General features: G+C 33.4%; 1 protein-coding gene across 1 annotated transcript; it reads left to right on the plus strand.

Moving 5' to 3' along the window:
- Positions 1 to 19,619: 19,619 nt before the first annotated feature.
- Positions 19,620 to 76,611, plus strand: LOC123537463 (uncharacterized). Its single transcript, XM_045321184.2, has 8 exons — positions 19,620 to 19,701; positions 32,975 to 33,066; positions 33,735 to 33,861; positions 40,725 to 40,803; positions 48,386 to 48,444; positions 52,320 to 52,385; positions 75,055 to 75,108; positions 75,629 to 76,611. Exons 2-8 carry the CDS (start codon positions 32,993 to 32,995, stop codon positions 75,659 to 75,661), a joined length of 492 nt encoding a protein of 163 aa, XP_045177119.1. The 5' UTR covers positions 19,620 to 19,701; positions 32,975 to 32,992; the 3' UTR covers positions 75,662 to 76,611.
- The last annotated feature ends 55,606 nt before the right edge of the window (positions 76,612 to 132,217 follow it).

The raw sequence follows: 132,217 nt of genomic DNA on the forward strand, positions 1-132,217 counted from the left end.
AACTATTATACCGCATTAAACAGACGATTTATTGTCGCTTTTTTCCTTTTATAGCTGTTATTTGCAATAATCAATAAAGCGGGCACCGGTGCATTAAACCAATTTGTTTAAATTTTTGATTTTGAAAAACTTGAAATGACACCGGTTGATAATAGTTTTTGTTGAAAAGTTTTTGAGAATTACGCGTAACCCATCTGCACTTAAGACCTGTATAAACGTTTCGCAGACGACAAAATTGTCGTTTTTTTTGAAACATTTTTTTGAAAATTACGCTGAATTCATAAAAATTTTTAAAACCATTAAACTTAGATTAAAGTTTTGTAATTTGGTGACCAGGGTGTGTTTCAATCAAAATTATAATTTAAAACAACGATTTTTTGCATTTTTTTTAAGATAAACATATATCGGGGAGTTGTTTATACAACATATTTGATCTTATTTTAAATTATAATATATTATTGGGTAACAAGTAATTAAAACCTTTAATCCAAAAGGTTTTTCTTCATAGGATAAAGGTTCTCTGATATGTAATTTGTGAACTCCCCCTCAAAAGCATAAATGTTATTTTAAAATGCTGATCGTCATCGGGTGAATACAAACATTTCCTTTTTTTAAAAAAATTTTTTAATTTTTTTTTTATACTAATATTAATTTATCAGTATAAAGTCCTCAGCCCCTCAGCTGTTATTTTTCATTATAAAATATCCAAAAGTAAAAATCACCTGGGGGCCTATTATTTCGCCCCCTAAAAAAAAAATGGATATTGGGCTTTTACGGTTTATACTTTCCCCCCCCGGGACTTCCCCCTTTAATAAAATCTAATATCTATTATTAAGTTCCGGTTTTTTTTGACAAAAAACACACCCTCAAAAGATATTAGTACATCTTTTTTAAATTTTTTGGTTTGTGTTTATAAAGTCTTTATAATCTACGAAATTCCAGTTTATTTCAAATATTTTTAAAATAGTTCAGTCGGCCATTTTTTTAAAATTTGTTGAATGTATCCAGGCACCACACGGTCAAAATACTTTTTATTTTTTTGTAATAAAAAGATTTTTAATAATAGTATTCAAAAAAAACATTTTTTTATTTCCCTCAAAACCCTTTTTTCTTTTTTCCCCTGTCTTTCTTTTTAAGTTTAAAAATTTTTTTCAGCTAAAAATCAAAACTCGTTTTTTTGTAGCAACTTCGAAGCGATAGTTTGTCAACAGTATTTTTTGTTCTGCAAATTTGGGTTTTTTCTTTTTTTAAAAAAACTTTTTTTTACTTTTGAAATTTCTGGGGTTTTAGGGTTTTTTTCTTCGACTTTGCGGTTATTGCTTTAGTTTAGCAAAAATTATTTTGGGTATTAGAGTGTTGTTCTCCTTGTTTAGCTATATTTAAACACAAGCCAAAAATCTTTTTATTTTTTTAATTTGATATTAATTATTTAATTGCTTCTTTTGTTTAGCTTTTTTTTCAACTACAAGCCGACATTTATTTTTTTTTTTAATTTTATTATTAAATCATTAATATCTTTTGAAATTTTTTTTTGTAATTTACTTAATTCGAAATTTTTTAAAAAATTGTGAGGTTTGTCAACAATCTAATCCAATTTCAAATTTTTTTTTTAAAGTCTCTATTTTGAATTAATTTCTTTTTAAGGGTTATCTAATGTTTATGATCATCCCCTCTTGTAAGCTGCCTTTCCAGTTCAGATTTTATTCTGCAATTTATTTGAAAATGTTCGAGTAAATTTTGATTCCTTTTGCCTTTTCAGTATTTAGTTTTTTTTATTTTTTCTGATTCTAATAAACATATTTTGAACTTTTTTCAGCTTCATAATCTTTTTTTTAGTTCTTCATTTTTAAACAACTATTTTTTTAATTTCTTAAAACTTGGTGAATAAAATTTTTAAAATTAACTCGAAATTTTTTTATGTTGTCATCTGTCAAAAAGATTTTTTCTTAAAGTTTTTTAATAGAATCATCAAGCTTTCTTTTCTTTTTTAAATTTTTACCTTGAAATTTTGTTTATTAATAATAAATTCTTTTTAAAATCTTTTGTTAATTCTTCAATATTCTTTACTTCACTTCTATGTTTGTTTTATACTTTTGATGTCTTCAATTTATAGTCATCTATTACACTTTAAATTTTTTTTATACAAAAACCGTCTTGGAACTGCATCGTTGGGTTTTTTTTCCCTGGTTTTTTTTCATTACCTCCCAAATCTAATGCTCTTTTCATTGTGTTATCAATTTCCCTTATTTTTTGTAAAGTAGTTCCGTTTCCTTTTTTAAGCTTTTTAATTGTTTTTTTGGTACATAATCCTTAAATCAATACAAATTTAATTTTACTTATACTGTCGGGTTGATTAAATTTGTTTTACATCATTAAAAACTCCCATTATATAATTATTATATTTTACCATAAAGTTTTTTTTTAAAAAATTTCCCTTTGGTTTGTCATATATAAGAATAAATTTTTTTTGATTTTTTGCATTAGCAAAAGATCACGATCAATTTTTTGTTCATCCAAATCCTATTTTTTTCCCCATTTTCCCTGGCTTTCAAAAAAAATTAATGTGACGTTAATTGATACCCTTTTGGTTTTTTTTAAGAAAAGACTGACTTAAAAAAATAAACAACAGTTTGTGGGCCTTGAATAAAGTATTTTGTTTTTTCTTTTTTGACTTTTTTATCTTCACTACAAAATCATAAAAATATTACATTTTTTGTTTTCTGATTCAAGTTTTTCAAAAGGTTCAATTTTGGGTTGGGATCAGCTAAAATATTAAAGTTTTTCATTGGATTATTTTAATTTTTTTTTGCTTTTGACTTATTGTTAATTAAATCTTGATTTTTAGATTGTTCAATTTTTAGCAAAATTTAAAATTTATAAAATAATAAAGGGGTTTTCGAAGTATATGCTTTAATGTTTTTTTTTTTTCCGCCCTGACACCCACATATTAACTTTCAAAAACATGAATCTGGCATAAAAAAATAAAATTGTTTAAAGTTATTGGATTTACCCTTTTTGTATCAAAATTTGGAATTTCCTTTTTAAAATATTAATTATTTTCATTATTTTACAATATCTTACATATTTTACTTTTTTTTAATTACTTACTTATTATAAAATCAACAAAATTTAATAAAATGATAATAAGAAAAAAATTAGTTGGGAAAAAAGATGAAAAATCTTGAGAAAAAAAATGGGAAAAAAAAATAAAAAAAAGCTAAAGGGGAAAATTATACTGAAATTTAAAAACCAATTTTGAAAAAAATAAAAGTCAAAAAGAAAATTATCAGTTTAAAAGCATTACCGGGAATTAAGAAAATTACTTAAGGTGATGAATGAAAACATACAAACTACCAGGGGGTCCACGTATTCCAAGAACCAATGGGGTTTTTTTGCCACCAGGGGATCATGGTTTCGGATGAAAAAGAGGGGTTTTTAAAGACACTAGAAATTTCCGAAAATTAGCAAAAAATTGTGAAACAACTGATAATCAGAAAAGAATTTGTGAAAATTTTAGTTTCAAATATTAAAAGATGTAATATCAAATAAAAAACTTACCTGTATTATCAAGTTAGTAATAAAAAAAGAAAAGATAATGGATAAAAAAAAGGGAAAAGATTACCAAAAAAAAAAAGAGAGTACTGAAATATAAATAAATATATAAAAAAAAAACCAATGAAATAATTGAATTTACGATGCGACCTATGACTGTAGGTGATTGTTTGGGAGTTAAAAATCAGACAAAAAAAAACTTAAAATTATGGTGAACGCTTATAAAAAATTTTTGTGAACAGGGAAATTTGGGAAAAAGGGAAAAAATTATAAAACCCATAAAAAATTTCACCAAAGGGGACAATATGAAATTTTTAATTTTTAAACTTAAAAAACTTTAGGGCCAAAAAAAGTTAATTGCTAAGGATAAAAATAACTGAAAAAAATCATTAACACTAAAGTTGTGATGATTTAATTGTTTGATTAATAAAAATAAAACAATAATAAAAAACTTTTCAATTCATTCAATAAAAATATTTAAAGAATTAACAGAAAAAGTCAGGATTCCTTCAATAAAGATCAAAAAATTTAAAAAAATAATGGGGGACAAGGTTATCTTTGCCCATGTAACCAAAAGAATTGGTTAATGATTGGATTTAAATTTTGGGGTTCAATTATGCTGGAAAAATAATGAAAAAACTAAAAAATAAAGGGTATTAGAATAATTGGGAACTTTAAAAAATTTAATTCTCTTTTCCAGAAAACATAAATGTTATATAAAAATTATTTTTCTTGAATAATAAAGGGAACAAAAAATAGTTTTAAAGTTCTGAAAAATTTAAAAGATAAAAAAATACTCCTGATTTACAATCAATTTAGTCGTTTTTTATTTTAGATAAAAAAAAATTTTGTTTTTGGGTTTTGGATAGTATTAACACTATGACCTACCTTGGCAAAATTTAGTGTGAATATGCAAAAAAAAATTTTCGTTTCATAATGGAAAGGGATTGGAAAGATATCATTTTACAAAGGGTTCTTCATTACACATATTTTTTAAAAATTGGGGAAACATTAAAAAATAATGGTGATTTGAATTTTGTAAACAAAAATTGCCCCAATAATTTTTGGAATTTGTTTAAGTAGTTTAAATTTTTGATTTCATTACAGTAATTTTAGTTGGTTTTGGAAATATCAAATTTTCATACTTGCTGGTTTGAGAAAAAAAAATTAAAAAAAATGAATGGGGAACTAAAACCCAATATAACAAAATTTGGATACAATTTACTTCATTGTGACTTTTATAATTCACTTGTTGATGTAATTTCATGATTTTATCTATGTTTAAGTATGCAGTTTTAACAAGACTTATCCATTTTACAAAAAAACCAAAAAGATTTGGAAAATTTCGAAATTAAAAAAATATATTATAAATTAAATTAGAATAATATTAAATGTATTGGGGAAATAATTAATTTTAATGAGGTTGAAAAAATTTTTACTTTTAAATATTAAAAAATTAATTAAAAAAAAGTTTTAAAATTTTATTATGAAATTAAAAATTTTATTTTTTATATAATTAAAAAATTTTATGATAAAAAAAAAGGTATTTATTTATGTTGATGTCACACAGGGAAAAAAATCATCACGGAACAGGTATCTTGACACTTTAACAAAATTAATTCAATCCCCCAATTGCACAGCTGGAAAAAAGTTTGGAAAAAGCGGGAAAAAAGCCACTTAAAAAGGGGAAAAAAAAAGGTTTGGAACGAAGTTAAAAATTTTTGCTGCACAAAGCTTGTTAAAAAACTTAAAAGAAACCTCTCCCAGTTGGTAATTTTTGCTAAGGTTTTCAAAAAGAAAAACAAAAAAAATAATAGGAGGAAAATATTAATAAATTTAAATAGTTATTGTCGGGATCGGGACTTTACTCGTGCGGGAATTTCGCTCAACAAACCGATTAACAGTTTAATTTTAAAACAAAAAACTAAAATAAAAACTAAAAAAAAAAACTAAAGTTTTAATTTTAATAAAAACTAAAATAAAAATAAAATAAAAAATAAGTTTTAATTTAATAAAAACTAAAAAAAAAAATTTTAAAAATTATACATGTTTGAACAAAAAAATTTTGTAAAGATATGAATTAACTCCTATTAAATTAATACAGCTTTAATATCGTTTGGAATTAATTTTAAAGCACAAAAAAACGGATATCACTTTACTTAAAGTAGAAGTTCATTTTTGTTGGGTTTTAAATTGGTTTTTTTGAAATAAGTTTTTAAAGTAAAAAGTTTGCAAGGGAAAATTTTGAGGGAAAAAAATTTGCTTTAATTAATAATGCGTTTCTTAATTGATAAATTAGGGGTTTAAAACAAAATGGAAAAATTGCTTATGATTGTAATAATTTTAATACAAAGTAAAAAATGTAAAAAATTGGTTGAATTGTCTGGGATTATCAAAATCAACGGGAACAAATGAGTTTTTTATTTAGATACTATAAAACTGCTGTGTTGCTGATAATTCGGTTTTAAAATTTTGAAAGGAATTAATCGAAGGTGGAATGGGGAAAATGCTAAGATTCCTTTAATAATTATTCCCTTTTTCGGGGTTTAGAAAAAAAATTTTACCTCCAAGTAAAATTTCAATAACATGCGCGACAGATATGATAAATTTTTTTTTAGAGCTAAGCTGCTGACCCGGGTAGAAAATTTGTAACAAATTAATTTATGGTTCCACTTTGGGTTTTTTTAATAAATTTTGGGGTTTGATTAATTCTACTAAAAATTTAAAAAAAAGCAAGGGGCTCCCTTCGGGAAATAAAAAACACAATCAACTGATACCGACAGACGAACATTTTTAGAATAACAGCTGGTGTAACAAAACCACAACAGTATTTGTTTATTTACAACGCCTACAAAAGTAATCCCCAAAAAGCCAAAATCCAATTTATTAGAAAATTTTAAAGTTGATGAGCAGATGATAATTTTTGTACTTTAGCTCTTGTCGTCTAAGTTGGTAATGGTTTTTTTTTATCCAGAAACAGAATACAAAAGTATATCAGAATAAGATGATGAAATTTTAAATTTAAATTTTTAAAAACAAAAAAATAAGCTATGGAATTTTTAAAATAGATTTAATTTTTCAAAGTTTGTTTGGATTTGTTCTTTTTAAATTTGGAATAAAAAAAGGGAAGAAAACTACGAAGATCCTAAACACATTACTTTAAAGCTAAATTAAAATGTTCGGCCGGCAGACATGTCCGTGTTTAGCAATTGTATTGTATGAGGAAACGTTGAAATAAATACTTTGGAATGAACTTGTTATTGTTTAAATAAAAAAATTTTAAATTAAAATGTCACCCAAATTATATAAAAAAAAAAATTTTCCCTTTACAGAGGGGCAAAAAAAAAAATTTACCAAGCTTATAAATAGAATTCCGCTTTTTAGATTAAACTGAACAATACATGGAAAATTTCCTTTACTTTTTTCAAAAACCAAATTAATCAATTAAAAAAGCTGTTGCAAATAAAAGGGGTTAGAAATTACAATTCAAAAAAAAATGTCCAGTAAGGGCAAAATGGTGGATTTTTAGGAGCTTTGGCTGGTTTTTTAGGGAAAAAAAATTCTTCCAATGCAGAAAATAGCTCCAAAATATTGCCCCTCTAGGCATTGGTGCTTTTTGTCGGGGGTGCCATCTGTGTTGTAAAATACTTTGGGAAAAGGGATTTTTTCAGTAGCTAAAATAAAAGAAATTGAAATTTTACAATCTTACACTTTAATCAAAGAAAGCACTTAGGATCTGGGGTGATTAAATTAACACAAAAAAAAAAAACAAGACGGGGGCTTTTAGGTATGTTGGCTGTAGTCTAGGAAAACCTTTGATTACATCTTTTTTTAAGTGGGAAGGTTACAGATTGTTCACAACGGGGACCTTACAAAGAATTCCTATAGTAAAAAAAAAAAAAATTTTTAAACAAACCTATTTCTAACTTTGAAAATTGAACAAGGTAAACATTTTTAAAAAAAAAACTTTAGGGTTTATTTAGTAGAAAAATTTATTAAAAAATTTAAAAAAAAAGTTTGAATGTGGGGAAATTTTAAATTTGGAACTTTTGGGCCTGGGAACACTTGGGTTTTTTTGTAAAAAAACTGTATTTCGACCCATTTTTACTTTCCCCCACCCCAAAAAGTAATTAAGTATATACCAAAAGAAAAACAAAATGTTTTAATATCAAAACAAAAAAAGTTGCTTTGTGGATATTTTTGTTTATTTTTCATTAAAAATGTTACAAGATAAAGTACCCTTTTTATGATTTATTTTATAAAATCTAAAAATTAAAACAAAGGTAAATGAACAAGCTATTTTGAATTATTTTAATAAAAAAGGACATTTTTTTAACTGAAATTTAACTGGAAAAATTAAAATAAGGGAATTTTCAATAAAATAATGAAAAAAATAAAAAAAATAGAAAAAAAAAAGAAAGGCAAATTAATAAAAAAAACCTCCGTTGTTTTAAAAGTTTTACCCCAAAATACCCATGGTGGGTTATTTCAAAGGAAAAATGTAAAAGCAGTCCGGTTTTGTTCAAAAAGGTAAAAATGTAACAAATTTTTTTTAATTGCTTTTAAAATTTTCTTGTTGATCAAAATTAAAAAAATAAAAAAGAAGCTAAAATTTCAAATTAAAAATAAAGAAAAAAGTAATTCTTCAAAGTTCGTGTAAAAAAAAAAAAAAAAAATGAATCTATTTCTATTAAATTTTCTAATAAATTTAAAGTAAATGATGTTATTCTATTAAATTTTTTAAACTTAAAAAAATTCAGTAACAAATTTTGGTTCTATAATTTTAAAAAAAACTTTTAAAAAAAACTTTTTAAAAAAAACTTTTAAATTTAAATTTTAAAAATAAGCAAATTAATCAATCCCATTACAAAAAATTACTTTTTTTTATCATAACATGATAAAGGTTTTATTTTAACTAACTGGGAAAATTGTTTTATTTGAACGAATAAATTTAAGGTGTGTACTTTGGTTAATTAAAAAAGTATCTTTTAATTTTTATGAAATATGTTTTTTAACAACAAGTTTTTTAATTCCTTTACTTTTTTAAAATTACTTCGTTTTTTAATAAAATTTAATCATTTTACTTCTTATCCGACAAATTCAACATTACAACCCCAGCCCTTCATCTTAAATTTTTTAATTACTTTCTTATTTTATCAAAATAAATTTTTAGTTTTTATCGTAACCCCTATTATCAAATAAAACTTTGTCCTTATAAAAATCTTTTACCACTTTGTTTTAATTTCATAACATAAAGAAACGTGTCAGTGAATAATTTTTATGAAAATATTGTTTTTTTTAACAAAAAGTTTTTTAATTCCTTTTCATTTTTTTTAAAATTAACTTCGTTTTCAATAAAAATGAAAACATTTTCTTCTTAAACCGACAAAATTTAAAAATTTCTACCCGCGCTTCATCTTTAAATTTTTTCCCAATTTCTTTTTTTTTTTATCAAAAAAAAAATTTTGAGTTGTTTCGTAATCACTATTTTCAAAAAAACTTTGTCCCTTATAAAAGTCTTTATACGCTCTTTGTTTTAAAATTTCCATAACAAAAGAATCAGTGTCGTGAAAATAATTTAAATTCCCTCGACTTTTTTTAAAATAAATTTAAGAAAATCATACTTAAAAATTTTTAAATCTAGAAAGCCTTCCAAAATAACAAGGGCGTTTTTAAAAACAAACTTTCTTTTATTCTTTAATCCAAAAAGGTTAGGGTTTTAAAATCGTTGAAAATAAAAAAGAAGGGTTTGGGTATGTATTTAAAAAAATTTTTCATCATTTGGGGTTTAAATTTTATTTCCCCTCTTACGTAAATTCTCCATCGTCTTACCGAATACAATTGTTCATTAAATTAAAAAAGTCCTTTTTAATGAATTTTTTTTTCTTTAGATCTTTTTTTGAGTATTAAATCAATTAAATTTTTTTTAAACCCAAGACTTTCGTCAAAGTTAATATTTTTTATTTTTGTTACTTTTAACCCCATTGTGTATATAGTTCAAAAATTTTTTTTAAAAGAATACATAATTTTGTTTTTTCATTAAAGTTAAAACCCAAATTTTTTACATTACTTTTTTTCCCATTTCAAATTTTTTTTAAATTTTTACTATAATCAGAAAGCCTGATCTGTATAAAAAATTTTTTCAGGATTAAAAGGTAATCGTTGTGGTTTTTTTGTAATTCTTTTGGAATTAGATTTACATTTTAAATTAAAGTTATTTTACCTTTTGCAATTAATTTCTTAAATTTTTTTTTCGATATAAAATTTAAAGTTTCCCGGGGTAAAAAGTTGAACCCCTAGCCCAAACCCTAAAAGGTTATTGGCGTCAAGGTACATAATTATTTTTTTCTTCTTTTTAAATTTTAATTTTTATTATTTATTGTTTTCTTTACTTTCTGTTAAATATAAATTATTCCTCCTCTCAGTCCCTTTTCAATAAAAAATACATTAATATCAGTTTTTAAATTAACTTAATTCCATCATTTTTAAAATTGCATCCCCAAACTAACCCCGGGCTACTAAAATAATGACAAGGGTCAATTTTTAGTCTCTAACATATTTTTTAAAAAATTTTAAAAACATCAGCTAAAAGTAATACTCAGTTTTTAAAAATAGATCATGATATTCCCCACGTTTTTAAATTTTTAAAATTTTTTTCCCAAAAATTTTTGCTGTTCGATTCATTTTTCAAAATTTAGTTTTTTTTAAAATTGAATAAAACTCTTCTTTTGAAGGTAATTCTGTTTCTTTGAATTTTTAAATGAATCCATGAATCATAAACCCTTTTGTCTTTAATAAATTTTATTAATCAATTCTTGAGAAAGTATTTAAATTCTGGAAAATTTTTTTCTAAGTTTTTCCAATATTGAGACAAAATTGGAATGAATCAATAAAACAAGTCAGAATCATAAATGCCCTATATCTTTTTCCCTATGTTAGGAATAACTTAATTTTTTTTTTTAAAATTCCCCATTTTTGCATAATAAAAAACCGTCTAACCTCTTAAATTTTGAAAAATAACAGGAATTTTATGTGTTAGTTTAAAATTAATATAAAAATTTTGAGTGAGCACTTCCTTGAATTTCCTGTTTATACATGATCAGTACTGCACTTCCCTTTTATAATTCTTTTTCCAGATAGAAAAAACTTTTGTTTTTAAATTTGGTTGAAAAAAAAAAAATTTTTAGACATTCTTAGTTCTTTTTAAAATGTTTTTTAAAAATTTCTTTTCAATATTTCCCCTTCCCAAACATTTTTCAAAAACTTTTTTTAACTGCATTAGGACCTCTATAAATCTGGGTTGGTTTAGTATATTTATTATAAAAAAACAAACAAATTTTTTAGCCTTTAAACCCCAATCTTTTTGATTTTGATATGGGTTTAAGAAGATTTAGTTTTATGGTAAACCTTTAAAAATTTTTTTGTTTTTGTTTAAAAACAATAAATTTCAAAAGGTCTGCTAACCTTATGATAATTTTTAAATTGTACTTACTTCCCCCTTTTGGGATTTTTTCACCTTTGGAAACCCTTAAAGTAAAAAATTTGGGAAAATGTTCATTTATTTTTCTTTAAAATTCTGTAGACATATTTTCAAAAAAGTTTTTTATGTTTATATTTTGTTTTTTGAAACATTAATCTATTAAAATTTTTACCAAACATAATGTTGGCTACAGTTTTAGGGTTTACAATCATCACAGTTATTTTATCATTTATTTTACTTTATTTTATCTTAGTAATTAGCAACATGTCCCCAGTGGTTTTTTCGTATTGATATTTTGATATTTTCAATGGAAAAAACTTTTCTTCATACCAAAAAATTAAAAAAAATCATTTAAAAAATTTTATTTTAGGTATTTTATTTAATGTAAAGGAAATTTAATTCCATATAATCAAAATCGTTTAATGTTTTTTTTATTTTTAAATTTTTTGGGGTCTTTTTAACAGGGAAATTGTAAGCAAATGACACCATCTAAAAATTCATTAATCATCATTCTTTATATTTTTTTAATCCTTCATTTGGTTTGTAATGGTTTTTTGGGAATTCTAAAAAACTTGAAGCAGCCAATGGGCTTACTTTTATCTATTTATATAATGGCATAACGACTTATTTTCCCGCCGTTCCCTTTAGAAATCCAATTTCCTTCTATTTATTTTTTCATCAAAAAATTGATGTAAATTTTTTTTTTTTTGTTTGTTTTATATTTCTAAAGCCTTTTATTGAAAAAAAAGCTGATTTATTATTGTATCAGTTTTTTCCTTTTTTTCAAAAATTATTTTAAAACAAAGTTTATTTTTATACCTTTTAAAGTTTTTAAATTTAGATTTAAGTATTTTTATAAGACTTTATAGTTAAATTAAATTTATTCTTTGGGTCTGTTATATGTAATTTTAATTTCAAATTTTTTATAATATTGTTTTGTAGATCTCTCGATTTCCACTAATTATATTTAGAAAAAAAAATCCTAAGGAAAAAAGGAAAAAAAATAAAATTTTAAAAAAATAATAAAATAAAAAAATAAAATAAATAAAGTTTTTAAAATTTCTTTAAGAAATTAAAATATTTTAAAATTTTATCTTTTTCGCTGGTTTTTGAAATTCCCCTTTTTAAATTTTTTTTTCCCTTTGCGCACATTTTTTAACCCCGAATTAAAATTAAGGGCTTTGGGTGTGCATAAGTGCTTTTTTATTTTTTTTCTTCATTAGTGTCACAATCGGTTGCAATAACTTTTTAGGATTGTTTCGAAAATTATTTTGGGCTGGGGCAATCCATAATCTTTTGCATTTTTTTCTCGTTAACAGACAACCCCAGTTCCCTTCAAATAAATTATTTTTTAAAAGATAAGGACTATAACTTTTTTTTAAATTTTTCAATGACGATTTTTATATTCATGTAACTATTTGATTAAGTTTTGTTTAAAAACATTTCTTCTTTTAAGAACTTTTTTTTTGTTTTTTGTCTGGTTCATATTTCTCCAAAGTGCTAGATAATTTTGGGTTAAAACTTCTATCTACCTTTTTATTTAAACCTTTTAATATACTTTTTGAAAAAAAAACTCTAAAAACGCATGTAAAATTTTTTACAGCCTTCTTCTTTTTTTCTTTTATATCCGTTAAGTTAAATTTCCCTTTATATGCATTTCAAGAGGTGTTTAATAAATTTTTTTTTCTTTTTCATTTCAAAAGTATTTTAAAATATTCCCGAATAACTTTTTTCTCTTTTTCTTTTTTTATTTTCCAAAACCCTGCTTTTGTTATAAGTTTTTTTTATTTGTGGTATTGATTTTAAAAAAAATTTCTTGTCGTCAAGTTTTAGTCTGTGAAATATGGTAATTATGAGGAAAGCACCCGCAAAGCTCAAAAATGGAATAGCTGGAACAAGTGCTAATGCAGCTGAACAAAACCAAAAAAAATGCTGTAAAATTTAACCCTACTTACTCTCCCCCAAAATTTTTAACTTTTTTTGTAAGCAGCACTATTTTTTTAAGTGAATAATTTAAATTTATTATTTTTCTATTTCCCTTTATTAAAATTAAATTTTTTTTGCCATTTATATAATTTTAAAATTTTTTTTTCAAATAAATTTGTTCAAGTCCTAAAAGGGAAACCCCCAAATTTAAATTTTCATGTAAAATTTCCCCCTTTTACAAAGCTTTTTTTTTCTTTAGTCTGCTAATAACTTTTTCTATTCTAAAAACTTTTGTGTAGTGGTAAAAGTTCTTGTTTATAAAATGAACCTTGAAATTTTTTATCATTTAAATCTTTTAAAAGTGTTGTTTTTGGGGTTTGTATTATTTAATTTTTTTAAATTATAAAAAAAATTTCCTCGTCCAATTTTGGTGTATATCCTTTTTTTTAAAAAGTCTTTTAAGTTTACTTAAGCGAACTCGATCACCAATTTTAAAAATTTTTTACTCTTTGGGATCTTTTAAAACAAATATAAAATTAAAATAAACAGTACCCCTTTTTTAAAAATTTTTTCTAGCTTCGGTTGGGGTCTTTTTTTACAAAATGTTTTTTTTTTGTTAATTTTTCAACCATATCTCAAAATTATCTAATAAGTATAAGTATTATTTGCTGTAAAAAATTTTCCACTTATTTTTTTAAACTTCTATTAAATCTTTCATTACTACAGCCCTTTTCCCCTTAAATGTAGGGACATGTTAAACTTATTTTTTTTCAAAAAAATCAAACTTTTTTTATAAAATTCTTTTTCCTTCTCTACCTTAAATTTACTGGTAATGTCCTTCTAAAATTATTTTTTCAAAGTTTAGTAACGATTCTCCATTTTATTCTTTAAGGGAAAAACCCAAGCAATTTTTTAAAAATAAAATAAGGTTAAAAGTATTTTACTCCTTTTTTATATTTTGAAAAGCTTTCAAGCACTAAAACACTGACCAAGTACATCAATTCATTAATATCACTCTTCGTTCCCCAAAAAAATTTTTTTTTAATTGTTTGTGAATTCTTCTGCAAATTTTCGCCCGCGGTCTCAATTACCCTCTCTAATCCTATCCTACCCCCCCCTTTTTTATTTTTTCCAAAACCCCTTTTTTATTTCTTTTAATGAAAAACTAAAAACAACTTTTTCCCAAAAGTTTTTGATTTGTTTTTTTTAAGTTGGGAAAACATTTTTTTGTCACATTCACTTTTATTATCTTGAGTCTAGCAAAAATCATGGTCCTACATACTGCATCCAGTTCTTTACAGGGAGTCATTATTAGGGGTTTTTTGGCCCCAATAAATTTTTTTTCCCGGAAATGTTTAAAATTTCTTAGGTAATAAGGTAACATTGCTTTTTGAATATCTAATTACCGCTTTTATAGTACTTTTAACAAACTTTGATTTTTTTTTTCCACAAGATGAACAGGGAGCTTTTTCATTTTTCTCCCCATTTTTTTTTTTAAAATAGTGAGATTTCATTATCTGTAAATTTTTTTTTCTTTCAAACAATTTTTTATTTTTTTAAACTCATCTTTATTTTATTGTTTAAAACTTTTAGTCTGTTTTTAAACCATAGGTTTTAATTTCCCACATTGATTTTTTTGAATAGGGACAAGGGGGCAGTCCGGGCCAAAGACTAAAACTTTTTTTTGGTTAAACCAAAGGTTTTCATTCGGTTTAACTAAAGATTTAAAAGATTTTCAGGGTATCAAGGGTAGCAAGTTAGTATTTTAAGTTTAGGGTAAGATTAAAGTCCACTTATAGAATAGGGACAAGGGATCAGGGGGGGTCATACGAGGTCAAAACGCCAAAAACGCTATATATATAACTACTTTCGGTCTGAGTGAAAAATCAGATATGAAAAGAATAAGATCGTATTCTTCATAAGTGTAAAAATATGGTTCCATATATAGCGCTAAGGTATACCTCTTGCAGGTATCTTGTTTTTTTTTGTAAATTAAAAAACAACAACAACAACAACAACAAACACTTCGGTAACAATAATTGTTCCTTTCATTTTAGCACTGTGAGTTGGCCCATGAATTTGAGCAGATGGTTGTTGATGATGGGAGATTTGAAATCGTCACAGAAGTTATAATGGGACTAGTCTGTTTCAGAGTAAAAGTAACTACAAATCATATATATTTAAGAGCGAAGCTTAGAAGAAAATTAATATGAGCCGCGCCATGAGAAAAACCAACCAAAAAGTGCATTTGCGACCAGTATGGATCCAGACCAGTCTGCGCTTCCGCGCAGTCTGGTCAGGACCCATGCTGTTCGCTAACAGTTTCTCTAATCGCAATAAGCTTTGAAAGCGAACAGCATGTATTCTGATTAGACTGCGCGGATGCGCAGGCTTGTCTGGATCCATGCTTGTCGCATACGCACTATGTTGGTTTTCTCATGGCGTGGCTCAGTTATGTTGAGAGATCAGGAGAATAAATTTGTCAATTAAAGGATCGGGGAAATTGATATGTTAAAGGTCCGGGAGAATAAATTTGTTAAGGGAAGAATTAATATGTTGTGGGATCGAGGTACATGCTCCACTTAAAACTTTAATTTTTGCATATGCTTTGTTCTGGTTGTAAGTGAACATGTAATTTCTCAATTTCTCATGATTTATTAGCTCGTTCATTCGAAGAACAAGGAGGACTATAGTACTCGCCCTGGCGTCGGCGTCGTCGTTGCATTCAGGTTAAAGTTTTATGGCAAGCTTTTCAGTTTAACTATATCTTTTTAACTACTGTCCCTATTTATAATAATTCATGGAAAATTGGTGCAAGAGTTATGCACCTTTTGTCATGTGATATGGGTGATAAGGTGGAACAACTATTTTATGTCTGATTCAAATCCATTTAGTAATAACTGAGATAGAGTAAAAGTGTATCAAAATTTTAACCCGAAATTCTAAGTAAAAAGGGGGATCATTCATGAAATATTGGTGCAAGAGTTATGACCCTTGAGTCATATGATGTGAGTGATGATGGTGAACAACTATTTAAGTCTGAATAAAATCCATTTAGCAATAACTGAGATAGAGTGAAAGTGAATCAAAACTTTAACCTGAAATTCTAAGTAAAAGGGGGATAATTCATTAAATATTGGTACCAGAGTTATGGGCCTTGTGTCACATGATGTTGGAGATGATGTGGAACAATTACTTTCAGTTTGAATCAAATCCATTTAGAAATAACTGAGATAGAGTGAAAGTGTATCAAAACTTTAACCTGAAATTCTAAGTAAAAAGGGGGAATGATTCATGAAATGTGAGTTATGGCCCTTGTGCCATATGGTTAGGGGGATGATGAGGAATAACTATTTTGAGTTTAAAGCAAATCCATCAAGTAATTACATAGCTAAGGAGAAAAAAGAGAAAGTGTAAAAAAACTTTAACCAGTTTAAGGTGGGGACGCGGAAAGACGCCGACGCCGAGGTGAGTATAGCTCTCCATATACATCGCATAGTCGAGCTAAAAAAGAAAGCATTATTCATTTTTATGGCGCATGTATGGCGCCATATATAGCAGGTCGTCATGACGTCACCGTAGACGGCTGGCGCCTAATAATCGAATCAGAGTGTAATAACGTTCGGATATAATATTTCGATTCTGGAAAGCTTTAACATAAAATTGTAGATAAAAAATATTGTAGCACTCTTTCTTGACGCCTGTGTGGCGCCTAAAAATATGTCGGCATAACGTCAGCATTATTGTGTATTAACAGAAATTTGTGTTTTTTCTTATATTAAATTAGTTTAATTATGCTGCTTACATTTGCTAGGGTGACAACATATTAAGCGAGAAGTTGCTTGAAGAAATTGTAGCAGACGGTCGCGTTTACTTGATTCCAGCCATTGCACGTGACATCTACTTCCTGCGGTTAGCCGTCTGCTCTGAACGCACAACGTCCGAGGACATCAGATACTCGTTCGCAGTTATAAAATCCTGCACAGATAGGATGATTAGGAATCGTTCGCCGACGGTGGATCCAAAACACAAACCGACAATTGACATCGACATTTCACCCAAACGGCTGCACACGACGTCGGAATGTGACCTTGAAAATGTCTGCGAAAATATGAATGGGTTCAGCCTTAATGGTCACAGCATGGACGATACTGTTGGGAAATAAGAATAGATGCATGCTGTTGATATAAAAATATGACTAATTAACGGCAAGAGGTGCTGCATGGGTTTTGTGTTTTGATTCTATGCCTTATTTATTTGTGATATATTTACAAAAGTAAATTGTTCCTTGTTTGACATTGTGCGTGATCTGTGATACACCGATTGAGATGTGCGTCACTGCGAAGGGGCGAACATATGAGTATACTGCTATCCTATACAATAGGGTTATTATAACAGTAGCTCGATCTTGGATGCTGTATTCGGCTCGGGTGGATTTTTTATCGGATCTTACGAGGCGCGCAGTGTGATCCGACCTTGCAAAATCCACGAGAGCCGCATACAAAATCCCAGATCGAACTGTTATAATGACCCTTTTTTTATATACCTCTACCTTTTTGTTTGTTGTTTATCTTCAATGTTTATCGATATTAAAATGGAACTAAATGGAGCTTTTATGTGCGCTGTTTATAGTACTGTGTCTGGTCATGCATAATAATGAAAGTAGCCCTGTAGCATACAATACGGAAGGTACAATACGGAATTTAAAAGACGATTTTTTTACAGAATTTATATATAGGTATATGATAAATTCAGATGCGGCACCGGAACAAAGAAAGATGTTAAAATGCGAGAAATGCAATATGATGTAAAACCTAAAGCGTGAGGGTAGAGAGGTGTGGACGGAAGGGCGTACTTCAGTTGAAAAATATCATCTGCCTGAGATAATAGATCTATCTATTTTATATAGCAAGCATCTCCGAACGATTGACCTCTTTATATTGATATCTTTATGAACATGTTGCTTATCAGACCACTCCATTCCGTGTACCAGATTTAAACTAGAAGATGCTTTTGTAGAAAAGCTTATGTCTCCTCCAATGCACAGTCATATAGGCAAGAAGTCAATAGGGGTCAGGAGCGACAGTCAAAGAGACTCTGATGGTTGGCTGCAATAGAGATCATCTACTTGGTATATCCATTTCAACATTCTGGGCCCTGTGGTTCTCAAGTTTTGAACTGGAAACGGTTTCCATGTTCAAGCCCCTGTGACTTTGACCTTTGATCGAATGACACCAAAATCAGTAGAGGCCATCTACTCTGCATGCGTATTCATCCTATCAAGATTCAACATTCTGGGTCAAGAGGTTCTAAAGTGATATGTTCAGGCTCCTGTGACATTGACTTAAGCTCAAGTGACCCCAAAAACGACAAGGGTCATCTTCTCTTTAAGTCCTATCATCCTGTGAAATTTGAAGGGTCTGGGTCAAATGATTCTCAAGTTATTGATCGAAAATTAAGTGTGAGGGACGTATGGCCCCTGTGACCTTGACCTTTGATGGAGTGACACCAAAAACTATAGGGTCATCTACTCTGTAAGTCTTATCCACCTGTTCTCGAGTTACTGACCGGAAATGGATTTCCATGTTCTGTCCGCTGTGGCCTTGACCTTTAATAGAGTGACCCCAAATCAACAGGGATCATCTGCTCTGCATGTCAAATCAACCTATTTTGGGTAAAGTGGTTCTCAAACGGCCATATTCTTTTCCAGATGCAAATCAGTTCCACAGCTCTTGACTCACACAAGCAAACTAAAGATGATAAACCTGTGTGCAAAGTTTCAAAGCTGTAGCTCTTATAGATTTTAATAAAGGTGGACCTAAACAAAAATTTCAATCAAGAAACTCCACTTTTTCTAAGTACAAGAAGGTCCACAATCCAGTCAAAATGCATATCCGAGTTATGGTTCTTGGCCTACTAAATAACCTAATGATTGATAAACAAGTGTGTGCAAAGCCGCAAAGCCGTAGTTCTTATAATTATTGAGAAAAGGCGGACCTAAACAGAAAATTCTAACCAAACGCCAACGCCGACGTTGAGGACACAAGAGACGACAATTTATATTGTAGATTCTATTTTATACAAAAATCAGACTGGTTTAAAAGTCATAAAAAGATTTATACATATAAAACAAGTAGGTATTGTGCTATTTAATTGACCTGTCAAAACATGTTCCCGGCTTTCATGTTAATCTTATATAGGCTCGAACAGAATATAATAAAAGCCGGGTCCATTTTTTGACAGGTCAAATAAATTGGACAATATTACTTATGCATGTAAAATTGTCGTCTTTAGCATAACTAGGAAACAGGTTTAGGCCAAAATCTTACCATGTTAGTTGCAGAAATTCTGGCACTTTCAAAAAGGGTATTTCGTTTGTCATTCAAGTATTACATTGATCTCATTCTCAACTGGCAGTATAGTAGTCGCAACTTGACCGCGATGGTTGACCTTAGGCTGATTATTCATATCGATTATCATTGTAGAAATATGGGGTGCTTAGGGTAGCCGTCAATTTTAAATTTATGAATGCAAAGAGCTGAAGCGTTTTACGTACACCCCTTTTCGATAATAGGTTGTATCTAATTATGTATTATAATACAAAGGTCAACCATCGGGGTCAAGTTGCGTCCACTATACAAAATGGGCACGAACATTTCGTGCAAAATTGACTCGAGAAAAGAAACCGTTAGTTACACAACGCATACTAGTGGTTAGATTTGTGCACAAACTGCTTTCTACAAGTAAGTGACTTCTAGGCTTTGTATTAGACTTTTTCGGCGTAAATTTATAAACCATAAATATTATGTCATATGTACTTTAGTCAGAACCGGGATTTTTCGTAAGATAACAGTGAATAACAGGTCTAGGATTTCATTGGTTTTACAGACATTTTGTAAATGTAATCCATAAATTTTAAGATCATGTAAAGTGTTTGAAATCACACCTCGTGTAAATTTTTATTTTGGAAATTTTACATGACAGACCCGTACAATATTTATAGCATATAATTATATATACGGAACTGTTCAGAAGAAGTAAAAAATACTTTCTATAAAGGTCACTTTGTTCGGGTATATGTATTTTGTCTTACAACACATGTACTTCGACTGACGGACTAAAGTCTATATTATAGAATATATCAAACTTCTTTTTCAAACATATTTCTTCTCTAAATTTGTTTTTGTTGTACGTGTGTCTATCATATTTATCTGGATACTTCGGGAAAGGAAAATAGTTACAGGTTAAGGATAATCTGCAAACTGAAATTAGAAATTCATGTGAAAAATGAGGAAATGCAAGGGCACAAAAATTAAGGTACTTCCGCCATCTTGAATTTAGAGTGACCTTCATTTGAAGTGTGAAAATATAGTGAACAAAAGCTTTCAAATGCAGCTGTTCCAGAAGACAAAAACAGCTCAGTTTGCAAGACCTGAACTAAAAGTAGCTGTAAAAAAAGTAAAACTAAAATTTGGAAATAAACAAAGAAGATATTTTACCTGTATTTTCCAAATTTTTGGTTAGATTTATAAATCCTTTCAAAATACGTTATTAAAAATTCATGAATGGCAAAAGTTAGTTCAAAGTTTCAATTAGTGCATAGGAGAATTGTCTTACTGAATAGAACTAAACTTATTACAAAATCTGTTTTCAAATCTGACCACCTCATGTATTAAAACGTAAATAAATCTGTACATATTGCTATTTTCAGCATACATAAAAGTAGTGCAATGTGCGGACAGTGATTTTTGTACGTATGGTGTACCAAACTGCCTAAAATTGTAAGACAAGTCTCAGACTTAATGTGAACAAGATTTGGCAACGATCCAAAGTTATTTTCAAGGATTGTGCAAGTATACGAAAGGTTTAATTTATTATAGTGGAATTTATGACTTACGCGCTGCTTATCTCACGGAAAATTTGGTGGAAATGGAATTTTTGGCACTTCCTGCGGTAACTACCGAAATTACTTAATGTAACTTTCTCACTATTACGTGATTGTATATTTATAAATTATAAAAACAATCGAATTATTTGCTTTATCACGATATATGCAAATATTTTTAGACAATCGAAACAATAGGCCACAGTATTTCCGCATACTGGTCCGGGACAAGTTCGATGTGTATAGTGACATTATTAGATGTTTCATGCGTCGTAAACTAACCAATTTTGATCTATCGACTTTTTAAACAATATGAGAATAATGCAGCATGTTTTTGAAAACACAGTGAGAATAAATTGCAGAAAAAATGTACAGCCAAATATGTTAGGAGGTAATACAATTTGTATACAGTTGTAGATAACTACGAAACATTTTACAAAATGCAATCAATTGAACTTCTCACGCGAAAACCTGATGATTAAAATCAGCAATATCTCAAACGTAACTTTTCTGCATCTTGGTTCTTCGTTAAACAATGATATTTTTTCACACTTTCATAGATTTAAACTTATAATAAATTTGCATTGAAATTCCGGCATAGAAATGGACATTGACTTTACATTACTGCGGTGTTGACAGCGGAAACAGCGGTCCAGTACTAAGACTGTCCACGAAACCAAGGATAACGAGTTCTTTATCTGAAAATTACGAACATTGGGATCAGTGTTCAGTATACACCTGAAAATGATAGACTTGCTCCTTGCCGAGTGCACACTTGTTTTCTATCGTCGTTAATATAAAGTAGACTAGTAAATATTCGTACACATACATAATCTCATAAACACTTCTTTAATGTATGTTCTCTGAAATGAACAAATAACTGGCTCAACTGAGACACCATACTTTGAAGTAAATTCAGTTTATTCACCACGAGGTTCGAAATGCACGGGAGTCTCGTGATAGTACATGCCTTTCATTTCACATAGTTGAAGTGTAAACAAATAGTTAACTTGCTTCGTTTTATTACTCACGGAAAAGATCGGACGGTTTTTTATATTGGAATAATTATAGAACATCTATGCATTTAAAGTTGAAAGTTGATTGTTTTCTACAAGACGTAAAACTGAAACAAGTAAGCACTTTTACTTTTTCAGCAATGTTCCTCAGGTGAACTTTGACATTGTTTACGAAGAAAAATCAGTTTTGTGTCATCTGGAAATGCGTTGTTCGGCTGAAACGTATAGTTCCCGGAAAAGTTCTAAAATGGTTTATTTTGGGGATTTTTGTTTTATTTATAAATTCAACACAATGTGCAATATTTCCAGTTTTTGAAAATGATTGAAATTCAACTTTATTTAAGAAAAAGTTTCGATCTTTCAGTAATATTTTGTCAGCGGATGCTTACAAATTTTTAGTGAAACGGCTTTCTTGTCCAAGGGAGCTGTGTAAAGCGAAAAACTATCATTACACATTGCGTTTATTCTTTAAATGTGAAGGATCGGTAACAGATTAAGGAGATCGGACAGTGAAAAACTATACTAAATGGATATCTCTAACCATGATAAGGAGACATACATATTTCAGTAAGGAAATCTCAGGTAAAAGAACAAGCATATATTTTATTCCTTGAAATAAACATGGCGGCGAAATATTTTAGAAAAACTGTGCACGTGTTTTGCGCATTAGAATGTTTAACGACATTTTCTTGAAAAAGTAACGCTCGTGTGCACTATTTTGGCATTTCTTTGATTTTAAAATAAATATTTTATAGCAATTTAGGCTGTATACGATACCAAAATTTTGCACCAAAAATGTTCACTCATTTTCTTCCAAAGCACCGTGGAGATAGGGTTCAGCGTAGCTTTCATGATCGCAAGTTTACCTACAGATATATCTTTTCAACTTTTATCATACATTTTTTGTGTCCTTGCATTTCGAAAGCTGTTTCGAGGGTTCTGATTTTTCACATGAATTTCTAATTTCAATTTGCGGAAATACCTTAAATGATGAAAGTTGAAATGATATCTACATGTATCTGTAGGTAAACTTGCGAGCATGAAAGCTACACTGAACCCTATATCTACAGTGCATTGAAAGAAAATGAGTGAAAATTTTTGGTGCATTTTGATATCGTATGGAACTCAAACTGCTACAACATATGTATTTTCAAATCAGAGAAATGCCAAAATAATGCATACGAGCGTTACTTTTTCAAGAAAATGTCGTTAAACACTGTTAAACATTCTAATGCGCAAAACACGTGCACAGTTTTTCTAAAATATTTCGCCGCCATGTTTATTTCAGGAAATTAAATATGATTGTTCTTTTACCTCAGATTTCCTTACAGAAATATATATGTCTCCTTATTCATGGCTAGGGTATCCATTTAGTATAGTTTTGCACTGTCCGATCCCCTTAATCAGGTCTAGTATCCGATTGGTGCATCATGCACCAATTGGTGTATTCAGCAATTCACCAGTCGGTGTATCAACACGTAGGATGCCACTTTAAAACAAAATATTTCGTGAACCGGAAATAACCTTGAAGATGGATGGTGTACCTGTAGCGACATAATAAAATAAGAAATAAGTTTACACAGTGTCAGTTTTGAAACCCCGTAACGTTCAAAGTTATTTAACATTTGTATTATCAATAAGAAGTGATATCAAAGTTAGTAACATGATGGTTTTATGAATGATATAAATCATTATGTTATATAAATCAAGAGTGGATCAAGGAATTTGGTTAATAATTATCTATAGCTTGAATTCCTTTTATATCGATCTTCAATTTAGTTGTCTATATCTATCTTCCCTCTGTGAAGATTAGCATGGGCTTTAGTGACATATGTCCTTTTCTTTCCGTGGTATTCAGTCTATTAAGGTAGTTCTGCACGTTTAGATCAAATTTTTTTCTACAATGTAGAATTCGATTAAACTCCATTTTTTCACAACTTCAGAATATACCTAGAAAATTCAGCAAATAAAAAAGATAGGGTCGTGTGCTTGATTTTTTTCTAGGCTGGTTTGAAAAATTTGGACCTCACGCAATATTTCATAATGGGAGTCTATGGGAAAATCATAACTTTCATAACATTTTCGCGAATAGAATTTTTTCTACAATGTAAATTTTGATGAAACTTCTCACAGTTGTAAATAAACACATGGCCTATAATTTGATGAAATAAAATGTATAGGTCCGTGTGCTTACTTTTGAGATATTTTACCATAATAAAAGGGAACCGGGCATTTCACGCTAATTTTAAGGTGAGTCGATACCTTATTCATCAAATATGACATTCCTTCCGATTTTGATGAAACTTGGTCCAACTATAGCGCTATGGTTCCCTTTTCAATTTTCAGTCGTCTTGGCAACAATAAATTATCAGTGATGAGGTCACGAACGTCGCAACGTAGGGCGCCAAAATGCCCAAAATCCGCCGTAATAGGGCTTCTAAAATATCTAATCAAGATTTAAAATAAGCGAAACTTCACAATATGATACTTTATCTAATTCACATATGGACTAGTGTGTTTTAAGTTGTACCGCACCACATTACAACGGACATTTATAATGTTATTGAGCAACCCATTTCCCTCTGATATAAAATTTTGACAAAAAAATGGCAAATATACGCAAAAATGACATCTTTAAAAATCTACAGGCCCATTAAAAGTCTGATTTTCAGCACAAGTGATCAATTTGCAAATGAAATGTCAAATAAAAAGGGAACTTTACGTTTTCAGTTTTTCACAATGTTGTGTTGAAGACAAACTGTCCTTCCGATTTTTGGAAATTGGACGTAAAACGCAACGTTTTATCGACGTTGCTTATTGTTTGCATCGTTGCGCTTTGGACGTTTGCATTATATCTTAGGTCCATTTCAACTGTATTCATGCGCCAACAACTTAGGGAAATTATTATGCATCATTGACGCACTACCAGCTGTCTGGGTTTCACGCAAGAACATTTTCCTTCCTTTTTAACTACAAGTCGCTACTTAACTGACCGCGATACACGGAACCTAATTTTGACATCACCGATCTAAGAAATATAATCTTTCCTTTTCATTTAATATTTCTTCTTTTTTTTTGTCTCGTTCCCGCTGAATTTGCAGTCAGTGTCCTTAATCCCGCCCTTCATTTGCACGTGTATTCTGTCTGGCACGTTGCGCGTATGAGTATCTTAGTAATGGCTGTTTCGCATACGCACCAAAAACTGAACCGGGGAAAAAGAAATAGAATGTAGCTAAATGACATCGAAGCAGGCCGAAACGAAAACATGCGTAAATTGAGTATTTTTTTTTCTTGCATGTAAATCACTTTTCCCTAATATTAGTCGAATGTTTACATGCCGCACGACTACTTAAAACAGGCGTACAGATTCATCGTGCAATTCCACACAAAATCATATGTTGATAAATCAATGCTACCGATTTCATTATCCAATGCCGACGGAATTGTTATATCGTCATCATCGATATTAAGGACATATCTGCCTCAGGTATTTTGATATATTTGTGAAGCACTAGCCGATTCGGAAACCTTTTTTTCCACAACAAAATGTGTAAATCTCTAAGAAAACCAACAGTATAATATTCCCAGCAGTCATTCTCGTTTACAGTTATGTGAAGTCACTAGTTACGCAAATGTTTTCTCTTCTAATACGTGGCTTAACATGTATTTGAACTACATTTTTTCAGTTAAATCGCTTATGCATCACTGGAACTGTCCTTATAACATTCACTTACTTTTATCAACTACGCACGATACGATATCAAAGTTTACAGTTAATTTACCCTTAGTTATATTTGCTTATTATGTGATCTCCTCGTAGAACGAAGAACAAACACGTGTATAGATATCAAATTGCTATGGCGCGCTTTACGTACTTGGCATCTAACGTCAAAACGTTGAGTTGTACGTCCAAAAATCGGAAGGACAGTTTGTCTTCAACACAATATTGGGAAAACTGAAAACGTAAAGTTCCCTTTTTTATTTGACATTTCATTTGCAAATTGACCACTTGTGCCGAAATTCAGACTTTTAATGGGCCTGTAGATTTTTAAAGATGTCATTTTTGCGTATATTTGCCGATTTTTTGTCAAAATTTCATATCAGAAGGAACATGGTTTGCTTTATCAAATGATAAATGTCCGTTGTAATATGGTGCGATACCACTTACAAAAACGCTAGTCCTAATATAAATTAAATAAAGTTTCAAAATGTACAGTTTCGCTGATTTTAAGTCATAATTAGGCATTTTAGAGGACTCAAAACGGCAATATTTCGACATTTTGGCGCCCTTCGTTGTGACATTCGTGACGTCATCACTGATAAAGCATTGTTGCCAAGACGACGGAAAAATAATGTAGAACCATAGTGTTACAGTTGGACCAAGTTTCATCAAAATCGAAGGGAATGCCATATTTGACGAATAAGGTATCGACCCACCTTAAGACATTATTTTGATTTTTTTAACGTGCCATATGTTTTAATATCATATTTTGACTTAAGAAATATAGCAACAGTGCCATTATAACAAATTTACTCACAGGTTTAGAATAATTCATAAATTGATTTTCATTTCCGTACGCCTTAAGACATTATTTTGATTTTTTTAACGTGCCATATGTTTTAATATCATATTTTGACTTAAGAAATATAGCAACAGTGCCATTATAACAAATTTACTCACAGGTTTAGAATAATTCATAAATTGATTTTCATTTCCGTACGCCGAATCCAGGCTTTATTCTGCGTTTTCCGGATAAATGACGTTACGCCATCACTTCCGGTTTTTCAAACGTGCAGAACTACCTTAAAATATGCATTATCATAATACGATGAGTGCATTTATTGATTTATTTTGTAGGTTATACAGCACTTGCTTAGACTTTTTTAAACAAATAATTTGCGGTAATTTTAAATTTTCGTTTATGTCATTTTTTTGGACACCATACTTTAGCATAATTTTCAGACAGATGCTGATTTTTCGAGCGTTCTGGCGCACAATCAAACGGAAGTCACTCAGAAAACCCTGGTATCAATATGGCGGAACACATGCTGCAGAAGTGTTGAGAAATTATAAACAAAAGTGTTTTTAACCCTAGAAATTGTTGTGTTCGAAAATAAATAATACGTACATGTAAATGTGTTTTATCATTACGTTACCTTATACATTTCAAAAAGAATGAAATAAGTTGAAAACTTTACCTCATACGTACATGTATACGTGTATTGTTGATACACCAATTGGTGCATGATACACCGATCGGTGTATGATGCACCAATCGGGCAACTTTACATTTGAAGAGTGAACGCAATGTGTAAACAGTTTTTCGCTTTACACACCTCTCTTGGACAAGAAAGCCTTTTCACTTAAAATTTGTAAGCATCCGCTGGAAAAATATTAATGAAAGATTGTAACTTTTTCTAAAACAAAGTTGAATTTCAATCATTTTCAAAAACTGGAATTATTGCACATTGTGTTGAATATATAAATAAAACAAAAATCACAAAAATAAACCATTTTAGAACTATTCCGGGAACTAAACGTTTCAGCCGAACAACGCATTTCAAGATGACATAAAACTGATTTTTCTTTGTAAACAATGTCAAAGTTCACCTGAGGCAAATTGCTGAAAAAGTAGAAGTGCTTACTTTTTAGCTCACCTGAGCACGAAGTCTTCAAAGGTGAGCTTTTGTGATCGCCCTTTGTCCGTCGTCCGTCGGTCCGTCCGTCGTCCGTCGTCAACAATTTGACTGTTAACACTCTAGAGGTCACATTTTTGGACCAATCTTAATGAAACTTGGTCAGAATGTTACCCTCAATAAAATCTTGGACGAGCTTGATATTGGGTCATCTAGGATCAAAAACTAGGTCACCAGGTTAAAATCAAAGGAAAAACTTGTTAACAGTTTAGAGGTCACAATTTTGGCCCAATCTTGATGAATCTTGGTCAGAATGTTGCCCTTAATAAAATCTTGGATGAGTTTAATATTGGGTCATCTGAGATCAAAAACTAGGTCACCAGATCAAATCAAACGAAAAGCTTGTTAACACTCTAGAGGTCATAATTTTGGCCCAATCTTAATGAAACTTAGTCAGAATGTTACTCTCAATAAAATTTTGGACGAGTTTGATATTGGATTATCTGAGGTCAAAAACTAGGTCACCAGGTCAAATCAAAGGGAAAGTTTATTAACACTGTAGAGGCCGCATTTATGACTATATCTTCATGAAGCATGGTCAGAATGTTAATATTGATGATTTTAAGGTTCAGTTTGAATCTGGTTTATGTAGAAACAAAAACTATGTCACTAGGTCAAATCAAATGAAAAGCTAGTTTACACTGTAGAGACCACATTTATGGCCATATCTTTATGAAACTTAGTCAGAATCCTAATCTTGATGATCTATAGCTCAAATTCAAATCTAGGTTAGGTGGGGTTAAAAACTAGGTCACCAGGGCAAATCAAAGGAAAAGCTTGTTTACACTCTAGAGGCCATATTTATGATTGTATCTTCATGAAACTTAGTCAGAATGTTAAACTTGATGATTTTTAAAATAAGTTCGAATCTGGGTCATGTCGGGTCAAAAACTAGGTCACCGGATCAAATCAAAGGAAAAGCTAGTTAACACTTTAGAGGCCACATTTATGATCATATCTTAATGAAACATGGTCAGAATGTTAATCTTGATGATCTTTAGGTCAAGTTTAAGTCTGGGTTAGGTAGGGTCAAAAACTATTTCACTAGGTCAAATCAAAGGAAAAGCTTGTTAACACTCTAGAGGCCACATTTATGACTGTATCTTCATGAAACTTAGTCAGAATGTTAAACTTGATGATCTTTAGGTCAAATTCGAATCTGGGTTATGTCGGGTCAAAAACTAGGACACGGTGTCAAATCAAAGGAATAGCTAGTTAACACTTTAGAGGCCACATTTATGACCATATCTTAATGAAACTTGGCCAGAATGTTAATCTTGATGATTTTTAGGTCAATAGGTCAGTAAAGTATGGTGTCTCAGTTGAGCCAGTTATCTGTTAATGTTAGAGAACATACATTAAAGAAGTGGTTATGAGATTATGCATGTAAACGAATATTTCAAAGTCTACTGTATATAAACGGCGACAGAAAACAAGTGTGCACTCGGCAAATAGCAAGACTATTATTTTCAGGTGTATACTGGACACTGATCCGAATGTTCGTAATTTTCAGATGAAGAACTCGTGATCCTTGGTTTCGTAGACAGTGTTAGTACTGGACCGCTGCTTCCGCTGTTAACATCGCAGTAATGTAAAGTCAGTGTCTATTTCTGTGCCGTCATTGCAATGCACATTTATTTTTAGTTTTAAATCTATGAAAGTGTGAAAAAAATACCATTCTTTAACGAAGAGCCAAGATACAAAGAAGTTACTTTTGAGATATTTCTGATTTTAATTATCAGGTTTTCGTGCGAATGGTTCAAACGGTTTCAAGATTGTCTAAAATAATATTTGCATATATCGTGATAAAGCAAATATTTCGATTGTCTATATAATTTATAAATGAGCCGTGCCATGGGAAAACCAACATAGTGGGTTTGCGACCAGCATGGATCCAGACCAGCCTGCGCATCCGCGCAGTCTGGTCAGGATCCATGCTGTTCGCTTTTAAAGCCTACTGCAATTAGAGAAACCGTTAGCGAACAGCATGCATCCTGACCAGACTGCGCAGATGCGCAGGCTGGTCTGGATCCATGCTGGTCGCAAACCCACTATGTTGGTTTTCCCATGGCACGGCTCAAATATACAATTACGTATGTGTGAAAAAGTTACGTTTAGTAATTTCAGTACGTATCGCAGGAAGTGCCGCGAAAATTCCATTTCCGCCGAATTTTACGTGAGATAAGCAACGCGTAAGTACATCAATTCCTGTATAATAAATAAAATCTTTATTAAACGTGCACAATCCTTGAAACGAGTTTTGGATCGTTGCTAAATCTTGTTCACATTAAGTCTGATACTTGTCTAACAATTTTAGGCAGTTTGGTACACCATACATAGAAAAACTCTTGCCCACACATTGCACTACTTTTATGTATGCTGAAAATAGCAACACGTATTTTCCTTTAAATACATGCAGTGGTCAGATTTGAAAACATATTTTGTAATAAGTTTAGTTCTATTCAGTAAGACAATTCTCCTAAGCATTAATTAAAACTTTGAACTAACTTTTGCCATTCATGAATTTTTAATAAAGTAATTGAAAAGGATTTATAAACGTAAGCGAGAATTATCTGCTTTGTTTATTTCCAAATTTCAGTTTTACTTTTTATACAGCTACTTTTATTTGAGGCTGTTTTTGTGCCATGGAACAACTGCATTTGAAAGCTTTGGTTAATTATATTTTCACACCGCAAACGAAGGTCACTCTAATTTCAAGATGGCGGAAGTACCATAACTTAAGTATTTTTTGAGAAAAAAAAATGCAGTTTTTTTTTTTTGAATTTTGACAGCTGTATATTTACTTTAATTTTGCAATTTTTGCATATTTTATGAAGTTGTTTTTATTTTAAAGTTTAAACACTCAGCCTCTCAAAATTCATTGGCAACTTTTTTATCATCATTATTTTGGCGGTCATTTTGATTTCAAAATGGCTCCTTCAAATTATGCCATTTTATAATATTATATTCTTACCAATTAAATTTCCTTTAAATGTACTGATCATGTTTAGATGGAATATTAAATTCTATCATGTAGTTTTAAAATGGAGTTATTTGTGCTTAAAGGGAGATAAATCGCTTGTAATTTTATAAATTTAGTATAATTTGCAATATCTTAAAAAAAACAGATATGACATGAACAAAATACATTCATTTGTCTAAATCAACCATACTGTATATTATTAATCTTTGCAAAAAGCGTATCGATAACATGATAAAGAAAAAGTAAAGGGACGTAAAAAGCCAGAATGTGCATTTTTTTTTTGAAATCCTATATTATTGAAATTATTCAATTATCAGCAAAGTGATTGCATTTATTTCGTTAGATAAGTCAAGGTAAACGGTGTATATTATCAGTATATATCTTTATAGCTATATATTTTTTGGCAAAATAAAAGGGAGATAATTACAAAATATGAGTGATATATCCAGATATCCAGATATTTTACGATAAACATTCACACTGTACCTATTTTCCTCCATTTTGGAACTAAATAAATCAGCTGCAATTATGATATACAATGCTTTATTCTAAAACTTTTATCTGGAATAAAATAAATAGGAAATTCCAGGAAGTAAGTTTAAGTCAGGTTTAAATTACTTGCCTGGGGTAACTAGGTCAAATAATAAAAAATCATTTTAAACTTTATATGCCACATTTTCTTCTCGATCATCATACATCTTTGTCAAAATGTTTGTCTGTATGAATAGTAGGTCAGGTTCAAAACTTGATAATCTGGTCAAAAATTTGAAAAATGTGTCACAAGGTAAAATCATGGAAAGACGTTGTTAACACTGTAGATGCCGCATTTTCTACATAATCTTTATAACACTTTGTCGATTGTTTGTGTCTATGAAATCTTGGTGAAATTTAAAATGGGTTACCTGAGGTAAAAATCTAGGTAAATAAATCAAATCATAGAGAAACCTTGACAACACATTTTCCATTCAGAAAGAAACGAAATGAGGATTCGAACTCACAAAATTTCATTTATTTTTATTTGAGCGCTTGACCTAATTTTTGACTCCACATGATCTAGTTTCAACGATTGAATCGTTTTGTGAGTTCGAATAAAATCTGAAAAGTAGATCCCTCGGAAGCACCGAGAAAAAGGCAACAGTGAAAATTGCAGTCTCGGTTTGATTGAGTCTGTTCATGAGCAGTAATGGAAAATGCAACACTGCCCACGCCACGCCCCCTAGCACCGGCTTAAGCAGTATTCAATCTTCAAATCTAAATGAGTTGAAATTAATGATCCCGAAGGACCAGAAAATATAGGAACAAATCCTCATTTCGTTTCTTTCTTTGATGGTTTGTATTTGCATATATGTCTTTATATAGCATAATATTATGTTCATTGTTCGCTTAAGTGCACGCATTTAATTAATATCATCTTTGATATAATGCTTAACCATTCTAATCTGCCATATCGGCTTTAGATATTTCTCTCCTGTTGTCACAGAGCACACGAAGGAATCTAATTTTTCATGCGAAAATGAAATAAAAAATAATGAAAATGCTTATATCCAGATTTTATCTGCATTTTACCCGACTGAGATATGTTGCCGTATACTTAATGTATAGTTTAAATGAAATAAATATCAATATTTACTGTCAAGTAATGTACACGCATTATGAATTGTAATCTTATCAGTCATCATAATGACTCGTCCTCGCGTTTCGGCGGAAATCATGTAGTCATTGGGGACTAGTACAAAATATTTATCTTGATGATTTCTACGCCAAGTTCGATACAGTGCCAAAAGCTAGGTCACAAGGTCAAATGAAAGGAAAAGCTTGTTAACAGCCTAGTAGCAACATTTATGACCCTATCTTCATGAAACTTAGTCAGAATGTTTATCTTGATGATTCCTATTAATATTTTAAAAATTAGTTATGTGGGGTCAAAAACTAAGTCACCCGGTCAAATGAAAGAAGTAATTTGTTTACCCTCTTGTGACCACATTTATGATCCTATCTTTTTGAAACTTGGTCAGAAGTTTCATCTTAAAGATTCCTAGGCCAAATTTGAAACTGGATAATGTGAAGTCAAAAATTAGGTCACCCGCTTAAATCAAAGGAAATGCTTGTTAACTGTCCAGAGGCCATATTTATGAACCTACCTTCATGAAACTTGGTAAGAATGTTTATCTTGATGATTCCTATTGAAAAATTTGAAACTGGGTCAGTGGGGTCAAAAACTAGATAACCACTCAAACTAAAAGCTTTCTAACACTGTAGAGGCCACATGTATGGTCATATATTCATGATACTTGATCAGAATGTTTATCTTGATGAATCCTAGGCCAAGTTTAACAGGTGAGCGATATAGGATCGTCATGGTCCTTTTGCTACTGTTTACCCAAGAAGTAAAATATGTTTGATTGCTTGTTTCGAAATACTGACTTATATTTCAGGTTTGCTAACAGATCACTATGCAGCAAGGACAGGGTGGAGATTCAAGTGATGTAGAAGGTCAGGCAGTCTATGCTGGTGGCTCAGAAAGGAGGTATGTATATTGTTGTTTAACAGTTATTTTTGCATCTTTTGAAACCTAAGTAGAATACAGGAAAATACTGGTCAAAGGGATAAAGGTCTTTAGCTTTCTTTTCTCATTATGACACAAGTTCGATTATCAAAGCCGACTTGGGGTTGATTATGATAAGCTGCATATTTTTATAAAACAATAAAAAAGAGAAAAAATGTATGAAATATAAATTGGATATAAATGACTAATGAAGACATATGTCACTAAATCAACATTCTCAATCCGGCCTATATTGATTAGCTATTAATAATCTGTGTCACTGATGATTAAACTCTATGTCTCTTAAAGTTTTATTTCTGAATCACGCTGACTTATTGATAAACAAGGATAAATGGGTGTGAATTGAAACCCTGCTGAGGAAGCCATCCAGATGTGGTTCTTCCAGTTGCCCATCATCCGAATAAATCAATGCCAGGCAGAGAATTAGGGTCTTCCTCCATCACTAAAACTGGAAAGTCACCAGTAATTTGGTAAACCTTGTATATGTTTCTGTCCATCTATATTGAAAGAAAATTTTATACAAAAATTGAATTTGTTGCTACAGAAGTTTGAATAGTAGCCTTATATATGATAACAGTGTGCAATTCTATATGTCTGTTTTGAATATTTACAAAATCATTTTCTCCTAGACATGGTGCTGAAGAAGTGAACAGTGATGTTTCACCAAAACCAGGGGGAAGTAAAGCTTTGAAAGGCTCGGGATACAGACTTGGGGATGGTGAAAGACAGAAAACAGCTGTACAAAAGAGAAAAATGGTACCAACATCATTGCATAAACAACAAAACCCTTTATGTAAATATGGTAATAATTTAGATACAGCAGATAACCATGTATGATGCACTGGTTTTTACCTCAGGCACCACCCACTAAGTATTATTGCATATTATACACAGGTTTAGACAATTTTTCATCTTCAAAAGAAGTTTGTCAACAGTATTCGCCATTCCTGTAAAGGGAAACTTTGCAATAAAACTGTCTTGGCTTAAAGCTAAGATTGACATAATTATCCATGATAGATAACTTTTAGAGTGAAATATTTTTCTTCGAAAGGTAACACAAAATTTACAAGTTTATTTGTATTATAAGTGCTATGTAGGTTTAAAATAGTACACACTGAATACTTATATAGGTAAACACAGTATAAATGTGTAAAAAATGACTTGTATTTTTTAACAACCAACAAACGGGTAAAGGTAAATTCACTCGAAACCAATATAATATAACATAACATATAACATAACATATACTTTATTTGGCATAAAATGACAAATACACATTTATAGCCAATACAGTTACAACAATCATGTAATGTAAGAACATATGACTCACAGCTAACTGAGTGATAGTGTTTTACAGAGAAAGTATTTACGTATTCACAGTTTACAAAGTGATAATGTTCTACAGATAAAATAATTACGTAAAATGATGTAGATGATGAGCGTAAAAATGTTTTTAATCATTGTTGTTTTGTTCTTTAAATGCAAAATACAAAAATTTAGACAAATTGTTCAGTATCTGAGTATTTGATGCAGACATTAAATTTTCAAACTTTTGTACTGTTGGCCAACGACAGTAATATGGTTTCAAATATTTGCGACGTAGATTGTAATACTTCGGGCAAACTAACAAAAAAGTGGAATTCATTTTCTACTGCATTTAAATTGCATTTTGTACAAAGTCTGTTTTCACGTGTAACATTCTCGTATCGTCCGGTTCTATTGCTAAATTATGTGACGATAATCTAAATTTTGTAAGTGAAATTCGAAATTTGTTAATGTTAACTTTTTAAAGATATTCTTCTGTTTCAAAAGAATGTTTATAAATACTGTATGTTGATAGTCTACTAGAATTATTAATGCTACCGTACCACTCTTGCTTATAAATGTCGAGTATTCTACTTTTTATTTGCAGAAAATTTACTGTTAAATGTTCTTGATTAATCCACAGATTTATCATTCCAATTTCATTAAATTTTGTTTTATTTGAAATGCCCAATAATTTCCACCATAAGAAAGACCATTTTCTGCTTCACGTTTTAAGACGTTATACATTCGTTTCAGCAAGCAGTCATTTCTTAAAGAGAGTATTTTCAACCAATATTTTATCAAAATTAATTTTCATTGTATTCGCATAGGATGTCTCCCTGTTTCACCATAAAGTCCATCAAGATTTGTTGTCTTTTTAACGCATAAGATTTTTCTAAGAAATTTACAATGTATCATTTCTATATTTTTCCCTTCATGATATCCAAAAATTTCAGCACCGTAGTTTAAAACTGAACCAACAATGCTATCAAAAAGTTTAAATTTGTCAGTTATAGATAATTCTAACTGGTTGAATACGGTAAATAAATTGTATAATGAAAACAGGGAATGTTGAGCTAATTTCTTTTGATTTTGATGGGAAACTAATCAACATTTTAGAATGGACAAATCATGTAAGGATATTCAGACTCTGTATTTGATACGAGTCTTTTTTATGACTAAGGGATTTAGAGGAATCGGCAGATTGTAAACTCTTACAACCTTCTTGGTGAAGGCCAGGGCTAACAGTATAATGTGTAACCACGACAAATTTCTGATGATACGACCATTATTACTATGGCTGCCTGAAACAATTACTGTTGTATCGCACACACAGAATTAACTTTCCATGATGTAACACTGGATGTGTAGTCCAAATTGAATTATACCACATTTTTTTTTATTATTATTAATCTTTATTTACGTCTCATTCATGTACAATATCACAGGTACAAAATTACATTTCAATACATAAATAAAATTAGTACATGACCGTTCAAATTTGAACTATAAGAGACTATCAAAAAATATTACAATATAAATTTACACATAACACATAGTTATAAATAAGTTAAGTTAATAAATAAAAGGTGTAAAAATATACGACTTGTAAAAACCGAGAAACTGACATTAATCTTTGCTTTTTAAAAGCAAAACACCACTAACGTAACTAACTGGTAAAAAATGGATTAAAAAAAATCAAGTATTATAACAGATCAGACCTGTTATAGACTGATTAATTCCAACCTCTCGTTTTAGATTTTATTATTAATAACAACAACAACAACAACACATTTATTAGCAAAAATCGGCAATATCATGCCTTCGGCTAATGAACAGAAAAAAAAAACACATTTTATATCTTAATCACAATGTACACATACACGAAGATATTCAACAATATATTTAGATAGTACTTTCAAATATAATTGTGGTAACCATATATAAATTATACAATTCAACACAAAGCTTCTTCACTTTCCCAGTTTTTTGAAGTATGGATTTATAAATCTGGATTCCTTACATTATATGCTTCTTTCAGGTATTTGCAAATTCCTAATACTGTTTTCTTTTTATTTGAAGACATCAGTCTATTGAAAAGGTTAATATTTGGCCACGATGTATTTGGTACGAATTTAGTGCGAATATGGCTATACTTTGGACAAGTCAATAAAAAGTGATATTCAGATTCGACAACGTTGAAGTTACAATTTCTACATATCCTATCAGTTCTATTCATTCCCACATATCTTCTAGTTTCAATTGCAAGGGCATGCGACGATAATCTAAAACATGTAAAGAGTTTTCTCAGATATTCGTTCTCAACAATGTCAAGATAGTTTTCATATTTAAATTCATTCTTAAATCTAACATAATAGTCAAGTTTAGACATATTATGGACACTACCACTCCAATTTTGAACAAACTGGTCTCTCAAACGACATTTTAACACATTAAAAGAAATATTTTCATCAAAATTATTCCAAAGATACCGTCCGTACCCAAGACTCTCTAAAAGCGACTTAACCTGTTTTGCCAAAATGAACATCCAGCATTATATGTCTCCTTATATTGTATTTGATAAATGTTATACATCAGTGATTCCCTATTTTTATTAATTCTCACCCAGTAATTCAAAACTCTCTCTTTGCATAAAACAGATATAGGTAATCTTCCAAGTTCGCCCAGAACAACCATATTTGGAGTAGATGGTTTAACTCCTAGAATCTTTTTACAAAACTTTATCTGAATTCTGTCTAAAACATCTGTCTTGTAAACACCGAATACTTCTGCACAATAGAGTAAAATAGGTTCAACCATTCTATCAAATAGTAAAAACTTGGTTTTAACATCGAACTTGATTCTTGTGAAAATAGAGTATAAACTATTTATAGCTTTTAATGCCTGGTCAGACAAAGATTTCATTGCACCTAGCATTAACCCATTGTATTTGAAATTTACCCCGAGATAACAGAATGAATGTACAATTTCAATGTTTTCATTATTAATATTACCAACTATAATTAATGTTTTTTCTCCCTTTTCTAAAAACACAAATTTTTGTCTTCTTAACGTTTATCTTTAAACCCCATTTAAGGGAATATGTATATAAGCTGTCTAACTGTGTCTGTAGACTTTGTGCGCTAGTGGTAAACAACACCATGTCGTCCGCAAATGATAACATATATATGGTCTGTTTCAGTCAATGAATTAAAATCATAATTTTCTGTTACATCATTTACGAACAGTATAAAAAGTATGGGCGAGACTGGTTCCCCTTGTTTCAATCCAAGCGACACATAAAAAAAGTCAGACAAATTTGCATGCACTTTAACACAGGCTGACACTTTTTGATATAAGGACTATAACATTGTTACCATTTTAATACTAACACCAGTTTCAATCAATTTGTACCATAAAGCATCCCTAGCTATTGTATCAAAAGCCTTTTCGTAATCGATAAAAGCGCAATAAAGTAATTTATTTTCAGACAATACCTTTTGTATTATGCTATGCAAAATAAAAACACAATCCACTGTACTCCTGTTACTTCTAAATCCAAATTGCATATCGTTGAAAACTGACATACTTTCACACCATTTATCTAAACTGTTTCCTAAACATAAAGAAAATAGCTTAGCCGTAGTACTGATTAGTGAAATTCCTCTATAATTGTTTGGGTCGGCCTTATCTCCCTTTTTATGAATCGGGACAATAATACCATTTATCCAGCTTAAAGGATACACGCCTTCACTGTATATTTTATTAAAAATTTGTACTAAAAAGGTGCAATAAAAGGCTTGGCATCTATGAAAAAATCTGAAACAATTAAATCGATGCCTGGTGCTTTATTTCTTGATAATGTTGAGATGCACTTATCAATTTCAGTTACAACAAAAGGCTTGTCCAAACTCTCTATGACAATATGCTGATCCTCATCAAGAGTAAAATCTTTTAAAATTGCATCATTTTGAGCTGGTCTATTTAAAATGTCCGCAAAATATGTAGAAAACTGAGTTGTATCAATAGGAATCTGTTTTGAACTTTTAGTGGTTCTGTACCTATTCACTAATATAATATAGTCTCATCCATATACAAATAATAAAAATTCATTTAATACTAGATGCCCACGGGCCGCCAACTGTGAAAAGGACTAGGAATTGCACAGGACACTTAAAGTCCACACAAAATTCCTTATAAATAGAGATAGATCATAATACACCTCAAAATTGGATGTAACATGCATGTTGTACTTCGGAAAAGTGGCCTTGATATTTCCTTACGACCAGTAATAAAAAAGTTGCAATATAAGCTATTTACAGTCACAACAAAGGGAAGTAATTCTAGCTTCTTGCATATGACACTCCGTCTCATGATGGTGAACAATTGTGTCAAGTTACATCAAAATCCCTCTATGCATGACAAAGAAATGCTCCGGACAAACTCATTCTTCCTTCTTCAATTTGACCTTTGACCTCCAACCATGACCTTGACCTTTGAGATAGGGACATGGGGTCCGCGCACAACACTTCCTCCCACCTAGATAAAACATTCCTGCCAAATATAAACCAGACTGGTCCATGCATATCAAAGCTATGGTCCAGACAAAATCGGACGGACAGACGCACGCACGCACGCACGGACATACACCGGTTCATGTTCATCATTAAACTGCTACCCAATTATGGCTGAACCGCCTCGGTAGCCTAGTGGTAGAGCGTCCGCTTCGAGTGCGGGAGGTCGTGGGTTCGATTCCCGGCCGCGTCATACCAAAAGACGTAAAAAATGGCACTATAGTAGCTTCCTCGCTTGGCGCTCAGTATTAAGAGGGTAGTGCTAGGACTGGTCATCCCGGTGTCAGTATAATGTGACTGGGTGGGGTATCATGTCACGTGTCTACGGCGTGATATTCCAGTGAGGCAGCACTATAAAGTTGGGCATTGTGCTCACTGCTACAAGTAGACACCGTCGTTTATATGACTGAAAAATTGTTGAAAAAGACGTTAAACCCGAACACACACACACACACACACACCAATTATGGCTGATGTGTATATGAAAAACTTTTGTTCTTATCAGCAATCATTATTATACTGGTGCAACTTTTGAGACAAATGATTAAAAGTATTAAATTTTATGAATCCCTGTCGCTACACAGTTAAAAAGGCCTCTCGTTCTGAAATTTTGAAATAATTATGCAAAAATTGAAGCGAGCGGAATCTGATTTTTTTAGAAAAATATTTATTTTCTTAGATTCTGAAAAATGGTGACTAAGTAATAAATTTCGTGTGGCCTATTTGAAAGTTTGTTTATACAGTGAAAACGAGTCCTCAGTATAAGTTTTGATTTTACAGTAATATAATCTGACAAAAAACCTGATAGAGACAAGGTATATCAATGTAAAAAGGTTTGTGTAATGTTTGTTATATTTGAGAAACTAATAAAAACAGTAAAAAGTGACATTATATAAATATTGCATTCCTGAGAGGGTGATATGAAAAATGTTCACCGCGAGATATATGAATATTGACCGAGGCGCCTATTTATTTTATTATACCGAAAACGTATAAGGGTCAAAGCATTTACTGGAAAATCAACATAATAATGTATTTAACATTAAAAAGTAATTACTAAACAAATAATGAAGACAGAATTAAAGAGCTTTTACTTGTTAGCACTCATAATTTGTGGCGACTTTGCTGTGTAATAAGACTTTTTTGATAGATTTAGTCGAGACGTTTACATATCGCTGACCCCTATATTTATTCTAATATTTCAACATTGCGTCAATCAGTAACATTCGAAAAACGGTGATAACTTTCTTTTTTCTAAATGAAACATATAAGTGTGAGCACTCATTTTCTAAGTTAGATCATTTCCAAACTTATTGTGGTAATTTCGATTCAATATTTGATGAAAAATTGTTTTCGAAATATTTTGCACGTAGCATAAAAAGAAAATTCGGCCGTGTTCGCACATGCAAGAGCACCAGAAAAGGGTAATTTAATCCTAACGTATAATTATATAAGCGCCTCGTCTGAAAATTTATCGATTCAGTCTTTTAATCAATGCGAAAGTATCAATCTCGCAACGGGTGATTGAAAAAATAATATCACATGCGCAGAAAAACAAAATAACACTGTTGCGCATGTGATACGAAATTATGGATCATATCACCTGCGCAGAAATTGAAAATAACGATTTTGCGCATGTGATATAAAATCACTGGGGAATATGATATATTATTCAAGTTAAACATATGGGAAATTTGCATTGGACATTTATGTGAGGTATAATAATATGCTTTTTTACAGGTGAAGACGACACCTGGTAGTAACAAGAGGCGAAGAATTGTCGTAGAGGAGGAGGACGGTAATGTAGAAAATGAATTCGGTAAGAACTGAAGTTTTAATGGCCTAAATTTGTCATCTTGTTGAAAATTGATTAATTGGCTCTTTTGCTTGGTCTAGGAGATACCAATATTTTATAAACAGAAAAGACAAGGAAGACTTTACATTGAAAAGTATTGGACGGACATCAAATTCTGTGATTTTGTTTTGTTCTTTGTTTAATATTAATGATAACATACCAAAAATAGACATGTTTTGAAATTACTTCGGGGACAAGTGTATATGGTTGACACAAAATGTGAGAAGTATTTGCTCACAGGGTTATTACTATCGGCTGTAAAATTTCAATAAGTAAATTTCATGTATTATCTTATCACATGTACACATAACCAGCCGCTAATTACCCGTTTTGATCATGCTCGGAGGCAATAGTCGCGGAACGTCGGCAGTGTTACAAACAATCGGCATATTTTACCACCAACTGTGAAATTGTGCACGACAAGCTTTTGCAAACGCTATTTATTTTGAGCAGAAAAATATCGGGTTCAAATACTTGTTTATGTAAAAAAATATAAATTTTGATATTGTATGTAAACAATGTTGGCATAATTTAAAACGAAACCAGTGGGCAGAAATTGACGAATCTGGTCAGTTGCAATCAAATAAAATGGACGGTGATAGAGCATGTCGATTTATAGTTTTGGCGTTGTCCGTCCGTCCGTCCTTCTAATTCCATTAGTCAAAACATAACATACATTTATTATGTACAGTTAAAACATTTGTTTTCTGTTAAATTAATCCTGACTAATGAGATTATTTGATTCTTAGTAACATTCTTAACTTTTTGCCGTTTATATTTCTTTGCTATTCCTCACCCCAAACACATTCGGCGGGGGATACAAATTCATCGAATTTGCTTGTTAAGGTGGAATGCGCCTAATTTGAAGTTCCTGGTTTCCGTTTCGAAATTTTGTTTAATGTAAAATTCAACATATTCCTCATATAATGCGTATTTTACTTTTTTGATATTTCTGTAACTTTTTTCTCTACAAACCTTCAAACACGACCATTGACGTCCATTTTTGATGAACCATGAATTCACGTCCGTCAGACTGTTTTCTTAAATCGTTCTGTTCAATCAAGTATCGATTTGCTTTTTTAACATAATATTTTCATTTAAAAATGTCTTTGAAATGGTGTATAATTTGTGGAGATCATGTTAACGTTGAAGTCGATATTTACGTTAAAGTGACGTCAGAGCGACAAATAAGACGTTTAGTTTTGAATAAAAAGTTTGCGTTAATCTTGTCTTATGTAAAACCCAAACGATAGAATTGACAAAAAACTAATATGATCATGAAACCTTTAACAGATTGAAGGAATAAAATTATGGGGTCACCGAATTCATTTTCGCGTAAAATTACGTTACGCTACCCCTACCCTACAAATCACAAGATAGCTCAATTGAGTCTTTTTTTTCATGTATCTCCTCCTTTTAGAATAAACTCTGCTATTTTATTTTTCCTAGTAAAATTAAATCAAAGTAGCTTTTAAAACTCTGTTACATTCGCGAAATGATTTCTGTGTAGAACTCAGATTTTAATGATTAGATTATATTTGACATATGAGAATGCGACAAAATCAACACCCCGTTACCCTTTGCGCTGAATTACATTACTCTACTCCTACCCCAGATAAAAAATGCGTAATTCAATGGATTTTCTGGTTCTCGTGATCAAGTCAAACTCATTTTTAACCTATTTTAAGTAGGATTTAATCAAAAGATACATGAAAAAAAAAATACTCAACTGAGCAATTGTCAATGGCCGTGTTTGAAGGTTTGTAGAGAAAAATGTTACAGAAATATCAAAAAAGTAAAATACGCATTGTATGTGGAATATGCTGAATTTTATATTAAACAAAATGTCGAAACGGAACCTAATTATAAGAAGCTTTAAAAGATACATTGTGTTTGACACTGTAACAGGGTTGCCACTTTCCTTGAAAGGTCAGGGAAAATTGATTTTTTAAGGTCAGTGAATTGTCAGTGAAGCATAAAATTATAGAAAAGTCACGGGTTTTCTGTGCCCGAGTAGTTAAAGTTGCTGACTTCAAATCACTTGTCCTTCATCGATGTTGGTTCGACCCTCCCTGTTGGCGTTGAATTCTTCATGTGTGAAAGCCATCTAGCTTGCTAACGGTAGGTGGTTCTGCCCAGGTGCCTGCTCGTGATGAAATAATACAGGGAGGGGCACCCGGGGTCCTCCTCCACCATCAATGCTGGAAAGTCGCCATATGACCTATGGTTGTGTTGGTGCTACGTTAAACCCAATAAAATAAAATAAAAAAAAATGTCAGGGAAAAGTCTCGGAAAAGGAAATTCTGGGTCAATGTTCAAAATTTTAGTGGCTATGGCAGTCTTCAAGCAGTGTTTATAAGTGTAGCTAAGTCAAGTCAATTTATTATGCTCCCTGAAAGGGAAGCATTTAGTCGTAGGTCCGTCCGTCCGTCCCGTCTTCGTGTTCCTGATGATTTTTCATTAAGTTAATGCCGCCTTCGCTTATTCACCAGTAGTACACTATAGTACAATTCTTGTCCTGGAGATTTCTCTGCAACCACTGGTTGGAATTTAGCCATACTTCATGGGAAGCTTTACTAACAAGAGGGGATGCACATATATTTTCTTTATGTGTCGGTTGGATTTTTTCACTGATTATTTGCCTTTGATTACTCAAAATAAGTAAACTGATATTTCTCAGCAACCACTGCCTGGATTTCAGCAAAATTCACGGGACGTTTCACACTCAAGAGGAGTTGCATATATTTTCTTCATTTTCCATTGAAATGAGTTCATGTGCCCAGTTCCACTGCCCAGCACCGAAATAGCCGAGCGCGTTGTCTCCTGAGACAGCTCTTGTTCATTGACTTATTGATATTAGATTTTTTAACAGTAGTATACTACAGTACAACTTTTTGTTCCGGGGTATTTCTCAGGAACCACTGGTTTGAATTTAGTAATACTTCGTATGAAGCTTTATTCTCAAAAACAAGGATGAATATCCAACAAGTTTAATTGATTGATTTGGGTTGAAGGTCGTTTTTTAACAGTATTTCAGTTATCTTACGGCGGGCAGGTAACCTCACCAGTGTTCCTGGATTCTATACCAGTACAAACCTGTTCTCCGCAAGCAACTGTCAACCAGAGATTGAGGACGAATGATTTAAGACACGGATAACATACGCCTCGCCCGAGGATCGAACTCCGTAGATCTGCACTCTCTCTATTGGGCTAAGCGGGTGGGCTTTATCATCAAGCGACGATGCGCGTATTATCTTCGTGTTTTGTCGGATGATTTGTCATAATATAGTTATTGCCTTTTGATTATTAAACAATAGTATACTATAGTACATTTTTTGTCCGTAGCATTTCTCAGCAACCGCTGGTTGGAATTTAATGAAACTTCTTCATATGAAGCTTCACTATCAAGAAGAGATGCGCATATTATCTTTGTTGGCTGGACGGTTGATCTTTCATTGAGTTATTGTCCTTTAATTATTTAACAATATTATACTTAAGTACAATTATTGTCGGAGTATTTCTCAGCACTGGTTGGACTTTACCCATTCTTAGCTTAACTATCAAGAAGAGATGCACATATTGCTTCATGTTCCGGTTGCACTCATTTATTGCCCTTTGATTATTCAACAAAAGGGAACTGTAGTACAATTCTTGTCCGGGTTATTTCCCAGAAACCACTGAAACTTCATTTTTAGTTTTATTATTATTAAAAGATGATCATCTTATCTTTGTGTTCCGATCAGATGAATTTCCGAGTTATTGCCGTTTGATCAACAGTAGAATAATAAAGTGCAATGCCTTTCCAGAATATTTCTCAGTAACCACTGCCATACCTTATTGCTAGCCTTATTTTAACAAACAGAAATTTGCCATACCTTATTGGTAGCTTTACAAACAAGAGAAGATGGGCATATTTTCTTCATGATTCGGTTGGATGATTTTCACTGTTTTATTGCTCTTTGATTATTCAACATTAGTAAACTATAGCGCCATTATATTCGGGAATATTCTTCAACAACCACTGCTTGGAATTCAGCATGAATTCATTGGACGCTTCACCCAAATTTTTGCGAGCATCCATCGGTTTTACTAATATTTCTTACTTATTTTGTTATGTTAAATAACGCATGGACACAATTATTATTTATTATTATTATTTACCAAATATTTATAGCGCTCTTTTCATCTATAAAATAAACGTTCAAAAGCGCTGTACAAACTACATATCACAGAATGATATGGACACACAATACAACACAAAAATATGTTTAAAAATATATCAACATTAAAAGGTAGTTAGCTAGAATCAGGCTTGACTCTACATATCAATTATACTAGATATTTTAAAGAACAATAAACAACAGTAAATAATTTAGTTTAATGTTAGTTTCAATAGACCTTGAAAAAAAGTTTGTTTTTAATGGTCTTTTGAAAGCATCCAGCGTCTTTGGTAGTCGGAAGGGTATTCCATAACTTCGGTGCAGCTGATGAAAAACTACGATCACCGTACCTGACAGTTTTGCTTTTTGTAACAACCAGTTGTTTTGATTTGTTCATGGATCTCAAATTTCTTGCTGGCTGATAGAGTTCTAGCATGTCTTTAACATAGATCGGTGATTGGTAATGCAAATGCTTTGTATGTGTGAACTATAATCTTAAAGTCCATTCTATGAGTAACTAGTATCCAATGCAGTTCTTTTAAGACCGGTGTAATGTGATCATAATGCAATATTCTCGTTATGGTTCGAGCTGATGTGCCCTGAAGATTGTGTAGTCTATTCAGCAAGGACTTCTGAACCATACAAGAGCGAATTGCAATAATCAAAGCGTGAAGTGACGAGTGAGTTTGCTAGCGATTTTGTATCATTTGTATTTAGATATTTCCTGATGTGACCTATTTGACGTAGCTGTTCGTATGATCTACAAACTGAGTTAATATGATTTTTCATGTTTTTCTTAGAGTCTAGAAAAGCACTAAGATCCGTTACACATTTAGATTGTTTAATGTTCACTTCTCCATTTTTCACAGAAACCGATTCAATATGTTTTTCGTTTTTTTGGGAGGTAAATACAATAACTTCGGTTTTATCGGCATTGTTTCAACATGCTGCTGTTCATCCACGATACAGTTTCGACGAGACAGTTTTCAACACAGCGTAAAGCATCCTTCTGAGAGACCGGATTTGTTGGTTTGAAAATAAATAAAGCTGCCCATCGTCGGCGTAATAATGGTGATTTGGTCCATGTTTCTTGCATATTGTACCAGCTGATTAAGTGTACATTGTAAAATATTTTGGTCCGAGAACGGACCCGTCTGGAACCCTGTACTTTATTTGCACTGGTTTTGACAATTCACTATATATGGTCAAAGTTTGGTAGAGGTCGCTCAGATATGAAGTTATCGATTCGAGTGGTTTCCCGCTGATTGCAATAGAGGTCATATGGCGGCTTTCCAGCATTGATGAAGGAGGAAGACCCCAGGTGCCCCGCCGTGCATTATTTCATCACGATTGGGCACCTGAGTAGAATCAGCGACCTTATTAAAGCCAGTTGGATGGTTTCCTCATATGAAGAACTCAACGCCCCATTTGTGGCTCGAACCCACATCGATGAGGGGAAAGTGATTTAAGTAAGCTACCTTAACCATTCGGTCACGGAGACACCCCAGTTCAAGTCAATGATTGTCACTGACTAATATCATCATTAGAATGTTTAAACTCATATTATTTTAAACCTAAGTCTCGTGGTAAGCTCATGTGACTGGTCGATGTCCGTCGTTCGTCGACCGTCGTCAACAATTTCTGAAAAAAAAATTCTTCATCAAAACTTACACATAACTTAACAGATATGATCCTTGGATGGGTGCTCTCCTTTAAAATTGTTAAAAGAATTGGATTATACACAAAGCCAAAACTTAAAAAAGATCTTCTTGCCTGAAACCGCAATGCGTAGAGCCTCGATTTTGGCATGTGACCTCATTATGTGACAACGGTCCTCTATAAAGATTGTTCAAATTATGCCCCTTTGAAATACCCTTGAAAAAATGTCGTTAAACCCAAAACAAACAAAACATCTACCAAATTTCCCCTGGAGTGATAAGAGGACCTGCCCTGGGGGTCCCAAGTTTTACATAGACTTAACAGGACATTACATTTTATCTTTTATACAGGCAAAGTTTAAACATCTTCTTGTTTGAAGTTCAAAGTCTACGCCTTTGATATTTGATATGTGGTTTTCTTACAAGATATGATGGCACTGGTCAGTGAAACTTATAGTTTAGTCAGGGAGTAGTCAGAAAATTTCATTTTCAAAACTTAGTGGCAACCCTGTGTAAGAACCATATAGATCGACATTTTTCCTGACAAAATTTCCGTGCTTTCGTAAAAAAAGTATTTTATGCAATACTTAATTTCATTTTAACCCAACTTCAAAGCAAATCAAGAAGAAAATTTAAAATAATGATTTTCTTTTACTTATTTACTAAAGTTGCCTTTGAGAAAAATATTAATATATGTTACATTTTTATAAGCTTATAATTCATCGCAAGGGTGTTTCGAGCATCGTGTCCGAGTGGCTAAGATCACTAGCTTCAAATCACTTGCCCCTCATCGATGTTGGTTCTAGCCTCACTAGGGGCGTTGGAGTGTTCATGTAAGTAAACCATTCAGCTGGCTTACCAATGGTCGGTGGTTCTACCCAGGTGCCCGCTCATGATGAAATATTGCACGGAAAGGGGACCCTGGGTCTTCCTCCACCATAAAAGCTGGAAAGTCGCCATATGACCTATAATTGTGCCGGTGCGACGATAGACGCAACAAAATAAATAAATAAATAAATAAATAAATATAATTCATCGCGATCTTCAAATCATTTGCCCCTCATCGACGTGATTTCGAGCCTCAATAGGGGCGTTGAGGTCTTCATGTTAGCCATCCAGCTGTCTTACGAAAGGTCGGTGGTTCTACCCAGGTGCCCGCTTGTGATGAAATTATGCACAGAGGGGAAACATGTCTCTTCCTCGAACCATAAAAACTGGAAAGTCGCCATATGACCTATAGTTGTTCCGGTGCGATGTTAAACCAAGCAAAATAAGTAAATAAGTATAATTCATCATTTACTTAAATGAATATGCCCGCCCGCTTAGCTTAATAGGGAGAGCGCAGATCTAAGGATTTCAGGGTCGTGAGTTCGAGCCCTTGGCGAGGCATATGTTCTCCATGACGATTTGATGAAAGACATTTTATCAGATATCATGGGAAAGTTGGCAGAACACTGGTTAGGTAACTGCCCGCCGTTGCATATCTGATATACTGTTGAAAAACGATGTTAAACACTAATAAGACTAATAAGAAATCAAATTTAAATTAAAGATATGCTTATCGCCATAAACCTCTAAAATGTTTACCCGACTATAATTCAACAGAGCCCAACTATAACAAAATCCTTAGAAGAACTCTGACTCATTATAGGTTATATAAAGCTGTGGAAATACATTTAAAATGTTTTGACCAGAAGTGTTATTTAATGTAATTTACTTTATACGTAGGTGATGAGGAAGGGGATGATGGTAATGAGGATGCTTGGAGTGGTGATGATTTACTCATGGTATGTAGTGTAAAATAATGATTGTGATGAAGATAATGATGATAATAATTATGATGATTGCAGTTACATTGATAAAGATGATAAATCTTTCAATTAGATTTTGTGGTCAATATATAAGTGTGTATAATGATGATATTTCTTTATTTGAAAAAAATCTAATAATCAGTTTATTAGCTTATCATGGTGAGCTTTTGTGACCGCTCGATGTCCGTTATCAGTCGTCCGTCGTGCATCGTGCGTCTTTCACCAATTTGTAAAACATCTTCTTCAGAACTCTAGTTACCTAGCTACTTAAAGAAAAAACCTTTAAAAATCTTCTTGGAATGCCTAAAGTTAAGGCCTACGCCGTCGATATTTGATATGTTGCATTGCCAAGTCGTTCTCTAATATGATTTTTGTTTTGAAGAGAGGCTCCACCTACGGGGTCCCATCTTTTACATAGCCTTAAATAATATAAAAAAGAAAAACTCTTTTATAATCTGAAACTGCAAACCTTATAAAGCTTAGGTTTTCTGATATTAGGTATGTTGCATTGCCTAGTTGTCCTCAATATTTCAAATTACGCCCATGAGATGAAAAGATGCCCTGCCTTCGGGATCACAAGTTTTACATGGACTTACATATGGCAAAGAACTTTAGAAATCTTCTTGTCTGAAAGTTTAAAGACTAGGCCTTTGAGATTTGGTATGTAGAATTGCCTAGCTGATTTCTAACACGATTGTTAAAATTATGCCCCTTAGGACAAAAAAGGCACCGTCCAGGTGTCACTTGTTACATGACTTATATAGGAAAAATACTTTAAAAATATCTGATCATATTTCCTTGACCATTTGATTATAATAACCTGACGACCCCAAGTAAGGGTCACTTGACTGACCTTGACCTACTGACCTACTTTCTTGTTGTTTTAAGATACAGCATTGAAATTTAGATGAAATATACAGTTCTGCACATAGATCTTAAAATTGACTTTGAGTGACCATGAATATGACCTATCGACCTACCTTTTTAATATTTACGCATCAATTTGACACTTGGAACATTTAGCTCACATTAAAGAAGCGATCGAGTGTCATCATGACCCTTTTGTTCAACCAGTAATAACTACCTGGTTTAGTTTGTGTCAACAGTGAAATCACTACATTTCACTTTCTGCATTTAGAAATCATTCGAGTAAGTACTAGTAATTAATCCCCCGCCACGAGTGGTGAGGTTATATAAATGGACTCCGTCCATCTATCCTACCTTCCATCCATTCGTTTTAATTTCGTGTCCGATCCATATTACTTAAACCCTTTACAGGACATTTATGAATTTTGGGTCAAATGATCACTTCATCAATGTGTAGAACTCTTGAATCAGCAATGTCGACTCAAGGTCAAGGTCACTTCTTACATTAGAATATTGAGCCTTCCATTTTTTGTTCACTCGGTATCTCTTAAAGCGCTTGAAAGATTTTCATCATACTTTTATTAAGATGATGTGCAGAACATACGAGTCACACCTCAAGGTAAAAGGTTTAAGCCTGCCATTTTCTGTCCGCTCTGTATCTTCTTAAAGCCCTTAAAGGATATTGATATGTCCTTTTCAGTGGCGAAGAATATATCTTTTTTCAGACTGCCTTGTTTCATTTTATTCGGTAAAAATACCATTTTCTGAGTTTAAAACACCTCATTTGCTGGTAATGTTAGAAAACAAGAACAATTAATTACTTTTTTCATGTTTTAGGTTTATTTCAAAATCTTAATAGAAATTCTATGGGAAAAAGAAATTTTAAAATTTAAAACAAATTGAAACTTTCGGGTTTTAAACGCAATTGTTGAACTGGAATTAACTTTATGATTTCCACTGTAGTTTTAAGCTATTTTTTTCTCATTTAAAATATTCAATTATTAAGTTACACAAACGTGATATTTGCACATGCGTAAAATGAAGTTTCAAAACTGCGAGTTAGATGACCTTTTCAAAAGTGTACTTGATTGTACTTAATACTGCCCATACTTGCGATTCCTATATTTATTGATTTCATGTAGTAGAAACACATCTATTTATCTGATGTTCGTTAGTCGAATGATGTGTCTACTACAGAGTAACAAATTCAATCACGTTACGTAGTGATGTTAGTGTTGGTGGAAGGAACCCGAAGGGGAAAGTTGAACAAGGACGAATATACAAGGGAAAGTCATGTTCTTTAGAAACAGTCGCACTACAACGTAAACCACAATAGCGCAGACACTCATGTACCAAAGATAAACATACAACTACGATCAACTGAATAACATAGAAAAACGAACAAGCAACACATAAGAAAACAGTAGGGCACTGTTATAGACTCACAATCATACAAGCGCCCCACACAAGTAGGAAAAAAACAATCAATTAACGTCTTAGGATTCGGCTGCCAAAACAAAGGGGAGCCACGAAAACCTACTTTATTATTGGATATTCCTGACAAGTTTCAAGTCTGTCCATGCGTCTTCACTCACGCTCTGGACTTCCAAAGTGACCCGGGACGGACACGTATGCTAAATTTTACAGCAGAGGTATTTGTTTGAATATTGTCGACCACGCTGAGGAGTGAGATGTGTAGGTCAAAGGTCAAGGTCACAGTGACCAAGAACAGTGAAGTCATTTCCGGATGATAACTTGAGAATGCTTAGGTCTTGGATCATGGCAGATATTATGGAGGTTGGTTATGACCAGGAGATGGCCCCTATTAATTTTCGGTCAGTAGATCAAAGGTCACAGTGACCCGCAACAGTGAAACCATTTCCTGAAAATAAAGTCAGAACATTTAAGCCTAGGATCATGAAACTTGATAGGGAGGATGATCGTAAGAAGCAGATAACTTCTATTGGTTTGGAGGTCATTAGGTCAAAGGTCAAGGTCACATTGACACAGAACATTAAAACGGACGACAACTGAGAACGCTTTGACTTAGGATAACGAAACTTGATGGAGAGGTTGATCATGGCCAGTAAATTACCCTTATTGATGTTGATGTCAGGAAGTCAAAAGTCAAAAGTCATTGACTAAGAACAGTAGAGGGTTTCTGCTATGTCGATGTCATAAGACATTGTAAAACAATGAAAAATAAAGTGATGTCATTAAATAACCAAGAACAAACAAAAATATATTGATTAAGTACAGACACGAACATTAACCTTTGTACATCAAGGTCAAGGTCACTTCTTAAATTAGAATATTGAGCCTTCCATTTTTTGTTCACTCGGTATCTCTTAAAGCCCTTGAAAGATTTTCATCATACTTTTATTAAGATGATATGCAGAACATACGAGTCAGTCATGTAGGCTCAAGACTCAAGGTCAAGGTCACACCTCAAGGTAAAAGGTTTAAGCCTGCCACTTTCTGTCCGCTCTGTATCTTCTTAAAGCCCTTAAAGGATAAAGGATATTGATATGTCCTTTTCAGTGGCGAAGAATATATCTTTTCTTCCAGACTGCCTTGTTTCATTTGATTCGGTAAAAATACCATTTTCTGAGTTTAAAACACCTCATTCGCTGAAAATGTTAGAAAATTAAAAACAACAAATGACTTTTTTTCATGTTTTTGGTTTATTTCAAAATCTTAATAGTAATTCTATGGGAAACAGAAATTTTAGAAATTAAAACAAATTGAAACGTTCGGGTCTTAAACGCAATTGTTGAACTGGAATTAACTTTATGATTTCCACTGTAGTTTTAAGCCATTTTTCTCATTTAAAATATTCATTTATTAAGTTACACAAATGTGATATTTGCACATGCGTAAAATGAAGTTTCAAAACTGCGAGTTAGATGACCTTTTCAAAAGTGTACTTGAGTGTACTTACTACTGCCCATACTTGCGATTCCTATACAAACACACTTTTTCAGGACGCCATAGAAATCTTCAAAATGAAACTAAAAGGCAGTTTGAAAAAGTTTGCGGAGGATGTAAAGGTAAGTTACACCTATCATCTTATCAGAATAAATAAAAATAAACAGTACACAATGGCATATTTGCCTTAAAAGCCGGTACGTAGCCTATTTATTTCACTAAAAGCAAAGCATCATTTTATTATACAACAGCTTAACAAAGTATATAGAGAGTTGTACTACTCACCCTTGCATCGGCATTGGGTATGTTCATCCACATACATTTTGTTTAAACATTGGATGTACTTTCACTTAATCATTGTTATCTCCTCCATGTATGGGTCAAGGTCACATTAGGATCAAAGTCACTTAAAACATGTCAAGTCTGAGACTTTGACATCTATGAAAAAATGTTAATTTTATTGATTTTATGTAGTAGAAACACATCTATTTATCTGATGTTCGTAAGTCGAATGATGTGTCTACTACAGAGTAACAGATTCAATCACGTTACGTAGTGATGTTAGTTTTACAAGCTTATTTTTCATGTTTACTTCCCACTAGTATTATTCTAGTGCATGCACATATGTAAATGCCGGAACATATGATACAGTCAACCCTGATTGTTATTTTTGTGAAATAAAGAATTCAACATGTTATATTGGACCTTTATTGAAAATGATTTGAAATTTGAATTCAACGGCCTAATTTTGTGTTAACATTAACTTTTAACACTTACATTAGACGTCAAACGATCAACTATTATGGGATAATCCTGACAAGTTTCAAGTCTTTTTCTATTTTATTTTCTATTTATTTCTCTTCTATTTTTTTTTAAATATTGTCGACCACGCTAAGGAGTTCGTGTTCAGGATGCTGTTCACAATAGAGGCAATTGGCCTTAAAGACTTTGAGTCTTTATATCTATTATCCCCCCACCCCTCCGAAGAATGAGGGGTATATTGTTTTGCAAATGTCGGTCGGTAAATCTGTAGACCAATCGGTTTCCAGATAATAACTTAAGGACGCTTAGGCTTAAGATCGTAACAGTTAATAGGGAGGTTCGCCATGACCAGCAAATGATCCTAATTGATCTTGAGGTCAGTATGGCAAAGGTCAAAGTCGCAGACATCTGGAAGAGTTAAACCGTTTTTGGATGTAAACTCAGGAACACTTTGGCCTAGGATCATGAAAGTTGATAGGTAGGTTGATCATGACTAAAGATGAGTTCTATTGTTTTTAAGGTCAGTAGGTTTAAGGTCAAAATGACAGAGACCCTGAACAGTTGAACTGTTTCAGGACGGAAACTTGAGAACGTTTGGGCTAAGGATCATGAAAGCTGATAGTGAGAGTTATCACAACCAGCAGATAAACCCAATTGATATTGAGATGTGTAGGTCAAAGGTCAAGATCACAGTGACCAAGAACAGTAAAGCCATTTCCGGATGATAACTTGAGAATGCTTAGGTCTTGGATCATGGCAGTTATTATGGAGGTTGGTTATGACGTTATGACCTATTAATTTTCGGTCAGTAGATCAAAGGTCACAGTGACCCGCAACAGTGAAACCATTTCCTGAAAATAAAGTCAGAACATTTAAGCCTAGGATCATGAAACTTGATAGGGAGGATGATCGTGAGAAGCAGATGATTTCTATTGATTTGGCGGTCATTAGGTCAAAGGTCAATGTCACATGGACCCGGAACATTAAAACGGACGATAACTTGAGAACGCATTGGCTTTGGCTTAGGATAACGAAACTTGATGGAGAGGTTGATCATGGCCAGAAATTTACCCTTATTGATATTGATGTCAGTAAGTCAAGTCAAAAGTCATTGACTAAGAACAGTAGAGCGTTTCTGCAATGTCAATGTCATAAGACATTGTAAAACATTGAAAAAAAGTGATATCATTAAATAACCAAGAACTAACAAAAATATATTGATTAAGTACAGACACGAACATTAACCTGTGTACATATTGGTCAAACATGAATGGTTTTTGTAGAGGGCGTGGACGGTAGCATGCATTTCCACTACCGTCCATGAACAGGCTCAATCAAACCGAGCCTGCAACATTTTTGTTTTTGTCGTGTTGAGCGACCTGTGAAGTTTCCACTTTTCTCTATTTTATGATAGATGAGTATTAAATTGTGTAGTCTCAATGTCAGAGGGATAAGAAACAAGTCGAAATGTAAACAGCTATTCTAGTGGCTAAAACGGCAAACGTGTGATATATATCTTTTGCAAGAAAGATAACAGTAGTACTTGGCAATCAGACTGGGGAAAGGGGTCATATTTCAGTGGGGAAAAAGTAACAGTGCAGGTACATGAATTTTGTTAAAGAACCATTTTGCATTCGAAAACATTAGATTTACATAAATAATCAGGGGTCATTTAATAGCGATTGAGAAATCTTTTGTGAAGGTAAACTTATATGGACCGAATAATGATGACATTTCAACTTTTAGTAAATTAGAAGAATTTCTTGCAGAGCATGAAGGCAAACATGTAATATTGGGATGCGATGTAAATACAGCTTTAGATCCAGAATTAGACAAAAAGGACGGGAATTCAAATGCTCACAAAAATGCAGAAAACTATTAATAGATGTAATGGAAAAATTGGGTATTTGCGACAACTGGAAAAAACACAATTAACTAAAAAAACACAATTTACTTGGCACTTTAACGATAAACCGCCTATTTTCTGAATACTAGACTATTTTCTGATATCTCAAAGTCTTGTCAATAATACACATTCATGCGAAATAGATGTAAGATGAAGTTAGATCATTCAAGAGTAAAATAGAAAAAAGTGGAAACTTCACAGGTCGCTCAACACGACAAAAACGAAAATGTTGCAGGCTCGGTTTGATTGAGCCTGTTCATGGACGGTAGTGGAAAAGTTTAGCACTGAATATACAAAATCATCCGAAAGGAAAAGGATATTTTAAACTGAATAACAGTCTTTTATTAAAAGGTGACTTTCAAAAAGAAATAAAGACATAATCAAGGAAACAGCTAGATTAAACGCAAATCCAAATACTCTTTGGGAAGTTATCAAAGGTAACTTAAGGAATGCAACCATGAAATACGCCACAAAAGTAAAAAAAGGAAGAGGAAAAAGAGGAAAAAAGGGAACAAGAATTACAGTTAAAAATAAAAGTAATAGAAAAACAAATTTCACATGACAAGAACAAAAACAACATTGAAAAACTAATAGAGGAATATGATAAGTATATAACAGAATTAAATGAGTTAAACGAGAAAAAGGTACAAGGAATAATTATGAGGTCAAAAGCTCAGCAAGTTGAATATAATGACAAAAATAGCAAGTTGAATATAATGACAAAAATAGTAAGTTTTTCTCAAACTTAGAAATACGAAACTATGAGAAAAAATCTATGAAATAGATTCTTGTAAACAGAACTATTATAACTGATCAAAAACAAATTTTGAAAGAGCAAAAACGTTTTAATCAAAACCTATACAAAAAAAGAGCAAAAAGCATCACAATTCAATTTTATGGGTCCACAAATAAATACTCTTAAGTGAAATAGAAAATAAAACAATAAGTGAAGAATTAACAGAACATGAATTCAGCATTGCCTTGAAAAGTATGAAAAACAATAAAATTCCAGGATCAAAATATTTTGACATGGTTTAAAACAGCACTATATAAAATCCGTTAAGTTCTCCTTTGAAACTAACTCTTTAACAGAGCTGCAAACACAAAGTACAATAACGCTTTTACCGAAACCAAACAAGGATACAACATATATTGAGAACTGGCGACCTATTAGCCTGTTGAATACGGATTATAAAATAATGGTTAAAGTAATAGCTAATAGAATAAAGAACATTTTACCATCGATAATAAACAATTGTCAATCAGGCTTTATGAAAGGGCAACACATACGGGACAACATTCGTGTTATTTTTGAAGTTCTTGAACAAATGGAAAATTCAGAACAGGAAGCAGTTCTATTTTTCTCTGATTTCGAGAAGGCCTTTGACAGCCTTAATCATAATTTTATGTTTCAAACAATTGAATTCTTTAAGTTTGGTAATTACATAACAAAATGTATAAAATTGTTTTACAAAGAAGCAAAAAGTTTCACTATAAATAACGGTCATATGTCAGAACTTTTTGGAGTCGAAAGAGGTGTACGACAAGAATGTCCCCTTTCCCCTTACTTGTTTATTATTTGCATAGAGTTATTATAAAATTGTATTCTTAAGGTAACTTGACATGAACAACCAAGATGGCGTCACAAAATTAGGGTTGGTCACATTATTTACCCCTATAGACAGTATGCTGCTATAGAGGTCTAAAGATGCATTTTAATCATTTAACACACACATAAACAATTTAAAAATGCATTTAATTGATAAAATTATAAAATCAAATGTTCTGAAACTCACCATGAAAACTAGTCAATTTTTGTGCGTATTTTGCAGAAAAGTTATGTATCCAAACTGAAAAAAATTTATATCCTCATATCTTTGAATGTGTCCTTCAGGTGCTCCACCTATGAACAAAAGAACTTATCCACTGAGTTTTATGCTATTTGCTCTGGAATTTCATCAGTAAATTATAAATTTCAATGTTTTGTTGCAAATAAATTCAGTAACAAGGGGCTATGCAATTCCAAAAATATGTTTATTGTAAAACTCACCCAGTCCTATGAATGGAAAATTAACCTAAACATAGCTGATTTTGGGTATATTACATTATATTTTATTACCCTTTCATGCTCAAATGAAAAAAAAATCCTTATCTAAACTGTCTCTGTACTTTTTGGAGGCAACAGAAAATCAAGAAAATGTACTTTATCAATTAGATTAAACATACATTAATTTAGTATGGCCTAAGATCCACACTTTCCATGAGATTTCCATGCAAGTCAGTAAAGTTTTGACATTGAGGATTATTCAAACAGTAGCAAACACATTTCAACTAGGACAAAGGTTGAAAAAATTGTAAACGTTTTATAAAATTTAAATACAAACAATGTAGAACTACTAAGAAATGAACACATCACTCAAAACTCTTAATATGTGAGGATATAAAGTCTCAGAAATAAAGACAAAGTAAACTTACATGTACTTTGAATTTTTTTAACGACCCTCATACTGCAAGCAGGTTTCAACTTTTTAGGGTGTAAAATATAGAAATTTATAATTTACTGATGAAATTCCAGAGCAAATAGCATAAAACTCAGTGGATAAGTTCTTTTGTTCATAGGTGGAGCACCTGAAGGACACATTCTAAGATATGAGGATATAATTTTTTTTTCAATTTGGATACATAACTTTTCTGCAAAATGCGCACAAAAATTGACTAGATTTCATGGTGAGTTTCAGAACATTTGATTATATATTTTTATAAGTTGAAAGCATTTTCACAAGTGTTTTTGTGTGTGTTAAATGATTAAAATGCATCTTTAGACCCCTGTAGCAGCATATCGTCTATAAGCGTAAATAATGTGACCAACCCTAATTTCGTGACGCCATCTTGGTTTTCTCTGTCAAGTTACCTTAAAACAATGATGTAAAAAGAATACATATCAATGATTTTAAGAATTGCCTCAAACAGTGGCAGCAAAGGAAACTGACGCTACTGGGAAAAGTCACAGTTATAAAAAGTTTTGCTCTGCCAAAATTGATTTACTATTTATCTGTTTTACAAACCCCACCAAAACAAACAATAACCCAATTAGAAAAAAATATGTTTGAATTCATATATGATAAGAAACCGGATAAAATAAAAAGGGAAACAATAAAGAAAAACTATTTAAATGGAGGTATAAATATGATAGATCTTTTCAAGTTTAATAGAGCATTAAAGGCCTGTTGGTTAAAAAGTTATTGGATGATAATAACAAATTGAATCTCTTTATTCATGATTAATTGTATCAAATGCATTGCGAAACTCGAGGAAAAGAATAGCCCCATCTATGTCGGTTTCTTCGCAAAAGTCTATAATATCAGATATCTGTCTAATGTTGTTCCCTATAAAACGAATTTTATGTAAACTTGTTGATCTAAATTTATAATAGAAGGTAGAACTTTTTGTGATCGAAGTGCTAAAACTTTGGTAAGTAGTCTGTAATCATTATTTAAAAGTGATATGGGGCGATAGTTTTGTATGTTTGTCGCGTCGCCTTTTTTATATAAAAGCGAAATGATGCCTCTTTTTTGAGTTTCTGAAAATTCTTTCCTTGCATATGTTTCATTTAACTTTTTGACTAGTACGTGTTTTATATTATTCCAAAAAATGACATAAAATTCAACAGATAATTCATCACATCCGGGACTTTTATTTCTTTTCATTTCTGAAAGAGCTATTTCACATTCTTCAGGAGTGATTAGACTCTCACATGTATTTGCTTCATTTTCTGTGAGTGTTTTATCAAATCTGAAAGTATCGAAATATTCTTCACTATTTTCATACTGGCAATTTTCTATATACAAATCACTATAAAATCTTACTTCTTCAGTTAGGACATCTTCAAAGTCTGTGAATAATTTACCATTTACGTTTAAAGCACTTAATAATTTTTAAGATTGTCTAGATTTTTCGAGCGAGTAAAAATATTTTGTTCTAATTGCTTTTCTGATTCTGCTAGGTAATCACGTTGTTGTTTTGCTTTTTCCTTTGAATAAGCAATTGATTTCTCTTTAATTTCATATTTATTATTTCCCAACGTATTCGGCTGTTTGTATTAATTAGGTTAGCATCATTTTCAATCTTCTATTGTTATCCCCCGACGAAAGTCGGAGGAATATAGTTTTGGCGTTGTCCGTCCGTCCGTCTTTCCGTCCTTCCGTCCGTCCGGAGCCATATCTAGGAAATGGTTGAGAATATTTATTTAAAACTTCATATACATGTTCACCACTATGAGTTCTTCCGGCCCATCAAGTTTCAGTCAGATCGCCCAAGTAACACCAGAGTTATGGCCCTTAGAAGTTTCTAGTGTTAACTATATAGGGTACTATAAATATGGCAATTTCTGCATCATAACTTTTGATATATTTCACCTAGAACTATGAAACTTAAACAGAATTTAGATCACCATATTGTGGTTGTGTACACACAATTTCGTTTGTATTTATTTGTAAATTTAGAGTTATTGCCCTTTAATTTTATAAAAATCCACATATTTGTACATAACAAACTTACCATTTGGTAGCATTTCATTAAATTTCTTTCATTCTTTTCTGTGAACATTTATTAGAAACATGTGAAGTTGCGCACCTACACCTGGTCACCCACTTGCCTTGGTCACACCCCCTCCCCATCCCAACCCCACTTCCCCCCCAAAAAAACAAATAATAATATTTTTTTTCATTCCTTATTATGTCTCCCCCAGGAGACATATTGTTTTTGCCCTGTCCGTCCGTCCGTCCGTCCGTCCTTCCGTCCGTCCGTCCGTACGTAACACTTCATTTCCGAGCAATAACTGGAGAACCATTTGACCTAGAATCTTCAAACTTCATAGGGTTGTAGGGCTGCTGGAGTAGACGACCCCTATTGTTTTTGGGGTCACTCCGTCAAAGGTCAAGGTCACAGGGGCCTGAACATTGAAAACCATTTCCGATCAATAACTAGAGAACCACTTGACCCAGAATGTTGAAACTTCATAGGATGATTGGTCAGGAAGAGTAGATGACCCCTATTGATTTTGAGGTCACTCCGTCAAAGGTCAAGGTCACAGGGGCCTGAACATTGAAAACCATTTCCGATCAATAACTAGAGAACCACTTGACCCAGAATGTTGAAACTTCACAGGATGATTGGTCATGAAGAGTAGATGACCCCTATTGATTTTTGGGTCACTCCATTAAAGGTCAAGGTGACAGGGGCCTGAATATTGAAAACCATTTCCGGTCAGTAACTTGAGAACCACTTGACCCAGAATGTTGAAACTTAATAGGATAATTGGTCATGCAGAGTAGGTGACCCCTAACGTTTTTGGGGTCACTCTGTGAAAGGTCAAGGTCACAGGGGCCTGAATATTGAAAACCATTTCCGGTCAGTAACTTGAGAACCACTTGACCCAGAATAATGAAACTTTCATAGGATGATTAGTCATGCAGAGTAGATGACCCCTAACGATTTTAGGGTCACCCTGTTAAAGGTCAAGGCCACAGGGGCCTGAACATGGAAAACCATTTCCAATCAATAACTTGAGAACATCTTGACCCAGAATGTTGAAACTTAATAGGATGATTTGTCATGCAGAGTAGGTGACCCCTAACGATTTTTGGGTCACTCTGTAAAAGGTCAAGGTCACAGGGGCCTGAATATTGATAACCATTTCCGGTCAGTAACTTGAGAACCACTTGACCCAGAATAATGAAACTTTCATAGGATGATTAGTCATGCAGAGTAGATGACCCCTAACGATTTTAGGGTCACCCTGTTAAAGGTCAAGGCCACAGGGGCCTGAACATGGAAAACCATTTCCAATCAATAACTTGAGAACCTCTCGACCCAGAATGTTGAAACTTCATAGGATGATTGTTCATGCAGACTAAATGACCCCTATTGTTTTTGGGGTCACTCCGTTAAAGGTCAAGGTCACAGGGGCCTGAACATTGATAACCAGTTCCGATCAATAACTTGAGAACCACTTGACCCAGAATGTTGAAACTTCATAGGATGATTGAACATGCAGAGTAGATGATCCCTATTGATTTTGGGGTCAGTCTATTAAAGGTCAAGGTTACAGTGGCCTGTTCTTGTAAAATCATTTTTTGGAAATAACTTGAGAACCACTTGACCTACAATGTTGAAACTTAATAGGACGATTGGACATGCAGAGTAGATGACCCCTATTTATTTTGAGGTCACTTGATCAAAGGTCAAGGTCACAGGGGCCTGAACAGTGACTTGAGAACCACTAGGCCAAGAGTGTTGATGATCCCTATTGCAGCCAACCATCAGTGTCTCTTTGACTTTCGCTCCTGACCCCTATTGACTTCTTGCCTATAGGACTTTGCATTGGGGGAGACATGCGCTTTTTTACAAAAGCATTTTCTAGTTTTAGATTTTTTTTCAAACCTTCAATGATTATTTATCAACATGCAAGTTCCTCCACCTCACTCCTCCATACAGTCATGCCCACCACTAATCATACATCCTCTGCCCCCCCCCAAACTTCACCCTTTTACCTTTTTTTTTTTCATTTTAAATTTTCCATATATATTTATAATCAACGTGTGAAATTTTGTTTCCTCTCCCGTTCCCCCGCACCCCCACTCCCTAAAAAAATAAATATATACATATATAATTATATTTCCATTCCTTTTTTTTTCTTTTTGAATGTTCAAACCTTCAACATGTTTTAAAGTTGTGACTGCACAAACTTTGCCCTCAGCCATGTTCAAGATATCTTACCTGTGTTCTCTTAAGGACATCTGTTCTTTTAAGTTCAAATGTACATGTTAATCAGCAACACCTGGTGCCAAACCACTCAAAAACAATATTTCGTTCCAGTTAAACTTCAAGCTCACATTTCAATTAACTGCATTTAATTTTAAAAGCTAAGCTTATTACAATAAGCATATCCCATTCAAAATAAATTCTTTAGTCAGGATCAAAGTATCATACATTTATTGTGTACTCTTTAATTAAACATTTGTTTTCTGTTAAATTGATTTTGACTAATGAAATTATTTGCTTCTTATTAACATCCTTAACTTTTTGACAGATATATTTTTTTGCCATTCCTCACCACAAACCCTTTCGGCGGGGGATACCAATTGATCGAATTTGCTTGTTATGATTACTTTTTTTATAATCTATATCATTTAGAAGAGCGTTATTTATTTTCCAGTAACCCGGTCCGTGTTTATTCGGTAGATTAATTATAATAGACAGTTGGCTAACTGGGAAAAGAGGCCTGGTTAACAAATCCGTAGGAATTTTTAGTACAGTATGGTATCATACCTTAAAACGTTTGTTATTCTTTCTTCTAATTAACCAGGATGGATACCAGGCTCATAAATCATTTTTTTTATTTTTTTGTGAGGCCCCAAAAGGGGACAATTAGTTTTTTCTCAGTTTTAAGGGAAATTAAAGAATTTTTTTATTTTTATCATTATTTGATGAAATGTGTTTAGATTAAATGTATTATAATATGAATTGATATGTTTATCACACTAATTATTTAGATTTGAGGCCCATTACAGGGTTTTTAAAAAACTATTTTGAAATTTTTGATAGGTAACGCATAATTTAGAAGTATATTGTTTTTACTCTATTTGTGAAATCTCTATGATAGTAAGGTTGAGTATTTAACGTCCATGTGAGTAACAGGCATTCTAATACACAAAATAATAAAAAAAGGCATCACTATGGGGTCATGTTATTGTAGAATAATTTATAAGCAAATTTTAAAGTTTGTTGAAAAAGTTTGGTAAATTGCCCTCTTTTTTCATACGTGTAAACCATAAAATTTACCACAATATTTTCTTCATAGCGATCTAATATTTGTTCTTAGGTAGCGATTTTACCCCCCACTCACCTCAAAAAAATAAAAAAATAAAAAAAATATATAAAAAACAATTCTGAGGCTCCAAAAGGGTTTAAATTACTCACATTTCATGATAATTTAGATTAATAAGTAGTTATTAGTTAACAGAATCATTGCTGAAATGTATTTAGCATATGATGATTTATGATTTACCATTTTATATGTATAGTGGTATTCACATCTCTTTAATAGGATGTAAGCGGAACCTTAACTAATATGCCATAGTATAAATATAGCTCAAAGACCAGATTATTCTTAAATGTGTGCCCTCTTGATATACTAGTAGCAAGCCTACAATTATATTCATTGGCAATGTCACCTATACATGTTTCTTTATTCATCTGATCTCTTGTAATATACCCTATACATGTTTCTTTATTCATCTGATCTCTTGTAATATACCAAACAACAATCAGATCACTTGATTCGGCTACCTAGAGAGACAAGTCAAAGACATTTTAACCAATATGGTATCAGAAGAGCAGTTGTCAAGTATTTAGGTTTCCGCTGCTCAATCTGGAGTGTGTACTGGTGTGTGTCCACTTCAGTAAATGTCACAATGACACTGCACGGCTGATAGTTATGTCTCCCCCAGGAGACATATTGTTTTTGCCCTGTCCGTCCGTCCGTCCTTCCGTCCGTCCGTCCGTACGTCACACTTCATTTTCGAGCAATAACTGGAGAACCATTTGACCTAGAACCTTCAAACTTCATAGAGTTGTAGGGCTGCTGGAGTAGACGACCCCTATTGTTTTTGGGGTCACTCCGTCAAAGGTCAAGGTCACAGGGGCCTGAACATTGAAAACCATTTCCGATCAATAACTAGAGAACCACTGGACCCAGAATGTTGAAACTTCATAAGATGATTGGTCATGAAGAGTAGATGATCTCTATTGATTTTGGGGTCACTCCGTCAAAGGTCAAGGTCACAGGGGCCTGAACATTGAAAACCATTTTCGATCAATAACTACAGAACCACTTGACCCAGAATGTTGAAACTTCATAGGATGATTGGTCATGAAGAGTAGATGACCCCTATTGATTTTGGGGTCACTCCATCAAAGGTCAAGGTGACAGGGGCCTGAACATTGAAAACCATTCCCGATTAATAACTAGAGAACCACTTGACACAGAATGTTGAAACTTCATAGGATGATTGGTCATGAAGAGTAGATGACCCCTATAAATTTTGGGGTCACTCCGTCAAAGATCAAGGTCACAGGGGCCTGAACATTGAAAACCATTTCCAATCAATAACTGGAGAACCACCTGACCCAGAATGTTGAAACTTGATAGGATGATTGGTCATAAAGAGTAGACGACCCCTATCGTTTTTAGAGTCACTCCGTCAAAGGTCAAGGTCACAGGGGCCTGAACTTTGAAAACCATTTCTGATCAATAACTACAGAACCACTTGACCCAGAATGTTGAAACTTCATAGGATGATTGTACATGCAAAGTAGATGACCCTAACGATTTTGGGGTCACTCCATTAAAGGTCAAGGTCACAGGGGCCTGAACATTGAAAACCATTTCCGGTCAGTAACTTGAGAACCACTTGACCCAGAATGATGAAACTTAGTAGGATAATTTGTCATGCAGAGTAGATGAACCCTAACGATTTTAGGGTCACTGTATTAAAGGTCAAGGCCACAGGGGCCTGAACATGGAAAACCATTTCCAATCAATAACTTGAGAACCTCTCGACCCAGAATGTTGAAACTTCATAGCATGATTGTTCATGCAGAGTAAATGACCCTTATTGTTTTTTGGGTCACTCCGTTAAAGGTCAAGGTCACAGGGGCCTGAACATTGATAACCAGTTCCGATCAATAACTTGAAAACCACTTGACCCAGAATGTTGAAACTTCATAGGATGATTGAACATGCAGAGTAGATGACCCCTATTGATTTTGGGGTCAGTCTAATAAAGGTCAAGGTCACAGTGGCCTGTTCATGTAAAATCAGTTTTTGGAAATAACTTGAGAACCACTTGACCTACAATGTTGAAACTTAATAGGATAATTGAACATGCAGAGTAGATGACCTCTATTTATTTTGAGGTCACTTGATCAAAGGTCAAGGTCACAGGAGCCTGAACAGTGACTTGAGAACCACTAGGCCACTAGTGTTGAAATTTAGCGGGATGACTGGACATGCCAAGTAGATGATCCCTATTGCAGCCAACCATCAGTGTCTCTGACTTTCGCTCCTGATCCCTATTGACTTCGTGCCGATAGGACTTTGCATTGGGGGAGACATGCGCTTTTTTACAAAAGCATTTTCTAGTTACATTTTATTATTGTAAGTTTTTCATTACCTGAAAAGGATCACTGATGTTCATGTGAACATGTAGCACCTATTCTCCCAACCAGCTACGTTTTTGGAAGGTGGTGTTTACGAAGTAGCCACAAAGGGGCTAGAAATTTCTAATATTTTCAAAAATGATGTAATCATTAGTATTTTGTGTAATTTTGTGCTTGCAGATTGTAGATATCGGCTCTTTGTCCTCATATACTCGCCTCTATTCATGCTATAGGAACAAGAATGTCCAGGACCTGTGAAATCTGTTTGTTTACAATTTTGATAATAGATTAAGTATGTATATTTTGTTGTTCGTTATTAACGGTAGTTATACTTGTAAGTATTCCCGAGAGTAAGCATTTTTATGTACAAATGACTGCATGAAACGATTTTCCTGGCACCTTAGTGATGGTCGGGGCTAGATTCCAACCTGAGGGCCCTCCACGTAGTTTCAGCTCAACATTGAAAGATGTTAATGGTCATTTTTTCAGTTTTAGGCTTATCATGCTCTAGAAGCCTATTTTGTTCAGGTTCAAAGAACTGAGTACATGTCTTAATAGTTGTTAGGCTTACTTTGTATCTAAATTTACAGAAACATTTCGTATTGTACATACTTTGCCATTACGTCTTTTATTTACACTGTTATGCAACTCTGAAAAGTTGGAAGGATTAGGATAAGGGTTTACTTCACTTTTTACTGGTTTAATTTCCAAGTTGTGTTTTTGCAACTGACAGTTCCAAATCTGTGCTCCACTTTGTTCCTTTGTGTATCCGTATCTTTCTCGTTGTCTATATATTTTACTTTGTTCATGTATATTAAGTGTAAAGTTAATCATGTACACATCCATACAATCACTGAAATGGTTTTTTTGTTTGAGGGGGAGGTTCTTTCTTCGAACGTGGTTTTTTCTTAAAGAATATTTGTCCTTGCATTTTTTTTTTGTCTAGCCTTGTGCTTTGAAAATACTTTCAAAAAGTAAAAATGCCACATCCAGTCTTTAGGACAGTCTAAGCATGACTTGTGTTACATGAGCATATGGCGCCTGTGTTATATTTCATTTCACTACCACTTTAGTTCTCATATTAATTACAGTTTGATATACAGAAATTCGATCATCAGTAAGGAATGACATACCAAATATCCGTAAAAGTCTTGATACTGTTAAATGATTAATAAATTGACCAAGAGTTTAAGTTTGAAAAGTTTGAAGTTTTTACCTTGAAAAAAAAAAACAACAACAACACTTTTGTGTGATGTAGACGCGATTACAAACATTTACGTGTAATGTCACACGAGGTTTTCTATATTGTAGTAGTATTATTATATCTGGTGACTCCACCATTACATAACAACTGAATGTCAATTGGTCTTATGGCATACCACTGCTTCAACAAAATATTTTTGAAAAATGCCAGTTCTGGCCATTGATAAAGTCCGAAAACGATTTTAATAACAATAGCTGCCCAAAAGCCTTGCGCTTAACAAGAACCATGACTGGGCAAGATTTACAAAACCATTTATTGGCTACTTTCCGAGGTTTGATGACCGGAAGCACTATGTGAAATTTTAGTCAAATGCATGTAGTTAAACGAATCATATTTTGTATTAAACTCAGTCAAGATTATTTTTATTTCAAAATGTTAGATGACACAAAATGCCTTATGTAAAGTTTTAATCCAACACATATATTGGTTGCTAAGATATGAACTTACATGCAAAACTTATCCAAGGTGAGGATGTCAACAAAGGCGACACTAGACTAGCCACTAGACTGACAATAAATATATTTCTACATTAATCCCCATTTTGTCGAATTCAATTTCATAGAGACAAAAGCCAGTCTATTTTATGGATTTTCACAGATGAATGATGTTAAAATTATAGGATATGGACTGGCTCAGTTCAATATATTTTATCATAAAAATGTAAAAAAGATATATCATAGTCTAGGAGCTAGTCTAAGGCGACACCAACACCAGAGTGAACAGAATAGCTCTCACTATTCTTCAAATGCACTGGAATTTTGAAGAGTTTGGCAATTTATATGTGTATATCAATGTACATCAAATATTTACACACAATGTTTTGCAAAAAAAAAAAAGAAATATTTGCCAGAAAGTGATATTGCGTGTTTACTTTTTTGAGTGTATATATCGGATCAGTATTCCATATTCGGGCAATTTGACTATATGTGTCTCAAAGTTAAATAATAAACCGATATTTTACGCACTCTTACCATAGTAACAATTAAATAAAAATAAGGAAATGAAATGCAGCGAAGTAACATGCATATGTAATATATTGGCTCTACAAAAATTTCTTGAAATTCTCAGGAGTTACTTATTCTATCTGTATCAAAGTGTTTTGCAAAAGTCTCGGTTTTAGCGTTCTCAGACCTCAATAGAAAGTGATGCTACAATAATAAAAACAATAAAATTACTCTACACAATAAGTTTTAGTACAGTTAATGTTTTAAGACTGCGTGAGTATATCCACACACTTAACTGAATGTTACTTTGATGGCAAAAATGATATGCAGCATGTCCGGTTAAAATTGTTCATTTTTAGTGTAACTCCTTTTGGGGCCTCTTGAATTATATATGAAATTTCAAAGACAATGTAATATGTTTTAGCTTTTTATATGCACTGGATACTATAGAGGATAAACATTCATTTCTTAATTACATGTTAATACCAAGGTACCGCAAATTTTGACATATCGAATACGTCACATCATCATGTAAATGTCGTCTGACGGAGAACCCCCAATTTAGGGCCTCTTAGTCTGTCTTTAATTTCACTTGAAAATTACATTTATACCTCAAATTATATTATAAAATTGAATCTTTCCACTCTATTATATATCTAAGTCCACCCGCTTAGCTCAGTAGGTAGAGCGTTGGTCTACGGATCGCGGGGTCGTGAGTTCGATCCCCCGGCGGGGCGTATGTTCTCCGTGACGATTTGATAAACGACATTGTGTTAGAAATCATTCGTCCTCCACCTCTGATTCATGTGGGGAAGTTGGCAGTTACTTGCGGAGAACAGGTTTGTACTGGTACAGAAACCAGGAACACTGGTTAGGTTAACTGCCCGCCGTTACATGACTGAAATACTGTTGAAAAACGGCGTTAAACCCAAAACAAACAAACAAACAAATATATTTAAGTCAGATTTACCTTAACCTGTAATTTAAACAACATTTTACTTTCATTATTATTTCTTATCACGTGCACCCCTTTTGGAGCCTCACGAAAACTTGAATAGGGATATTTGAGCCTGGTATCCACCCTGGCTGAATTCCATATACCCCAACGAAAATTTTGATGTATGATTATATTGTACTAAAAATGCCTACGGATTTTTTCTCGGGGCTTTTGCCAACTGTTTATAAGAGATATAGCTTGATGATCAGAGAATCTTATTTGTGCGGGTTTTAATTATGTCCGTATCTGATACTAAAGTACTAAATATTATTGTCTATCAGCCAAATGTCAATTCCGCTTTTTATCAAAACTATTTGTGCGTCTCCATGTAAATTTGTTTTTATTGTTTTTTTTTTATTTTCCAAATACCACACAAATTATGATCTTTTATAAGCTTTACAAGATTTTCTGTCGGTTTGATGTTATTTGTGTTAATGATATTCTATTCGACATATTTAATGAATCATTGAAGTCACCGCCAACAATTTTAATCCATTACATTCTGGTCAAGTAATGTATTAGTACCGGCGAAAAATAGGTTTCCATTTCTTTTCTTATTCGATGCATATAAGCAAAACAACGAAAACGTTGTCTCTATTATACGTATGTCAATCAAGATGTATCGCCCTTCGTTATCGGTAGAAGTATTTTTTATTAATATGCTGCAACCTTTGCTGTTGCTCGAGCCAAACGAATTGTATATTTTGAAATATTTGAAATCGACAGATATGTCATTTAAAATTACATGTGTGAAATGAATTTCTATCAAAAATATTACATCCATTTCTTTTTACTGTTTAATATATTCTGAAAATCTAAGGCGTTTCTGTGAACCACGCAGACCTTGGGCATTTAAAGACGCTGTCATCATTATTCAAAATTATGTGTGTTTTGTACATGGAACTTAACATTTATAACATATACTGGTAAACAATCGAGGATAAACTTTGACACAGCTGTTTTGAGGTAACTGTAACACTTACCGAAAATCAAAAATGTAAGTGTTGCTACGATTATATGCATTACCAAAATGTATACACCTCTCAATGTAACAATAAAATCTTGAATTTTCAAGTACATGATTTCTAGAAAAATGATATTACATTGTATACAAGCATATTATAATTTCAATACTTGCAGCAGTAAAAACATTGAACACATTATTTTAAATAATTTCGTTAAATGAATGATTAATCTGAAACAAACTATATTTTAAAATACTTTACACAAAATACACTTTATCTCAAGTATTTCATAGATAAAAGCAAAACTGTAGTGCGGCAAAACGAATTCTTGAATTCCACGTGCAATATTTTAGATATTGACATGATTCAAGGCTAAGCAATAATTCTCTACAAATGTTTGATTTTCAATCGACATGTATGCAATATCATTCACCTTTAGACTTGAAATATTTTTAAATCTTTACATATCAACACTGGTGTATTTATTAGGTTATATTGTACTATTTAATTGACCTGTCAAAACATGTTACCGGCTTTCATGTTAATCTTATATAGGTTCGAACAAAATATAATGAAAGCCGGGTCCATGTTTTGACAGGTCAATTAAAAAGTCCAATACAAATGTTTAGTTTCAATCAACATGTGCAATATCAGTCATTATTAAACTATAAATATTGTTTTTAATCTTTACATATCAACACTTGTGTATTTATCACACTACACATATAAGTTTTATTGTAATCATTGAAAATCTTTTATTTAACATCTGCAAAAATAATCGTGCAATAATCCATTTACTGCAAGATAATCCATAACGTTTTTGTTTAATGGGTTGTTCAGTCTCTTAATGGGTTGTTCAGTCTCACATCCATGAAAAGTCCTAAAGTATCTGATATAGTACACCTCATAACGAATAAAGATCGAGAAGAATTACTTCTTCCTATGATGCTTCTTGTTGTCAGTCTGGTCCATTTTGTCACGATATTCATCCGGAGGTGTTGGTGGCGAACGTTCATTCACTAGTTTTGGTTTGTCTTTGTTCGGAGTGAAACTGTCTTCCATAGATTCTGAGTTTCCATGCGAATACTTACACCACGTCCGATGCCTGTACTTGATACTGGTGAAGGTGGCAAAGATAACGCCCGATAGACATTTCCGTTATGTGCAACTCTCGGGTTCGGATGTACCTCATTGGATTCAGCTGTGTCAGAATCAGTTTTTATGTCCTGTTCTTTTTCAGACTTCTTATATATATGGCTCATCAGTGTGTCTAATATACAGAAGTCTGAAAAAGAATCTGCCCAGATTTAGGGAGGCCTGCGTCGTATATATATATATATATAGTAGAGAGAATTTATATGAACTAAATCACCACCACAATATACCAGACTAATTATGGCAAAGCGCCTAGCAGTACAAACAAACACGCACATGCCTCAGTAAGTCCACTAACCCGATAAGATTAGTTTCGATGCTGCTTTATATACGAGCCCGAATTGTACTACACTTTCGTACTGGTTCAACATTTGCATATATATACTCAATCTCTGTTTTCATGTCTCACAAATCAGTAGTGACAGTTTAGTCTTTTTAACTAATTGGGACCAGAGAAGCTATATTTTCTCTCTCTGAAAGTTAACTGGATCTCGAGGATACATTGAATACCGTATAGCGGGTTATTTCTACGGGGGGAATATTTCTGCGTTTCTGCGGTCTCTTGGTAGAATCACAAAAATATTTCCAGCAGAATATTTATCCAGCAAATATTTAAAACGCAATTTTTTTTCATTTTTTCATTAACGTTGTTTCACGATATGTTACTCGAGGATACATTGCATATATAGAGATAGTTTGCATAAAGGGATATAATTATATTCAGAACAATTGACTTTCCGCTAGGATATAAGTTTGCATTATAAATTATTATATAGAAGAGGGAATTTATACGAACTAAATCACCACCACAATCAGACTAATTATGGCAAAGCGCCTAGCAGTACCAGTAAGATTAGTTTCGATGCTGCTTTATATACGAGCCCGAATTGTACTACACTTCCGTACTGGTTCAACATTTGCATATATATACTCAAATCTCTATTTAAAACGCATTTTTTTTTCATTTTTTCATTAACGTTGTTTCACGATATGTTACTCGAGGTAATCCGAAGTTCACAATGTCATGGTCTAATTATTTAAAATAATTATCACCTTCGTCATCTAACAATTACCGATAATGGTATTATTAGGTGTGATCATCAGTCAAAGTTCCTAACTGTTAATCCCTCAGAAAACGTTTCTTTTTTAGTTTGTTTGTTTGATTTGTTTTGTGAATGTAATAAACTGAGTGAATTTCACTTGAGTTGTTCTTATTTATCCCTTATGAACATCTTCCGAACTATACCTTAGTAACCTTTATACTTGTGTAACCGTTATGCCGATATACTGCAGTTTGCAGTTGTAGTGTGTACAATTGTTGTTGGACTTATATTTGTTCAATTCACATGTTACCATATCCTACAATGTATTCATTAAAAGCAAAGCTACTTAACAGCAGCTACCAGTAATTTAGTTTATTGTTTTCATACGCTATCCTTCTCACGACGTCCGACCCGCCCGCTTAGCTCAATAGGTAGAGCGTCGGTCTACGGATCGCGAGTTCGATCCTCGGGCGGGGCGTATGTTCTCTGTGACTATTTGATAAACGACATTGTGTCTGAAATCATTAGTCCTCCACCTCTGATTCATGTAGGGAAGTTGGCAGTTACTTGCAGAGAACAGGGACCTCCGTGGCCGAGTGGTTATGGTCGCTGACTTCAAATCACTTGCCCCTTATCGATGTGGGTTCGAGCCTCACTCGGGGCGTTGAATTCTTCATGTGAGGAAGCCACCCAGCTGGCTTACGAAAGTCGGTGGTTCTACCCGGGTGCCCGCTCGTGATGAAATAATGCACGGAGGGGCACCAAGGGTCTTCCTCCACCATTAAAAGCTGGAAAGTCGACATATGACCTATCATGTGTCGGTGCGACGTTAAATCCAACAAAACAAACAAACTTGCAGAGAACAGGTTTGTACTGGTACAGAATCAAGGAACACTGGTTAGGTTAAATTTATTTCACATTTTTTGGGACTAAAACGCAGAATATTGTGACCGCAGAAATAACCCGCTATACGGTATATAGAGATCGTTTGCATTAAGGGATATAATTATATTCAGAACAGTTGACTTTCCCATACGTGAGATCCGCTAGGATACAAGATCGCATTATAAATTATTATATAGTAGAGAGAATTTATACGAACTAAATCACCACCACAATATACCAGACTAATTATGGCAAAGCGCCTAGCAGTACAAACGAACAAGCACATACCACAGCAAGTCCACTAACCCAATAAGATTAGTTTCGATGCTGCTTTATATACGAGCCCGAATTGTACTACATATTCGTACTGGTTCAATATTTGCATATATATACTCAAATCTCTGTTTTCATGTCTCACAAATCAGTAGTGACATATATATATATATGTATATATATATATATATATATATATATATATATATATATATATATATATATATATATATATATATATATATATATATATATATAAACAAAATCGTCCATGTTATTTCTCGGTCCTTATATACCATACTTTTATCACACCTTGTAATTATCATTAGTACTAAGTCAGGCTGTGCTTGTGCGAAGCACGTTCCATTTGAAGGAGTTTTCAAATAGTTATACTCCACGACTAAGGACTTTTTTCTTCATATGTATACAGAAAACGTTTTTCCGCACTGTATCTCAGTCACTGTGAGTCAGTCAGACTTTTATTAAACTTTGTCAATAATATTGTTGCGCTCTGGCTAGCTCGGATGGTTTCGGGACTGGTTGTGGTTCGGCAAGAGAAGTTGAGTAGGATTTATCGGGCTGGGATCTCGAACTCTGGCTATGTGGTTACGTAAAACTGGGCTATCATGCAGGCTTGCGACTTCCGGTTAAGAACAGATAGGGGTCGAATGCAGTTCTGCTTTGTGGCCGATTCACTAAGGCTATTTTACTCCAGTTAGACTACTTATTTTACCAAGATTTATTTTTAAATGTCCCACTTAACAGTATTAAGAAATCACTAACATCAAATAAACTTTAATTGCAAATTTATTTATTTTTATCCCTAACAAAAATTAAGACAATGCACATAAAATACTGATTCTAAATAAATACTAATAATGTATCAGTAAAACATCTTAGTTAACAACAAACAATATTAAATATTTAGAATCTTTAAATGGAACAAATGCCTGCCTATAAACCTTAATATTAAATCTTAAAACATCTTAATTACTTTGTTTACTTAAGCCAAGATAATCAAGTCTTGAAAAATTCTGAAGTCAAAAATAGAATACTGGCAGTTACCAAAAAAGGTTAAGCTCTTGAAACCCAAAGTCTGGAGTCAATTTAATGAAGCCACAAAAAGCTTTTATATTGACCAAGTGCACACCAAAAACATGTGTGCATACACCAACTGTGTGGGTGCACACAACCAAACTCTGAGTGAATGTACAACTGTGTGCAGAATGTACACATGAAAACAATGTGTACATGGAACAGCCAAAACTATGGTTAAATCATAAAAATCAGTTTAAACTACTAGAATAAATTAAGTTGCATGAAAACTGGACATAAATCAAATGTATAATTCCTAAATAAAATGACTATTACCTGAAAAACTCTGATCCTTTGCTTAAATTTAAGAAATTTAGCTTAGAATTGTTTTGACAGTTGGAATAATTCCTGGAATTCTACTAGGTTGTTAACGGTAACTACCCAGAATGCAATGGGGAAAATAAATAATAATAATAAATAATTGATGACATCAATAGTATTGGCAGAAATCTTAGTAAAATGGTACTGACACTGTGCTAAAAATAGAATACATAAACAAAACACTGGGCATTGGAACCAAATATAGTTGTCCATTTGAATGCTTTTTTATGAAGTTGTATCCTTTGATTTGTTTCAAATAAGAATACAGTTATATTTGAAATAAAACTTCAATATTTTTTTTTACATATTTTATATGCTGTTAATTATTTGTTTCAAATATGAACACAGTTACATTGGAAAACACCTAATTAATTTTTTAACATATTTCGTTTTCTGGTGATTATACATGTAACTAGTTTATGAACTTTAGTAATTATATGGTCACTTTACCATAACCTTCACCAACTGACCTACTTTCTTCATTTTTAAAGACAATGCCATAAAAGTAAGACCACTTGTACAGTTTTGAACACAATTTGACCTACTGACTTACTTCCTATTTTTAATTTGGAGATCTTATACAGCTTTGCACAACCTTTTAAGTGCATCCTTGTGCATTTTTTTCACTATATATTATAAAATTGCAAAGAATCATATTTGAAACACCCCTGTTCCCCTGACAATAAGCTGCGGTCAGGGTGTATCTATCACCATATTGATTTTTTTTTTGTTTTTTAATGTAATATGTAACGGCGCATATTACACAACAATTCAAACTTGAGATTAGGCGTTCTGTGCCCAAGATGATCGACACAGGTCCATTTAGACCTCTAATATAAATGTTTGTAAGACATGTAGATTGTGCAATAATCTAAGTACGATTACATTCCTTACACTTTCCTTACGTTTTGTGTCTTGTTTGTAAAACAACTCCATTGAATTTCGATTTCATTTTTTCAGAAAGAAATCGATAAATATACAAGGGCCATGGCAGATTTGGTGAGAAATACGGAGGTTTGTTTGATACAATATTACAATAGAAATAGTTCAGTTACATAACGAAATGGTAGGAACAGTATACCCAAGATATTCAATGTGTATCATGCCATTTGCATATTGTAATTTGTCAAAGTGTGCAACACATGTGGTAAATAAATAATTATTCTCCTGTAAGTATTTATTTGATAATTTCACTTCTGTCCTTCATAAATCAGAAATTATAAAAGGGCTATTTGAATAAAACAAAAGCATTAGTCTTTATCAACAAATTTGGTATCTTGGTCTGTTAAGCAATCATTTAATGAATTTCTTTAATATTGCATTTCATTATGTATGTAGAGATTTCAAATGATCCTTGAACTTCCCTGACAGTTCAGTCTTTAGAGTATGTGAACAAGCTACAGACTAACCAATGGTAAACTTGATACTTTTAGCGAAAAAAAAACTATTTGAAATACTTATTCATTTGCATACAGAAGGAATCTGACTAACAATTACAACGTATGATGGGCATTGTCTTTTTCTTTCATTTCAGGCTAGAGGGAAACAAGGAGAACAATTTTTTTAATTTATTATTTTTGGTAAAAGTTTTTGATAAATCAAATATATCTGTTACTTCCAAAGCTTTTGACTTGAAATTTAAGTGATCACTCACTATCAACGCCTTAACCAGGATAAACAATACCTATAACTCTGGTTTGAATTTTTACATAGTTATGTCCCTTAAACTTAGATATTTTTGGTTAGAATTTTATAAAGTTTTTACTGGCAAAGCTCTATTTCAGAGCCAAGCACTGAGAAAAGTAGCGCGCTGTCTAAAGGAAGTTCTTGTTAGGTGTATTACTGGTAAGAATTATTGTGTGGACTTTCTTTGTTCCACTACACGGAGAGTAGGTGAGCTATTCCACTCGATCCGATGTCGGCGTCGGCGTCGGTGTGAGCATCTAGGTTAAAGTTTTTTTGGCAACCTTTGTTTTGTTTTTCTGTCATTTCTTTGTTAATTTTGCTTATATAGTACTGTAACTTCACATAATAAATGTCTAGCATACGATTAAAGTATGTGCAGGGGCTTGGCCAATTATACATAAGGCCGATGTAATTAAGGTGTTATACTTAGTTTTTTTAAGGTTAAAGTTTTTCGGTAACCTTTGTTTTTTTGTCATATGTTTGTTACTATTTCTTATATCTAACTGTATGTTCCCATAAACATTGTCCAGCATATAAACAAAGTATGTGCAGGGGCTGGGAAAATTATACCCAACGTCAAGATAACAATGTTGTTATACTTGGAATTATTTTCATGTTAAATGTTTTTCGAAAGCTTCATTGATAGACATTTATTAAGGGGACGCATACTTTGAAATTAGAAAAAAGTGGGTGGGGTATTATAAAATTTACCTGCAAAAAAGTACACGGTTTTGGTAAATGAAATGAATACTGTTTCAACTGTTATAAGTACACAAAGGATTGCTCACTAAAATAAAAATGAGAAAAACTGAAACAAGAAAGTTATTATTGAATTACATAAGACTTCTTGTGTACATTCAAAGTCAACAATTAAGACTTTTTGGTGCGAAAATAATAGTGCTTCACTTTGTCCAAACATTTATCAATGTCCTACAGATCCTAATTTAAAGAAAGAATGTGAAATAAGTTCACTGTCTTGCTTTTCATTTGGCATATGTGAGCTAAAACACATTATTTAGTTTGTTTACGAAGTAGTGCATAAGAAAAGATACGGTGGTCAAGGAATGCCACATTACAAAACTAAAAGAGTATATTCCCCTTAATACATTAAACATTTGTCATTACAGAAGTCTAGTGGCTTACAATAAAGGCCTAGAAATGTTGCCATTAATAATTTTTAACTTGGTATTCATGAACTGCAATGCACTTAAATATCAAAACACATTCAACAAACTTTTGAAAATCTACTGTCTTAAAAATCCCTAAAATAAGGTATGAAATTTGGTTGAGAGGTCCAATCAATGTGTATATGTGCAAAAGCAACATTCTAATCTTGTTCACAAAAGTTACTAATACACAGCAGGAATGTCAATGATCAAAACTGGACGAATATACAGTTATCCTCACTTTAATGTCATTTATAATTTGTCCTTGAATTCTCCACCATACTTTTCATAACTCTGTTTGCACGAGTTGCACGAGAATGCTGTCATTCACGTAAAAAATGGGGTCAAATAAGTTGTAAATGCAATATCATGTAAACGTAGTTAATGGATTATGCAATTCAAGATAAACTTTATCTCATAACGTAACGAACATGTATAATGTTGTAACAACAACTTTACTTACACTGATTTAAGTAGCAGTCGGTTTATAAGTGACTTTATTGATTCATTTTTTGTTTTGTTATTGTTGTCAAAAGTATAACGGAAGTGCCTCACGACTGAAGCGGAAACCAGTTTGATGCGCAAAGTAGTCCACTGTAAGTAATATTTTTTGACAAACGTCCACAGAAATTAATAATTTTCTAATATTAAAGACGAATATCTGAATAGGATTCATTATTTGATAAGAAATTATAATCATCGACATGTTTTTTTAAAAATCGTACACGTGCTGACACCTAAGTTGTCTCCCGTTGTTTATTAGAGTTACCTTTCGTCCGGCGCAGTAATACATTTGCAGTGAATCGCCGAGAAGTCGTGGGAAAATTAAAAACCATGTAAACAAACTAAAATTAACCACCTTTTCAAGATGAATTTCAAGTGATCGACATTATGCATTTAACCCGCCTGACCTGTGTAGCATCTTAGATATCTGTTCTAAGGTATTCATTGTGTAGAATGTCATGTTATGTCCTTGCAATGCTAATCCCACTCTGATTTTTTTGTTTACATTTTTTATCAATGAGAAATATGGCGTCCATCCCGAGATGAACTGACGTGGCGTTAAATTTTTACATGTTTAAGCAAACCTGGTGTGTTAGAAAGAAAATCTCATCCCTTCAACATTATTTGGAACACTGTTATTGTAAAAAACCTGTTTTTTCCTTTTACAAAAGCTTAATATTTTGTGTTGAATGTACTTTCACAAACACCTCTGTTTTCTTATTACATTCATAGTACCACATCCTTATCCACAAAATACTGAATATTACAGGTGTCCATCAGTATTATATCAGTTTAGGAATATGTTTTTTGTTTTCCCACCATCGATTTCTTCAATATGCACCCCTTCCGCATTGCTGTATGAACTGTGAATGTAGCAATATGCGTCCCCTTAAAATTTAAGGTTTTTTGGCAGTCTTCGCTTTCTGGATATAACTTTAGTACAATACAAGATATTGTCTTGAAACTTAAAAAGTATCTTATAACAATCATCATCATCTTCATGTCTGGTAACAGTCCCCATAACCCTGAATGGTATTTTGGACCAAATTATGCCCCCTTCATACTTAATTTTTTGACAAGCTTCGTTTTCTGGACATAACTTGGTACTATATAAGATAATGACTTAAACTCAAAATATATCTTTACCATTATCATCTGCATGTGTGGAAGCAATCCAAATAACTCTAATATGTATTCTTTACATAATTATGCTCCTTGGTGTATCTTTCTTTTAGAGTAGAGGTTTCTTATTGAGACATATATTCATTTTACTGTCAAATCGCCGAATAATGGAGCGCGCTGTCTTATTGACAACTCTTGTTTTAAAATTAACTTCCCTTTGTTGTGACTATAATTAACTTATGTTGTATTATTATTTTATAATGGACCGTAGGATAAATCAAGAACACAGTCCTTTGGTACACCAAAGATTGTACTTTCAACTTTTAGGTGTATTTTAAGGTATCACTTTCGGTTAGGAGTTTTTGTGGCCTTAGAAAAAACACTTGCTTTCCTTTCTTGCTACTATTATAACTTATTCTCAAACCTTTTAAACCTGGTTGTTAGAATTGGATATGTCAATGTTTATGCTTACTGTCTACCACATTTATACAGAAAATGCTTTACTGTAACATCTACATGACTGGCATAATATTGTAAATTTATGGCACTCGTGTTTTTTTTGTTCATGCCAAGTTACTGTATTGGCATGCAGTAGGTTTTGTGAACATTGTTGTTCGTAACTCTGATACAAATTCTTGTTTTTTTTCTGTAGTGAACAGGAACATCGTTCTGTTCATGGTTTGCCTGTTTTAATCATTTTACTGTATGCAGATTTCTTTTCTTTCCGAATAAAAAGTTACGGAAGGCCTTTTTAAGTATTCAGTTAGGTATAAGGTAGTAAGTGTTGTTATATATTCTGCCCCATGTTGTTCCGGGACAATCTGTGTATGAAAAGAATTGGAACTACTGCCTTACCCTTGCATGCTCGTAAGAGGCGACTAATAGGGTCTTAACAATTGGTTTTGCAGTAACTGTAATTCAAGCAGGTATGCAAATTTTGATTCCATAGCTCATGTTTTTATTTCGATGTAAATGAGGTGTGGAACCAATATTTGTAGTCCTGTTTGGCGCCATATAACTATACTGCCGTAAAACCAAAATAAATAAATAAATGTTATATATTCTGGTCCTTTTGGATCATGGAGTCCATTCACTTATGTGTAAAAGAGATCTGCTTAAGTCATAGCTAGCTAGAGACCGAGAGAGTTGTTGCACATGTCATTACCTCACATGAACAGACTCAGTCAAACCGAGTCTGCTATTATTCTCCTCGATTGCATTCTTTGCTTTTAAATATTCTTTTTATACCCCTACCAAACATGTTTGGGGGCGGGGGCGGGGGGGGGGGGGAGCTATGTAGGAGTCGGTTTTGTCGCGTCGCGAAATCTATTATCTCAGTTATTACTAAATGGATTTGATTCAAACTTAAAATAGATGTTCCACTTATCACCCACATCATGTGACACAAGGTGCATAACTCTGACACCAAAGTTTTATGAACTATGTCCCCTTTTACTTAGAATTTAAGGTTAATTTTGTTGTATTTTCACTATATCTCAGTTATTACTCAATGGATTTGATTCAAACTTAAATATTGTCCCACCTCATCACCCACATCATTTGACATAAGGTGCTTAACTCTGACATCAATTTTTTATGAATTATGTCCCCTTTTACTTTAAATTTAAGGTTGATTTTGATGTATTTTCACTATATCTCAGTTATTACAAAACGGATTTGATTCAAACTTAAAATAGATGTTCCATCTCATCACCCACATCATGTGACACAAGGTGCATAACTCTGACACCAATTATTCATGAATTATGCCCCCTTTTTACTTAGAATATAAGGTTACTTTTGATGTATTTTCACTATATCTCAGTTACTACTGAATGGATTTGATTCAAACTTAAAATAGATGTTCCACCTCATCACCCACATCATGTGACACAAGGTGCATAACTCTGACATCAATTTTTCTTGAATTATGTCCCCTTTCACTTAGAATTTAAGGTTAATTTTCACTATATCTCATTCTGATTGGCTTAGAGCCAAAGGGAAGTAACCTTTCTTTTAAACTTTTGTACTGAGTTTCTTCCCCTTAAATTCCAGGAATTAGTCTATTTTTAGAAATCCTATTTTTAGATTTTCAGTATTTTAGGTATTTTTCTAACTTTTTTATTATAAGTCCTGTGTAAAAAGTAAATACATTTTTCTGTGGTAACATGGACCGGTAAGACACTTTGTTGTTTTCACTTTTAATGTATCTCTAATATTTACTAGTATTACTATACTAGTATTATATTAGTATTACTTATATGTGGAAGCCCAGGATAAAGTACTCCAAAGACGAGTAAAATTCTTTACAAGTATTAAGCTTTTTTTGACATTTTTATATTATTCTAAGTATTTTTAAGATTTCTTATGGTTGCCATTCTTCTGTGACAAGACCGTATGGTGGGGGTATGAGTCACTCCTGTGACAGTTCTAGTTACAGATTGTATGTACCTTTAAAGAATGATGTAATACATGTATTATGTTTCTCAAATGAAAAAGGGTAATGTTTTATCATGTTTTTAGCATAACTGAAATACTGTTGAAAAACGGCGTTAAACCCAAAACAAACAAACAAACAAAAGGTTTTGACCTCTTTAGATTACAATTTGTACATGTATATTTTGATGCATTAAGTCAGTGAAGTACATTTTGTATGTATATGTTGATGTTATTTTGTTGTTACAGTTGCTTACGATATTGTACATACAAATGTAATATACTATGTTTGATCTATTTTGTTTGGAAAGATTTGGCAGTATTTTGCCCGTTAAATGTTCTGTTAGAATTTGTTCATATAAGGGCGGAAGACATTTTCCACTTTCTATATGGTATTACATGATATTACTGCTTGTAGTCCTCCGGTACAACCTTTATAAATATTCTGTTGTTTAATCCATCAACTTTATGTAACAATTTTAAATACAATTCCGCTTTATTTTGCAAAATCAATTAACAAGTTATTCATTATTTTAGAATTCTCCAGAGGTAGTTGTAGAACCTTCCTCAGTTGTTAAGATATTTGTTATAAAGTCAATTTTATGGCAAAAAAACCCATATATTTTACTCTGTAAAAATTGAGAAAAAAAGATGATTTTTCAGTCTACAGAAGTTTTACATAGGAAATCTTGCTATTTGCCAATTAAGGTATCGTGGCAGTTTTATAGAATAATCAATATAAAATAAAGTGAGTTGTTAAATATTTACATATTTTACCTTAATATCTGTTTATTTCTGTTGAAAATACCCTATCAAACTCAAACTTTTGACAATAAATTCAAAACTAATAAATATTTTGAATACAGTCCTACCAAAATGTCAGGGAATGTTACTAAAATCTGGTAAGGGCTTATCAGCTAGGCAAATAATTTGTAACTGTTAATATCACATAAATCTCCACGACCTGCTGTGCTGACCGAAATCCTCCCATTAACTGACTGCTGTCTGACCTTACCTTGACCACATGTTTATGCCTTTTTACTAATCATACCAGAAACATGATCCAGTATTTTATAGAAGTCTTATATAGGGAATGCTGTTTTCATTATTTCCAAAGAGCTATAAAATAAATTTTATACTTCTTTGTTATTTCTAACAGGTGAGTAATTATATATATTTTTTGTATTTATCAATTATATTCTAGAAACAAAATGTATTTGGCTAAACAATTGGCAGTACAGTTATTTTCGAGGAAGTTTCTTTTTAAATAATACACAATAAAACTAAGAAAATAGGTCTTATAAACTCTACATGTTTCACCAGAGGATTTATAGTCCATAATTTAATACGAGTCAGTACTTATGTTGTTACAGGAGACAATACATAGCAGTGAATTCAATTACTTCCCTAATTCTTATTATGTGACTAAAACTTCTGTTAGGTGGCTTAAAGTCCGTCTAATTGTTTCAGTAAGTGTACAAAAATGGATAATGCAATAGCTTGAACTTGTTTTGAATTTTTCTATATTTTATAACAAAAAATAACCAGATGATAATGCATGCCATTTTGAATTTGCCTAGGAATGCGAATGTAAAAAACTATATCCTGAAATGACTTCGTAAGACGGGGGTTTCCCTACCCGATGGACAGTGTGGAATGAAAACCCGAACGTTAGCGAAGTTTTTTTTATCAAAACTGTCCAGAGGGTTGTGAAAACAGGTGTCTTATACAGGCAGACATGAAAGGTCATTTTTCTTGCCTATCACGTTTAAAATAGGTTGTGGTAACAAGTAGATTTGGGTATTTCCTTGCATTATATTTATAGTATATGACGTCATAATACTAGTAGTGCAAGTACTATGTGACGTCATAAAAGGTCACGCTTTTTTAGACAACGTTTTTCCCTAAGGAAAGACAGGAATACCCTGGCGCATACTCAGACAAATGTTTATTTTCGCCTCTAGGTAGACAAGAAATTATAATTCCACTTTTCGTAGAAAAGAAAAAGAAAGAGCTTTTCTACTCATCCGAGCATCACTGCAATGTATTTGGTCGAAATTTCACACGTCTTCGGTGTCATTATGTTAGGTCACTGACCAAGTCCCATAACTGTGACATGTATATTAGCAGATATATGCACTTTTTTATACTTTGAAAACTCTTGTTAACGTTTTGCATGCAAGTACTTATCTCTGTAACTGCTAAAGATACATATACTACCGCTATATTTACATACTGCTGAGAGTATGTTCCTTCCATACCTCATGTTTTTATTTCGATGTAAATGAGATGTGAAACCAAAATTTGTAGTCCTATTTGGCGCCATATAACCTATACTGTGTTTGTGCGCCGTAAAACCCAAATAAATAAATAAATAAATAAATGAGAGTATGTTCCAATATCCACCAGTTTTATGACATGACTGTTTTTAATGTAGACTTCAAAGAAAACACTGGAGAGCAACTAGAAATCTATAGTATCATATCAAAGTTTTTAACTTAGTTTCTAAACAAATAATATTGGTACTGAACGCATACAAGAACATAATCTAATGCTGTAATTTGTCTACAAATGTTTCTTCCCCACTTCCTTACAATATGCTTTTTGGTTGATCATTACTACACAATAATAGGGAATCGATCCTACCGATCCCTCTACGGTTACCTGCGATGTACAGAATGAGACATATACTATCAAATTAAAAAATAGGAATTCCGGCACGTGCACAAAGCGTCTGACTTTGGATTATTTGGAAGAATATGCCTTTTCCTTATGCCTAATAAGTGTTCACATAACTTGTCTGAACCACAACATTTTGCACATTAGTACAAATGTGGGCAAATTTGTTTTCATTCCAAAATCTACCTTTAAATTGATAAGGAACCGATCCTGGGCAAAGCGACGGAAATCTACGGTAACATGCGATTTACCGAATGAGATATTTACTATCGATTTATAGATTGTGTCCCATGGTCCGTGCCATCATTGGACAGTTCTTTTCAAATGTTATGGGATGAGATGAAGTCGGATCGATTCCAGATTGAGGCAGTGCTTTTTTCATATTATCTTGACATGATTGTATTCTTTTATAAAGGTCCAGTAACACTTAGAATTAACTTACAGAACATTATTTGTTGTTAATAGTTTAAAGATAAAACTATGTTTTATTTTTCTCTTAAACATGCTACCATATTTTTTGTGACATTGTAGTTGTTTCTACACGGAAAACAGTTAACAGAAGACATTTCTTTCCTTTTTTCAATATCAACTGAAAAATCACTGTGCTGTATTTCTGTTGTATAATTTCAACTTAAAAAAGCAACACTAGGATTATTTTTTTGAGCAAGTAAAGACCAATTTCGTCGGAAAAATAACTTTCTTGGTAAAATAAATGCTACTTGTAATTGTTAAAAATTACTGGGCCTTTAAACTATTATTATATCTCCAACATGGACTGCTATTTGTTTCTTTCCAGAGTGATAAAGATACATTTCTTTAACTTTCGTAGGTACATATGCTATACTTGAACATCAAGTATGTTAAATTTCGTAAGCAGCATTTCATTCAAAATACATTTTTAGTAATACATCAATTGTATCTTTTTCTTGAAGCAATCTGCTGTTCCTCATGACATGAAACCAACTGACCTCATGTTCATCTCAATGTCAAAAGCTGGCTAAAACTTCATGTAAGTCTAATATGCATGAACTTAGCCAGAGTAGCCAGCGTTTCTAGGATTTTAACATGTTCTGGCTACTCTGGTCAGCCAGAGTAGCCAGAGTAACCAGGATTTCATTTGCTCTGGTTACTCTGGCTAGCTAGAGTTTCTAAGATTTTAACATGTTCTGGATACTCTGGTCAGCAGAGTAGCCAGAGTAACCAGGATTTCATTTGCTCTGGCTACTTTGGCTAGCCAGAAGAGCCAGAATTTCCGAGATGCCCATTGGTTCTAGCTACCCTGGCTAGCAAGAATAGCCAGAGAAAATCGGTAAAATTTGTTGCGAAATGACTCTTTTGGTACTCTCCGTTTTTTTGTGTTTTATGTATCATGTGATTCATCAAACGGACTTCAAAGATTTGTCTGATTTTTGAGACAGCAGAGTTTCTAGGACTTTAACATTTTCTGGCTACTCTGGTCAGCCAGAGTAGCCAGAGTAACCAGGATTTCATTTGCTCTGGTTAATCTGGATGGCCAGAGTAGCCTCGTTAACCTAGTGGTAGAACGTCAGCTTCGAGTGCGGGAGGTCGTGGGTTCGATCCCCGGCCGTGTCATACCAACGACGTGCAAAATGGTACCAGTAGCTCCCTTGCTTAGCGCTCAGCATTAAAAGGGAAACTGGCCTCTTCTCTCGTACTCTCGTGGCCATGGATTCCATCATGAGGTGTCGAGAGTGATGAATGTAAGTTGTAGAACTTCCTTCACAATCGACTTGAAATAAATTATGTATAAACTAGAGTAGCCAGAGTTACCAGGATTTCATTTGCTCTGGCTACTCTGGCTAGCCTAAACAGCCAAAATTTCCGAAATGCCCATTGGTTCTAGCAACCCTGGTTAGCCAGAATGGCCAGAGAAAATACAGTAAAACCTGTTGCGAAATGACCCTTATGGTACTCTCGGGGTTGATTTCTTTTGTGTTTTATGTATCAAGTGATTCATAAAACAGACTTCAAAGAATTGTCTTATTTCTCAGACAGCAGCCAGAGTAGCCAGAGTTTCTAAGATTTTAACATGTTTTGGCTACTCTGGTCAGCCAGAGTAGCCAGAGTAACCAGGATTTCATTTGCTCTGGCTACTATGGCTAGCCAGAACAGCCAGAATTTCCGAGATGCCCATTGGTTCTAGCTACCCTGGCTAACCAGGGAAAATACAGTAAAACCTGTTGCGAAATGACCCTTTTTGTACTCTCAGGAGTGAGTTTTTGTGTTTTATCTATCAAGTGATTCATCAAACGGACTTCAAAGAATTGTCTTACTTTTCAGACATCAGTCCTAAAATTACTGAGTCCAAATACAGTCAATATCGTTTCATATACAAGTACCGAGTTACTACAACATGGGATGTTGATTGTCTGTCTGATGGCATAAGTTGATTATAGAAGTGATCGCAATCAGTCTTTTGAATGGCGTTTTGCGTTTTGATTGGCATATCACAGGGACCTTCCTTTTTCCAAGGGGTTAGATCAGATACCGTTATTAAGCCGCTCTAAGCGTGTGTGTTTACATGTAAACATTTCGTCAACGTCCACAACTTTAAAATGAAATTTTCAGGAATTGGTTGCTGTCAACAAGTATGAAAAATATATTCTCCAATTTCTTTTATATTACGTCTACAAGTGTTATTTACAAATTTAAGGCAAATACTGAAGTTAAATGAATACAAAACCAGAAGCCTTCAAATGAATATTCTTTATTTTTACAAGCAAAGTTATATGGAATTCACTGTAATTGTTAATGATATCAATATAAACAAGAGGACCCATATGGTCCTGCATCGCTCACCTGCACATTGTGGGTTATGACAGTCATAGTAAAATCTGATAGACAAGACACATATCCTACCATTGACGTCATCAGAGATGCCCGTTACACACGTTTTCGTCCCAAAGCATCTAAAAGTGTATTGATGTGACGGTGGGGTCGCAACGGGTATTTAATCCAACATGAGTCAATTTTCACAATGACAAATATATAGTCATGAAATAATTTCGAAAAAAACTGAACTTTATGTGAAACTGATAAGCCCCATGGCGGGGCTATTTATCGAATGTTGTCAAAATATCTAAGCTCTGGGTCTTGAAAGACTATATAACTCTAAGTAAAACTGATAAGCCCCAGGGTGGGGCCACTTGGACACCAGGTGTCATGATTTGGGCAATTTATAGAGAGTTTTACTAGGTCATGCTACATGCAAAATATCTAAGCCCTGGGCCTTGTGATTTTTGAGAAGAAGAAATTTAAATGTCTTGCTTATACAAGTCCATATAAATTGATAAGCCCAACAAACATCCGCACGCACGGACGACAAACAAAAGTTGATCACAAAAGCTCACCTTGTCACACAGGGACATCTGAGCTAAAAACATTTCAAGTATATTGTATGAGGGTCATTCAATATATAATGGGAACTATTAAATATTGATTTGATTTAGTCTTACCGTACACGTGTTTTTGGGCCAAGACAGATCTAAAACACCACGTAACACAATTGAATTTAGTGGTTTTACACCCCTAAGCGTTACGAGGACCTGTGTCTCTTCGTTTGAATTTGGCGCCAAAAATTATTTTTATTCAACAGAAGATATATGAGACAATACACTGGTGAAAAAAATGCCATAAATAAGATCGAGATTGGGTCCATGTTTCGCAAAAAAATAAGAAGTTTTTTCGACGTGGCACCATGACATCCAGGTCGCACTGCACTAAATCACAGTCCAGCGTGGTATGGCAGACAGCCATATAAGTACTGAAGATCCAGAATGGATGGGTGTCGCTTCGTCGTATCTACCCTTCGTGGGAGGCTGAATTTAGCGGTTGGGTGCAGCAAAAACCATTTGGAAACTTTATGGTAGTGCGAAGGATAGGATTTTTTTCTGCTAGATGGGGAAAAATAAATAAGAAGCCAGAACCTGTATAAACTGTTAGAGAATAGAAAAACTTGTATTGAAAAATAACTTTTTACATGATACAGGCATATGACTAGTATGTGTGTATAATACAGCCTTGAATATCCCGACACGCAATGTTTTACGACTTTTTAATTTTACATTTAGTCTTGAGAACAATGCAATTGAAAATGAACTGTATAAGCATATAGAAAACTGCACAACCCGGTTTGGGGCACGTTGAAACCAACGTCATTTTTGAAGAAATTTGAAGGAATTTTAAAATTCTGTTTTGCTTATTGGTAGATTACATTTGTATCTAAGTAGTCAATTTAATATCTTGTCAGTATATTTTCAAAAGAAGTGGATCGAAAACATCCAAAATATTGGACGCCTACCAGTTCAAAATAAATTAGATGTGGGCTATATATCAAATATCAATGCTGATATATACTGCCACAGCCATTGTAGGCTAGTTTGTATAATTATAATTTAAAAATAAAACATACGTAAGCATTATTTACAATGTACATAAACGAACAGCTTTAACTGCATATACCCTGTAACTTATTTTAAAAGTGTCATTTTCCGATATGTGGTACTCATAACTTTGTCCAAAAACGATGCCGTCTAACAGTTTCTTTGGTTTTTTTTTCGGCTTGTTTTAAAGATTTTCAATTTACGAGAAAGATATAGACCTATCCGCTTTAATCTATGTGACTTTCAACCTTCATATAGGCATATACCACACACACGACACAACTGGTCTAACTCATTTTTTATCTCATGAATGTTGTCGAGCTTTTACACGAAAAATATAGTCGTTTGTTTTTCCGGAAGATATTAGAGAGTTTGAGATTCGCCTTCAACGTCTGTCATATATATTTGGGGTAAAACGTCACCGATATGCGTGTACTTTATTTATAACAGACGTTGCTACTAAAGTTCTCCATGTAATATCAAGTAAGCCTAAGACTTCTCTTTATTACTATATGAAATAAAAAGGTTACTTTCAGGATTTCTGCTAACTATGTTATTCGATTATCCATATGTGTAATTAGACTAAATTTGATGCGAAACACTATCAATAAGTATAAGAATAAATGAAGTTTTGTATGGCTAATGATTTTAACTAAGTATATTGAACTGAACCTGGAAGTATGAAGTTATCAACTGATTTTGAGAAACTTTGAGATTTTGTTCAAACTTTAACTTCTACGGGATATTTGTGTCCCCAGGCGGTATCGATTATACTAGATGAGCCTTTTTGACGTATGAAATGAAGTTTTGAACGTCCGAAGATGTGATATCACGAAAGTCAAAACTTCAGTCTTTTTACATCTACTCTGTCCACATACTCGGCATCAAAGACTGAAATCTGGATGGAGGCATATGGCATGACAGTAATTTTACTTGAAAGATGAATAATAACGCGCGATTATCATTTGGTGGAATATTTCATTTCACTTCCAAATAAAATCAATCCGTTTCTGTCATACACTTAATACGACAATTGCGTTTTAGTTATAAACATAAAATGGTACTAGTAAGACGGAAAATTCTTCTGAAGTATCAGACAATTTCAGATCTATGATATCATGATGCGAGAAGTTTCCTGTTAGCCGTATGGGATAACTCCACTCTTTACATGCACGGACCCAGAGGCTGGCAGCGGGGCATTGTGGGTCAATCCCCGCTTTGATTCTTACATTTTACAAAGAAAAAAATCGATCTTGAAACTCGGTGTGACCACCCCCCCCCCCCCCCCCCCCCAACCTTTAAATGGGTGACCCCCTCTAACCAAAATTCCTGGATCTGCACATGCTTTACTTATGACAGTATATTCAAACAAATACGTGTATATGCCCACATATTATTTTGTGCGACAATTTTCGTCTCCAACTAACATTTCGTGACTGTTTCGCTAGACAGTTGGTGACTTGGCATGATTATATTGTGCTGTCTGAGAGTTTGGCATCATACAGAGTAACAGAGTGTCGTGATGCCAAAACGTATGATATCACGAGCGTATCTTACATTTGTTTCAAATCGCTTGTTAAATGTATTCATAAATTGTGTATATTGGCTCAACGCGTAAAACGCATCTTTTAAGGAATTCGATGTACAAAGAACCAATTCAAAGTGAAAAAACCTTTAAAGAAAAACTATGAAGTACTAGTCTACAGCATGACGGATGAATCTGTCCTTTATATTTTATGGGAATGCCTTTTGTCTTTGCTTTATCGCATATATTTAACTTAACTTCAAAGTATATCGAGAAATGCATTTGTAATAGTTGGTGTCTCATGTTTTTGTTTAAAAAAATATTAACTGTATTATCTTTCAAGAACACCATCAACAATAGAATACGTTGATATGATTATTAGCTAGACTTTTCGAAGAAAAAGTAGATCTATTGCACTCGCCCCGGTGTTGGCGTCGGCGTTGGTTAAAGTTTTTGATAAAGTCAAATATCTCTTTTTCTATTAAAGCTTTTGACTTGAAACTCAAAAGAATTATTTACTATCAAAGTCTACACCAGGAGGCACAATTCCCATAGCTCTGCTTTGAATTTTGACAGAGTTATGTCCCTTTCTAACTTGGATATTTTTCATTGGCAAAGCTCTAATTCAGTCAAGCACTGAGAAAAATCGAGCGCGTTGTCTTACGGACAGCTCTTGTCATTTTTATTTCCTCTCATGTATGATTTACAATCGTGCATTGTATACTGACATCATTTTACATAAAACCTAAATGTTCGGAGCAACACCACCTAGTTTTTACATTGTTCACATTTTTTAGTTTTTTATCGTAATCGCACTAATATCCATGAGATGATTATATTAATTGAAATGTTTTTATCTAATTTTCTTTTTTAAAACCTGTTGTAAAAGTCCTGCCCTTTCGGACAATTGATATCAAAATGCACGGAAAAAAAACGATCATTATTACGGATAAATTGAATGGGCGGATGAAAAGAAGTAAGGTTTATTCTAAAGTTTGAAATCTCAAGCTTAATCGAACTTCAACTCCATGCGTTAACTTCGCAAGAGAAGGCGAAGGCTGAAATCTCAAACTCTCTATTGTCAGACATACTTCACAAAAAATGAACCATTCTGTTGTTTCTAGTAAATGCATATATATTCTGTTTGTTTTAGTGATAATAAATCTTTTAAAGAAATGAATTAATCAAGGAGTGATATTTATCGATATAGATAAATATGAATATCATTCAGATTCTTAGCCACAGAACGGTCCATTATTTGTTCACGTTTATTAAATTAAGACAGGATGAGTCTCATTTTTACTCTTGCGTTATTTTCAAATAGTACTGACACTTGTCCAAACACGTTTTATATTACATAAAATAGTTGTTGCTCTTCTATTGAGTATAGTTATTCTAGATTATTTGTAACAAAAGTAACCTTAAACATTCATTTTATATTGTATTAGAGGATGAGGATGTTGGCATGCATTGTAACTATCGTCCATAACAGGCTAATGTTCTGAACACCAGAGGATACTATAGGAATGCCCTCCATCTATCAGTCTTTCTGTTCACAATTCTGAATCCTGCATCTACTCTAAAAATATTCCATCTAGATTCATAGAACTTGGTATGTAAATAGAGGGCAATGTGTAGATTATGCACATTCATGACTTATCCTTGTAGTTCGAAGGTCAAGGTCAATATTGAAATTGATGATCTATGCTTATTGGTTTAAGTTCAAGGTCACTGTTTAAGGTCAAATGAAAATTTGTTTACACTCCATAACTTTTATATGCGTTAAAGGATTGTCTTTCCGTACAAGCAAATGTTCCTAGTGACCAGACTGTATATCACATAAATGACCCATGTTTGGTGGTCAAAGGCTATGGTAACTATTGAAAAAAATAGTTTTTGCTCCATAACTTTTAATTGTTTTTTCATAATTTCCCCATGATTAGATTTGTGTTGCGCACATGACCCATGCTTGTCGCTCAGAAAAGTATTCCAGCTAGATTCATAGAACTTGGTATGTGTAGATTATGCACATAAATGACTTGTGCTTGAAAGTCAAAGATTAATGTCACTATTAAAGGTCATATTAAACTGTTTCCTCTCAATAACTTTTATATGTATCGATGGATTATTTTATTACTGCACACAAATGTGCCCAGTGATGAGAAAGTATATGGCATGCATGATCTTAGTATTATTCTTGTAGATCAAGGTCATTATTGAAACTAAGTAGTTTTTTTTCTTCGCACCTAAATGCCTTGAAGCAGTTTTAGTTTTCTGTTACTGGAACACTGGAGGGAAAATAGGAATAACCTCTTCCATCTGCCTAAATTTCATCCGTCTAAATGTCTGTTAACAAATCTGGATCCTGCAATACTCAAATAGTACTATTATCTGTTGCCAACAATCGCAATAGACAAACACTAACAAGGTTTTCCACTGGTAGGGGACTTCTGTATTGGCACTGCAACACTCAGTCACTTGTTTATAAAATGTAATAGGACACGTTTTTTCTTAACATAAAAATAAAGAAACAAAAATGCTAAATCCACAGTCGGGGATTTAACCATAATACTACTTTTATCATTAATATAACATCCATGATGTACATAAAATGAATTATTTCTTTATCAGTTTAATGTAAATAATGTTGAATTGAGTCTCTGAATTAACAATGAATATGTATTTATTAGACTAGAGCTGGTATTTATATAGAAGTAATGCAGTGTAGCACAGGACAAGTTGTCTGTTTTTATACGCCCGAAGGGACGTATTATGTTATGACGCTGGTGTCCGTCCGTCTGTCCGTTAGCAAGTTCGTGTCCGCTCTGTAACTCTTGAATCCCTTGAAGGATTTCAAGGAAACTTGACACAAATGTTCACCATACCGAGACGATGTGAAGAGCGCATGTTTTGGATGTCTCGCTTCAAGGTTAAGGTCACACTTAGGAGTCAAAGGTCATACCAGTTTGTTTCGTGTCCGCTCTGTAACTCTTGAATTGCTTGAATGATTTCAAAGAAACTTGACACACATATTCACCACACTGAGACGACGTGCAGAGCGCATGTTCCAGCTGACTTGCTTCAAGGTCAAGGTCACACTTAGGGGTCAAAGGTCATATATGACTTTGCTTTGTTTTTATTGCTCTGCATTGCATTGCTCTTGTTTTTATTTGGCAGATCCCTTTTTTGTTCACATACAATAAATATGTTTTGAATTACTTCCCTTTTACGTTACTATAAATAGCTTATTTTGAAACTTTTTTTATTATTGGCCGTAGAGAAAAAACGGGAACACTTTTCTGTGGTACAACATGGATGGTACATCAAATTTTTAGGTGTATTTTGACAAACCATTACCATGTAAGGAATTTTGTTATGGACTTAGAATTTCTTTTGAATTTCTTTGAATTTCTTCCCTTTATTGTTCCTGTCCTTTGGGCTTCACACTTCAAGTCCTTTACATTTTGCTCCCATCCTCTGATGTAACCCTTCGGGCGTATATTGCCCCGCTGGCGGAGCTCTTGTTTAAAGAATTATAAAGTAAATGATTCTAAAACAAAGACCCAAGCTTCTGCCATTATATTTTTCATAACTTTGTTTCTCTGTTTATAAACAAGAATGTGTCTTATTTTTGAAATAGAGAATCCTCAATTTTCTTTAACATGTTTACTTTTTTCAGGGTAGCCTACAGCCAATCTTGTTTTTACAAGCTGACAATTGCCGGAGAGAAAACAAAAATAAATACGTTTTTGCATTCTTAGAATTGTTGGTTCGTCAGAGAAATTTTCGAGAGGTAAGAGCTTGCTTACTTTTATACCAGTGGGGTTCTCCATAACTGAATGGTTAAGGGGAGCAGTGAGTGAGTGAGTTGGGTTTTACGGCGAACCGACACAAAAAGGTCATATATCGCCGAGAAAAAGTTAAATGGATCACGTACACTTGTAAAGCATATATAAAACTGTTAAAGTAAAAAGTATATACATATAATGTAAAAATCATTATCAAACATAAAAACGTGTAAAAGTTATGAAAAAAAAAACAACAAAAAAAAAAACAAGGTTCAGATTTTATGATATAAGCCAATTTGTTTCAAAAATTGTAAAATTTTGTGGGCAGGAATTTGCTCAAACAATTCTTTTAACGATTCAACATTATAGTATGAGTTGCGCTGTGGATCGAAGTCTACACAGTCGATTAAAACATGTTTAACAGTAAGCGTTGTTTGACATGGTACACATTCAGGTTGATTTTCATTGTTAAGAAGATATGAATGAGTCAACCGAGTATGACCTATTCGACAACGAGAAAGAACAACTTCCTCCCTGCGAACAGATCTGTTTCCTTGTTGCCATTCACCCAAAGTAGGTTTAATTTTCACAATTTATTGAACAACCCATTTTTTCCATGAAGATGTCTTTTAGTTAAAATTATTGTCGAATTGGCCTTAAAATCATATAGGAAATTTAAATTTAGATTTTTTAATAAAATTGTTTTCTTTGCTGGGGTATCCACCCTTTTCCCAAAATACCGACATGGCAGGAATCCAACAAATAAGGGGATTTCTTAAAATAGTTCATAACCCCTAAAAAATATTTGAATAAAAGGGATTTTCGTATTCGTTGTGAATTGATTGTAAAACTGAAAGTAGTGGGAAAAAAGATATAAACTTTTCTTTTTTAATTCTAAAATAAAATTGGGGCCAAATCAAACTTTTGCTCACTAAAAAATTTTTAGGTTATTTGGAAACGAAATTTTGATTGAGTATGGCTAACGCGGCACACCAACCAAAATAAGAATAAGATTGGGTTTTACGGCGAATCGACAAAAAAAGGTCTAAATCCCCGAGAAAAATTTAAAAGGGGTTACTTTAAATTGCAAAGCATAAAAAACATTAAATAAAAGCTTTTTAAACATAAATATTAAAAAATCAAATGCAAACAAAAAAAAGAAAAAAGTGGGAAAAAAAAAATCAAATAAGGTTGTTTTTTAGATTAAACCCTATTTGTTAAAAAAAATGAAAAATTTTGCCTAAATTTGCTCACAGCTCTTTTAGAGATTAACTTTTTATAGTTGCGTGTGGACGGTCATAAACGATTAAAAATTTTTTTATAGTAATGGTTTTTTGAATGGTATAATTCGGGTTGATCTTCATTTCCACAGATAAATGACAACCGATATGACCATTCACAACAAAAAAGAACAACTTCCCCCCTGCGAAAAGATCTATTTTCCTTGGGTGCCATTCCCAAAAATGGTTTAATTTCCCGAATTTTTTGAACGAAGCTTTGTTCCTGAGGACTGCCATTAGTTAAAAGATTTTGTTTTTTTTCCCAAAATCTTTTTGGGAAATTTTTCAATTTAAAATTGATTTAATGAAATGATTTCTTGCGCAGATCACATCTTCTTAAATAATACCAACAGACTAGAATCCAACAGAATATGAGGGGACTTTTTAAAAGAAGTTCATGAACCCTGAAAGAATGTTTTAAATGAAAATTTCTTTTAGGGTTGGTGTTAATGAATACAAAAAGTATCGAAAAAGAAAAAACTTTTCTTCTTTAAATTTTCTGAAATAAATTGGGGCCAAATCAATTGCTTTGCTTCGCTAAAAAAAATTGTAGCGTTTTTTGGTAAACGTAATTTTGATTGATGAATGGCTAAGGGCGGCACCCAAATTTTAAATATCTTTTGAACCATCTGTAAAATTTGGAAAAAAGATTTTGTAATCACTTGATTTCTTTTATATTTAGACTTAATATTTCGGGTTTTTTTCAATTTTTTAAGGGGTTTTCTATAAAAAAGAAGTTAGAATTAAGATCCATTTGGTGTATTAAAAACAAAATTATTTTTTAATCATAAATTCAAATCTTTTTTCCTTCATAAATTATCTCAAACCCAAAAAAGGTTTAATTGTTTTGGTTTTGTTTTAACAAAACGGTATTTTTTAAAATTGATTTTATGAGCGGGGTTGATTTGTTGGCACTACCCTCAAGCATATTGCAATACATTTTTCCCACGTCTCTTTAAAGGGGAGGGTTCGTTGCTTCAACATAAAATTTTCAACGGCGATGTTCAAATGCCAAAAGCAATACGAAGACCTTGATTAGGATAGTACCAAACATTTGAAAATACGATTTTCGGCCGAACCAAAACAACACAACCGTAATCTACGGGGCCCTAATCAAAGCTCTATAAAGTCTTAACAAAACCTTCATCTGCCCCCAATCTATTAAAATTACCTTTAAAGATTCAACGATTTAAAACTTTGGGGTTTTCTGTTTTTATGTGTGTAAAAAAAAAATTTTTTATCAAAAATAACACCAAAATTTTTTGTTTCTAAAAACGGATTTTTGACCATTTAGAAAAACTCGTCACAATTTGTTTCCGAAACTGACAAAAGTGGAAAACCTGATTTTTTTTTGGGGAAAATTTAAAACCTTTTTTTTTCCAGGGCCCAATTTGAACTTTGTTAAAACACTCTTAATTGGCGCAATCGACCATATTTTTTAAACGAAAACTTTAAAAGTCATCAACATAAAAAGAACAATCACCCCGGTACAAACTTTCACAATATTTTTAAATTTTTGATCTAAAATGGACAAAAAATAAAACCCTTGGGGAACCCCTGTTTTTGCTCAAAAGATCAGAAAGGGTAAACCAACCGTTTTTAAAATTTGCATCTGATAAAAATTGCAAAAAAATGTTGGAAAACGCCTTTTTAAAACCCCAAGTCTTTAAGATCATTCATAATCCATTTTTCCTGTATGTCATGGGCTTTTTCTAATCGAAAAGCGACATAAATGCTTTTTTTAACAAAAGCATCAGGAAAAAAATTTTCCAGTCGAAAAAGATGATCATTGTCGCCGCTTGCGAAAACCGCTTTGAAATTTGTAATTAGCCTTGAGATTCAAGATCCCAAACTTCTAGAATTGATCATATTCTAGTTTTTAATAAACACGAAGTAAATGGGCTATAATTATGGGTTGTTAATCTTTCCCGGTTTTGGTTTTGGGAATAACTATAGTTTCTCCAGGAATCGGGAAAAAACCATTTTTCCCCTTTAAAATTTTAAAAAAAATTTCATAGGAGGTCAATATTTTTGTGTAAATTTTTAAAAGTTGATAATAAATTTTGGGTCCGGCCACTGTAAAATCGTACTTTTTATAAAAAGCTCAAGCAATTCTTGAGTGAAAAAGGTTTTTTTTAATCCATCATTATTTAATCAAAATTTAAAGGTTTACTTTTTTTAGTCGATTTTATTTTTTGAAACCTTTATCAAATTGTTTGATAAGTTTTTTGAAAAATTTTTACCAATTATTGTAATGTCCCCTTTGCAATGCGTAACTGGTCTGATTTTGAAAAATGGAAACATTAAATTTCCTTTTCCATTTTTTTTGCGTCTTTCCCAATTTTTTTAAACGGGACTAAAATTAATTTTAAAACGTAAAATGCCATGATTTTTTTTTTGCTTTTTTATAGTTCTGCGAGCTCTCAAATCTTAACGATTGTTTTTTCTTTCGTCGGCCTAAAATTGAACTTTTTAAGGGCCGTTTTACGTTTTCGAACGCATCTTAAAAACCTTTAAACCAACTTTTTTTTATTTTCCCTTCCTTGAAGTTTTGGGAATGGACTGTAGCAATATCGGACAAAAACTAAAAAACCGATAAAAGGGATCAAAAAAAATTAGAAAATTCCAAAAGTCAAATTTTTTTACTTTCGTTTCAAATTGTTTCCCAGTCAGCTTTATTAAATTTGAAAATGAAGGGGGGTCTGATGGCAATTTAAAATTTTGAAATAAAATTGGGGAAAAATTTTCATCCATCAAACCATCCATACTTCCATTTAAAATCAAAAAGATGTTCGTGAAAATTTTCAAAACAAGCGAAAAAATTTTCCCGTTTGCAGAAGAAGATAAAATTTTTGATTTTTCATTAATAAAACAAGGGGATTTCTTTAATAAAATTTTTTAGTAAATTTTACCCTAGTGTTTCTTTAAACACCCAAATTCATGTGACTTTTAAAAAACCCCATAAAAAAAAAAGGTGTGGGAATTGTTTTTAAAATCATCAAAATCTTTAAGATTTAGTTTAAATTTGGGAGGTAAGTAAACGAAAAAAAAGAAAATTTTTCGATGTAATTTACTTTTGCAATGTTGGGAAATTGATTTAGAAAAGTTTGTCGGGGGACAAACATATTAAAAAAAAATTTCCCCCAACGCTCTATCTGTTATGGTTTTTTAAATTAACACTGAAAATTTTTGAAACTATTTTTTCCGTTTTTTTAAAAATTTTCACAAGGCCCTAATGAAATTTTATTTTGATAAAGGAAGGGGAAATTTTATTATAATTTCTTTAAGTCCACCAATTTTTCTGATAATTTTTTCCATTTACAATGCAAAAAAAATTAAAGACTGGGAAAAAAAAGTATTAGTTTGCATTTAACCCCAGGGGGGAACCCCTTTGATTTTCCCCTCCCTTTTTGCTGGTTAAAAGGCGGGGCAGATAATGGGGTCGTCATACCCCCCGTTAACCCTTTTACAGAGGGGAACCCTTATGGGTTTTTATGGGGCATTAATCCTTTCCAAACCCCTCGTTTCAAAATAAATTTTTTTTTTTGGGGTTTTTACCACCCCCCCGTTTTATTTGTTTGATAAACTTTTTTCGGACACGGCTTTCCGAAACTTAGGAAAAATTTTGTTAAACCCGGGGCTGTTGGTTTTCAGCCCCTTTGAAACTGAGATGCCCCTGAAAATTTTCTGGACTTTAGGCTTTTTCATTTTGGTAAAGAACTTTTTAGCTGGGTTTTTTTGGCATCACTGAACTGTTTTTTTCAGCATCAATGCACAAAGTTATTTTCAGAACAGATTTATTTTTATGAATAATTTTTGCGATGTTGAGATGTAATTTTGGGATTGGGAATTTGTCTTGCTTCGGAAACCAATTTCCCTGTGTGAAATTTTACATGAAAACCTTTTTTTCATTTTTATTCTTCAATCACGAACTTGCTGAATTGGGTTGTGCAGTTCACACAACGCAAAGGAAGACACAAGTTCGTTCATGAGAATGTCCATCCTGTCCGCTTTTTGGGGAATGAAAACGCCTTGCATTTTTTTTTCATTGTCCCCAAAATTTAACAATAAAACATTGAAGAGGATTTGGGAAAATATTTTTTAATTTTTTAAAATATCAACTTTTCGACTGAAAAAACGGGTGCCAAATTTAAAATAAAAAATTTTTTGAATTTTTTCCTAATCGTGATTTTTTTTAAATCTAGCACAGTGACATTTTTACTGAAAGGCCTTGCAAATCCCGCTCCAACCCTGCAAGGGAAAACAACAATGACCCCCCCTTAGGTGTTCAAATACTGTGCAATGCACTTTCATCCTTGTAAAAAAATTAAAAATAAATTTCGTGAAGTGGGCTTTTTCAATTTAAAAAGCAATACCCTTTTCCCTTTTTGACTGTTTCGTACACCACAAAACCTTTAGGTTTTTTTTAATTAAAATGGGGGGAGTTTACATTTAATTTTCGTCTTTGGATTCAAAGAAAAACGTGGAATGCCATGTTGGAAGTGTTGGTCTGATGATTTCCCTTCCTGCCGCGAATCGTTTCGGTACGGTCGTTTTTTTTTTTTTTCCATATTAAATGTTAATATTTGTCACTCGTAGCCCCCACCCCCGCGGATCCCCCAAGGGAACATGAAAACAAGCGGGTATCCACTCAACATTTAGGGAACGTAGTGATATACTGTCCATTTTTCAATTTGTTCATATCACCCTTGTAAAACAGAAAAACAACGGGATTCAAGGATTTTTACCCCACCCCAAAAGATTGGCCCTAAGCCACCGTTCTGGAAACAAAATTAATAATAGAAAAAATTTTTTAAATACATTTTTTGAACGTAAAATGAAGTTTTTGAGCCGTAAAATTCACAATACAGCAAGTAAAAACAGTTTTTTTTAAATTTTTTTCCCAAAATTTTTTGTGAAAATATAAAAATTATACATAAAGTCAGTTTTTAAATAACAAAAAAAATGTAAACGAAAGGGGAATTTTTCCACTTCATATACCGATTTCGTTCGGCCAAACACCGCCCGAAGTCTACACCGAATTAATCCCAAAAATTTATTGGGACCACCCCGGGATAAGATGCCATGCAAACAAAAACGTCTCTCCCGGGGGTGCCATCTCCCCAACTCCAGACCCCCCTCTCCCCTTACGGGGCCCCCACCCAGGAAAAAAAGGGGGCTCCATTTTCGGGGGTTACCCCCTGCATGGGATACAGCCCCATTTTCTAACCCCCCCCGGGAAGGGGGGTCCCAACCTTTTTAAACATCATTTTAAACCCCTGATAATTGAAAAATCTTTGAGTCACTTATTTTGTTTTAAAATTTGGGTTTTAATATTTTGGGTTTTTTTCAACTTTTTCAAGGGGGTTTTCATGGGCAAAAGAACTAGGAAATTAAAATCCATGGGGGGTATTCAGAAAATAAATTTTCTTTTAATCACGAATTCAAAAACTTCCCTTTAAAATTGTTGATGCATATCCAAAAATTTTAAATTTTTTTTTTGGGTTTTTGTCATACGAATCTTTGGGATTGGGGTTTTAAAAAATTTAATGAGAGGGGTTGGGTTTGTTGGCACTACCCTAGAGCATTTTGCAATGACTTTTTTCACGTCCGGTAAAGGGGGTTGTTGCTTTAACATACAAGCTTTTAACAGGCATGTTTAAAAAGCCCAGGCATTTCAAGACCTTTATGGATATATCCACATTTGTAAATACATTTTTTGGGGAACCATAAACAACACAACCGTAATCTAGCTTGGATCTAATTAAAGCTCTATAAAGTCTTTACAAAACCTTGCGATCTGCTCCCCAATCAGTATTTGAAATTACCTTTAAAAGATTCAATGATTTCAAACATTTGGCTTTCGGGTATTTTATATGTGATATAAAAGAAAGCTTTTTATCAAAAATAACAGCAAGAAATTTTGCTTCATCATCAACGGGTATTTTTTTACCATTTAGAAACAGTTCAGGGTCACAATGATGTTTCCGTAATTGACAAAAGTGGACACACTGAGTTTTTGATTAGGAAAATTTAAAACCATTTTCCATGGCCCAAGTTTGAACTTTATTCAAACACTGTTGTAGTTGGCGTTCAATGGTACGCATATTTTTTGAACGATAACATATCAGAAAATCATCAACATATAATGAACAATCTATCCCTGGTAACAAACATTTCAAAATATTGTTAATTTTGATGCTAAAAAGTGTAACAGATAAAATAGAACCTTGTGGAACTCCCTGTTCTTGCTCAAAAGAGTCAGAAAGGGTAGAACCAACACGTACTTTAAAATTGCGATCAGATAAAAACTGTGATATAAATGTTAGAAGACGACCTTTTAAACCTAAGTCGTTAAGATCATTCATAATACCATATTTCCATGTAGTGTCATAAGCTTTTTCTAAATCGAATGAATGAATGAGTTGGGTTTTACGGCGAATCGACACAAAAAGGTCATATATCGCCGAGAAAATGTTAAATGGATTACGTTAATTGCAAAGCATAAATAAAACTATTAAAGTAAAAGCGTATATACATAAATAGTGTAAAAAATCAAATGCAAACATTAAAAAGTATAAAAGCGGTGAATAAAAATCAAATAAGGTTCAGATTTTATGATATATACCTATTTGTTACAAAAACTGCAAAATTTTGTCGGCTGAAATTTGCTCGTACAGCTCTTTTAGAGATTCAACATTATAGGATGAGTTGCGCTGTGGATCGAAGTCTATAGAGTCGATTAAAATATGTTTAATAGTAAGTGGTTTTTGACATGGTATACATTCAGGTTGATCTTCATTGTTCAGCAAATACGAATGAGTCAACCGAGTATGACCTATTCGACAACGAGAAAGAACAACTTCCTCCCTGCGAACAGATCTATTTCCTTGGTGCCATTCACCTAAAGTAGGTTTAATTTCACGAAGTTTATTGAACGAAGCATTGTTCCATGAGGACTGCCATTTAGTTAAACATTTGCCATGTAGTGTCATAAGCTTTTTCTAAATCGAAAAAGACAGACACTAGATGCTCTTTTTTAACAAATGCATCACGAATAAAATTTTCCAGTCGAACAAGATGATCAGTTGTGCTGCGCTGCTTGCGAAAACCGCTTTAAAAGTTAGTAATTAGGCCTTAAGATTCAAGATACCAAACTAACCTAAAATTAATCATACGTTCTAGAGTTTTACATAAACAACTAGTAAGGGCAATCGGTCTATAATTACTGGGGTTTGTACCATTTTTCCCGGGTTTAATAATTGGGATAACTATAGCTTCTCTCCAGGAATCTGGAAAAATTCCAGTTTTCCATGTAATATTATAAATTTCAAGTAGGAGGTCTAATGATTCTTGTGGTAAATGTTTTAAAAGTTGATAATGAATTTGGTCTGGATCAGCTGTAGTATCGTGACATTTGTCTAAAGAGTCAAGCAATTCTGTGAGCGAAAAGGGTAAAATTTAAAGGTTTACTTTCTTTAGTTGATTTTATGTTTTGAAACCTTTTATCATAATTGTTTGATGAAGAGTTTTTTTGAAAAAGTTTCACCAAGTGTATTGGCAATGTCCTCCTTGGTAGATGCAATAGACTGGTCTGATGTTGTTAGATGGGAAACATTTGAAGTTTTTCCTTTTCCACTTATTTTGCGAATCATTTCCCAGACTTTTTTAACCGATGACCTAGAATTAAGTTTTGAAACGTATGAAAGCCATGATCTTTTCTTTGCTTGTTTTATAGTTCTGCGAGCTTTTGCTCTCAAAACCTTAACTGATTGTAGATTGTCTTTTGTCGGCCGTATATTGAATTTTTTAATGGCCGCTCTACGTTTTCGAACAGCAGTCTTACAATCATCATTATACCCAGGCTTATTTTTATGTTTACCATTTCTTGAAGTTTTAGGAATGGACTTGTCAGCAATATCGGACAGAAGAACCGAAAACCGATCAATAGGATCATAAAAATTTGTAAAATTCTCTGAAGTCAAATCATTTTAACATAACGTTTGAAACTGCTTCCAGTCAGCTTTATTAAATTTGAAATATGAAGGGTGGCCTGAAGGCAGATTAGAAGTATTTGAAATAATAATTGGAAAATGGTCACTGCCATGCAAGTCATCCAGTACTTTCCATTCAAAATCAAGAAAGATGTTCGGTTGACAAATTGTCAAATCAAGCGAAGAAAAGTTACCTGTTGCAGGATGAAGATACGTTTTGGATTTATCATTTAATAAACAGAGGGCATTTCTTTCAATAAAAGTTTCAATAATTTGACCTCTAGTGTTGCTGTCAGAACAGCCCCAAAGTTCATGATGACCATTAAAATCTCCCATAAGTAAAAATGGTTGTGATAATTGTTTTATAAGATCATCAAGATCTTCAAGATTTAGGTTAAATTTGGGAGGTATGTAAATCGAACAGATAGTAATTTGTCGATGCAATGTAACGTTTATTGCAACTGATTGAATACTTGTATTTAGAACAATTTGTCTGTGCGGACATTCATTATTAATAAAAATAGATGTACCACCAGAAGCTCTATCAGTGTTAGTATTAATGAAGTTACACACTGAATAATTTTTGAAAGCTATCTTGTCCGTTTCCTTTAAAAATGTTTCACTAAGGCACATAAGTGAAGGATTATATTTTGATAAAAGAAGGAGGATTTCATTATAATTTGCTTTAAGTCCTCGGCAATTCCACTGGATAATTTTACTTTCCATTTACAATGGTAAACAAAAATTGAACGACCTGAAATTTAAAGAAGTATTAGTGCTGCATTGACTCAGGAGGGAACCTTTTGATCTTCCCCTCCTTTGTGCTAGTTAAACTGGACGGAGCAATAATGGCGGATCGCATCATCCTCCCCCGTCAACCCCGTTCAAATCAGGGGGGAAACCGGGTTATGGGTTTGAATGGATCATCAGATCCCTTTCCAAACCATCTTTTTCTTTGTCTGGGTGTTTGACTCACCCCAGTGATTAGTATTTAACATAGCTTTTTGCTTTGACACTGCAAATTTGAGTACTTGGTACTTTGGGTGTACGCTGGTGGCAGCTTTGGTTAGCACTGCATTTCGAACTACTGGTGTCTGAACAGGTTTTGCTGCAACTTTTGGCTTTTTCGTTTGAGCTTTTGGGGACAGGCACAGAATCAGTTTTGCGTAGACGCATCAATACATTGAGTTGATTTGTTGAGTTAGATTTGTTATGGAAGAATATGTCGAGTCAAGAGGAGATACGAATTTAGCATTGGCAATTTGTCTAGTTCGGGAAAAATCCAATGCCTGTGTGAATTTGACATGGAGAACTTCCTTTCGATTTCCATGTCTTGCAGTTTTCGAGACTTGGCTGAATGCGCTCGCTGCAATTCACACAACGCAATTGATATCTGCAGGTGTCTTGTTCATGAGAATGCCATCTTGGCAGCATTTGGCAAATGTGCTCACTTTACAGTTTTTTCCATTGTGGCCAAACTTGAAAAAATTTATAACATTGAAGAGAATTGGGAATGTAAGTTGTAACTTTTGTACGCAGATTTCCGATGTTAATGACAGAGGGGAGGAATGGAATGCCAAATGTTAAAATGATAGTGTTTGTAGGGATTTCTTTGCCTAAATTTCTTATTTTGATGCGTCTAGCAGCAGTGACATGTTCGCCGTAAGTTCTCGCCCCAAAATTTTCCCTATCCGAGATCAGGACAACGAATGACCCCTCTTGAGGAATTCAGAGAACGGTGTGGTATACACTTACACGGGTGATTAAAAAACGATGTCATGCTAAGAAGATTCTGTGCGTGTGCTTGTTTTTCAACCTCCACAAAAATGAATGAATGAGTTGGGTTTTATGGCGAATCGACTCAAAAAGGTCATATATCGCCGAGAAAAAGTTAAATGGATAACGTTAATTGCAAAGCATATATAAAACTATCAAAGGAAAAGTGTATATACATATATATTGTAAAAAAAAATCAATTGCAATCATTAAGAAGTATAAAAGTTGTGAATTAAAATCAAATAATTTATTTATTTTGTTGGGTTTAACGTCGCACCGACACAATTTTAGGTCATATGGCGACTTTTCAGCTTTAATGGTGGAGGAAGACCCCATGTGCCCCTCCGTGCATACTTTCATCACGAGCGGGCACCTGGGTAGAACCACCGACCTTCCGTAAGCCAGCTGGATGGCTTCCTCACGTAAAGAATTCTAAAAAAATCAAATAAGGTTTAGATTTTGAATATGCCTATCTGTTTCACAAAATTTTAAAATTTTGTCGGGTGGGAAATTTTCTCAAAAGCTCTTTAGCGATTCAACATTATAGTATAATTGCGCTGTGGGTCGAATCTATACAGTCGATTAAAATATTTTAATAGTAAGCGGTGTTTGACAGTACACATTTTAGGTTGATCTTCATTGTTCAGCAGGTACGAATGAGTCAACCGATAACCTATTCGACAACGAGAAAGAACGACTTCCTCCCTGCGAACAGTTCTGTTTCCTTGGTGCCATTCACCTAAATTAGGTTTAATTTCACGAAGTTTATTGAACGAAGCATTGTTGAAGATTTGTTGATATTTGGCTTAAAATCAGTATATGGTAATTTCAATTTAGATTGTTGTAATGAAAGTGATTTCTTTGCTGCGGTTTCAGCATCCTCATTTCCATAAATACCAACATGACTTGGAAGCCAGCAAAATATGATGGACTTCTTAAAAGATAGTTCATGAATCCTGAGAAGAATATTTTGAACGAGAGAATTTTCCGTAATTCGGTTGTGAATTGATTGTAATACTGAAAGTGAGTCGGAAAAGATGATCAACTTTTCTTCATTATATTCTGAAATAAAATTTAGGCCCAAATCAATAGCTTTTGCCTCGGCTGAAAAAATAGTAGCGTTATTTGGCAAACGTAATTTTGATTGATGTAGGTGGCTAACGGCGGCACATCCAACCTTAGAATCATCTTTTGAACCATCTATAAAAATTGGAAAATGATCTTTGTAAGTCGACTTGATTTCATTATATTTGGACTTGAATATTTCAGGGTTTGTTTCAGACTTTTTCGAGGCGGTTTTCATATCAAAAAGAACTGGTGGAGAATTGAGAGTCCATGGTGGTGTATTTAAAACTAAATTTTCTTTTACATCATCAAATTCAAAATCAGTTTCCTTCGTAGAATCGTTGATGCGAAATCCAAAAGGTTTAATTTGCTTTTGTTTACTGCCATACGTTTACGTATTGTAAGTCCGTTATGGTTATTTCTTACTTTTCACAATATTATTTTTTTGATGCTAAATATGATGGACTGATATATAAAATTGGACCTTGTGGAACTCCTGTTTGTCTTCTATAAAAGAGTCGGTATAAGGATGGTAGATAGAACCAAAACGTACTTTAAATACTTCGATCAGATAATATTTGTGAATTTAAATGTTGGCCAGACAGACCTTTTTTAAATTATGTCGTTAAACATCATTTATAATACCATTATTTCATGTTGTGTATAAGCTTTTTCTAATTTCGGTTTAAGGAAAGACACTAGATGCTTACAGTTTTTATAAATAATTCTCGGAATAAAATTTGTCCTGTCGAACCTTGATGATAGGTTGTGCTGCGTTGTTTGGCGGGAAAGCGCTTTGTATGTTTGTAATTAAACCTTGTGATTCGGAGGTACCAAACTTAGGTCTAGATTAATATACGTTCCAGGTTTACTAAACAATCTAGTAAGAGCTTTCGAAGTCTATAATTACTTGGTTAGTGCATATCTTTTCAGGGTTTTGTATGGGTATAACAATAGCTCTCTCTCCATGTGTCATGGAATAAATTCCAGTTTTTCATGTATATTTGTGAATTTCAAGGAGAAGGAGTCTATTTGGTAAACGTTAAGTTTGATTTTGTTGCAGATGGCTAACGGCGCGCTTATCCAACCTTTGAATCATCTTTTGATACCATCTGTTTCAATGGAAAAGGACTTCATTTGGTATAAGTCGATTTGTTTTCTTTATTTTTCTTATCTTGTTTTTTAGTTCTGACGAGATTTTGCTACTCAGATTCTTATGTGATTGTAGTATTTTCTTTTGTCGGCCCATATTATGATTATTTTTTGGCTGACCATTCGTTTCCCGATCGCGGTCTTACTGATCTTCATTTATTTCCTTAGGCTTATTTTATGTTTAACATTTCTTGAAGTTTTTGGAACGGACTTTTGTCGCTATATCGGAATGAATAACCGAAAAAAGCGATCAATAGGATCATAAATATTTTGTTTATTAAATTCTCTCATATTTCATTAATCTTTTTACTTAACGTTTCAATTTGCTTCCAGTAAGCATTTATTTTTTAATTTGAAATATGAAGGTGGTCTGATTGGCAGTTTTGATGTATTTTTGAAATAATAATTGGAATATTGGTCACTACCTTGCAAGTATCCAGAGTACTTTCCATTCAAAATAAAGAAAGTGTTCGAGGTGACATAAATTGTCTTATCACAACCGATGAAAAGCTTACCTGTTGCAGGATGAAGATACGTTCGTTGTTTTATCTTGTATAATTTACTGTGGGAATTTCGTTCAAATAAAAAAGTTTCTACTATAAATCGTGACCTCTGTGTTGCTGTATGAAAGTGCACCAAAATTCCTGGTGACCGTTTAAAAATCTCCCATAGCAAAAATGGGCTCTGTGGTAATGTTTTATTAAGATCTTAACGATCTTCAAAATTTTGTTTATACTTGGGAGGTTATATAAATCGACAGATAGTAAAAATGGTCGATGCTAATGTAACGTTTACTGAAATGAGGCCACGGATTTTGGATTTAGTACAATTTTCTGCTTCCGGGAAATGTATTTTATTTATTATAGTTGTTACCACCAGGAGCTCTTTCAGTGGTTGTTATTAATGTATGTTTATACTAATGATTAATTTTTGGAAAGCTATTTTGTCCGTTTCTTTATAAACTGTTTCCACTATAAGGACTGTTAATGTGATGGATATAATTTCGATAGAGAAGGAGAATATCATTATAATTTACTTTAAGTTCCATGGTATTTCCACTGGATGATTTTACTTTCCATTTTTCATTTATTATTGATTTTAAAACGGTAAACAATAATCGAAGACTGTTAATTTTAAACGAAAGATAGTGTTTGCAATTGTCTCAGGTGGTGGGAGAACCCTTTTGTTATTCACAACTCACTTTGTGTTAGTTTTATCTGGATCACGAAGATGGTCTTGGGCTGTTTCAGTCATCATCCTCCCGTCAACCCACGGTTCTGTATCATGACGGGAACGGTAGTATGGGTTAAATGGGTTTTTGTTCACTTTCAAATCCCTTAAGTTTTCAGATTTCATATTTTTTGTATGGGTTGTTTGACCTCACCCACGTTGATTAGGTATTTGACACACATTTTGTCTTGTCGTCGGCGTACGTTTTTGAATACCTGGAGATACTTTTTGTTCAGATGGTGGGTTGTGTTGGTTGGATGTTGGCGGCCGTTTGAACTTGTGTTGTTTGCTTAGGTTTTCTGCTATTTTCGGTTTTTCCGTTGGTATACTTTGGGACAGGGTTCAGAATCGGTTTGCGTAGTAGCGGTCACTATAATAACGTTGTTGATTGTTGTGTTGTATTTTGTGAGGTAGGTAATTAGATTATGTTGTGGTTTTGTGATGCGTGGCATAAATTTAGCATCAGCATTTCGTGCTAGCCTCAGGTTATTCAATGCCCTGTGTGATCTTGACATTGAGGACATCCTTTTCGATCTTCTTGTCTTGCAGTCGCAGAGTACCTGGCCGATTGTTCCTCGCGCAATTCACACAACACAATGGACCCTGCACCTGTCAGGCTCTTGAGAGATCCAGTGTTGTGGACATTTATGATCATATGATTCTCCTTTGCATGTTTGATATCGTTGTGTCATTTTTTGAAAACAATTGTAGCACTGAAGGGGAATTTGGTATGTATTGGGTGTCATTTGTGTGAGAATATCCTACTTTTTAATAATAGGAAGGAATGGGGAAGCCAATGTATGTATAGATTGTGTTGGATTATGTTTTCATTTCCATCTCTGTTATTTTTGTTGGTTCGGGCAGCTGTATCATGTTGGTCTAGAAAGAACCCTTGCATTTTTCAGGTCTCTGACACCACTGCATGGTGGGACATCGATTGACCCCCCTTGGTTTTCGAGTGCGGTGCCTTATGCACTTACACGAGAACGGTTGTAGTTTGATGTTTTAAACCTTAAATGATGGCGAAGCTGTGCTGTTTTTTCTTCACTCAACATGCAGATCCTGGGGTTACTTCTTTAACGATTTCGGCAACGCCTGCGTTTCTCTCTAGTGTCTTGTCTATCACAGGGGGGGAGTTTGCTTGTCATTTTGAATTTCTTTGCATGATTGATTTAAGTAGAAATCTTGGGAAAGAACTATGTTTAGTGCTGGTGTCCCTGTAAGGATTTTCACCTTCAGTGACTATCAGAGTCAGTTTCAGTATGCGGTGTATTGTGTTTTATTGTTGTTTCCTTATTTAAATGATTTGGATTTAATTTACATGAAAACAGAGCGGATATAATGATCATTACATGTTAGGGATACTGTAGGTGTTTTACTCGGCCAGGTATTTTTCAATATTGGTAAATCACCATTTAATGCAAAAAAAGCAAACAGGGGTTTCAAGGATTGTTACTCAACCCAACGTTGGCCCAAACCACCCCCTTTCTGGGAAAATAGATTGTTAAATCATTTGTGTGAACGAAAAAAGTTTTTTGAGCGCAGTAAATGTGAAATACAGCAGAGAAAAGACGGGTTTTGTGTAACTACTTTGTTCCAAATTTTGTTTTGTGAAAAAAAAAAATTACAATAAAGATGCAGTTTGAAATAAGCAATAAAAAAATGTAAACGTAAAGGGATTTCCTGGGGTTTGGCATGACTACCTTGATCGATGGGGGCCAATACGACCGCCAAACCTACACCCGAATAAGGGCCAAAGATTGTTTTGCATCCACATCCCGGGAAAAGGATCGCACATGAAAACAAGCACCACATCCCCCCGGGGATGCTAGGGGCCCTCAACATCCGGGACCCCCCTCCCCGGGCTTAGGGGCCGCCACCCACGCAAGCTTTTTATATCCCCCCCCCCCGGCAAGGGGCTAAACCTCCAAAAACAGGTCCCTTACGCACTTTCTTTACAGATTTTGGAGCACCAAAAACCTCGGGGGTTTTTTTCCTCAATCACAAAAGGAGAGATACGGGCCTTTTTTGAATTTTTGGGTGGGGGGGACGCACAGAAAAATCTAGGGAAAGCAATTTTGTCCCAAAGGGCCCCGGGAGAAATATTTTCCCCTTTCCTTGCCGTCAAGCTTTTTCCGTATGCGGTCGTTTATTTTTATTTATTTTTCCCATTTTAAAATTCAAATTATCACTCCAGCCCCCACCCGCCGCGGAGCCAAAAAGGGAACTGTGAACAAAGCATATCCAGCTCATACATGTTGGGGATACGAGTGATAACTGGGCCAGTTATTTTGCAATCTTATTTACATCACCACTGACTGCATAAATGCAATAAAGGGGTTGGGGGATTGCTACTTTACCCACCAATTGACCCTAAGCCCCGCCTTCTAGAAATTTGAACTTAAAAGTATATTGAAATAAATTTTCAATGAATTTTGTGACCTATTATGAATTTTGTGAAGCCGTAGATATGACTGAAAAAGGAAAGAACATTCGATATGTAAAAAGTCATTTACAAAAAATAACAGAAATTGGCAATTAAAAAAGAAAACTAAGATGCTTTTTAACGTGAAAAATATTAAGACGAAACGTAATTAAATGAGATTTCCTAGGGTTTGGCATGACTACCGATTGATCGTATGGGGCCCCAACACCGCCAAAACGTTTCCCAAACCGAATTGGGGGCCAAAATGTTATTATACCACATCCCAAAGGGACGCGAACAGAAAACAAGCACCATCATCCCCCGGATGCTAGGGGGCCCCCTTCAACATCCAGGACCCTCCTCCCGGCTTACGGGCCGCCACCCCGCAAACGGTGGCTCCTTTTTTCAGGGGGGTCGTACCCATCTGCAGGGAAAATACACCCCGCTTTTTCTATCCCCCCCCGCTGGCAAGGGGCAAAAAGGGGAGCGTCTATTGATTAAGATTCGGGCCCCAACCTGGGGGTTGTGGATTAAACCCCCCAAAGCTGAAGTCATGACCATGAATCCCATAACACAAGCACTGGTTTTTCCAGGAAGAGTTCAAGATGGTTCGCTTTTTAGTTTTCCCTTTACAAACGGCAAAAAGATTTAAAACAAACTAATGTATTACCACTTGCCACACTACGCAAATTGAAACCTAGTTCATTTAAATTTGTTTTTTTTATATTTGAAGAGATAACTGGCTTAAGAAGTTTGTGGATCTACCCGGGGTTTTTTGAGAATGGGAGGGGCAGCTATTTCACCCACGGCAGCCACCTGAAAAAATTTCAAATTGCCAACAATTTTAATTGTGTGGTGTGATTTTAAATATCTATAAAATATTTTTTTACGGTCCAAGGCTCTATCACCCATTTTGGAGGAATTGGAAATGAAGAATAATGATTGGGTTTTTAAAACGGCGAAATCGACACAAAAAGGTCAATTTTCCCCGAAAAAAGTTAAATAATGAATGATTTGGGTTTTTAAACGGCGAACGACAAAAAAAGGGTCATATACCCGAGAAAACAAGTTTAAAGGGAATTACTTAATTGAAAGCATCTAAAAAATTAAAAAAAAAAGGAATATACATATATACGAAAAGACAATTCAAACATAAAAAAGTAAAACAGAAAAAAAATCAAAAAAAGTTCAGATTTTATGAATATGCCTATTTGTTTCAAAAATTGCAAAATTTTGTCGGCGGGAACTTGACAAACAACTTTTTTAACGATCTACTTATACATGAATTGCGTTTGGTCAAGTAAACACAGTTGTTTAAAATATGTTTGAAAAAAACCCGGGGTTTTTTGACAGGTAACATCGGGTTGATCTTCATTGTTAAAAAGATACAATGTTTTAACCGAGTATGACCTATTCGACAACGAGAAAGAACAACTTCCTCCCTGCGAACAGATCTATTTCCCGGGTGCCATTCACCAAAGTGGGTTTTAAATTTTTCACGAAGTTTATTCAAAGCATTTTTTCCATGAAGACTGCCTTTTAGTTAAAATAATTTGTTAATATTTCCTAAAATCAGTATAGGGAAATTTTAAATTTAGATTGATTTAATAAAAGTGATTTCTTTGCTGCGGTACACACCCATTTCCATGAATACCAACATGACGGGAAATCCAACAGAAAAGATGGACTTCTTAAAAATAGTTCTGAATCTGACAAAATATTTTGAATGAGAGGATTTTCTGTATGAGGGTTTGGATTGATTGTAAACTAAAAAGGAGTCGGAAAAGATAAAACTTTTTTTTCAATATTCTGAAATAAATTAAGGGGCCCCAAACAATAGCTTTTGCCTGGGGCTAAAAAATGTAGCTTTATTTGGCAAACGAATTTTTTTATTGACAGAGGCTAACGGCGGCCACCAAACCCTTTTGAATCACTTTAAACCACGTTAAATTGGGAAAATGATTTTTGTAAGTCGACTTGATTTCTTTAAAAATTTTGGATTTGAATGAATAAATAAGAATGAGGGGGGTTTTACGGCGAACGACAAAAAAAAGTTCTATATCGCCGAAAAAGTTAAAGGGATTAGTTAATTGAAAAGCATAAATAAAACCACAAATAAAGCGTAAATACAAAAATAGTGTAAAAAATCAAATGCAAACATTAAAAAAGTATAAAACGGTGATTAATAACAAAAAAGGTTCAGATTTTATGATAATACCTATTTTTTCAAAAATGAAAATTTTTTGTGGGCTAAATTTTGCTCGACAGCTTTTTTAGAGATCAACATTGTAGTATGATTTGCGCTGTGGATCGAAGTCAACAGTCGTTAAAAAATTTTTTAATAGTAATGTTTTACATGGTATACATTCGGGGTTTGATTTTTCATTGTTCAGCAAATACGAATGATCAACCGAGTATGACCATCCGACAAGGGGAAAGAACAATTTTCCTCCCTGCGAACAGATCATTTCCTTTGGGTGCCATTCACCTAAAGTGGGTTTTTTAATTTTTAAACGAAGTTTAGGGAACGAAGCATTGTTCCACGGGACTGCCATTTAGTTAAAATGTTTTTTGATATTGACCAAAAATCATATATGGTAATTTCAATTTAGTTTTTTTTTAAATAAAAGTATTTTTTTTGCGCAGTATCACATCTTCTTTTCCATAAATCCCAAACAGACAGAATCCAAAACAAATATAAAGGACTTTTTAAAAGATGTTCAGAACCCTGAAAATTTTTTAAATAAGGATTTTCTGTAACGGTTGTGATTGATTTAATCAAAAGTGAGTGGAAAGTTTAAAAACTTTTCTTCATTAATTCTGAAATAAAATTAAGGCCAAATCAATTGCTTTTGCTTCTCTAAAAAAATTGGCGTTTTTTTGGTAAACTAATTTTGATTGATGCGAGGGCTAACGGCGCACATCCAACCTTTGAATCATCTTTTGAACCATCTGTAAAAAAGGGAAAATGATCTTTGTAAGCCGTTGATTTCGTTATTTTTGGGGCTTGAATATTTCATTTTTTTCTCAGCCTTTTTTCAATGCGGTTTTCATATCAAAAAAACTGTTGGAAAAATAAGAGTCCAGGGGGTTTATTCAGAACTAGGTTTTTTTTTTATATCATCAAATTCAAAATCATTTCCTTCATAGAATTGCTGATTGAAATCCAAAAGGTTTATTTTTTTTGGTTTTTTCTGTAAAAACGAATCCTGGTACTTGGGTTTAAATAGTTTTATGAGCAGTTTGGATTTTGGCAGCTACCCTCAAGCATATTTAATACTTTTTTTCACGTCTCGGTAAAGGGAGGGTTCGTTTGCTTCAAAACAAGCTTTCAACAGGCATGTTCTAAATGCCCAAGACAATACGAAGCCCTTGTTTTGGGAAAGTATCCAACTTTGAAAACGTTTTTTCGGGCTGAACTAATCAACCAACCGTAATCATTTGGGCCCCAAATCAAAGCTCTATAAACCCCTTAAAAAAACCTGCGATCTGCCCCCAATCAGTATTTGAAATTACCTTTAAAAAAGATTCAACGTTTTTCAAACATTTGGTTTTTCAGGATTTTAGGGGTTTAAAAAAGAAAGTTTTTTATAAAAAATAACACCAAAAATTTTGTTTCGTCAACAACGGTATTTTTTACCATTTGAAAAGCTCAGGGCACAATGTTGTTCCCTAATTGACAAAAAGTGGACACACGATTTTTTGGGTTGGGGAAAATTTAAAACCATTTTCCCCGGGCCCCAAATTTGAACTTTTTTCAACACGCTGAAATTGGGGTTCAATCGTACGCAATTTTTGAAGATAACATATAAGAAAGTCCACATTAATGACAATCATCCCTGGGGACAAACATTTCACAAATTATAATTTTGATCAAAAAGTGTGACAGATAAAATAGAACCTTTTGGGAACCCCGTTCTTTCTCAAAGAGTCAGAAAGGGGAGAAACCAACACGTACTTTTTAAAAAAACTCTGATAAAAAAAAGCGATAAAAATGTTGGGGAAAACAACCTTTTTAAACCTAAGTCCTTAAGATCATTCATAATACCATATTTGTGGGGTGTCCTTTTTGAAAAAAAAAAGCACAAAATTCCAACAAATCATTTACGAAAAAATTTTTCCCCTCCAACAAGATAACATTGTGCTTTCGCTGCTTTCGAATACCGCTTTTTAAAGTTTGTAATTGGGCCCGAGATTTAAAATACCAACTATCTAAATTGATCATAACGTTCTAGCGTTTTACATAAACAACGGAATGCATCGGGCATAATTACGGGTTTTGCTATCTTTCCCGGGTTTTTTTATTGGGAAAACTATAGCTTCTCTCCAAAGAATGAATGAATATTGGGGTTTTTCGGGGAATCGACACAAAAAGTAGCTTTTCTCCAGAATCGGGAAATGCCATTTTCCATGAAATATTTAAAATTTTAATAGAAGGGCAATGATTCTTTTGGAAATGTTTTAAAATTGATAATGAATTTGGGGCCGGACCACGCGGGATCGTGACATTTATCTAAAACTCAAGGAATTCTGTGATGAAAAGGTTTATTATATCTTTACATTACCTGAAACAAAATTAAAGGTTTACTTTCTTTAGTCGATTTTTTGTTTTGGAAACCTTTTATCATAATTGTTTGATGAAGATTTTTTTTTAAAAAATTTTAAAAAAGTTATTGCAATGTCCCCTTTGGGAGACAAAACTGGCTGACTTTGTAAGATGGGGAAAAATTTTTAAATTTTCCTTTTCCACTTATTTTGCGAATCATTTTCCCAAATTTTTTAACCGATACATAAATTAATTTTGAAACGTAAAATCCATATTTTTTTCTTTTTTGTTTTATATTCTACAGCTTTTTCTCTCAGAATCTTAACTGATTGTAGTTTTCTTTCGTCGCCGTATATTAACTTTTTAATGGCCGCCTACGTTTTGAACAGCTGTCTTAAACTCATTATACCAAGGGTTATTTTTATGTTTACCATTTCTGAAGTTTTAGGAAGGACTTGTCAGCAAAATCGGACAGAAAACTAAAAACCCTCAATAGTCATAAAAATTAGTAAAATTCTCCAAATCAAATCATTTTTACATAGCGTTTTAAATTTCTCCATCGCTTTATTAAATTTGAAAAAAGCAGGGGGGCGATGGGGATTAAATATTTGAAATATAATTGGAAAATGGTCACTACCATCAAGTCATCCGTAATTTTTCCCTTCAAAATCAAGAAAGAAAGAGTTCGGGGAAAAAACTGTCAAATCAAGCAAGAAAAGTTCCTGTTGCGGGTGAAGGGGGTTTTTGGGTTTATCATTTAATAAAAAGAGGGGGATTTTTTTCAAAAAAAAGTTTTAAAAAAATTTGACCCCAGGTTGCTGTCAAACAGCCCCAAAATTTAAAGAGACCATTAAAAACTCCCATAAGCCAAAAAGGTTTGGTATTTGTTTTATAAATCACCGATTCAAGATTTTGTTTAAATTTTGGGGGGGTATGTAAATCGAAAAGATAAATTGGTCGATGTAAAGTTAGTTTTATTCAACGATTGAATCTTTATTTAAACAATTTTTTCTGTGCCGACATGCATTATTAATAATTAATGTACCACCGAAGCCTATCATTTTATTTATGAATTAACCGAATAATTTTTGAAAGTATTTTTTGGGCCGTTTCCCCTTTAAAAAAAAGTTTCACTAAGGCACTAATAAGGATTAAATTTTTTATAAAAGAAGGAGAATTTCATTAAATTTGCTTTAAGTCTACACAAAACCACTGGGATAATTTTACTTTTTCCCATTAAACACGGTAAAAAAAAAAATAAAGACGGAAATTTAAAGTTTTTAGTGTTTTTCTTGATTCAGGAGAGGGAACCTTTTTGTCTTCCCCTCCTTTGTGGTAATTACACTGGACGGAGGGAATATGGCGGTCTCATCACCCCCCCCCCCCCCCCCCCCCCAAAACCCTTTTAATCAAGAGGGAACCGGTTATATTTCGGATGGGAAAGTTTGATCCCTTTTTTCCCAAACCCCCTAGTTTTTTTAAGTCAATTTTTTTTTTGGGTGTTTGACCACCCCACGTGATTAGAATTTTTTCTTTGACGACTGCGAATTTTTGTAGTTGGGAACATGTTGTACAGCTGGTGGGAGCCTTGTTTAGCACTGCATTTGAAATACGGGGCTGAACAGGGTTTTTCTCAAATTTTGTCTTTTCGTTTTGAGCATTTGAAAGGGCACGGAATCATTTCTAGACGCATCAAAAACATTGAGTAGATTTTTTGAGTTAGATTTTGTTATGGAAAATATTTCTGTCAGGATGGAATAAATTTTCATTGGGCAATTTTCTAGCTTCAGAAATCCAATGCCCTGGTGAATTTGAATGGAGAACTTCCTTTTTGATTTCCATGCTTAGTCTCGAGACTTGGCGAATGGGCCCCCGCAATTCACCAACGCAATGGATACTGCAGGTGTCATGTTCAGAAAAGCCTCTGGCAGCACTTTGGGGAAATTTATCACTTTACAGTTCTTTTCATTTTGGCCAAAATTGAAACAATTTTAAATTGAAGAGGATTGGAATGTAATGAAACTTTTGTACGAAATAGCCAATGTTAAACAAAGGGAAAAATGGAACGCCAAATGTTGGGTGTATGCCTTTTGGATTTCTTTGCCTATTTCTTTTTTATGCGTCAGCAGCATGACGTTTTCGCAGCAAGTTTCTCCACAATTTCCGTCTCCGATACTCCTGCAAGATCGACAACAAGATCCACTTGCTGGGTGGTTAAAAAAAAGCGCAGCCCCAAATAAATTATTGGGATGCGCTGCTTTGTCAACCTCCACACCGGGCCCCTTCGCGTTTCTTAACTGATTTTGGAAAACCACGACACTCTGGGGTTTTTTTTTCCCCAAACACAAAAGGAAGATACTTACATTTTAAATGTTTTGTCGGTGGATGAACAGAAGAAATCAGGGGAAAAAGTGTTTTAGCCAAATGGGCATGAGAAAAAATCCACCTTCCTTGTCGTCAGAGTCGTTTTCCGAAAGCGACGTTTTTTTTTATTTTTATTTTCCCTCTTAAATGTTTCAATTTATCACTCCGCCCCCCCCCCGCCCCGGAGTCCAACAAGGGAACATGTAAACCCCAAAACGGGAAAACCAGCTTTACATGTTAGGGGTACTGTATGAATACTCGGGCCCGAATTTTGCAATCTTTTTATATCCCCCTGTATTTCAGAAAACCTAAGGGGGTTGAAGGATTCTACTTACCCAACCATTGACCCTAACCACCGCCTTGGAAAAAATGGAAAACATAACATGAGGGGTTTTTATCTGGTGAACGTAAAAAATGAAATTTGCTGAGCGCAGAAGATATGCCAATAGAGAGAGACATTAGATTTTGTATAACAAAAAAATTTTCAAAAGTTCAGAAAAAGAAAACCATAGATGTAATTTAAAGGGAAAAAACAAGAGGGGCAAACGTAATTAAAGAGATTTCCTAGGGGTTGGCTACTACCGAGATCGTAACGGGGCCAAACACCGCCAAAAACGTCCCACCCCCCGAATCAGAGGGCCAAAAAGGTATTTGGCCCCCACATTCCGGAAAGAGAAGTATACATGTAAAAAAGTACACACACTCCCCCAATGCCAGGGGGACTTCAACACCAGGACCCCTCTTCCCCGCTTACGGGCCGCCACCCACGGCAAACAGTGGCTCCATTTTTGGGGAGCGTACCCCTCTGCATGGAAACAGCCGCATTTTTTTTTCCCCCCCTTGGGGGAATTTGGGGAAGGGCCTTAGATGGAGGAATCTCGGTTTTAATTAAGAGAGGTTCTCTATACTATTTCAACTTTTTAAGCTTCAAAGATTTTTGATTTGAATTATCTCGTCACTATGGGGCTTTGTTTTTGGGGGTTTAAAAGGTTGAAAAACAAAGTTACAAAGACCTCCATTTGGAATCAAGAAAACTTTGCTAACACTTCAGAGGGTAATTTATTTTCAGAATATTCCTGAGGTCAAAAAAAATTATAACGAAGTGGGTCAATTTTGAAAAACATTTTAACCCTTTTTACACTGGGCAGAGATTTTGCCTTACAACCATGAGACCCTGACACCGCACAAACATGTAGCATTTAACCCTCAGTATCTTTTTTGGGAAGCCCCTTTTTAACAGTAAAAGTAACTTTTTTTTATTGAAATTGGCAATTCATTAAAGAAATTTTGCCCGGGAAGGGTTAAAAATCTATCTTTTTCATAAATTGGTTAAAATGGTTGACTGTATGAAAAACTACTCAAATTAATACTTTTTTAAATTATCTTTGTATGAACTAACGGGCATTTGGACCTTTGTTTTGTTGTAAAGCACATTTTTCCCTTTTTTGCCCATTCTGTTTGTGAATAGGCATATTATTCTCAGATAGGCTGAACTCTTGTTAGAATTTAGAGCAATAAATACAAAGAACTTGTAAACCATCGGCTGCTGTTGCAAGCAGAATAGAAAAAACCATTTTTTAATGATATTCTTTGAATATATATTTTTTAATGATTGCATCAAGATGGCTTCTTATATATGTAGTGTTCATATTTGAGTGTGGTATCTTATATCAAATGTAGTCTGCTAAGGTTACATCAAATTTTCTGAACAATACCATTCCTTTACACCACATTCAAGTTACAAATTTGAGCAATATACGAAATTACAATTATTTCTTTTGTACTGATCAACATCTAAATAAATTTTCACTTTTGCATACGACAATTGATATTATAAGTTTCAGCTCTGTCATACATGATTTGTCAATTTAATTAGCTTAAAAGAGGAGTGCATTTTATGTGAATTTTATAAATACTTGCTTGTTGTTTCTGTTGTTGCCTTAATTTGTTGTATGGCTATTTTATATCGGATTACAGGTGTATTTCTCGTTCCTCATTGTTGGCCATACTCATGAGGACATAGACGCTGCGTTCAGCAAAATTTCGAGATCACTGAACAAGAAATCAGTAGAAACATTATCAGATTTACTTCAGTGTATACCAAATGTAGGGAGAGTTGGTGAAGCTTATGATGTTAAAAGTTGGCTTGGAGAAAACATTTGTGATGTAAAAGGAACCCGTGAACCTCTGCATTACAAGTTTGTTGCCAGTGGTAATAATGTCAAGGTGTTTTTTTATAAAGGTCTCCAACACACATTCTGGAAACAATTAAATGGAAGAGGAACATTTTTACGAAAAGTGCCTAGCGGAAATCCCAAACTTCTGAAGCCAGACTATTCAAAGTTTGACCTTAATATAGAAAAATTTAAAAAAACTAGTGTCTTCGGTAGAGGGGCTTTTCTCAAGAAAAGTTTAATTGGTGGGCTGACTTTATCCCAAATGTGAAAACATATGCTTTACAAAATACACCCAAACGAGAATTGATAAATGTCCTTCCAAAGCAGCCTCTTTTTCCCAAATCCAGGAAAGGTACTCTGTCTCTGCTTGATCCAGATTTGAATAAGTTACTGGAAAAAGAACCTGCAGAACCTGAGGTAAGTTAATCCTCCACAGAGTAGTGCATGTATGTTTAATAATTGATGACTAAAAGATAGAGAAATCAGCCATGGTGTATATATAGGATTTTGTCAGTTTGACAATGTCAGATGAAACTGTGGAGCAGTATGAACGAAGATAGTCAGAAATGCCTGCAAGAATTATCTGGAGTTACTTTACATTTTAGCTCATCTGAGTTTTTGAAAAAAAATGTCATCACTTGATCGGTGTCGGCGTCGGCGTTGCCTGGTTAAGTTATATGTTTAAGTCAGCATTTTTCCTAAACTATCAGAGGTATTGCTTTGAAACTTGCACACTTGTTCACCATCAATAGCTGACCCTGTACAGCAAGAAATAAAACCCCATCCTGCTTTTTGCAAGAATTATGGCCCCTTTTGAATTTAGAAAATATCAGATTTCTTGGTTAAGTTTTATGTTTAGGTCAACTTTTCTCCTAAACTATCAAAGCTATTGCTTTGAAACTTGCAACATTTGTTCACCATCATAGGCTGATTCTGTACATCAAGAAACATAACTCCATCCTGCTTTTTGCAAGAATTAAGGTCCTTTTTGGACTTAGAAAATCATATGTAGAACAATTTTTCTATTATACAAAAAATCAGATGAGCGTCAGCACCTGCAAGGCGGTGCTCTTGTTTAACTTGTCTTAGACTTTGTTGCCATTTTTAAAACATTAATGAACAAGTTTAAGTTAGTTTTATGCCTCAAAATTTTGTGAATGAAGTTTGAAGTAAAAGGTCAATATATGCTTTATATTAACAAAATGTATGTCGGCCACAAACTTGCAGAAGGCTAAATAAGCTGATAAAAGTATGCAGTCAGTGTTGTTATATTTAACCATAGTATATTTATAGCAACTGGATGATGACTTACTTATAACACATATTCAGAACTATTTTAAATTGTTGTGCTATATTGTAGTCTATATAGATAATAACAAAATGTAAGAATGATCTTTTTGACATATATTTCATCAGTATTCTTTTGACGATTTTATTGCTTCAAAACACATTGACTCCCATATATTTTACAGCTAACTTGTGAAAAGGCAACATTGAAAGTTCTGAAGTCTAAAAAAAGATGACTGCAGAAGACGGTGAAAGGCAGTGTTAAGTCAGCAGGAGGTATGAATGTATTTAGTTCATTTTGACTGAAAAGTTCTGTTCAAGTTGTAAATCCGTATTATATTCAGGTTGAAAAAAAGTTCTTGTTAACGTACTCGTAGGTAGTTGACGAAAGTCCACACCTGGAATGGATGGAACAACTAATTTCCAGCCGAGCCCACAACCGGCATCATATTTACCTCCGCTGGAAACAGTACCAGTTTAAGTAAATCACTCAGCACTGAACACTAGTCGGGATATCAGCTGCAACCGGGAATCGAACCCAGACCGCTGGCGTTGTAGTCCAACCAATCCACTGCTTCACTGCCTCCATATAGTTTCTTAGCTTAACTGAGCACAAAGTGCTCGGAATGAGCTATTGTGATCACTCACTGATTTTTTCTTCAAATTTCATTTCTGAAACCATGTGGTGAACTGAATGTTCCTTGTGTAGTCTTCTCTAAAGGTTTTCAAATCGTTCTGCTTGGTAGCATATAGATTTAGAACAGAACAGAACAGAAATTTTATCTACAACTTTACTTGAACATAGAAGTTCATCGTCACATATAACAACATCTGCTTAACCACTGATAAAATTATGAAATAATTTCACACAAATGGTTCTTGTTTAACCCTTAATGGAGATTGTTTAATTTATTCCGATTTATCCAAAAACATATAGAAAAAGACTGCATCCTTCAATCCGTCATTTGTCCATCATTCTGTCCCTCACACTATTTGTCCAGTCCTTAACTCTGCCATCCATAAAGGGATTTGAAATAATTTTGCATAATTATTCATCATAATAAGACTACTGTCATGCACAAGACCCAGACGCCAAGCTTTAAGGTCAAGGTCACACTTAGAGGTTAAAGGTTAACATGGTCTGTTTCTTTTCTCTGCCATGCATGAAGGGATTTTAAAATTATTTTGCATAAATGTTCCATATAATGAGGTGACATGTTGTGCCCAAGACCAAGACCTCTAGCTCGACATGGTTAACATGGTCTGTTTCTTGTCCGGTCAAAAATGCTGCCATTTATCAAGGGTTCATAATTTATTGACATAAATGTTAATTTATCATATGCAAGACACAGACCCTTAGCTCCAAGGTCGAGATCACTTTTGGACATTTTTGGTAATCTATTTTGTCTGGTCTGTAACTGGTGTACATAAAGATTCACCTTACAAGACATTGTGTCATGTGCAAAGGTCAACAGCACAGGCACCCGTGTTAACTTTCTTTTTTTTGTTCATGAAATTACCTCCCTTTTATTAATAAAAAACCCAAAAAAAAAAAACAATACATTAGTTTTTATATCAGTTTTTCCACTAATATAAAAATTAAATTCTGTTTCCAGTTAGATGATAGATAGATATACATAAGCTATTAACAATTATTGTAGAATGCAAACTCAGACACAAGTTATAATTTAATAATTTATATAGGTAAATGCAGCATTGCTATCGGTGCTAAAGATTAAGTTGTATGTAGTGCAGTTCTACATTGATCGATAGTAGAATTTACTATTCCACATTTACACAGTATATAGACTCTCTGTACGCCCAACCGGAAGTCGCCAAAAACTAGGCGTTCAGAAATCAAAACACAAATTTTTGCTGTCGTGGATGGCTTGGATTTTCATTGTTTATTTCGTTAATATCGCATAAAGTAAGTGTATTTTTTAATTTACGTATTGTTTAAGAACTACTGTTTACGTAGATACCAAATACGCCTGTAAAAACTCTCAATACACTTAATTTCAAGTCAAATCACTGTGAGTATCTGTTCGATTTTGTAATCAAACTATCAATTCTTTGAAATATATGTATCTTGAGCCTTTGCAAACAATTGAAACCTTTGCTACTTTGTAGACAAATATCTTACGCATCGATAGATACTAGCATGGCTCTATGGTAACGAATACGTTTTTAGGAAAATGTATTTTTCTGAGACATGTATGCCGATTACACTGTCCCACTATTCGATACATTACTGGCCCACTAATCGCAATTTTCAAAATCCGGACTGAACGCTTAGTCGAAAAACTGTACGCCTATTCAAAACTTCTTTTTATTCTAATATTTCAATGTTTTGACTTTGTTTATGATAACCAACAGTTAAAAAATAATAGTTATGATTTCTTTCATTTTCGTAACAGTCATGGACCAGTTCATAATTACTGCAGTTTCGATTCCACTTTTCGTAAAGGTTAGAGTTTATTAGTAAGCATTTATCAAACTAAATTGGTCTAGCGCGGCACAGCCGCGCGACTTTAAATCAATTTGGTAAATGCGTACTAATAAACTGTAACCTGAAAGTGAAATTATTTTTTGTAATAATGACTAAACTCTTTAAACATAAATCACTAATGCATCATTCATGCAATCGTTACGTGGCACAACTCTGTGTTTGATCCATTTCCAGCATCTCAGAAACTTGTTCGGACTTTACGACGGGGACTTTATAATCATTCACAGAAGAAACAGTTGTCCTCGGCGCGGTAACTTGTAATTTCTGTTTATTCTAATATCAGGCTCCAAAGCAACGCTGATATCATTCAAAATCAAGCAGATCGAAGCTAACATCTAATTTCCTTTTCGTTTTCATTCATAGTTAATGCAGTATTCGCTACAGAACAAACTGAAAATGGCCGGGCTGTTCTACATGTATAGGTAATTTAAATAAAGCTAACACCGTCTTGGAAAATAAATTTAATTGGACACTTTGACTGTACAAAGATATCAGGTAGACAGCGCGTGTGTCTGTAAGCGGAGCTTAAATTCAAAAAATAATTTCAAGTACAACACCGTGAGTGACTTTGACCTTAGGTATAATGGACACAGTCCCTGCATAAAAAGGCTTTGTTTGTATGCTGCACAATGTTTATGTGAAGTAACAGTAAGGTATAAGCAAATGTAAAAAATATATTATTATATAATGGGCATTTTTTGACTGAATGCATCGCCTTTTGCTTTGATCAGCTGGGTTTTTGGTGAAAATACGTTTTAATTTCATGTAATAATGTCTATTTAACGACAATGTGTTGCAGAAACATTTATCATACATTGAAAAATACATACAAGAATATTTATTTCAAATAGCTACAGAAAAAAACATAAAAATTCTTACTACCGACAGCTTCCAAAAATTTGGAAAACGAAAGTGAACGTCTAGTTTTTGGCGACTTCCGTTTGGGCGTACAGAGTTGGGCGTACAGAGAGTCTATTCACTGTGGTTTACATTTACCTAATGTAGAAACTGTCTTACCTTGAGTCACCAAAAATACACAAATTACCTTCCCCTATATTTATTTAGTAGAAACCTTTGAAATATTCATGTCAAAAAACAATGGCACTATTTCAAAATAAGTTTACTGTTGTTTTCTTTGCATCACCGTCAACTAAAACTGTTCAAGCAAGCAGGCAGTGTATTTTACTCAGGTGAGCGTTCCAGGGACATCATGTCTTTCCTGTTTTAAAAAATAATATAGTACAAACTTAACCTGATGAAGATTTTATATACCTTCAAAAAATTATCCAGTTAAAGTAGACATGGATAATTCTTATGGGTGGTGTCAAACAAATTCGGAGTGGTAAATATATTAAAATAGAAAAAATGGAAACTCCATAGGTCGCTCAACACAACAAAAACGAAAATGTTGCAAGCTCGGTTTGATTGAGCCTGTTCATGGACGGTAGTGGAAATGCATGCTACCGTCCACGCCCTCTAGCCACGGGTTGAGCAGAACTCAACATTTACACATGCTAAAAGTACAAAAAACAATTTAGAGACATCCGCAGATGTGTTCATACGGCGATGCACATGGAACCTTCAATGCTACACTAGTGTGTAATTCCATGAAAAGCGGCGTATGGTCCCCAGTTAAAATAATGGGTTTGCCCTAAACGAGAAAACAATGAGCAGAACTAAACAAACTGGAATTTAGAAAGGGGATCTGAGGTTACGGACATGGTTCTACTGTATATTATTTTGATTCTAATGTTTCAAATATAATTCATGAAAAATGTAATATTAATTTTTTTTATAATTGATTAGCAGGAACTTATATAAGAGTATGATAATATGTGTTTTTGATTTGTTTTCATTTTTATAGCACAGGTTAAAAGGAAACAACATAATCAGAAACAGAAACAAGGGAAGTCAAAGAACAAAAATCATGGAAAATTTCAGAAGTCTTACAAAAGATGAGAAGGTATTACTATAAATAATGAATATAGTGTTAATTACTTGCACAAACATTGTGATATCAAACAAAGAAGCTTCGCTGAAAGTTGTCCATCCATCTATCATGTAATTATAACATTTAGGGCTGTTACTTTGTCTGCAATGAAGGGAATGGAATACAAATCTTCAAAGTGACATTTATGTCAAGATTAGAAATGTAAAAGCTAAGTTTCAGCAAGAATTTCATGCTTAAAACTTAAGTAATGCGCATTTAAATTTGACCTGAAACAGAACTTGCCTAGATCTGCTTGAATATGAATTATTGTTTGATTGTTACTATTGTGATTTTTCTTTGTATTTTCAGGGTAACAGAGACAACAGAATAGAATGATGATCATTCCTATTGTAGATGATATCAAGAAGCATATCTGGTTGATAATCTTCTTTTATCTTGTAAACTTGTCTTTCACTGCTTTGTTGCTGTTTTTATTTCACTTGCTTTATCTTATTACAACTATTGATGCAATTGTACAACAAGTAAATGTTCTATGGGAAGTTCTGCTGAGGAAACACATAGGGTGTCAGTTTGTACATAGAAATTCTGCACAGTTTGTGATAGCATAATTTGCCTACCATTTCGAAGTAGAGCGAACAGTTTTTGCTCAATAATTTGAGAACTACTCGACACTGAACATTCATATTCGCCATTATTCGGTATAATGATTGGGAATATAAAGTTGATGTGTTTTATTAACACCTCATGAATTATAGAATTTTATGATATTTTTTTGCTGATACAGCATGTTATAATTCTATACCTATTTTTCTCTTCTATTCACATTTGTACCATTGAGACACTGCTTTCCATACTGAAGGATACAAAAATCTCCTTATTGATTGAACGATAAAACTATTGACTGATCCTATTTTTAGGCTGTTTGGTCAGAAAAAAATATAGTGTAAGTCCTACCAGCCCAGACCACACGTCACAGAACCCGCCAAGTAACCCTGTAACTTGCTTATTAACCTAAATTTCTTGAGTTACTGTCTGTCTTTTCCATAGATATTTTTTAAGTATGGGGAAAACCCCAGATGACTGCCTGCGTACCAATTGCTACAATTTACTGACCATATATTTCTGAAGAGGGCGCCCTTCAAAAATCATCTTGTCTGTAACTGTTTCAGTTCATAGTAATTTTACACCTTAAATTCAGGTTGCCCGCTACTTATGTGCATACATGGTCCCAAGTTTAATACAATGCATATTTTCTTTTTAACCCAGGTTCAATGAAAATCAATTTAAAATATTAATATATGTTACAGTTTTGTTAGCTTATAATTCATCGTGCTGGTGTTGCTCCGTGCTCGAATGGCTAAGATCGCTAACTTCAGATCACTTGCCCCTCATTGAAGAGGGGTTGAGCTTCACTAGGGACGTTAAAATCTTCATGTGAGTAGGCCATCCAGCTGGCTTACGAATGTTGAGTGGTTCTATCCAGGTACCAGCCCGTATTGAAATAATACATGGAGGGAGACCTAGTTTTTTTCACCATAAAAGCTGACATGACCTATGATTGTGCTGATGCAATTTTAAATCCAACAAAATAATAAATAAATATAATCCATAAATTACTTAAAGAATACGACCGCCCGATTAGCTTTATATGGACAGTGGAGAGCAACGGATTGCGGGGTCGTGAGTTCGATGCCTTGGCGAGGCATACGTTCTTCATGATGATTTGATAAAAGACATTGTGTCTGATTTCATATGTACTCAACCTCGGATTCATACAGGAAAGTACAAAATCCTTAGGAGAACCCTGGCTCATAATAGGTTATATAAAGCTGTAGAAATACATTTAAATGTTTGTCCAGAAATTTAATTTAATTTAATTTAATTTATACGTAGGTGATGAGGAAGGGAGAAGATCAAATGATTATGCTAGGGGTGAGGAAGATGACCCAGATTTACCAATTATGGTATGTAGTGTAAAAATGATGATGATGCTTGCAATTGCATTCTGGTCAACATGAAAGTGTATAAAATAATGATATTTCGTTGATTGAAAATATGCATTCAATCAGTTTATAACTCATCTGAGCCAAAGACTCATGATGAGTTTTTTTGACCGCTTGATGTCCGTCGTCCATCTTCCGTGTGTCACCAATTTGTAAAAAAGTTCCTTCTTCTTAAAGATAATTTTAGAATGCCTAAATGTTCAAGGCCTAGGCCGTCGATACATGATATGTAGCATTGCCAATTCATTCTCTAACAAGATTGTTGTGGAGAAAAGAAGGCCCATCTAGGGGGCTCCATCTTTTACCCAGCCTTAAATAATTTAAAATGGGAAACAAAATCTTTTAAAATCCTCTGAAACTGCAAGGCCAAGGTTTTCTAATGTTTAGTATGTTGCATTGCCTAGTAGTCCTCTACCAAAATATTTCAAATTATGCTCCTGTAATGAAATGATGCCTTGCCTTGTCCGGGGAGTCATAAATTTTACACAGACTTATGGCAAATGACCTTACATATTTTCTTGTATGAAAGTTCAAAGACTAGGCCTTTGATATTTGGTTTGTAGCATTGCCTGGCTGTTTTCTATTCTAACAAGAATGTTCCTTGGGTGAAAAGAGGTCCCGTCCCGGGGTCATTTGTTACATTAGTTGTATAGAACAATACTTGTAAAAATATCTGATAATAATTTTTTGACTGTTTTGCTATAAAAAAACCTGATGACCCCAGGTAGGGTTACTTGTCTGATCTTGACCTACTGACCTACTCTTTTATTGTTTTAAGATACACATTGAAAGGATGATATATACAGTTAAGCACAGAGATTCAGTGGCCATGAATGTGACATACCGACCTACATTCTTAATATTTAATCATCAGCTAAACACTTGAAACGTTTCACTTAAATTACTCAGATGAGGGGTAGAGGTTCATCATGACCCTCTTGATCATCCAATATTCACTAACTGGTTTTGTACCTGTCAACAGTGCAATCACTGCATTTCACTTTCTGCATTTAAAAAACATTCGATGGTGTTAAATGTGTTTCACGTCAGTTATTAATCCCCTGCCACGATTGGTGGGGTTAACAAATGGACTCCTTCCTTTCGTTTATTCGTATTAATTTTGTATCCTGTCCATAATACGTAAACCCCTTGAAGGATTTATATGAATTTCGGATCAAATGATCATCAAAAGAATGTATAGAACTCTTGAGTAAGACAGGGCGGCTCAAGATCAAGGTCACTTCTCTAAGTTAAATTTTGAGCCTTCCATATTGTGTTTACTCTTTAACTCTTGAAGCCTTTGAAGGAGTTTTGTCAAACTTTTTCAAGACGATGTGATATGCACGACATATAAGTCAGATTGTTGGCTCAAGCCTCAAGGTCAAGGTCACAACTCAATGTCAAAGTTTAAGCCTGCCATTTTCTGACCGCGATGTATCTCCTAAAGCCCTCAAATGGGTTTAAGTATGATCTTTTCGACGGCTAGGAAATAGCTGTCTTTCAGACTGCCTTGTTTTATTGAATTCGGTAAAAATAATTTTTCTGACTTTCTAACACCTCATTCGCTTGAAATGTCAGAAATAAAGACAATATTTGTTTTGATGTTTTAGGTTTATTTTCAAAATTATAGTAATTATATGGGAAAAATAAACAAATCGTATAAACTGAAACAAATTGTAACGTTTGGGTCTTAAACGCAAATGTTAAACTGGAATTTACTTAATGATTTCGACTGTGGTTTTACGTGATGTTGCACATTCTTAAATTGAAGTTTTAAAAGTGCGAGTAAGATGACCTTTTCATAATTGTACATGAGTGTATTAAATACTGGCAATACTTGCGATTCCTATACAAACACATTCTTTTCAGGTAAAGATAGAACGCCTCAACAAAAGATTGAAAGAAAAAGTATCAAAACTTGAAGACGATTATAGAGTAAGTCACACGTATCATCTTATCCATATAAATAAAAGAACAGTACTTAGTGGCATATTTGCCTTGAAAACCGGTACATAGCCTATTTATTCCACTAAATTCAAAGCATTATCTTATTATAAACAGCTGAACAAAGTATATAGAGAGTTGTGTACTACTCCCCTAAGATTTTCTTAATAAGCTGCTGTCTTAGGGTATTCATCACCATATTGCGTTTTTTGTTTTGATGCAGTATGTTACTATGTAACGGTACATATTACACTACAATTAAAACTTGAGATTCTGAAAATTGTTCAAGTGCACCAGATGATCGACACAGGCCCATTTAAGCACGAGAACATTCCTTACACTTTCCATACGCTTTGTATCTTGTTTGCAAAACGATCCAATGAATTTCGATTTTTTTTTCAGAAAGAAATTGATGATGCAACAAGGGAGTTGGCAGAAAGACTGAAAGATAAAATGAAGGTTTGTTCGATACAATATTAAAATAGAAATAGTTTAGTTGGATTACGAAATGGTATGCATAGTATGTAAAGTTAAACAATGTGTGCCATGCCATTTGCATATCGAAATTTGTCAGCTGTGCAACAAATGTGGCAAATAAATTGTTTTTTCTTGTTATTATTTATTTGATAATTCCACGTCTGTCCTATATGAATCAGAAATTGATATAAAGGGCTATTGGAATACGTCAAAATTATTTTCGATTTTGCTATACCAATAATACTCTGCTAGTTTATATACAAGTTTGGTCTGTTTTAAGGCAATCAGTTAAATTTAATAAATGTCTCTTACGTTTCATTTCAGTACGATTTAGGGATTTCCAAATTATCCTGGAACTTCCCTGCATGTGTAAAGTGTGTTCCATTTTTGGAGTATGTTAACAGACTATCAACCATTTACTATATTTCTGCTTTTTCTAATGTTATTTATCCCGACATCTGTGCAAACTACAAACTGACCAATGGTAAACTTGAATACTGAAACACTAATGCTTTTAGCGAAAAAAAAACTATTTGGAATACCTATTTAGTTGCATACAGAAGGAATCTAAGTAACAATTACAATGTATGATTGACACTGTCTCTGCTTCCTTTCAGGAGAAAAAGAAAGAAAGGGAGGCCGCCTTCGACAAGCATCTGTACGAGTCCAAGTCGGTCTTTCAACCTTTTAATAAAAGAAAGTAAGAACTAGGATCAGTTGCAACTTTTAACAGCACGAAAGTCATCGGGCATGGGGGATTTCAGATGGGTTTTGCCATTATTGGTAAAATCTCCGGAAACGCCAGTTTGATGTGCAAGCATACCATTTCTGGTACTAAGAAAGAATGTGACGACCTACCATTTGGTGCCAAACATGCGCAAAATAAACAGTTCTGTCATGTTTGATCTAACTTTTACAATACCAGATATACTAGAATAGCAGTAATTTCTAGCAAGATGTGTTTTAACACTATAAAATCCGACTGTTAAATGTCATTATGAAATAAGTGCTGTTGCTTGACCTAAAACACCCAATGTGAACAAACAGAGTTAAAAATGATTTTGCTATAAATTATTACTTAAGTCTTCTGCTAACTTTAAATTGTCAACCATGGAAGTAGTCCTATTTTGTCTTAAGTGGCTGCTGTCATTTACTTTTTGACCGGATAGCTTTCTTTGGATCTTCTTTAACATCCGAGTCATAATTTTCAACGTCTGTTGTCTTTTCGAATTGATGAAAACGAAAGAAGTAGGAGCTGATTTGTTGACCAAGAATTCATGTCTCGTAAACCTTCCCGACAGTCTCATTTCCTCCGCTGCCACAAAGGGGTCGACTTTGTTAATGTCACTTTATCAGTGTTAAAATTCTTTCATGAAGTCTTTTTGTTCGAAATTGAAGCTGATTCTACATTTTGTTTCTCAAATTACTCATCCTTACACAAGTGTAGTATTACTTTCAGCTATACTCTCATTATTGTTGGGCAAAGGAGGAATTTCTTTTGAGTGGTCCATGTTGAATAAAGTATCGGCATATACATGCTTAGCCTTTATATGTTCAAATAGAAAAAGTGGAAACTCCACAGGTCGCTCAACACAACAAAAACGAAAATGTTGCAGGCTCGGTTTGATTGAGCCTGTTCATAGACGGTAGTGGAAATGCATGCTACCGTCCACGCCCTCTAGCCCCGGGTTTTACACATGCTAAAAGTACAAAAAAAAACAATTTAGAGACATCCGCAGATGTGTTCATACGGCGGTGCACATGGAACCTTCAGTGCTACACTAGTGTGTAATTCCACGAAAAGCGGGGTATGGTCCCCAGTTAAAATAATGGGTTTGCCCGAAACGAGAAAACAATGAGCAGAACTAAACAAACTGGAATTTAGAAAGGGGATCTGATGTTATCGAGCCTGCACATCACAGGAACTGCCAACAGACAAAATTAAAAAGTAGGCACCATATCCAAGGGGTGATTAAACAATACCCAAAGCTATGAAAGCGGGAGTATTGGAACCACCCAGGCCGAAATGTTCATGCCGAGAAACTTAACAGTACCAGTAAAACGACATAAAAGTCGTGCTGAACGATCTGAGAAGATCGAAATATGACAGCCCTGACTGAATGTACGGGGAGACTTTTTACGGCCGCCACACGGCACAAACAACGCTGCTGTGATGATAAAATAGAAAAAGTGGAAACTCCACAGGTCGCTCAACACAACAAAAACGAAAATGTTGCAGGCTCGGTTTGATTGAGCCTGTTCATAGACGGTAGTGGAAATGCATGCTACCGTCCACGCCCTCTAGCCCCGGGTTGAGCAGAACTCAACATTTACACATGCTAAAAGTACACAAAGACAATTTAGAGACATCCGCAGATGTGTTCATACGGCGATGCACATGGAACCTTCAATGTAATTCCATGAAAAGCGGCGTATGGTCTCCAGTTAAAATAATGCGATTGCCCTAAACGAGAAAACAATGAGCAGCACTAAACAAACTGGAATTTAGAAAGGGGATCTGAGGTTATGGAGCCTGCATATCACAGGAACTGCCAACAGACAAAATTAAAAAGCAGGCACCATATCCAAGGGGTGATTAAACAATACCCAAAGCTATGAAAGCGGGAGTATTGG

Source organism: Mercenaria mercenaria, chromosome 17 (assembly GCF_021730395.1).
Source record: "Mercenaria mercenaria strain notata chromosome 17, MADL_Memer_1, whole genome shotgun sequence".
Classification (NCBI taxonomy): domain Eukaryota; kingdom Metazoa; phylum Mollusca; class Bivalvia; order Venerida; family Veneridae; genus Mercenaria; species Mercenaria mercenaria.

Coding starts and splice junctions, on each gene's coding strand:
- LOC123537463 (XM_045321184.2), top strand. CDS start 32,993: ATGCAGCAAGGACAGGGTGGAGATTCAAGTGATGTAGAAGGTCAGGCA. Junction 33,862..40,724: donor CTGTACAAAAGAGAAAAATG/GTACCAACATCA, acceptor GCTTTTTTACAG/GTGAAGACGACACCTGGTAG. Junction 40,804..48,385: donor TAATGTAGAAAATGAATTCG/GTAAGAACTGAA, acceptor CTTTATACGTAG/GTGATGAGGAAGGGGATGAT.